We start from the raw sequence: 144,179 nt of genomic DNA on the forward strand, positions 1-144,179 counted from the left end.
GATCATTAGCGATGGGTTTTGCTTCAAGATGCTTTGTAAATTTCTCAAGAATGTCAGTCATAACTTCCCCAAATTCAGTGCTACCTCTCCCATTATCTACATCGGAAAATACTTGATCATAAAGAAGAACCACTGCTTCATTGGTCTTTGATGGTGGTAGGCCCAAATCCGGCCCATTTTTCTGAAGAAAAGCCCAATTTTTTTCAGGCTAAGCATACCATTACTTATATTGTGGTGATTTCTGACTAAGCATACCATTAGTTATATTATGGACGGGGGCGGGGGGGGGCGGGGGGGGGGGGGGGAACTTATGTGTTTTGTGTCCCTAGTGTATGGTGCCTTGGTGCACATAGGCTCTAACTTTGTATCTTTTTTGTCACTATTAATGAAATACATTCTCAATGAGGGAAACACAAGAATTGGTAAGGGGACTTTATTGCAGCCATCAAATGGGTAAACACTAAAATGTTTTGGCTGATAAATTGTCTAAGGAGTCAATAGGTTAGAACCATTTTGGGGACATTGTGTAAATACAACATAACATGGGTATATAAAGTCTATATTAAAAGGGATTAAGGAAGTGATAATTCCTCCAATGTATGGATGAATTTTTTATGTACAATTATTTAATTCTTTTAGTAAAATCAGAAGTTAATTCTTAAAAAAAATAAGATGCTTATTTCCTTACAATTATTTAATTCTTTTATGGTAATATACTATAGTCATCCACCGATATAGTAGATTCTTAAAGTATTATCTATCCATCCATGACCATAAAATATGAGACACCATACATATCTTTCCTTCATATGACTTGTTTAAGGGAACCATTTACCATATACTTTGTAATTGTTGCTAAATTTGTCATCTCTGCATTTGTAACTACACCATAAAATGCTAGAACATTTGGATGGCGAAGCTGACTTAGTATGTGAGCTTCCTTCCAAAAGTTTGCAATCTGAAAGGAATAGAGAATCAAGACAATAAATTATTCAATCATGACAGAAGATCCAGTCTCCAAGGACAGGTATTTGCCACATGGAAGCAGGGATTAAAATTCAGTCATTTTTTTAAAGTTTAGATGTTTTTTTCCAGTTTTGAGGAAGGCATAATGAACTATAGGTAATAACATACTATCTAATCACTATGAACACACAAAATTTAGATACCTTGCCAAAGTAGTGTTAGAAAATAATAATGGCAAAAACAAAATATAACTGAAATTGGAAAAAATAAATTTTAAAATATGAAATATCATTGAAGGTACTAAAAACTTTTCTAGAAAATTTTATTGGGTTGCCAATATTTTGATAGAAGTTTAGGTTTTCAATATAGAACCACAATTTAGCTTTATCTGCTTGATGGCAACATCAGAACCTTTCCATTTTCCATAGAAAATCGTTGCATATGTGCCAGAACCAAGTTTTCTCATATCTTCAAGGTTAGAATTCACTACAAGAAAATCGGTCTAAGCCGGCGGTAGGCCTTAAGACCGCAGGCTTTGATCTAAGGCGGTGGTCTTCAGCCCACCCCCTAAACCTCTATTGTCTTAGGTAAAGACTGCCGGTTTAGACAGAAAAGACCACCGCCCTTGAAGATCGGTTCAAAATGGTTCAATTAATTCTAAAGCGGCAGTACGTCAGAATCGCCGGCTTGGCATTAATAAAGGTGGCAGTTTTGACCGCCGGCTTAGATCATATTTGACTGCCACCTTAGGTCAACCAAAATTCTACATACCTTTTTAGGTGGCGGTCTGAACCGCCGGCTTAGGTTCTATTTGACCGCCGTCTTAGGCCAGTGAAAACTCTAGTTGCCTTCTTAGTGGCAGTCTGAGCCGCCAGCTTAGGGCCTATTTGACCGCCGCCTTACAGCTTGTTTATGGCTAAGCCGGTGGTTGCATGATCGTTGGTTTTGATATTTTTTTTATTTTTTATACTAGCTTAATTCCATGACAAATCTCATTTTAATACCTGTTCAATACAAATCTCATGACAATTGATACATAAAAAACAATTTAAATAAAAATGCAATTAAAACAAAATCTATTAATTCAATTATTTATTATTATAATATCCAAAACAAATTGTTTAAATACAACATCCAATTGATGTATAAAGTACAAGGAATTAAAAAAAAAAATCCAATTTCCAAGATAATGTAACATGTCTTCCAATGCAAATCCATTTAACATAATGGTTGAACCTGCAAATTATACCATATAAATTTTTAGGGAATGGATTATGTTTATCAGTAAAAAAATTGGTCAATGCTCAAAATACAAGATCAAGTAAAATGAAGTGAAAATCTTTAAAACAATATTGTTTTCTCACTTTGTAAGGGCTTACTTTGGCCAACTTGGATGTTTGACACTTAAGTTGCAAAAGAATGTCAGTTTAAATTATTAAAGAACTCCAAGCTAAATAAAATCTCAATATAAAGATCTAATAAAAATACAAATAAAAAAAATAATAATAACTAAATCACATATGACCATATAAATATCTCCAAGCTATAGAATTCAATTAAAACGAGAAACTGAATCTACACCAGTGGCAGCATAGGAAAATACCATATAAATAGAATGATCCTGTTAGGTCCTCCAACTCTCAAAATGACCCTGGCCCATTCTGAGATAAAGCCGAAAAAATGCAGGGTTTCTTAATCCATTTTCTTACAGTTCAGCCTGCATCAAGTCTCTTCATGGTCTCCTTAGCATGTCCATGCATATGGTGTCTCAACTCTCATGCATGAACATTCCTACCACTAATCAGGTTCAGTTGACTAACAAAAGTTGTGACTAATTGGAAAGGATTAGTTCAGTTCCCCGAAAGTTCCATTCCAATCCTTGGAACTCCCACAATAACTTATGAATATATATATATATATATATAAAATATAAGTCAATTCAGTGACTACCTGAACACATCATGGCAATAAATGTGTCTCCTGATTGCTAGTTGGAAAACCCATTAAGCAGTGGCCCGGCATTCAAAATGCCCACAATAGGTCCTCCAACGCATTGACAAAGTTAAAGGCTGCATTATCCTCCAAAGGTTCTAATTGCTCAAGTAAATGATCGGCCTCATTAACAAGTGACTCAAACTTTTTAATCAGAATCCTACAGAAGTATGTACTTGATTAAAAATAAATTCAAAGAAGAGAAAAAGGGAAATAGGTGATAATTTTTGGATTGTCATGGTTCCCGTTGTACATAGGCATAAAATCAACAAGTAATGTATACCTGATTGGAATATCAAATCCAGAATCTCAGAGTGAATTTAGCAAGAACATGTGTTCACTTGTTTGTTGGCACAAACTTGCAGCCCTGATAAAGCAAGCCCATATCCCTGCATCTATCTTGTAATTTTGTTATTTGTAATTTCTGTCTTATACAAGCCAACAAACTCATTCCCGAAACTTCTTGAAGGTTGATAGCAAGTCAAGGGGTAATTAACCAAAGCAAGTCAAGGGGAGTTCCTAAAATAGAATTTTCTAAAGGGCATTTATGTCAGACAGTAGGAGAGAGTTTAGAATGGACTTAAGATGATCCCTATATTAGGCAAATTAGAGAGAGAAAGAAGGATCATGTGGAGAGTGTGATTTCTCAAAAGAGAAAATCATGTTCTCTGCTGGATTGCAGTCTAAAAACCAGCCAACCATATGGTTCTTATGCATTGACCATGGCTAAATGAACATCCTAGGCTATGTGGTTCATAACTGGTATAATTTAATGATTATTTAGAGATCTCAATAGGAGAGAAATTTACTTACCGTTTGTATAGCCTTCTTAAGAGCAGCTACATTCTTGACAGATGTGGATGCATCGATGGTGAAATCCACAACGTCTGACATGTCTGGACTTCGGTAGAAATTGCTAATTGGCTTTGTAAGTAGAACAGAGTTGGGATAGTAAATTTTCTCCATGTCATATCGGAGGAACACTGTTGTCAAGATATTCATTTCTTCCACAATCATCTGTAAAAAGAAAAAACTCACTAGCTTGGATTTTAACTGAAAAACTCACTAGCAAGTATGGGAAGTGCTCATGCAATTGACTGACCTTTGTTTTTTTGGAATGGTGATGGTGATGGATTTTGAGAGTATATGGTGTAACTTTCCCTAGGAAGGATTGATTTCTATATATTATTTTGGGACTTTTCTGTTCTGAGTTCGGATCAGTTGAGTTGCCATGAAATTCATGGACTTGCATTAACAATTGACTGGGTTGATGATCACATTTTTGGCTTTTATTTCACCTGCATTTTTTTTATGCCCTTTCACCTGCAAATTGAACTTTGAAATTGCTCCCTGCTTAACAAATTGGGGAATCTTATAAAGATCCTCTATGCAAACAAATATATTTTCAGAAGAGGTCTCAACCAGAAAATCTGATTGACATTAGCTTCTGTGTTACATGAGCACATCTATAAAATATGGACTTGATTTAGGTGTAAATAGGGATATAAAAGATCCAATGGTATTGATTAAATTGTGAGCCTCTGCTATGGCTTTTTCTTGCTTTAGCTACATCATGTGGTTTTGCCCCATAACCTCCTCTAATGCCCATACTCAGTGCATTTTACATATGCTCTATCTTTCCTCATGTTCTGCCCTGGCTCATAGCAACAAAATTCAGATAAAGTTTGAATCATTATAACTTCTCAGGGTCTTCTTATGATGTTCTGAACATGAATAAAAAAGGGATACTATAGAAACATGAATTTATGAATACAAAACAACTTTTAGTAATGCGATTTTTTCTTTGGGTAGGGTATGGCTTCACCAGTGCTGAGAAACCTTTTGCAGCAAGCTAAAGTTAAGGATGGTGTTAGATATATCAAGATTCCAGGGGTACCTTCTGAAGCTGTTTATGCATTTATCCGCTTTCTGTACTCCTCCTGGTACACCTAAGTTCCATATCCTCTCATCATCTAAATGAATATGTCCTTGATGCATGCACAATAGAAACTAATCTAATATCTTTAAGAGCTTTTCCTTCCATTGTCATTAGTAACATATTCTTGTTAATTTTAGTTTATGTTCTTGATAATGCAGTGGACTTTAAGTCCCTCACCTACAATAGTCTTTAATCTTTAAAAAAAAAAAAACTGTTTTTCCCATCTTTCATCCATAAAGACCAACTAAATGATCAGGTACCCCTTAAATTGAGCATTAAGGCAAGAGTTTATAAGAGTTGAGATGGATGAAAATATGAAAGTTGAATTGATTCTTGATCTTCCATGCTAGTGTAAAACCTGGGTTCTAATAATCCATGCTTTTAGAGTTTCTAGCCAATCCAAATTTTGGGTTGTATATACATTCTGTCTTAATTTAGATTTCACATGTGCATCTCAATGTTGTTCATCTGCAAGTATAAACTTACATTTACAACTTTGACATTAGGGGTGCAAATATGGTAACTGATTTGAAAATTTTCTATTTTCCACTGATTTTGGCCTTGCCCCTTCAAAATGAAAGAAAATTCAAGCCATGCCTGCCAAAGTTGCACATTCAATTTAACATATATTTGCAGTGTAAGAATAAGGATTCACTATATTCCAGCACTAGTACCATCACTAAGGCTACACCTAACATAGAAGGGAGTAGATCCAACAAACAGTCTAGTTGGGGTCATTAATATAAGCATGATTAGCCTAACTACCTTCTTTACATGGATATTAGTTCTTAAAAAGATTGAGATATGAATGGATGTCTTTAAGTATAGATAAATAAGGTGGTATGCAAATAAAGTTTTGATTGTTACCGACCAAAAGTAATAATCCTCTTACCTTTATCTGTCATTTAAAACATCAGATTTCACCTTAGTATTAGCTTTCGACTTCCCAGTCAACATAGCTCAGGGAAATTATGATATTAAAAAATCATTATAAAAACACCACTCATAAAGCTACATAGTCTAGTGGAAAGCATCAAAATAGAATTGATCATCACTAGTGCAGGTTTGTACCACACAAACCAAACAAACTAGTGCACTTTGCTAACAAAAGGTTCCCCTGTGTTCGGGGATGATCATACTTTTCTTGTTATGCATGAAGTGCCAGGATCTATAAAAGGGCCCTAAAAGGAACGCTCAAGATACTTCCATCAACCTGACACACAGACTTCCGAGAGGCGTCTCTGAGCTTGGAGAACAATTCTCATAGAAAGCCCGAACTTCATTGTTCAGATTCCTATTTAGATATGGTTCAGAATTCTTCTAGACCTCGAGACTTCACTTGCAACCTCAATTCCCTTGTTTCCTTCAGCTTTCATGACCTTACAGACCAATCCTGTTGATTCAACATTTTCTGCATTCTCCCCATCATCTAACCCTTTTGGGCATGAACAAGGAAATGAATGATATTAGGTAAGAAAGCATGAGTGGCTATTGTCCATTGACTTGTAGTGCCTCATTTGTAGTTTTGCTATGGCTTATTTTCATATTATGGTGTTTTGAAATGTATGGAATCAATCAGTGGTGTTTTATTGCTTGGTCACGGGGTTTTAAAGATCACTAACCTTTCCCTGGTTGGTATGTGGTTGATACTATTAAAGCATCCACCATACTCATGTTCAGTTTAATTATAGATCTGCATGTGATAAGATGTGATATCTATGGATAACCACAACCTCTCTATAAGACAATGATGCCAAAACATATTTCTACCATGAAAGAATAATTATTGTTTTGGAAATTATATTTATAGATATCAGCATCATACCTATTTCACTAGGTAAAAAAAAGCACTTTCTTTTTTTTAATCATTTTATCACTTGGTATATTTTGTTGTTTCATAATATAGGTATACAGATGCTGCAACTTTTCTACTGAGATGGGGCTTAGCAGCAGATAAATGTCATGTTGTGAACAATCAATGTAAAGTAAGAAATTCCAATTTTATGCTCTTTTGTAATCCTATAATTACATGTTACCAAATATTGATTGACACTAGAAAGACAAAATCTAGTATATATATCCTCTACAAACCTTTTCTTTGTCATCTAATGTCTTCTATTTCTTGGGACCAGAACTTTGATGCAGTCCATGGAACCATGAAGCTAACTTCTTAATATAGTTCAATCTTGTATGTTGACCATCACATTGAGTGTTGACCACGAGTTGGTATTCTGCCTTTCTCATGTGGATCTTAAAGTTGTTAAGATTGTTAATTTTTGGACTACAAAGGTTGGTTTCTATGCTTGTTTAGGACAGGCGGATTGGTCTAGTGCGACAACTTATAACTTTATTATTTTGACCTCATGATATGTTAAAAGTTCAAAGTAGATTGATCAGTAGCATTTGCTAATTCTCTCTGTTTAACTCATCCTGTCTTTTTCTTCTCATTCTTTTATTCTGAATAAATATTGCAGATGAACATGGTATGGGAGTAGGATTGATCCAGCAATCCTTTTCCCTAGTTTAGTCTATTTTCATTTGTCTTCTTGTGGGAATGGGTTCTGTTTCTACTGGGGTTTCTGCTACAAGATAGTTGTCCACCTTTCTTTTTTTTCTCTTATACGATGCACTAACCATGGTGATTGACTGCTGTATTGTTGAGGTAGTGTGGAAGTGTCTCATCTCCTGAAAGGAAAACCCAGAAGATGAGTACTGTGGTACAGATTGTGTGGTACAAACTATCTTCCTGCGATTTCCTGCAAGGTCATTGCGTCTCTTGTTAGTTAAGATGATTTGGGGGATTTTGGGATTCCTGCAAGGTCATTCCTGAAAGGTGATTAATCTTTTAGTTTTTTTCTTTGTTAAGATGATAAAACAAACTTGGATCTAATCTGAATCTAATCCAAGACCCTAGATCCGATCCGATTTTAGATCAATCCAGATTTAAGTTTTAGATAATCAGATTGGAGTTGGATGTGGCTGGATCAAAATCTAACCTAATTACAACCTAATCAGAATATCAGTTATCACCAACCCAATGGGAGCTGAAGATAAAGCTCCAGCACTGAAGGAGAAGAACCTTGTTGAGGAGTAAAGTATGTTGCAGAGTGAAATTCCAAATATTTCTTGTCAATATGGGAGAGAAGAGTCCATAACTAATTTCAGGGAACATAGAGTTCTCTGTGGAAGAATTCCACAACGAGCTTGAAAAAACATCTTCAGGTGAAAACATGATAAAAAAACATCTTCAGGTAACATTAAGAAAGGTTGCCTACTCACCTATGAATTCCCTAGGTATTTTCTTGTTGAGACATATTTGGTTTCAAGGTTGACCATAATTTAGTTTTTCTTGAGACTTGCTTGTTCCCAGGGTTGAGAAAAAACTGTGTTGCTAGACCATATGTATATTGATTGTAGCTTCAAGTGTTCGAAGCCTAAGTATGTGCATGCATGAACTAACATGTATACTTTAGCTCCTTTCCTCCCCTCTAATCATCATAAAGGAATGTAATGTTCTTAAAGACAAGTTGCATTAAACAGTTAAATTCAAAATATTGTTAACACAGTAGATGAAAACGTAGGTAGCTACAACCATACAATGAAAATGGATTATTCATGCTCTATGCTTCATGTTTTTGTTTTCTTTTTTTGATGAATGATAATAAATTTATTATTTCAGAAGCTGATTTAGAGTGAGTTTATACAACATCCCAGGGAGAGGCACGAGCTGCAGCCCCTCCTTGAATCTTACAAGTAAACTAGGAAAGAAAAGCAAGAATCACAACTGAGCCCAAAACAATTCTTCCCTATTTACCCCTTGCTTGGCTAACACATCTGACAAAGTATTTGCTGATCTCCCCACCCACTGTATAGTGACCAACATATTCCTTGTCAACAAACTAAATTTCTTCATTTCATTCTTGTAATGCCACATAACCTCTTCAGGATTTTTCAACCAACCCACCACCACTTTGGAATCCCCCTCGATTGTTAGGTGTTGTACCCCCAGCTGGTTTGCAAATTGCACCCCTTGTACAGCAACTAATAGTTCTGCCCTGATGGAGTCCCCAATTCCTAAGGGACCTCAGTAGAGCAATAAAATCTCTCCCTTCTCATTTCTCAAAGCACCCCCCATTACGGATAATCCTGGATTACCCATGCACCTTCCATCAAAGTTCAACTTCAATGAGCCTTTGGATGGAGGAGACCAGCTTGTAATTGACTTGTCCTTTAGGGATGAACACCTCGCTACTGCTGACCAATTTCTCCAAAGGTCATTCATTAAAGGAGAATTGATGAAAGATTTCCAAGGTCTTCAGCCAAGGTATTGCCCTATTCAACACACAGTCTTTCAATTCCTAACTACTACTTTCCTTTTCTTGAAAAATTCTAGCATTCCTTTTTTCCCAAAGAGTCCAAATCAAGGTATTGCCCTAGCACCTTCCATCAAAATTCTAGCATTCCTAACTACTACTATTTTTGTAGGCCAATAAAAGGTAGAATGGTTGAAGAGCAATGTGAACTTCTGCTGGTAGACTCCAACTACTCCCAAACAACGAAAGTAGCCAAGCCCAAAGGTCTGAAGAAAAGGGATAAGATATTAATAGGTGGTAACAACCCTCACCGTGAGCTCTACAGAGGATACACCAATTAGGAGAAATACAGAGGAAAGGTCTTCTCTTTTGTAGGTTATCTAGTGTTTACTTTCCCATGGAATACTTCCCAACAAAATGCCATAATTTTTGGGGGAACTGGCCCGCACCAAATTTCTTTTGACAGAAAGGGTTGGTGAGTAGAAAGTTGAGAGATGGACTTGAAGAAAGAACAAGTGAAGGTTCCATTGGGTCTAGGAGTCCATACCCTCTTATCTGGCTTGGAGGGATCCAAACAAACCTGATTAAGACAACCAAGCAAGACAGAAAGATATTCAATTTCATCATCCCTAAGTCCTCTACAAAACCCAAAATCCCAAGTAGGATCTAAGGGTGTTCCCAAAGGTGAGGACAAATTTTGAGACCACCTCTTTTTTGTACAAAGAAACAGAAAATAGCAAAGGGAACAGATCCTTTAAAGGTGTGTCTCCTACCCAAATATCCTCCAAAAATGAACAACATTGCTAGAACAAACTTCATACCTGATAAAATTGAGGAATTGAGGAAGGGTGTTGTGATTGGCCTTCCAAGGTGCTGCTAGGTTAGCTTGCCTTGATACACCAGCATCCCATCCATTCTCTAATCTCCCATGAATGCTTCCCACCACCTCATGCCACAATCTCTCTCTTTCCAATGGCCATCGCCACAACCATTTCCCTAACAGAGCTCGATTTTTTCCAATTACCCTCTCAAGTCCCAAACCCCCCTCTTCTTTACTTCTGCACACAATTTCCCAATTAACCAAGTGATCATTTTTTTCTTGTCCTGGCTCTCACAAGAAATCTCTCATCAACTTGTCCAGTTTCCTAGCTTCCCTAACTGGTGTCCTAAATACAGACAAAAAATAGGTAGGTAAGTTAGCCAAGGTAGCTCTTATTAGGGTAATTCTCCCTCCTAAAGAGACATAATTCCTCTTCCATGAGACTAATCTCTTCTCAAACTTTTCTATCACTGGGGTCCAAAATCTACTCTCCCCAGGATTTGTCCCTAAAGGAAGCCCTAAGTATGACATAGGCCAAGCAAAGATGGAACACTCAAGACACTCCGCAATAGCCTCGACCTCCCCTACCTCCAAATTTATACCCTCTATGCAGCTCTTTTCCAAATTTATTCTCAAATTAGAAATACTTTCAAATCCTTTAATTAGCTCCTTTAGGTTTGCTACCTTTTCGCTAAAACCTCATTCACAAAAGATCATTAGGTCATATGCAAACTGAAGGTAGGTTACGGGGACTTGGTGTCTCCCTATTCTCCAACCACTAATGGCATCTTCACTGTTAGCCTTAGTAATGATCCTACTAATCACATCAGCTACTAAGGTAAAAAGGAAGGGTGAGAGTGGATCCCCTTGCCTGACACCCCTGTAAGTTGGAAATAAGTCCCTCACCATACCATTTACCAGAATAGAGTAGTGACGAGTACTGATACACCAAAAAATCCAACTTCACCACTTGTCCCCGAATCCACAGTTTCGCATAACCTCTAATAGAAACTCCCAATCCACCAAATCATAGGCCTTTTCAAGAACCAATTTACAAAATGAAACCTCTCTTCCTAGACCTTTTCATTTCCTCCACACACTCATTCGCAATTAAGATCTGGTCTGTTATTTGTCGCCCTTGAATAAAAGCCCCCTGGCTTTCATTAATGATAGAAGGGAGAAATGTTTTGATCCTCAACGAGAGCACTTTAGCCAAAGTTTTATAGATGCTTGTCACCAGACTAATAGGCCTATAATCTTTTGGGTGGTTGGCATCATTCTTCTTAGGTACCAAGGCCAAAAAGGTGGCATCATTCCAGGGCTTATAATGTGATTGTCTGCAAATTCCTTAAAGACTTCAACTAAATCCTCTTTCAGCACCTCCCAACAATCTTGATAAAAACCCATTGTAAAGCCATTTGGACCTAGAGCCTTGGATCTATCCACTAGAAAGACAGCTTTCTTAATCTCTTCTTCCTCAAAATCCCTTTCCAGCCACCTTGCCATTCCGTCATCAACTCTTGGCCATTCCACCCCTTCCACGACTGCTCTCTCACTTAAAGGTCTTCTATAAATCGATTTGTAGTGGGGCACAAATTTTTTGGCTATGTCATCCTGGTTGGTAATCACCTCCTCTCCTATCTCTAGCTTGGTCACAAGATTCTTTCTTTGTCTCCCATTTGCCAAGTCATGGAAAAATCTAGTGTTCCCATCGCCTTCCTTAATCCACTTGTGTCTAGATTTTTGTCTCCAACTAATTTCTTCCCTCAGTAACACCTCTTCCAAATCCTTTTTCAATTGTCTCCTTAACACTCTGTCCTCCTCAGTCAACCCATTTTGAGATTCCTTTACATCCAAGTTTTCTATTCGAGAGATTAGGCACAATTTTTGCTCCTCAATTCTATCAAAATGATCTCTATTCCACTCTTTTATTTTGGCTCTCAACCTTTTTAATTTCTTATGAAACTTGATCCCCTTCCATCTTACCCCCCTCTTCTCTTCACCCCACCATTCCTTCACTTTTTTCACAAAATTTGGATGGGTAAGCCACATATTTTCGAATCTAAAAGGTTTGGGTCCTGTAGGAAAAAACTCAGTACCTATCTAGATAGGACAGTGATCAGAGGTGACCCTAGGTAACGCTCTAGCAACCAAGTTTTCCAAACTATTCTCCCAAGCTAGGTTAAATAAGAACCTGTCCAACTTCGAACACGAAGGGGTTTCCTGAAGGTTGGATCAAGTGTAACTAGCTTGCAGCAGAGGTATTTCCTTCAATTCACATTCTTCAATAAAGCCATTAAATTTCCTCATGCTTCATGTTTTTGTATTATTATTACTAATTTCACTATTGCTATTGTTTTCTTTTAATTGATTCATATTACCATCTCTTGAACATGTGCATCATTGTGAAGCAAAACCTATTTTTGTTTCTGTGTAGTTTGAAGAGAACCACTTGTTTGCATGAGTTTGGTCTCTTGATTATTCTTGCCACTTGACAGGGATGTCTATCTAGTTTGCACTCAAATGACCTTAGCAAGTGGATTAGTGAGTCTACAAGAGAACCGGCCACTTTTGTCATTTGGGATTATATCTGATGTCCAATATGCTAATATTGGACCTAATGATAACTAATAATAAATATATGCACCAATGCAAAATTCATACTCTTTATCCATTTGGGATTAGGGCTTCAAACTTAATAATAATTAATAGTCCCAATGCAAAATTCCCAATCACAAAATAATAAATATATGCACCAAAACCTTCTAATAGTATAAAGATCAATGACTCCAGAATGTAGAGATAACCCATGGAGACAGAGATGGAGATCAAACGCAAGAAAAGATCTATTAAAAGGTATTTTTTAGTAAAAGCAAATAAATCTTCATCCTTAGAATTCATACTCTTTATCCATATTCACACTATGCCAATTCATTAAATTTCATGCCACGGAGAAGTTTGTGATGGCTTTGCTTCCTGAATTCAAGTACTTCAAAAGGTAAAGACCATTACAAGTTAATACACATGACAAAATACGTAAAGTGAGAGAGAGTGAGAGAGAGAGAGATCTAATACCTGTTAGCTAGAGATATGTGTTGGTTTGCGCTGCTACAGTCAGTGGAATAGCCCCACCAGGTGTTGGTTCTAGCTTCTGCAGGACAAAGGAAGGGTGAAGGTGCTGATTCTATTTCTAGGTTTTAGAGAGAGAGAGAGAGAGAGAGAGAAAGAGAGAGATTCTAGCTTCCGCATGACAGAGGAAAGGCGAAGGTGCTGATTCTATTTCTAGGTTTTACAGAGAGAGAGAGAGAGAGAGGGACGACTGAGAGAGAGAAGCAGAACCTTTTTGTCGAGAAGCAGTGTTCTCTGCCAAAAGTTTCTGCTAGCACAACCTTTCCATCAAGAAGTGGGAGAGACTGGTTCAAATCCGGTTTAAGGCTATAACCGTTGTGCTAGTTCGTAAGGACCGTTGTGCAAGACCCCAAATCTGGTTTAAGCGGCGGTTCTTTTAAGAGCGCCACCTTATCTCTAGTTACAGCGGCGGCCATAAAGACCGCCAGGTTAGAGCGTTTTTCTTGTATTGATCTTTAACTATCTGCATATAGTATGAATAAAAAAAGTCCAATTATGCAACCGCAATAACAAGAAGACCTTCCTAAACAAAACTCTCTCTCTTTTTTTTGGTATAAAAGCAAACTATCTATGATAGACTACTTGCAACTCTTTGGTAGCTAAATGAGTATAAAACATAGACAGGTCACTATACATTCCACCAATGGTATTAGAACATTTAATTGATCCCTTAATCTCAGCTTGCCAAAACAAGCTAATTGGTCAATTGAAACCAAGAGAAGTAAACTATTAATATCATTTATTTATTTGTCAACAAACAAATACCTTATGAACTATGCTTAAGTTGGTTGCATTTTGTTGTTGGTTCTTTTCTCTATGAGAAATGTGATTTCCTGATTGTTTTGAATCCTTGAAGGAAGAATCGGATGCAATTCTGTCCAACTTTTCAATGAGTGGACTTGAGTTCAATTTTCCAATGCCAATGATATCGGATGAACTTGTGTGAGCACCCATTTCATGTCTCTTGGCAAGGATTTGGAAACATTTCTTCCACTAATGAAAAAATTAAATGCAATTCCATTTGATTCTTCAGCAAATGGACTTAAACTTAACTTTTCCTCATCCATGAGATTCAAAAGATTTATTTGAGGCTCCATCTCATGTCTTGACAGGGGTTATGAAACATCATCTCTAATAGGAGAAGATGAAAGTGCAAGGGGGCTCTACTTCTTTTAATGGAGAAAGTGAAAGTTTACATAATGAAATATCCACTGAAGTTGCAATATCACCGGATAAAGTTTTGAAACCATTACAATCACTGGTTAATGCTTTAACACTTGACTGTGGACCTACTTGAACTTTGAGTTTAAATGAAGGAAATCCACTGCTACATCCAAGTTTTAAACTATTGACATGACCTACATCAGTGGAATATTCTGACATCTCAACATCCTTATGTGGGGCTGGGGCCATGAAATATGCTTCTTGTCTAACACATAATAACCAGCTTTACTATTTACAGAGTGATTGGTGCTCCCAGATATGCCATGTAAATGGTTGCATACAGCTTGAAAAGGAACTTCAAGCTTTGCATGAAGTATATTGCCTGACAGATCTCCTGAAGTAGTCACTGGCCTGAAGCAGAGGATTGGGTTTTCAATAATCCTATCAGAACAGAGATTGGTAGAATGTGCCATGGGATAGACCAATTGATAGCTGCAGGAAACTGAAGGTAAATTAGTATCTCCTGTACATGGCATAACATTTTCTTGATTAAAATTTCCCATAGAAACACACCCACCATTTTTATAACCTTGTTTAACATAACAGCTAGTTGGTGCTGATATTACAGTAGGAATATGTGACTGGTTAGGCAATTGCATCGTTGCAACTGACTGGTAAGATCTTCCAACACATCCCCACGCCCATCAATTAAAACTCCACATAACCTCTTGGCATAAATTGCATAGAATTGCTTGCCTTCAATACTTGCAAGCAAGATTCTGCCAACGGAATTGAAGTGCCAAAACTTTGACCTGACATGTGGATCGTTGTAATATTGGTGTTGTAGAATCACCAAAACTATTAACTGTAGTTGCGTAATGTGTTGGAACATATGGTTCATAGGCAATTTCCATAAGTGATTTATAAACGCTTTCTGTTCCAGTAGGATATAGGACTTCGGTTCCTAAGCTTCTGAATGCAAAAACTGAAAGGAGTACTTTTGAAATTGAGTTTCATGGATTGCAAACACTCGTTGTTCCAATAATCTTTTTGTAAGTGAATTGTCATCATTCCTAGTTCCGGAAGTGACGTTCACCGAAACCTTGGGTTCATAAGCTTTTAACAAGGCTATATGGTCGGAGCTAAAAATAGTCGCCACATGGGTCTAATGGCCACCCAAACCACCACTGTGGAATTCCATTCTCCACATTCATTTTACCAGATTTGGCACAAGAAAAACTAAAAGAAGAAAGAAGAATCATTTTTCAAACCCACGTACCTGTTATCAATGCAAACAAAGACCTAGAGCCTCGCAATCTTCCCATTTGACTCCATCTTATCGTAATCATCGATAATCTAATGGTTTAACCATGCAACCTTGCCGCCAAAACTGATATATAAAAGAGGGAATGATCGAGAAAAAAAAAAAAAGAAAAGAAAATCTCAATCAATTACTGTCTGTTTCATTAAGAAACTATCACTGCCTCAAACGCACAAATCAGAAATCATTCGTCACAACCCATAAATTACCACCTCGACTAAGACCCAAATACTCACTGTTTCATTAAGAAACTACCACTAAAACCCTTTGTTAAAAGTTAAAACTAAAACCCGAAACACCATTCAAAGGAAGAGGAATAGAAGCAAATCGTAAATAATAAAGGTTTGTGGGAGACAGGAGATAATTGGTGGAGATAGAAGTCATAGAACCATTGTTTTTTTGGTTGCTATTACAATAGGATTAAATTACATATATAGCCTCCCTCTGTATGCATATACAGGTGGGGGTAGAACTTATTCACTCTTTTATAAGTAGGATAGATATGTTTTTATAGGAGGTAGGTATGTTAAACTCCCTTTGTTGCGGTTGATTGCAATGGAATGATAATATAAGTAAAAAAATAAAATAAGATAGATTTTTATTTTACCTTTAGGATGTGTTTGGTTTGGCGGAAAAATGAGAGGAACAGGAATACCTCTAGACTATGTTTGGTTGACATAAAATGAGAAACAGAAAATCCCTTTAGGCTTTGTTTGGTTTGTGGGATGGGAATGAGAAAAAAAAATATTCCCTTTTCTCATATTTGGTTTGAGGGAAAGAGGGGGATGGGATGAGAAAAGTGTGGGATATTAGATTCTAAAATCATGGATTTGGGATCGCACCAAAACCGTGCGACCCCAGTGGAAAAATGTAAGAAACCACTGTTCATTCTCTATTTCGGTGAAACCAGTGACAATGGCACCCTTCCCCGTTCAAACCTAGAAACAAAGCAGCGGCGGCGGCACCCCCCTCTCAGCCACTCCCTTCTTCTCTCTCTCCTCTCTTATTCTCTTTCTTCTTCTGGGTTCGTAGATACAAATCTGGGTTCACAGACACAAATATAAGTTCTGCCATGGTAGAACTCATATCTGGGTTCGCAAACACAAATCGGAGACACTCCCTTCCTCCCTCTCTCCTATCTTCTTCTCTTTCTTCTTCTAGGTTCGCAGACACAGTCGCAGACACATATCTGGGTTCATAGACAGATCTAAGTTTTGCCATGGTAGAACTTAGATCTGGGTTCGTAGACACATATCGAAGACACTTCCTTCCTCCCTCTCTCCTCTCTTCTTCTCTTTCTTCTTCTGGGTTCATAGATACAGTCGCAAACATAGTGTTTTCTTCTCCCTCACCTTCTCTTCTCTTCTCCTCAAAATAGTGTTTTCTTATTATTTTCTCGTGTATAAAACCAACCAATGGAAGTAGATTTTTACATTTTCCCATCCCACCTAAATCTTCCCACAAACCAAACGGAGCCTTAGGGCTCAACTTTTTCTTTTTCTCTTTCTCTTTCTCTTTCTCTTTCTCTTTTTATTTTATTTTCGTTTATTTTCTTTCTTTTTTTAGGAAAAATATCTAAAACTCATCATGAGTTTTCAATATTTTTGTTGAACTCACCACAACTTTTCAAAATGTCTAAAACTCACCATGTTAGTAAGTTTTTACTTTCCAAAACACACCTTCCGTTAGTGCACCGTTAATGCTTCAGCGTCCATGTCAGCATAAATAATAATTTTTATGATTAAATTACCTTTGAATGGTGAGTTAGAGGAAAAGGGTGCATCATTATCCAATCTTTATATTTTTCGAGTTTTTTTTTGTCTTTTTTAGTTTTCAATTTTCTTGGTTTGTTTGCATTTTTAGTGTTTTGTTATAATTTCCAATGTTTTTTACTTTTTTTCTAATTTCTATGATCTAAAAAATTTATTGTATTTTTGTTATTTATTTGCATTTTTCTATAATTTTTTGTGTTCTTTCTACAATTTTTATTTTCTAATTTTGTTTTTCAATTTTAATAGTTTATATAATATGAAAATAACTTTTTATTTTGTTCGCAATTTCTATAATTTTTATATTTTTTGTAATTTATGTGTTTTATATTTGAAAATATTTTTTGGACTTTTTCCTTTATATTTTATATATTTTTTTATGAAGGTTAAAATGATAATATATTAACACCCATTAGTCTATTTAACATAAAGTTAGTGACATGGTGAGTTTTAGACATTTTGAAAAGTTGTGGTGACTTTAAGGTTATGTCTGCTTTGAAGGAAAAGGTAGGGAATTCTTACACTTTCTTTCCTTTCTCTACTTTTTCCTTCAAACCAAACACAATCTAAGAGAAATGTTGAAAACTCATGGTGAGTCTTTTAGACAATTTCCCTTTTCCTTGATATATGTTTTTAATAGATTCTCTCTCTCTAGGGGTAGATTCGAGCCAAGCTGAACCGAATAGTATGAGGCTTGAGCTCGGCTCGCCAAGGTTGTATAAGGCTCCTCGGTTCAAGCTAGAACATTGAGCTCGAACTCGGCTCGAATAAAAAACTCATAAGCTCAAGCTCAATTTAAGGAAAAATATTTTATGAAAAAAAAATTATATATAAAAATAATTTTTATTTGATATTTAAAAAATTAAGAATTATAATATTTTTATTATATACATTATTTTCTATAATTTTATTATATATAATTATATATATCAAACTCGACTTGCAAACCTTATGAACCGAACTTTATTAGGCTTGAGCTCGGCAAATCGCTCGATTGAAATCGAACCGAGCTCGAGCTCTACCAAACTGAACGTATCCTCAACCCGAAACCAAAAAGCCCCAAACCCGAGCCCAACCCGTCTATTGCATATTACGGCTTGTCCATGGTTGCAGCCTGAGCTGCCATCCGCTCCTATATAATTATTTTCCTCTCCAAAATCTCACCAGGCTAGGGTTTTTTGGTGTTTCAGTTTTCGGCCACAATCCTCAGAGCAATATAGCTTCTCCGGCCCCGTCAACTCCAATCATGGCGACTCAGATGAGCAAAAAGAGGAAGGTGAGTATGAACTATGAAGAATAAGCTCTAATCCTTGTTTAAGAATAGCCCAATCTGCTGGATCTACATTTGATTACAGTTTAATCTGAACTCTTCCTCACCTAGTAGTGATCTTGGATCCTTAAGACTTTTGGTTCAAACTTGTTTCACCCTTGTTTGGTGTCCTATTTTTCTGTCGTATACAGTTCGTTGCGGATGGAGTTTTCTTCGCCGAACTGAACGAGGTTCTTACGAGAGAGCTTGCTGAGGATGGGTACTCAGGCGTTGAGGTTCGTGTCACTCCGATGCGCACTGAGATCATCATCCGAGCTACCAGAACCCAGAATGTTCTTGGTAAGTTGGTATATATTTTATTGCTTACTAAAGTTGTTATTATTTATATCTTCAATTCTGATTCATTTTTATGTTTTTTTAACGAAGATCTGCCAAAAGAAGCAAACTTTGTAATTGGTGCTATAGATTTAATTCGTTTCCTTTATTTTACAGGTGAGAAGGGGAGAAGAATCAGGGAATTGACTTCTGTTGTTCAAAAGAGATTCAAGTTTCCTGAGAATAGTGTGGAACTGTATGCTGAAAAGGTCAACAATCGAGGCCTTTGTGCCATCGCTCAAGCAGAGTCCTTACGGTACAAGCTACTCGGTGGTCTTGCTGTTCGAAGGTATGCTACTTCTTTTCTCGTCTTTGGTTCTATGCATGTTTTTCTTTTGTGGGTTATCGGTGTTGTTTTCTGGTGTGTGGATTGTTCTGAATGTTGTGTTTTATATGCAAAATGTATGCTTGCTGGTATTCAGTATGTGTTTATTTTTAATCAGGGGTGGTTTAGTCGTTTGGTTGGAGTGTTATGCGTAGTCTAGGATGCACTGACCGTGATATCTGATTTGTTCTGTATAACCACCGTCTTTGTTTCTTAATTTGATTCTGCATTACCGACCCTTTCGTGGATTATATTGCCTTGGCAGCATGCTTTACTTGTTTAGATAAACGTTTGGTGCAGAATTTCTGTCTACCAAGGTGCAAGGGTAATGTAAACAGCGAAGTGTGCTTGATGCTCATGCAGTTCAGAACATAACTTAGTAATAGAAGTGTCAGAAGTATGGGATCCAATCAGGTCTGTTTGTAGCTTATCGGTTTACAATGTAGGGCTACATTATTAATGGGGTCAGTGTGCTAAAAGTTTCCTATTCAAGTGAATGTTTCTATGAAGATGCCTAATAATTCAATTAGGATGTTGGACCAATGCGACCAATTGAACCCCCAAAAATGCCTACCTTTTTTCCAGACAGAAGTCTTAGAGTTGATATCTTTTTCATTTTTATATGGCCATGTCAAACGAAAGAACCTTATTTTCAAGATTGGAGTATTGTGATTCTTCTTAAAATAAAAAATGTTGTCAGCATTATTCACGATCCATGCTAACTTATGACTATACGCCACCATCATGCTCTAACTTTGGTATTATACATGATGCTTAAAGCAAATCAAGAGCTTGTTAGTAAGGCAATATAATTGAAGGTGATGGCTACTACAACATGCTAGGAATCAGTCCTTGGACGCTGAATGTAATTGTACAAAACAACTAATGTCCACTGAATGTACAATAATTTTTTGAAAGACCTTTTATTTATTACAACATGCTAGGAATCAGTCCTTATGCTGAATGTACAATAATTTTTTGAAAGACTTTTTATTTATTTTAGTATTCTCTAATATCAAACAACTAATGTCCACTGAAGAGAACTGTACTGGGGGTTGGATCTTCCAAATAAGGTTCGTTTGGGAGTGTGGTTCTGACCAAACAGTGTTTGTTTTGTGATTTCTTTATCTGATCCCTACCTTAACGAGTTTATTCTAACAAATTCTCTTGATCATTGAGCAATAAAAAGGGGAGTGTGGGGTTATGTTTCCATTCATTTACATTTGCATTTACCCTACTCTGCACTTGTACTGTAGACCTTTCTAATTCCAGTAGTGTGGCCTTGAGCTAGGGTGCACAAAGTAAAAGCTGTTCTGTTTCAGCAGCGGCCAGACAACCTGTAGAGATGGATCCACAGGTGAATGGCTCAAATGCCATTTGTCTACTGATTTCATCTCACAATTTCACTACCTGTTGGTCCTGTTCACTAAATAATGATAAAGTCTTACCAATGAATATATGAAGAAAACAAGTCTTTGAGATCTGGAACTAATTTTAGGAAGGTTTTGGAGCTGATTATTTAGGTTAGTATTCAGGGTTAGGGATGTGAATAGATTGGGTTGAGGCCATGTTTAGGAGCACTTTTCCAATGGTCTTTTTGTGCTTTTCTTGTTGGAGAAGCCAAAATCTAGTCAAGAAAACATTTGGTGAAAAATCTCAAAATGGGCTTATTGCATTGGAAAAGGCAGGAAAAAACTCCATTTTGCTTTGTATGTTTGAAAGAGGCTATTTTGAAAAAAAACAGGTGACCTGCAAAAAATTAAAAAATCCTGTTTCAAAAAATGGCTTTTTCAGAAGCCCATTTAGGTCAAAAGCACTCCCAAGCATGCCCTAAATGGGAATCATGCATTGGCCTGATCTTATTTGATCAAGTTTGGGACAGCTTTGATTTGTTGCCGGGTTGAAGTAGACTTGCACTTAACCTGACCTGTTGGGATCACAAAGTCAACTTTCTTTCTTTTCCATATTGTTATGGGCATTGTGATTTTGCTGGTTTAGATGTTTTGTTGACATTGTCTCATATTAATCTCTCTTTATCTCATTAGAAGACTTGGGATTTTTTCCCTTTAAATGAAACCTTAAACAATATTTATCATAAACCTTTATGTATACTCAACAGATGATAGATATGCATAATGGAATGTTCATGAAACTTCTGTGACAAGTGACTTAGTGACATTGCAAATTTGTAGTTCTTTTCAATAAAGAAGGGATGCTGCTTGTGGGTTGGGTTCGGTAGTTCTTTTCAATTAGTTGAGTTGGGAACTTGGGGTGCCTTTGGGTAGGATTTTGGTTGAGCCACCAAGACATGTTGACATCCATGTCCAGGGTTGTGCATTTTTAATTTATTTATTTCTTATAAAAAGATGAATGTAAGAAGGAAAGTCTCTTAAATGAAGAGCAGTAACAGGGTGCACATAAGGCTTACATTGTTTAGGAGTGTGGAGTACCATACTGTTACTTCAAATTTCTATCCTGTTAGTGCTGCATCTTGCAGCTGTGCTTTTAACATAAATGATGCTATTTGTGTACTTGTGGGTTTATCAAGGGAAATTTTTAAAAGCCATGGAATTTCTGATGTGTTCAAGGAAGACTTATGGAGAAAGAAGAAGAAATGAATGTTTACAATCAGTGAGTTTTGTTGATATTGGGTTTTCTAAAGGCCAAAAACTCTGCTAAAAGATGGAAGGCTTTTATCCTTTCATGATACTAAAATTGTGTCAGGAAAGATCTTTCAAATATTGGATTCATTTTATCTATGTGATGATTGGGAATTATGGTTCTTTTGAACCTATACTCCTGAGTTCCTGACTATTTGCACTTGTATCATAGGCCTCTCTAATTCTTGTAGGGAGGTCTTGAGCTAGGTGCATAAAGAAAAAGCTGTTCAATCAGCAGCGGCCAGACAACCGTAAAGATGAATCCACAGGTGATTGGCTTATTTTGCCATTCAGCTACTGATTTCATCTTACATCACATCCCTTCCCCCTTTTGACTAACAGTGAACAGTCTACACTAATTTTTTAAAGCTGACCTTGAAGCAGATATTCTTTTGCCTAGGTGGCAGGTCAGTGTAGTGACCATATGGTTCAAATGAGTCAACTTGTTGTATCATAATTAAATAATAAAAATATAAAAACATTAAAAATTATTGAGAAATACATAATATTTTGTAGAAAAAATTGGTGACATTTCTAATATCATATTAAATAAAAATAACTGTGATAAATAGTAATATTTTTATTTATGATGGGACCGAGAAAATACAAAAAAAAGGAAAAAGAATTAATATCTAACATGCTGACTGCGTCAAATGTTTTGGTGGTTCAACCACCTTGGTCACCTGGTCATTGAATGAGTCAATCGGTTTTAGAAGGCAAGCAGTTTAGCGGTGAAATGGAGTAATGGACTCGGAACTCTGGCTGAGTGATGGGTTGATTGGTTTGATTGTGGGTTGAAAGCACTGGTTTAGACTTTAGACATATACAGAAAGGAAAGATGAGAAAATAAAGAAAGCTTAATAAATGTCTGGTCTGAATGGGAGCTTCTTGGCAGATAAATTAAAATCTTTAATTTGTCATGGTCAGGTTGATTTTAGTATTTTCTTACAAAAGGGGTTACTTAGAGCATAACAATAAATAATAAAAAAGATGACAAAAAGCATTATTACTTATTGTTTTGAGGATGTATTCAAGTAAGAGTTAATTACTTTTAGTAAATGGTGACTATGGAAATGCAAATAGACCTATGTAGACAGATGAAATGAAGAAAAGTATGGAAGAAACATAAAAGGAAGAGGCCTATGAGCAAGATGTTTCAAAGATGAAAAATAAGGTAACAAATACAATGCTTGAAATGCAATGTTTAAAATTTCTTGTTGATCGAATATGAGAGAAACATATTGTTGGAAGGCATAACAAATTCTTGAGAAGTTATTTGTTTTGTTTTTTCAAGTCTTGCAATAATTTTTGTAGTTTAGCTGAGCTGGTACCCATTTTCTCATTTTAGGGCTTGCTATGGTGTTTTGCGGTTCATCATGGAAAGTGGTGCAAAAGGATGTGAGGTAAGTTTCATGGTGGCTATTCATCAACATCAGGCATCATCTAAACCTTGAGCCGTATCCCAACCATATGGGTATTGTTATTTGATCATTCCAACTATATGGGGTTGGTTACATGAATCCTGTTTTGCCATCCTCTTTGTAAGTTTTCAAGTGTCATGAAGAAATGAACCATTAGTACAATTACAAACCATGCTACTGGTCTTAAATGGAAATTATTTCCTTGCCAGGTTATAGTGAGTGGGAAGCTCCGTGCACAACGTGCCAAATCGATGAAGTTCAAAGATGGTTACATGATCTCTTCTGGTCAGCCAGTTAATGAATACATAGACTCAGCCGTAAGGCATGTTTTGCTTAGACAGGTCAGTGGAATAACTAAGCCAAGTTCCTTGCTTCAAAATTCTACTCACTGCCTTTCAAGGTGGTCTTTGTTCACTCTCTAGTTGTCTCTGACCATTAGAAAGGTGTTATTTCATGCATTGTATTGATTTCTAAATGCTAATTTAAAAATTTGTTTTTTTTTGTTTATTATTAATTTGCTGCGGTGCCATGGGTAATACGTATGGTGAATGCAGGGAGTCCTGGGCATAAAGGTGAAGATAATGTTGGATTGGGATCCCAAGGGGAAGCAAGGCCCGACAACTCCATTGCCTGATCTTGTCACAATTCACCCCCCGAAAGATGACGAGGAGTTGGTCAAGCCTGTAGTGAGTAGGGAAATTGAGGTTGCTTAACGATATGTCCTATTCTGATTCAGATAGCATTCTTTCTGATTACTTTAGGAAGGGAAGGGGTCATCTATTCTTGGGTCCAAATGTCATTCATCTTTTTCATTTTTGACTTCCATTAAAGGATTTTGCGAGCCAAATTTTGGTTGAATTATTTTTACAACGAGGCATTTTTTTCACGGATAAATAAACTAATACATTTTTCTTTTCTTCTATTTATTGTCCATTTTCTTTATTCTGCTTGTTTATCGTATTTTTTTTTTTTAAATCTTTTAACCCGGATGATACCAAGGCCCAACCGTCGAGGTCAAGTCGAGCCATTTGACATCCTGTCGTTTGAACCCTTTGACCCACCCAATCCAGATGAGATTCAGGCGTGGTCGTCTTCGTACGAGGTCTTAGAAGAGAGAAATACTAACTTATCCAGCTGAGATTCGGAGTTTGGAGTTTGGACCAATGAAGAGTAGCTGGGATTCTGGGAAGTGTTGAAGCTCTCCCGGAATGGTTACACTCTCTTCCTGCAAATGCAATCTTCCTTTGGCTTCTGCATTTTATTTTGTGGAGGATGGCTGCAGGTGCTGATGATTATACATAGAGAGACCATCAACATCATCATCATCAGGTCAAGCAGGGACTATTTCTGTGAAAATAGTCATCTTTCCACTGCGCTTGATAATTGTAGATATTGTTACTTTTTTGTTTTAATTTTTTGGTGCATTTTATTAATTAATTATTATTTTTCTTTAATCTTTTCCATTCTTTCCTTGTTATTTAATGAAGCTTGTATATAATCCCAACCAAAGGTTCAAAATATCTATATTTATCACGCCGTGTATCTTATTCGTATCAGCTTTCAGGGTCACCAATATGTTAACTAACGTTGGTAACATACTAACATCTCTTGACCTAAGCCATAGCCATAGGTAAAGTGTAAATCAGGTCAGACCGATTATCTCAATTAATAATCCCGACAATCCGATCCATTGACATCTCTACCTGACTACCCTTACCCTTGGACAAGTTGGGGGGTTGAGATGGCTTCGGATCAGCTATCAATACACGGTCCCAAACGTCTTAGCCAACCATTGTAACCGCATATTGGGAACATGAAGTGTAGGGATGCAATTGGATTCTTCGAATCAGAATATATCTAAATCCAATCTGATGTTATTGATTCGATCCGATCCAAAGATTCCCTTAAGATCTTACATACATTGAATCCGATTCAGATTTGAATCATTATGGATGTTGGATATTTGAATTTGACTCGATTTGATTTAATTTAAAAAAATAATAAATTATTAAAAGGGAAAGAAAATATAAATATTTTTCAACTATTTTCATTATATATACATGTTTTTTATAAAAATAAAATAATGCAAAAGATTTACAGAAATACAATATAAACATATTTATAAATGGTTGAACGGATCCTTCAAGATTAGATAGGGATCATCCGAATTTTAATCAGGTCTTATTATCTGATACGATCCAAAAATTCTAAAGAGATATCCTAATCTAAAAAAATAGGATCGGATTTCAAATTTAGGATCGTGATCCAATCCATTTGCACTCAAGTTGAATCTCCTGCCCACAAGAATTCTACCCACATGACACTGCAGCTGTACAGAGGGAACATTTTCAGTATTTACATGTTACCATTCATGAGTAGATGTTTCCAATATACAGCAATGTCTTTGCATCCTTATTATCATGAATGACAATGGAAGGAGGGGAGTAGCTCCACAGCACATTCATAATACAAGAAATGATGAGACATCATTATCGTTGGGAGATAGTTATCAATACATGGCTGGTATGTGCTGTGGTACGTTGTGGGGCGCTACCTCGTGGTCGTGGGGGGCTGATGTGCATTGTGAGCTGCATTTAAATGTTGGGAGCGTTTTATTGGTGGGACGGGTTTTGAATTAGTGAATTCGGATCAGCCGATGGCAACAACGTACCAACCAGCAATGCAACCTCACATCGGGAATTGGTGTGACAATGAATCCAGTCGGTAGCAGATCGGGAATTGGTGTGACAACCAGCAATGCAACAACGTACCAACCAGCAATGCAACCTCACAGTGGCGGGTTGGGACAGTTTCGGACTTTCGGTAGCAGATCCCAACCCCGAATTGGTGTCCGGATCTGATTGGCTGTACAACTGCATCCGGTCCGGTCCTTTCAAAAGTGCCGTCTCCCTCCCTCATTTTCCCCGCCAAAATACAGGAGGAAGAATGGAAGATAGCCCTGCCGAAGTTAAACGGTGAGCAATTGAAATTTGATTGAAGTGTCAAAACTCAAAACCGCTGTGTAACAATGAATCCAGTCGAAGAGGAGGATTTCAACCCCGCAAATTCAACCTGGGATACTCAGAGCTTGAAACAGCTTTTATATGTAATGGAAGATCCAGAGGTACTCTGTCTCCCTCTCTCGAATTGTTTTCTAGTTCATCTTTTCTTTTTCTAATCTTGCCTGAAGGTTTTGGCTCGTCTATTCTATTTCTTAATCAAGTAGTGGCCTAGTGGGTTCTTACTCTTTTCGCATATAGTCAGAGACATTACAATTTGCCTAATTTGGTTTCTCTGTTTAAAAAATGATTCTTTTCACCTCTAATCATAGAAAATTTTGTTGGCGTTACAGGGAGAGTGATGCCTCAAAAAACTTTAAGAGATAGGATATTCCCACCTTGAATGGGAAAATCCTATACAACCAACAAGAGCAACTTTCCCTATTCTAATCTTCACTGTACCTGTTGTATTATCTACCCTCCCAAGCTCCTTTTATCCATGTTACCTTAGAAAGGACCCAAACCAAATCAAATCTTCTAGATTTTATTCTAATTTAATGACTTCACCAAAAATAAGATTTGTACTACACCTACTTTGCAAAGCTAAAGCTGCCAATTCAGGCTTCCCCAAATTGGCAGCATGTTGAAGACCCACTATAATAACCTTTGACCTCAAGGTTAGAACTCAGAAACCATTCCTGGTTTTTGTACAATTCATTCCGTGGCATCTCTGGACAGTAATTTTTTTTTTTTTTTTAATTTGATCGGTATCTGAAAAGGTTGGACCAATGCACTAAAATGCGTGACTGTAAGACATGATGTCTAAATATGTATCAGCCATTTATAAACGATTGTTTTCATTGCACAAGTTACTTTATAATCATAAGAGGGAAACTGCTTTGTACCACATTGTTTTGTCCTAGCTTCTTTTTCAAAAATGAAACATGAAATGCTAGATCAGATGAATCTTTCTTTGGGTAATTTCGCTTTGTTTTCTGTTTGTCCAATGCATTGGACAACCTTGTAGGATTGTAACTTTGAGAAGACATTTCCTTGGCTTCTTCATAGCCACTGAAATTTGGCAATGTGGCTGTAGGTCTACGTGTACAAAAATTCAATCTCCTTTTTAGAAGTTAGAACTGCCACTTTTTTATGTTGTCAGTTTGTCACTCGGCTTGTTGTTTCAACCTGTGTTGTGCCCACTGTAAACTCTTCTTTAGAGATTCTAGTACATTTTTCTTCTTTTGATCTGTAATAAGATCAAAGGAATTTTACTTAATCTGAAATAGAGTACTAACGAAGGAATACATAAAGCAATGAAATGCAAGGAATAAAAGAGGAATCTATATTTTTTTTCTTAAAGAAGCATATTGCATGCTCAGTTTTAGTAGCAACTCACCCTCTTCATTTTCAGGATTCTCATAAAGTCCACCCTCTTTTCTGTTTTCCCTCCTTTTCATTTTCACTCTGTTGAACAACATAAAATGGCTCTGGTACCATGTTAAACAACATGAAATGGCTCTGATACCATGTCAACTAACATAAAATAGAATAACACATCAAGGAGAAAACAAGAAGAAGAAATAGAGAAAACATCAAGATTTAATGTGATTCAGTTTGGTAGCCTACATCCACGAGAGAGGAAAAATATCCACTATAAGAACAAGAGATACATGACTTCACTTTCACACTCTCTCTCCCTCAAACCCTAATTTCACATAACCACTAGCTTAAATAAGCAATAGACCGAAATATATCAGAATTACATAGAAGCCTCTTTTTCTCCTATAAATACATATAGGTTCCCATAATTTATCAACGTTACAAATATACCCAAATACAACCAAATAAAATATTCTCTCAACACGCCCCCCTAAAACTCAAGGTGGGAAAACCAGTTTGAGTTTGCAAGTAAGGATGTTGAAGCAACCTTCATGGAAATGGTTTACTATTGAAGCAACAACAACCATAAACCTTGAGATGTTGAAGGGACCTCTAAAATAACAGTTTCACCAATATACCGAGGGAGATTCACACGTTCACCAATAAAGTTATCACCACACCACAAACCATTACCAACTCACAAAACCAGATGATACTTAAATTTTATTGAAAGCAAATTAATTGAAAGAGATGAGATGTTCCCACTTGGGGGGGGGGGGGGGGTCCTACTAAAGAGACCTCCCTCCGATTAAACTTATTTTATTAATGGCCCAAACTAAATCAGATCTACAATACTTTTATCATGCTAGCTTGTCTTCCCTAGAAGTAACATTGATGCTCTGCCTAGCATGCAATATTAACATTGCCAATACATGTTTTGCCAAATTAGGCACACACCAGAGAGTCTATCTGGACAGGAAATAAAGTGCTTCAACATAAAATTGTGGAGCAAAGACAAATTTCTAACCAAAAAAGAGAAAGAGAGGAAGAAGAGAAGAAGGAGAAGAAGAGGAGGAGAAACTGTCGAACTAAGGAGTCCAATCTCTCCCAGTCGACCAAATATTTATATGTTTACTAAATCAGGGTACAATGTCCAATATGCCCCTACTTAAGTGTGGGACATGTGACTTAAAAAGAAACTAAATTGTCAAAACACACCATAACATATAATGAAAAGACAAAACTATCCCTACTCAGCCAACTCTAACATTTCAAAATATCAATTTCTTGCAAATGGGGAAAATCATAAAGTGCATGCCAGGGGCATTTGAAATGCATCAAATCCCAAATTATGGTTCTTGCAAATGGAAGAAATTATTAATTCATTATGAATTTTTGTTGGATTAGTCATTTTGATTCTAGCAAAAAGGTTCTATATTCAAGGTTTTGGGGGTGAAAATATGGTCCTTTCTTCTGCCTTTTTATCAATAACATTTAGAAGTTTATATTGTCTCAACTTTTCAGGTTTTAAAGGCACCACTTCTCAGAAGTTTATATTGTCTTCTTGTCTACTTGTTTTCAAATTCATCATTGCATTGCTCTAACATTGAAGCGTTAAAAGATTTGAAAAGGGAGAGCCATCAGTTTGATTTGAAAGCAACATTTGCTGATATCTGTAAGCTCTCCAATTTTCTCTTCAAAGAACTCCAGAGGAAGTTTGAAAAGTTATCTGCTTGGCTCAATTCATCTGTAAATATGGCAACCGACCGAGCTAGACTTTGTTCAGATATTTTGACCCATCCAGAAGATCTAACTATGCTGTTAAGATGCTGTCTAATTACCCTGCTCTTGCTAGAGTTTGACCAAAGTTTTCTTTTAGAAAAATGCCAAGTTCTCCTTGAGGTACTTCGGAAAGTGTGCTCTCCAGATCTGTTATTATGTATTTCTGGTCATATGAAAGAAAATGAGAAAAGCACTATTAGCTTAAAGAGATCAGTTTCACAAGAGTGCATTTATGCTAGTAATAATAGTATCACCTCTGTGTCTGTGGTTGAGGAATTCAACGCTTCCATGTCTTTAGCTAAGCAGCCTTGTTCACTCATTCCTATTCTTTGCTTGATGCTTGAGGTAATATTGTTGATTCCATCTTTTTCATTTATTTAACTATTACTATCAAGCATGCATTGTTAAATGCTAATTGAATATAGAATTTAATATACAAACTAGGCATCATATTTCTTGATTAAGGACATCAAATCCGTTTATAGAAGACTCAGTGACATTCTTAGAATAATCCTTATGTATGTCAGATAAATGTATGTGTAGGATCAACCTAGGGGATCTTACTAATTTAATAGACCATGCACCACTTTTCTCACCTTATTGTATTAGATGTATTGGATGTTAGGTCTTCCCTGTTTTGTTGTATTATCCTTAATGTCCAAAAAATGGTTTTGCCTTTGTACATGTATTCTTTTTTTTTTCTCCTTTTGCTCCATTCCAACATTTGAGACTTTTAACTTTCTACCTGATGGATATTTATGGTTTGAGTGTTGATCGTTTTCAAAGGCCATTATTTGGTGCAATGGTAAAATCTTGGGCTGACAAGTGTGAGAACACAGGTTCAAGTATGAGAGCGGCCACTTTGTGCTATAAAAGTCTGGTGGTTCAGTCATTTGGTTTTTATCCAGTCCACCCATCCCAAGACTTTTTAGATAGCTTGGGCCATCATTGGATAATGGCCTTCTGAATGTTGGTCCTTTTCAATGTTAAATTAATAATGCAATTTTTGTTCATAAATAATGTTCTCAATTATTTAAAAGATAGGAAATTATATAAGGCTTAAAAAAATTAGGAGTTTTAAGTTAAACTGGATCCTGAGAAAGCTTTACAATGACATGCAATAATCAGTGTAATTCTTTTAAAGCTCAAGTGCCTTTATTAATTGTATACTAAAGGAACTTTTATGTACCTTCTTTTCCATGAAAACCTTGTTGGCAACATCTCCAGGTCTTTGCAGATGAGCTTTTGGTGCATAGACGTTTGAGACAATATTTTATAGTAATAGATTCTGTTTCTTGCATGGGTGAAAATTTGTTTATATGTGATAGTAGTCATGGTGATAGCAATGATGTGTTGGAGGTGGTATCTGCTCATTTTCTCCTTTCAGTCTCTGACAAGCAACAATTTAACAAGTTCTTGAGCACATTATTTTGGTTTCATGACAAGGAACTCAGATTTCCAGAACTGAGCTTGACAGCAGCTATAGTATTGCTTGGAACTCCCACAGTGTTTTCTGCACCACCAATATTCCAAGTACATCTCATTTCCTTGATTTCCAGAGCTGTTGGCATTGTCAGGGATCCAGAGGACACACGATTAAATCCCAGAGCTAAGAATTGCTACATATCAGCATTTGAACATTCAGTCATCTTGTACAATTTACATATTTCTAGTTTGGAATTTGGCAGCAATCATTTTGGAGGTAACATTAAATTGGTTGATAAACCATGTATACTGGGAGGGTGTCAACCATCTTTTCAATCTAATGTTCGACCAGTCACATATAATAGAATTAATCATGAAATCCCCAAGTCAACTTGCTCTTGGCATTCTGGTGTTCATGAATCTTACTCCAAAATGACATCTGGTATAATGAGTGTCTCTATTGCATACATGACAGAGAACCTGTACATTCTTGACAAGACATGCAGAGATGAGATTTTCTCAATTCTAAAGTATATCATATCAAGGATCCTCTCAAATGAAATTGCTTTTAATGTATTGAATAAAGATGTAAATGGAATTTCAGAAAAAATGTATCTTCTTGCATCTATACTAAAGTTAATGAGCAGCTCATTGCTGCAAATTGTTTGGTGGCTGAAACAAAATGGAAGTTCAGGTTGTCAAAAAACATTGGAAGATTATCCTTCATGTAGAGAATATGATTTTATAATGGGTATAATTGGTTGCTTTCAACAGTACAGTGTCAGTCAGCCAATCCAACTCATCTTTTCTGATGCAAGGGGAGTATACCCAGGCAGACATAAGGAGTCGATAGTGATGCTCATACACATGGCAGGATTGTTGTTGTTTAGTTTTAATAGTGGGCTGGAATTCCTGTGGAAGAGTTGCATATTCATGATGATGACAATTATGAATCTAATTACTTTTGAAGAGGGTAATGTGGATGGGTTGAGGTCACTTCTTGGCTTTGAAAAGGAATCTGCTCAGCCTTTTGTTGATAAATCCCCAGAGGTGATTCTTTTTGTTCTTTATCCAACGTGCTGGTTGAGTTATGTTTTTCCTTATTTGTCAGTTTGTTCCGTGTTATCCATTAGTTACTTCTAAAACTCCTGACTTATAATGCAGGTTCTAATTGAAATAAGTTCTAGCGCCATAGTTGCAAGGCAATTCCAAAAAATTAAGATGACGTACTTGAGGTATGCAATATCCGTTAAGTTATGGGAGATAACATTGACTTCATTCTGTAAATTGAAGAGAAAGAACTATCTACTGATGAAATATGTAACTAAGAGGATTTCTATTTTCTAATACGTCACCCGGAAATACAGGCTGAATTTTGGCTTTTGATCAAATTTTTAATGGCTAAAAGTAGGGGTGTCAAAAGGGTCAGGTTAAACGGGTAAATCCGACTTGACCTGACCATATGGGATCAGGTTTTGGGTAGGCTTTTCTAGCACAGAGTTGGGTTAGGGTTCTGAGATGTCAACCCAAGGTAGGTATTGGGTTTCATTAATAATTACGAATTCCTGTAGTACTTTGATAATTTTGAATGCTTGGCTAAGATTATCCAATTAAGTTGATATTTTGCACTGTAACTTGAGTGGGATGTTGTAATGATCTGTCAGTCGCTACTCATCCATGTTACAGTGATTATTAAGTTGAAATGGCGGATGATGCTGGGGAGAATGGGTTAAAATAAGGATTCTTCTTCTTCTTTTTTTTTTTTCTGTCATTATCCTTGTATCTTACAGTGGTGGCTGGACTCCTATTTAATAGGGAAGTTTCACTATATGACGAGCTGCCAAAATCCCGTCTTTAGCCTTCATCCCTCAGCAATGTTTTTTCCCTTTGCAGATCAAAGGCTCTCACAAGATACATTGCAGGAGAAGAAGTTGTCCAATCAGAAACTTTAGAAAATACACTGGTCCTTGGGGATGTAGAGTCTCAGTGTGTTCTTGGCATAGAGGAAGAGGATACCTGTAATGGTGAAAATTTTATCAAACTCATACAAGGAGGCCATCCAAAATCTGATTTGGATGATTTGGTTGATTTCGTCGAGTGCAAACAAGGTAAGGATTATTCCAAGTGGTTGAAGGATCGAGAAAGGTTTCGGAAGTGGAAATCTGAGAAAGTGGCAACCGCAAGTCAACAAAGAAAGAAAACTTTGCGGAAGTTTCTGACTGGAAAATGAGCACAGTTTTTTATTTTTTTACGGATTATAATTTGGATAGAAAATCTGTGGACAAACATGTATAAGAAGGTCATAATTTATCAGCAGGACTCTCTTTTTAATTGTATTTTAATGCTGTATTTTTAAGAGGCACAAGTTTTTTCACATGGTTCCCTTGTCATTTTCTTCGTGAAATGCCTCTTCATCAGATTCTGTTGACAACGTAAGTAGGGCTGTAGGTTTATAACCGATTTAGGGTTACCACATCCAACCAAATAGGGCTGCAAATGGTATATTGTCCCAATTTGAATTCAATCTCATCAAGGGTGATACGGATTTAATCGGTTGACTTGGATAATAGTCTTAACTATTGAACCACTCGACTCGGGTAAACACTTCACAGTTCAATAACGAAAATAGTTAATTGGTTGGTGGGGACTGGAGAGAGAGAGAGATACGATGTCCGATTCAGAGAAAGAGAGAGCAGAGGGAGGAGGCAACCACTGGTCCGTCACTCTTTAACTGCCTTTCTCATTCTTTCCTCTCTAATGGCGTACATATTTTCCTTATCTAACCTAATTTGCAATAACTGCTGAGATTCAATATACCATATAAAATTGAATCCGTCCGACCCAGATGATTGAACTACTGACCCGATAACCAGAGGAAAAAGTAGTTCCTTTTCTAGGTTGGTTTTTTGAAACCTTAGATAACACAGCCATGACAACGGGAAAGTTGGAAGATATGCTGGTTTGGAGCTTAAAACTTGGAATAATGCTTGAATACTTCTCTTCTAAATATTTGAATCATGTTACTTGTATTTGTCAAATTGGTCGTAAGGCATCCTTTCTATTGAGGAGGAGAAAGGCAGATTCTGCATGCATTGTACCAATGGGCCTAGTATGCACCCTGTCATTAACCCATTGATTGGATCTAGCATATAGCACTTGGATTTCATTGGGGGCTAAAATTGCATCACCAATGCCAATAAATATAATAATATAATAATAAAATAGTGATATATTAATAATTAAATAATAATAACTGCCAGATTTGGGACAGAAAAAGAAATATTCATATCACTACATTGGCATGCACATCCTAAATGCAAGTAGAAATGCCTCGACTAACCGTTCAACCTAAGAGCTTAAGCGGTTAAGTGAGGCCTCTAAATAGGTTTTTATTCTCATGTGAAAGACCATTGGACTTGAAACATGGATAAATACAGGCCCATCAAAGTTGAACACTAGACAACTTAGTCAAACAGGCTCAGGAACCATTCAACCTAAAAGCTCAAGCTGCTAAGTGAGGTACCTGAATAGGTTTTTATTCTTTAGCAAAATGATTTAATTTTTCTTATATGTTTTTCACAATTTTGGAAAATATAACCATCTTGCATTGTGTAGAAAATAGTGTATGTCGGGTTCTTCTTATATAGGCCATTTAGCTTTTAAGCAAAGGAACCAACTTAATGGGATAATATAAAATTCCTGAAGCCAATTATTGTTTATTTATTTATTTTCTAGTCTTTTATTAATATAGTAACGAGGTTACAACGTAGATGAATTTATTGGTGCATTAGAAACGAGGTTACCTCTAATGCTATAAGATTCAGGTTCAGGGGGTGGAATGCCTGAACATCCACCAGTTCAGAAAGCATCAGGGGGACACTTCTAGATGATTGCACAAGCTATAAATTAGACAGAACAGTCAGATGTTGAATGGGGTTAAGTTTGAAAAAGAAGCTTAAATACGCGATGAAATCAACTGGGCTAGAATTTGGACCAAAAGAAAATACACTGCGGCCTTGATGTTGCTTTACTTTTCAGTTGAGATTCCGAGCAACATTATACAGGTTATACCAGTTACAATTGTTGATAATAATAATAACAGGTTTTAGCAGAAGACATTGCCTGTGGCTCATGTTAGGCTTCATTAATCACCTATTCATTCCATTATTTGCAATAAGCTAAGAAGCTGCTTAATCTTCTTAAAAGAAGTGGTATTACTCTAGTGCCCAGCAAGGATGATGATGAAATAGAAAGCTAATTAGTTCACCCCATACCCATGTTACAATTACTAGATGTCAGTACATATTCTGTTTATTGTTATTCTGCCTGTCATGCCCTCTTGATTGTTTTTGGACGAGCCCTCTCCAATGTTTCCTCTACTAATTCTAATTGTGTACCATTTTATATTTGTGCTTCATCGACACTTGTTTTTCAAAAAGTTGTGTTTCTTTCACTAAAATACAATGGGCGAAGGGAGCTTCTAATAATTTCTGAGGAGATTATGTCTATACCAAAAGGCCCAAACCCTCTGCGTTTACCTTCTGATTTGGCCAGGTATTGATGAGAACTCAAAATGCAGAATTTCGTTATGTGCCTTAGGAGCTCACTCCTAAAAGCCTGCTGTTAGAGGGAGGGAACCCAGAAACATATACACCCTACAACGGCATCCCATATTACCGATGAGGGACTAATGAATCGTAACATTTCACCACGCTCTACAGTCCTGGCACTCACACAGGCTGGCTTTGCACTAGTCCCCCTAATCCCAACCAAACAACGCAATACCAACATCATCACCTGCGCCGCACGATTGCAACTGGGAGGCATAGTGTAAGCTCTGATACCATCTGTTATGTGCCTTAGGAAAACTCACCCCTAAAAGCTAGCTGTTAAAGGGAACCCAGACACATACACCCCACAACGGCATCCCATACTACCGATGTGGGACTAATGAATCGTAACAAATTTACTTTACAATTTTAGGATGTAATCTTAAGATAGAATGGTCTATTGACCTGCATGTGGGGTCGATTGACAGGCTGTGGTTGTGGATGGTGACTAGAAATTCTTGATTTTCAGATCTGGTTTAGAGCCACCGCCGATGGTTTATGCATGGGGTACGGGGGAACCAGCGTTAGAGCTGATCAATTGATAATCAAAATCAAAAGAAGACATACTTTAGCTAAAGCACTTCCCCTGTTGCACTTTGTGCTTTTCGTTATAAAGGGTTCTCAAGAGTCAAGATGCTCTTTCATTTTCATCACTCTGGGATTGCTCTATTTTCCAGAGTTAAGACTCGGACTGGAGTGGATGGTTGAACCAGTGACCTGGCACCTCAGTCGCTTAAAGGGGTCCCAGATTATTTAGGGGTGATCCGATCCTATTTGGTCGAATTCGGATCATCCCTGTTCAGATATTTGAATTGGATAATAGGACTCAATCAGAAACCGGATCGGATTCAGACCGATCCGATATACATTATATGCTTATAAATATAAATATATAAAACATATATATGTTCTTTTTTATTTATAAATATATTTTTTATAAATGTTATATTATTTTTTTATAAAAACATATATATTTATGATGAAAATAATTAAAAAATACTTATATTTTTTGTTTTTACTTTATATAAATTAGTATATTTTAATTTTCTTTTAATAATTTGTTATTTTTTAAAGAAAACAAATCAAATCAGATCAGATTTGAAGGTCCAACTTACCGATAGGATTCGAATTCAAATTGAGTCCTATCAGATCTAATTGGATCTTCAGATCATATCGAACGGATCAGATTCGAATATGCCTTGATTCAAATCCCATCCAATCCATTTGCATTCCTATGGTTTTCAGTCGGAATGAAATATCTGGTAAAACCATGACCCAGAAAGCAATCCAGTTTTTTGCCTGGTCCTGGTCCGACAAAATTGCTATTTTCTCTGTACAAAGCAAAATAACAGGAGAATTGTGGGTTCCAAGGTATCAAACTAATCAAATAGTACTCAGAGCCACACTGGAGGGAACCACAAGCCAGTAGATTAGATAGGGTTGATAAAAAATTCAGTCCCTAAACAGGATTCATGTAGCCAACCCCATATGCTTGGATGGTGTGATGATGATGATGAATCCACTTTTAAATTTCATCCAGAAAATTTTGATTTGCTTCTAATTTTATTAACAGTATTTGCAGGTTTTACATCTATGGCAGATCATTTACTCCTTTTGCTCAAAGATGCTTAAGGATTTTTAGCATCAATGGATATGGGGGTGAGGAAACTCGTAATTGAAGGAGATTCCAAAGTTGTCATATGCGAGTTGCTGTAGGTTGAAAGTGCTCCATTGACTCTTGGTAGTGATATCAAAAGATTCAGATGGTTTTCAAAGGGCATGCAAACAATAATTCAATGGGCTCGAAGATCGACAAATAATTTGGCTGATCATCTAGCTAAACAAGGGGTTAACACTTGACAGAGGGCAACATTTATAGGTTCAGTTGTAATTTAAATTGATGGGATGAGATAGCAGGAATATTCTCTTAAAGTCTATGTCCAAGGTCAACCTGAATAATTATTCCAGTTTTGGCAGTCTCACCATATAAAGCAGCATTTCTCTAATAAAACTAGACAGATACTCGAACACAAGAAGACCAAACTAAAATCGCCTTTGAGACACAGATGCCACAAAATTCATGAGACAAAAGTATAATAAGATCAAGGAATCAAACTTTTTTATACTGCTTTATCTCTTTAATTACTCCTCCTGTAAGTGTATCCACGTCATGGTTCTTCCCGAAAAATTTTACAAACTCCATGTCTGGTCCCATCAAGTACCTAAAAAAGACTTGCAGAAATAAGCTTGCAGTCATGTCAAATCAGGTTCAATCTGGATTGTAGATCGGCTCTACAAGGATACAAATGACTACTCATTTTTGCCACATCACAAAACCCCAAAAAAAAGATATCATTCTGATAAGAGTTCATTATATTAAGGAAGAATACTTGGTGACTGATGAAAAGAAAAACTTGCATTTGGAAGATAAAAGGGTCATTATCCAATGTTGGTCCAGATTATCCAGGGTAGCCTAGTTACCTAACCTTTTATCTTGCATTAAGTATCTGCTAAGACTGGAACCCACTTTTCTCATGCTTACTGCCCAATATTTTACCATTGCACTTGCTTGGCCTTTTAAAAGGGTCATTACATAATGTTGGTCCTGGCTAGCCGTCAATACTCAAACAGGTCACATCCAAGTACCCCAAACCCAACCTGACTAAATGAAAAGAGTAATTCACCCAGCCCTATAGGGTAACAACCAAATCTGATCTGGCCCATAAAAAGAGTATGCTATTCTTAATGAAGATTATACTTACAAATTTTTCAATGTTACTATCTGACTAGTTATAGAAGATTTATGAACATTTCATTGTAACTATCTGTCACCATTACACCAAGGCCCACCCTCAAGCTTCTGGCTTTCATCAAATTCCAAACTACTGAAATCTCTATTCAGTGTTCCTAACGTTCAATTCAGACAATAGTTTTTTATATTTCATCATTGATTCCCTATCTTATTTCTTTCTACTTGATTATAAATTCCCATATTCCTCTGTATTTAAATTGGTTCGCCATAGTGAAGAGAAAATTCTCGATACACAACTAGATTGAGGAAGGATCAAATTGAAGGTAGTTGACGCAAGGAAGTGAGCAGCATTCATGGGGTAGCAAGCAATGGATGGGACTCTGGGATTGTGGCAAGGACTACAAGAGCAGCACCTTGGAAAGCTATTCAAGCTATTTTGCCTTTGTTCTCTTCATGGATTAGGTATGCCCTGCATTCAGGTAATCTCATTAATTTTTGGGAACATACTGGATTGGGGATTCTCCTTTAAAAGATCAATTTCCGAATCTTTTCACCCTTTCCACTCTTAAAAACCAGCCATTCTCCTCCTTCCTTGTTCCTTCCAACTCAACCTCTGGGTTCAGTTGGAATTTGGGCTTTAGAAGGGAAATTAGGGACACAGAATTTGATAATGTCCTATCCTTGCTATCTATTCTTGAAGGGGTTTTTTTAGAGCCTATAAAGACAGATAGCAGAATTTGGTCTCTCACCCCTTCCAGTTCCTTCACACGTGCTTCCTTCTTTAAAGCTTTAGTCCAACCTTCTTCTTTGGGACTGTCCTTCCTTGTTAAAGAGGTGTGGTGTCTTCCTATACCCCCTAAGGTTGGGAATTTGTGTTGGGAAGCCTTTCTGGAAAGAGTTAATATATGTGATCTACTTCAAAGAAAAAGACCCAACAACTCTCTACAAAGCCGATGGTGAGTCTGAATACCATTTTGTTAGGAGTAATACTCTGAATTACTGATTAATTAGTATGGCGATCTAGAAAACAATTGAGAAATATGTGAATTATAAAGCAAATAATTAAAGCAAAAGTGAAAGGTAAAGATGACACCAGATTTACGTGGTTCGGTCAAAGTGACCTACATCCACAGGAGAGGGAGGAAAACTTGTTTTATTGATGTCCTTGATGAGGGTACTACAAACTGGCCACCTTAATAGTGTCGAGATGCTTTTAACGAGGCCTTGACGCACTCCATGGCATAGGCTGCAAAGGCAGAGAAACCAGTAGATAACAATATCTGCAACAAAATTGAATGACCACAAAGTGTTCACTGCTCAGTGATCGACAAGAGGAAACATCTGGATGGACTCCGACAAATGTGTTTATCACTCAAAAATTGTGGCTCTCTCAATTTTACTCTCTCTGTATAAGAGCTCTCTAATGCTCACTGCCCACCTTGATGTCTCCTTGGAAGCTCCTTTTATAAAGAAGAAAATGGGAACGTGGTCCCTAAATTTCAGCAAGATGAAAGGGGTGGAGCAATTAGTGGAGTAATTAGTGGATTGTTGAATTACTGAGCCACACCAATCGTCAACAATCTCCACCTTGGCGAGAATTCAACAAGTTCTTTCAATTAGCAAATCTTCGGAACCTCCCTCTCCAAATGCCCCAAGGGCATCAAGCATCAAATGAGACGAGACCAACCAAGTCGATGCAAGCATCGAACTTGGATGATGGTAATGGCTTTGTCAACATATCTGCGGGATTCTCAGCGGAAGCTATTTTGTTGACTAAAGCTCGACCATCCTCAACAACATCACGAACAAAGTGATAACACACATCAATGTGCTTGGTCCTCTCATGAAACATCTGGTCATGAGTCAGATGTATGGCACTCTGACTGTCAATAGATCATTGTAGCCTCCCGACTACCTGTGAGTTCACCAACCAGATTTTGCAACCATAAAGCTTCCTTAGCGGCATCAGCCACCGCCATATGACTCCTGTGCCTTACTCTAGAGGAGTGGAGACAGGTTTGGCATCTAACATGCCAAAATGATCAAGAACTTTCTCAATATAGTTATGCTGACTGAGAAACAATTTCCTGTTCTCACGATTACGAATAATCTCCATACCCAGAATTTTCTTCGTTGGACCCAGATTCTTCATCTCGAACTCACTGTTCAAGAAAGACTTCAACTTCACAATTTCAGACTTATTCTTAGAAGCAATCAGCATGTCGTCAACATATAATAACAGATAAATGAATGAATCATCAGAGAGCTTCCTGAAATAAACACAGCTGTCAAAAGCACTCTTGGAATAACCACTAGAAGTCAAGAAAGCGTCAAAGCGCTTATACCACTGCCTTGGAGACTGCTTAAGGCCATACAAAGACTTCTTTAACAAGCAAACGTGGTCTTCCTTTCCTTCCACAACAAAACTGTCTGACTGTTTCATATAAATCTTCTCTTTCAAATCAACATGCAAGAATGCAGTTTTAACATCTAACTGCTCTAATTCTATATCATGCATAGCTACCAAAGCAAGCAAGGTACGAATAGAAGAATGCTTAACAACAGGGGAGAAGACTTCGGTATAGTCAATACCTGCAACCTGACTGAAACCCTATGCCACTAACCTTGCTTTGTGTCGAGCATCCTCAACACCAGGAATCCCCTCAGTCTTGTAGACTCACTTGCACCCAACAATTTTCTTCTTTGGTGGTGGCGTTACAAGCCCCCATGTGCCATTCTTTTCGAGAGATGCAATCTCCTCTTCCATGGCAACTAACTTACCACTATTTGGACTGGATATGGCTTCATCGTAAGTGGTCGGATCGGTAGTGCCATCTACCTCACAAGCGACGATCAATGCAAAAGACACACAATCATCAAATCTCCTTGGTGGTCTTATCTGTCGCCTCGATCTATCTTTGGCAATAGTGCGCGACTCCTGACTGGGCTGAACATCACCCGATGTGACCGGCTCATCTGAAATAGACTGAGAAGGCTGTGAAGATGGACTGGGCTCCACCTCCACCTGCATCTAGGCATCTTGTGATGTACCTGAATCACCAGCAACAGAATCCTCCTTCCTTGGAGATAAATATGCGATTCATCAAATATAACATCACGACTAATAATAATTTTCCTGCTCGAAGGGCAATACAACTTGTAACCCTTTACACCAGAGCCATAGCCCACAATGATACATTTCTTGGCTCTAGGTTCTAACTTTCCATCGTTAACATGAGTATAAACAGGACAACCAAAAATCCTCAAAGATGAATAATCAGCAGGAGTACCTGACCAAATCTCAAACGGAGTCTTAGCCTCGAGAGCTGAATGCGGAGATCGGTTCACCAAATAGGCTACCGTGGAAACTACCTCGGCCCAAAAGGAATCCAAACTTGCATTGGACAACATGCAACGAGCCCTCTCCAAGAGTGTGCGGTTCATCCGCTCTGCCACACCGTTCTATTGTGGTCGACCAACACAGGTTCAGTGTCTGACAATACCTTCCTTCAAACAATAATTTGTAAAGTCAGACTCACAAAACTCGAGCCCATTATCAGTCCTCAACCTTTTAATCTACCTCCCTGTTTGCTTCTCGACCATAGTCTTCCACTGCAAGAAGACTCCAAACACATCATTTTTATTTTTGAGAAAATACACTCATACCTTTCTGGAAAAATCATCGATGAATATCAAAAGATAATTTGCTCCACCCTTCGAAGAAACACGAGAAGGGCCCCATAAATCTGAATGGATGTAATCAAATGTACCTTTGGTCCTATGTATCCCTTTGGCAAAGCTAACATTTTTGTGTTTACCAAACACACAATGTTCATAAAACTCAAGAGTACCTGTGACATGCCCACAAAGCAAGCCCCGCTTGCTCAAAGAAGTCATCCCTTTCTCGATCATATGTCCGAGCCTCATATGCCACATCTTTGTAAGATCTTCCTCAGACATGGATGACGAGGCCAAAGCAGAAGATTCTATCACAGTACTTCCTTGCAATACATATAATCTGCCAACCTTGTTAGCTTTCATAACTACCAAAGCACCTTTGGTTACCTTAAGAACTCCACCTTCAGCTGAACATCTGCAACCACTGGAGTCAAGTGTACCCAAAGAAATCAGGTTCTTCTTCAGATCAGGAACATGACGGACTTCATTTAATGTCCTCACAATACCATCGTGCATACGCACCCGAATGGTCCCTTTACCGACAACTTTGCAAGCTGCGTTGTTGCCCATCAAAACAACTCCACCATCAAAATTCTCATATGTGGAGAATGCACTTTTGTCGGGACACATGTGGTAAGAACATCCTGATTCCATAATTCATTTTGAACCCTTCCTTGCAATTGCATCTGCTATCAGCAAAAGATCATTCTCTGACTCATCCGCCGCAACACTTGCTTCGGCTTGAGGATCTTTCTTTGTGTCACCACTTGCCTGATGTTTCTGCTTATTTTGCAACTTGAAACATTCAGCCTTAACATGACCTTTCTTTTTGCAGTAGTTGCAAGTCAAATTATGATGCTTTGACTTAGACCGACCCCTTGACTTACTGCTGCCACCTCTTTCAGATGGCCTGCCACGAACAATGAGACCCTCGACTGTGGGGTTACTTGGGTTATTGGTCAGTTGATTATCAATCAATTCGTGTTGTAACAACGCATTCTTTACATCTTCAACTGTAATCTCCTCACGCCCATACAATAAGGTCTCTCTAAAATGCTTATATGATGCAGTTAAAGAACATAAAAGAGTGATAGTCAAATCTTCATCATCAATATTTTGCAGATCCATGACAATCGAGAAAAACTCATTACCTTCCCGAAGACGAAGGTCCTTAAGTCTGTTTTTCAATAGAAGCCGATTGTTCACACTCTTTGTCATATAGAGTGACTCCAACTTGAGCCACAACTCTGCCGTAGAGGTTTCTTTAGCAACTTCACGAAGAACCTCGTTCGATAAGCACAAATGAATAGCCGACATGGCTTTCATATCAATCTCCTCCCACTTTTCATCGAACATGGATTCAGGCTTTTTCTTTTGTCCCGCCAAGGCCTTCTCCAAGCCGTTCTGAATCAGAATCGTTCTCATCTTGAGCTTCCATAGACCAAAATTCACAGATCTATCAAATTTCTCAATGTCAAACTTCATTGATGCCATTAGTAACAAAATTAATCGGTAAATAATCCCAGAAAAAACAGTGCTCTGATACCAATTTGTTAGGATTAATACTCTGAATTACCGATTAATTAGTATGGCGATCTAGAAAACAATTGAGAAATATGTGAATTATAAAGCAAATAATTAAAGCAAAAGCGAAAGGTAAAGATGACACCAGATTTACGTGGTTTAGTCAAAGTGACCTACATCCATGGGAGCGGGAGGAGAACTTGTTTTATTGATGTCCTTGATGAGAGTACTACAAACTGGCCACCTTAATAGTGCCGAGATGCTTTTAACGAAGCCTTGACGCACTCCATGGCATAGGCTGCAAAGGCAGAGAAACCAGTAGATAACAATATCTGCAACAAAATTGAATGACCACAAAGTGTTCACTGCTCAGTGATCGACAAGAGGAAACATCTGGATGGACTCCGACAAATGTGTTTATCACTCAAAAATCGTGGCTCTCTATTGCAAAGGCAGAGAAACCAGTAGATAACAATATCTGCAACAAAATTGAATGACCACAAAGTGTTCACTGCTCAGTGATCGACAAGAGGAAACATCTGGATGGACTCTGACATATGTGTTTATCACTCAAAAATTGTGGCTCTCTCAATTTTACTCTCTGTATAAGAGCTCTCTAATGCTCACTGCCCACCTTGGTCTCTCCCTGGAAGCTCCTTTTATAGAGAAGAAAATGGGAACGTGGTCCCTAAATTTCAGCAAGATGAAAGGGGTGGAGCAATTAGTGGAGTAATTAGTGGACTGTTGAATTACTGATCCACACCAATCATCAATACATTTACTGATTTCCTGTCGATTTACTAAAAGTATTTGGGAATGGTGTACTTCTTTGTTTGGGTGCAGGTGGGCCCCCCTTTTGAATGTGCAGAGTTTATTCAGGTTCATGCCGAGTAGGCCAACAAAAAGGGCCAAAGCTACGTGGAGATGTATGAAGGCTGCAGTATGTTGGACTGTTTAGGAGGAGGAACTCAAGGATATTTTCAGAAACGGAGAGAACCTTGGAAGTAATATTGGAGGCAATCCATGTTAGGGTGATACATTGGCTGAAAACTTTGGCCTTGTTTGCAGACTTCTCAGTAGATGAGATGGTAAAAAATTGGAAGGAAATTGCAGAACTAGCCTCAACTAAGAAGACATCACTCTCTTGCTAGAGTCCCCCATCTAATGGCTTTCTTAAACTAAACTTTGATGGCAACAGTATGGGAAATCCGGGTCCATCTAGAATAGGGGGAGCAATAAGAGATGAACATGGAAATCTGTTAGCTATGTTTTCAGGACCAATTGGGGAAGGGGATTCTTTGAGGGCTGAGATTCTTGCAGCCATTGAAGGGGTTCGAAGAGCCAAGGAGATGCAAATTAGAAAGCTGATTATTGAAGGAGATTCTGAAGTGGTGGTGAACTGGTTAAAAGAAGATAACTCAAGGATATGGAAGTACAGCAATGAAAAACGAAAATTTAAGTGGCTGGCTAAGGATGTTGAAATTCAGTACAAATGGGTTAAGAGAAGTGCAAACTCTCTGGCAGATGGTTTAGCCAGGCAAGGGGTTAATAGAAACTCTTTGTTTTGGGCTTTATTGTAATTGTATTTGCTGCTCATAGACTGTTTCAGGGAGCTAAGATTGTTTAGCCCCTTGCTTTGTAATTCTTCTTATCTTTAATGAATACATTTCACAGTTATTGATAAAAAAAAATGTAGTTGACACAAGGGGAGGAGCATTAAAATACAAATGAAAATCAAGGGAAGGGAAGGATAACCCCACTGGAGTGTTTTATGCATGTCAGAATTGTATATCCTATAGGGAGCAGCTGGGTTGCGCTACGCTAGGGAGCTCCACTTCAGCCCTTGAGTCACAGGCCACTTGGGAGCAGACGAGCTGACGAGGTACTTAGCCAAAAAACTGATACATGACCAGAAACCATTACATCAATTGGCGCCGTCTGTGGGAACACACTACAAAAAGCTAAGTTCTTATCTTACAAAAAGCTAAGTCCTCTTCTCCCAGCAAGCTAAGTCCTCACCTTTTTAGAAACTGAAGCTCTCGCTTTATAGTTTCATTTTTTTTTATATAACTCAAAGAAACTGAATCTCTCGCTTCATAGCTCAAGCGCCCACCTGGCGGCCTGCGCGCAGCCTGGCACAGGCGCGAACTAACGAACTGATAAAAGACTTCCTCGCTTAAGACCCAGTTGCCTCTTCGGCATGGGCAAAGTTCAGGAGTGGACTATGAGTCGCTCCCAAAGCCTAAGGGCCACAATACTGCATAAGACCCAGTCGCCTCTTCGGCATGGGCAAAGTCCAGGAGAGTACCACAAGTCGCTCCCAGAGCCTAAGGGCTACAATACTGAATTGGCAGAGACCCCGACGCCTCACAAGCAGCTCGGCACCCAGTCAACCCGATACCTCACAGGCAGCTTGGCACCCGGTCAGCCCGACACCTCACAGGTAGCTCGGCGCCCGGTCAGCCCGACACCTCACAGGCAGCTCAACACCCGGTCAGCCTGACACCTAACAAGCAGCTCGGCACACGGTCAGCCCAACACCTCACAGGCAGCTCGACACCCAGTCAGCCCGACACCTCACAGGCAGCTCGACACCCGGTCAGCCCGAGACCTCACAGGCAGCTCGACGCCCAGTCAGCCCGACACCTCACAGAGTCACATGTAGCTCGGCACCCGATCAGCTCGACACCTCACAGGCAGCCCGACACCTGATCAGCCCGACACCTCACAAAGACCTCACAGCTTAAAACCTAGTTGCCTCTTCGGCATGGGCAAAATCAAGGAGTGGACTGCGAGTCGCTCCCAGAGCCTAAGGAATTGAATCAGCGCTTACGAGCTCGTCGACTTACGGGTCAAAAGGAGAAATCTACTCCCTTCGCTGAGTTACTTTCAGCTCGGGAGTGGGGGCAAATGATGAGGGCGGATTTGGCCCTCCAATGACATTGTGACACCTGGCACCTTGTGACAACTAAGTGCAGTCTCTTAACAACTAGGCAGCTCGCTACAGGCAGCTCACCCTCGTGTAGTCTGGCACCTAAGAACTAGGTGACACCCGGGACCACTTTGGAAACAACTTGCCTTTGCTAAGTTGATGGTGTCCCACCAGGCACGACCTGGCCCTGGCGTGACCTGGACTTGGCACGAGCTGGCAGCCTGGCCTTGGCGCGACCTAGCCCTAGCACGAGCTGGCAGCTTGGCCCTGGTAGGGTTGTTCACGGGTCGGGTTGGGTCGGTTTATTGCGGTTTTTCCAACTGACCCGACCTGGTCGGGTTACCTGACATAGAAACCAAAACTGACCCAGTGTTAAGCAAAAACGACCTGGTCGGTTTGAGTCGGGTTGGGTCGATTTCGGTTCTAAGTTCATCCCTGTGATAAAATCTTGCTAATTTAAAAAACAGTCATAAATTGAACATCATTTCAGCCATCTCCTATGATAAAATTTAAATGAAAAGTTAATCACAAAAGTTGTTCATTAATCACTATTCACTAATCCAAAGTTTCTTGCAACCATTCAAAAACTAGGTGGCCTAATGGGCTTGGGAACTTCATGTTTGAACTAGGAACTAAGTCAGCTCGGTTTGGGTCGGTTTCGGTTTTCTTATGTGAAAACCGAAACCGACCCGAATCATTGGTATAGGAATTTGCACAACCCGAAACTGACCCGTGCTGATGAAAACCCGACCGACTTGTGTTGGGTTGGTCGATTTGGTCGGGTTGGACCTTCTTATGAACAGCCCTAGGCCCTGGCGCGACCTGGCCTTGGCACGAGCTGGCAGCCTGGCCCTGGCGCAACCTAGCCATGGCATGAGCTGGTAGCCTAGCCCTGGCCCTAGCGTGACCTGGCCCTGGCACGAGTTGGCAGCCTGGCCCTGGCGCGACCTGGCGGCCTGGCCCAGGCATCGACCTGGCGGCCTGACACAGGCGCCAACCTGACAACCCCGAGGAGCTCACCACCGTACCCCGCGTTTTGCGGGATTGACTTGTAACGGCTATATTAGCTCACCCACTCCCCGACTTAAGCGGAAATGGGCAACCTTACCAGTTGGTGGCTTTATGCCCACCTAATACGAAAGCAGGTCCCATCACAGCGGAAATCCAGGAACTGCTCCACCTAACCCACGAGGACTCCAGTATATAAAGACCTCACCCACCAGAGGGGGAGGAGAAAGAGGGGTAGCCTCTACTCTCTAGCTCTCTCATTCTCTTATATCATTTTCAACTCGCTACTAATTGCTGACTTAGCCATCGGATTGACCTCGCCGGGTAAACACCCTCGGGTTCTCTGATTTAGTTCTCGCATGTCCCTCAACTCCCGCCGCCTACCAAGATGACCAGATCATCGCCAACAGGGAGTAGCCAGTTCAGTTCCCGTCGTTGTTGGTAGCTAGATCATCTCCTGTAGGGAGCAGTTGGGTTGCGCTACGCTAGGGAGCTCCACTTCAGCCCCTGAGTCACAGGCCAATTGGGAGCAGACGAGCTGACGAGGTCCTTAGCCAAAAAATTGATACGTGACCAGAAACCGTTACATTAGAATTATTAACAGCCTTTGTGAACCGGGTGGGAAATGAGGGTCAATGGCAAGGTTTTGAAACTACCCCAGGGGAGAAAAAGTCCAATTGCTCCAATTTGCGGTTGATACCCTCTGCTTTATTGATGCTAATGTGGAAAAGTTGGATGTGCTCTTTGGGGTTCTTTGCTGGTTTGAGGTAGTTTCAGGTCTAAAAGTCAACTGGGCCAAAAGCAGACTAATTCCAGTGGGAAATGTAGAACATATTCAAGAGTTAGATGAGGTTCTAGCCTGTCAAGTTGGTTTCCTGCCAACTATTTACTTGAGGCTTCCTTTGGGAGCTAAATGCACATCAGCTTTAGTGTGGGAGCCAGTGCTGGAGAGATTAGAAAAGAAGTTGGCTTCATGGAAATCAAAATATCTATCCTTAGGTGGAAGGATTACTCTTCTAAAAAGTTCTTTATCAAATCTGCTCTCCTACTTCCTGTCTGACTGTCTCATTTCCCAATGCCAAGGAAAGTGGTCCAAAAAGTGGAAAAACTGCAGAGAGATTTCCTGTGGAAAGGGTGGGGGGAGAAGAAAATTCACCTGGTTAGTTGGGATCAGGTTTGTGCCCCCAAAAATAGGAGGTCTCGGGGTTAGGAAAATGAAGGTTTTTAATAAGGCTCTTCTAGGCAAATGGATCTGGAGATTTGGTAAAGAAAGAGTGAGTTGGTGGAGAAGTTTGGTTGCAGCCAAATACAACACAGGCTATGGGGATTGGGTGACAACTGCCTTGGTGACCTCTCTGGGGTGCTCCATCTGGAAGGCAATCATGGAAGTCTTCCCCCTGATAAATAGGGGTCTTTCAGTTAAGCTGGGAAATGGTCAAAGGGTAAAGTTTTGGAAGGATATTTGGTGCAATAGCAGATCTTTAGCTGAGTTGTTTCCTCAGTTGTACCAGATTGCAGAGAATCAAGATAGCTTGGTGGCCGACTGCTGTGAGATCCGGGGCAACATCCAGGTTTGGTGCCCTTCTTTTAGAAGAACCTTTCAGGATTGGGAGCTGGACCTTGTTTCTAATTTGTTGGAATTGTTGTCCAACCAGAACCTGAATCAGATGGAAGAAGATACCTGGTACTGGAATTGGAGTAATGATGGTGTGTTCTCTGTTAACTCTTTTGCCAGGTACCTAGAGGTCTGTCCAAGATAGCAAAAAGTGTTTGGTCCTCCATCCTTGTTGCAGTAATCAGTACCATTTGGGCAGAAAGAAACAGCAGAATCTTCAAGAATAAGCATAATGGAGTGGATAAACTAATCTCCTTTACTTTTGGAAAGTTAGTCTCTTGGACTGCTGCTGTGAAAGGGGTTCAACCAAGGGTCTTGGGTGTCCAGCTGTTGGCTGGTGATATCTTGTAATGTTTTCTTGGTTTTAGGCCCCAGTTATATTGAGGGGCCGATTGTACTCTTGATTCCGTTTTTTTTAACAATATTTACCTTACCTTTTTCAAAAAAAAAAATTAAAATCTTTTTTTTAGAAAGGTAAAGTATGAGATATTGTATTAAAATCATCATAATTTTTTAAAAGTATTGTTCTAAAAGAACCAATGGAGAATTTGTGGTTGGATAATTGGCTTACTATTTTCATATGATTTGCTTACCAAGTCACTATAATTCAAAAGAAGAAAAATGCACATAACTATGAAAGAGTGCTCTCAATCTATTCAAAACAATTAGTGACAAAAAAGACAAAAGTCAAAATAGCAAGTAATTGACATATTTAATAAAGATAAAATCGTTAAAAGGCTAAATGGGAGATAGAGAAAGATACCTATTAAAGTCTCTTAATTTTCTCCTATTTGATTTATACAGTTCTTTGCTATGGTTTTTTGAGCCTCAAAAGTGCAATTATTTTTTTTCAAACAATTCCTTAAAGGTTTATTAACTAATTTCAAGTTTCTAGAAAACTTTTCTAATTTTTTAGATTTTCCAAATATCTTAGCAAAATTAGTGAAATATCTCCAAGATACCTCTATCTCTACATGGAAAAATGTCCATCAATATCAAAATTATGAACCATGATTATGATTTGTTCTATTACTAAAACTGCTTTATTATTCTTCAAAAAAAAATTTGTAGCATAAAAACAAATGATTAAAACTTCCACCTCTTCGCATGGTGCGCACTTGCTTGCCAGCTTTATGTTTTGAGACTTGAGCTGATATTGGGTGACGATCTTTCTGATTCTCATGAAGCAAAAGCCTTTACTTTATGAGAAACTAGGATCACTAAATCTTTGACAAGCTGGAAGTATTCTCAACCACCCCTCTAATAAGCTTGTTGCTTTGATCTTCAAGTTCTGGTTTAGCACATTTTCCAATATCTGTGATAATTTTTTTAATAATTACATTTCCAACTCTGTTTTTCGACTTCCAGCCAGCCTGATTCCAGCATACTTAATTGGGCTGGATTTGGGTCCAGCACCTTGGACCACCTTCAGGCCTTCGTTATTTATATGCATGTGTGTATGCTTTTATGTGCATGTATGTATATACGTATATAGGTATGTATTTTAGAGGTAAAAGGGTCAAATCCCATGTGAAAAAAAGGAGCATATTATGACACTATATCCCCTATCCCCTTATGCAGATGCACATCCTACAAATTGAAAGATGTCATATGTGGGGTTGTGCCAGTTGCTACAAAAATTTCTGAATCCGAATCAAATCATCTATCACTGAATAAAAGGAATATGATTATCATCATATCCCGTTGCACCAATGTGCAACCTATACATGAAAGATGACACATTTGAGGTTTTTCCAGTCATTAACAAAAGAGTTCTGAATCTGAACCAACTAAAATATTTGTTCTGTAAGTCCTTCCTTTTTCAATTAATCTTTTTTTTTTTTATGAATGAATGGTATTTTATTAAATAGAGATAGAAATAGTACAAGCATGAAGCACCCTAAGAGGAGGCACGAGGTGTTACCTCCCCAATCTTTTTTTTTGATGAATGAATGGTATTTTATTAAATAGAGATAGAAATAGTACAAGCATGAAGCACCCTAAGAGGAGGCACGAGGTGTTACCTCCCCTTAAAGGTGGTTCCAAACCCAACTCTTTTTCAATTAATCTTCCACCAAAGTATTCTGGTCAACTCCCTTACATTCCTTACAAAGACTTTAGAAAATAGAAAAATATATAGGGTTCCCAATAACACAACCTATCTTTATGCAACATAATCACTCATTAGACAAACAGACATGTAATGTAATAACATTCAAGCATGTAAGGAAAAAAGTCAAAAAACATACTAAAATTAAAAGATTATAAGATACAAACACTTAAAATGGCAGGAATATATGGCAAAATACACAAAGCAATACATACATGATAATAGAGTGATCAACCAGGTAATCAGAGCATACTAAAATTAAAAGATTATAAGATACAAACACTTAAAATGGCAGGAATATATGGCAAAATACACAAAGCAATACATACATGATAATAGAGTGATCAACCAGGTAATCAGAGCCTTCCTCTTCTGTCTTCATATAATACACTCGATAAGCACGTGCAACTTTCCTGATCTCTTCTGGCATACCAGTTAACCCAATTAAATTTGGGTGAAACTCTGTAACAGGAATTGACATTTTAGGAACCTCATTTGATCAAATCTCATATAAGAAAGGTTCAAAATTTCAACTTCAACAAAAAACTGTGATTTTTCAAAAATGAGAAATTTCACTGAGTTGGTACGAGATTTCCAAATGGTTTAAACTTTTTGAACTTGATGGAAGATTATGATGAATGAAGTCTTACAGTAGAATTACAGAAAAATGTTAACATAGACATGGTTAATACTAAAAAGCTAAGATAATACAAAGTAACCATATATAATAAATAAAGCAAGATTAAAGAATAAAAATATCCAGCATATCTGTATATGATACAGATGGTGTGGAAAAACATGTAAATGTGATATTTGTCAAGATATCTCATTTTCATCCATGCTATAAGTATGATAAGCATTTCATTTAAACACTGTAATAATTGAAATTGTACCAATAGATATTCAGGAGCCCTTAAAATGGAAAATTTTGTGCAAATTAACAACATATCATGGGATATTGCAAACATGGTTTTTTTTTTTTTGATCAATAGATTGCAAACATGGATTTAAGCACATAATATCCAATGTTTTAAAAGAGCAAGGCACAAATAAAACACAAGGGCCATTTTGTGCCCAAGGCACGAGGCGCAAGGCAAGATGTTTGCCTTTTTGTATCAAGGCACCAAAATACAACAAATTCTAAAAAAATTAAAAAATCCAAAAAATCCAAAAAATGCAAAATATTAAACATATTAAAAATATGAACTTTGGGCTTGCCTCAAGGGACTTAGTTGGGGGTCTGGGGGCTCCACCCCAGCTGCTAAGCACAAAAGAACAGAAAGAATGCACAAAGTTTCAAAAGGCGCACACCTGGGCTGAAGCGCAAGGAGTACCGGGCATGCGCCTTTTGAAAGTGCTGCGCCTGGGACCTAAGCAAGGTGCATAGTCTAAAATGCACCTAGCCTGTGCACCTAGGCACGCCTTTTAAATCATTGATTATATCATGCATGGCAATGCACAACTGGATGGGTTACATGCAAAACAATGCAATTATATTGAAAAGTTTGAGATCAGAAGGCACCTTTAACATATTCTCCTACTTGCTCAACAGTGTCTCTCTCGGGATCAACTGAGATGAAAATTGGTATTATATCAATCCCAGCCTTTTCCTCTGTAAAATGGAAAGAAAACAATGAAATCAGGCTTTGGTAACTGTCTGTCAGAGGTCAGCACATTATGGGAACCTTATATCATAAATGCAACAGTTAAAGGAGGAACGTGTACAGACAAATTCTGGTTATTAATATGCAATGTCACAGTTAAAAGGAGGAACTTGCATTCTAAGGCAATGAATGAAGAAGATGATGATGATGATGTTAATATGTGCTAGTTGGGTATAGTGTGTATACCCATGTACAGGGCCTTAATGTGCCAGTGGTCTCTGAAAGCACCCTCTAGATCTGATTCACCTTGATTTCTCAGACCACAGCCATCAAAATTCATTTTTATCATATTTTCAGAGAGAGTGTCTAGGCTACAATACCTTAAATCCTCTAGGAAGAAGTTTCTGCCACCACTATCAACCTCCAAGAATCTTGTCAACAGAAGAACAAGGGAACTCCTCCTTGCTCTTCACCTAATGAACAACTAATTCTTATCAGATCCATTAAATCCTTTCTGGATTTAGATTTTCTGGGAAGATTCCCATGTTCAACTCTTCCCATAATCCATAGGATGGCTACTCTCATGCATCTCCTTAGTGTCTTTACCAACGGATACCAAAGTTTTATTTTCTTCCCTCAAACAGTAACAGTATATTACTAACATAAGAAAAGAAAAAAAAAGGCACATGAGAAAGAAAGGTAAAGAACATTAAAAGCCACAATTGTGGTTGCTTGCCAGTGTCGGACAGCAGTTTGGACTTGTCAGGTTTGGAACCTCCTGCACATGTTTAGAGAACAACTATCTGATGCCTATGGGCAGTGCAGCGTTGGCTTACAGCATTTTTTCTACAGCAGATCTGGGACACTGAAGAGATGACAACGAGGAAAAAATAACACCCCACACAATGATACTACTCCCAAAAAGACGCCTCATTAACCATGGATATAAAATATAATCCACACCCATCAGAAACGACCACAAACCCAAGGGGAAAACACCAGCACTCATCAGGTCCACAAAAAAGATAAGAAGCATCAAATCCATTAAAAAAAGCATACACCCTCAACCCCCTAAATCAACAGTGGATACCTAGAGAACAACAGCCCCACCCAACTAGTAGCCAACCAAATAAAACCCCCAAGGCCCAGCAACCGATGGGCCTCTGAGCACCCGTCGGCCGTAGCAATTTAAGATCTCAAGACTTACCACCCCGTATCTTGTAGTATCACATTTCCCTCTCCCTGTTCCTTTTTTTTTTTTGAAGAGTAAAGAAGAAATTTTACTAAAATAAAAAAAAAGGAAAGATACAAGCTGATTGGCTGTCAAGGTGACACCCCACTAGTTAGTCACTAAGAAACAGGCTCTCCTTCGCTTCCTTCTATGAAATGGATACTTTAGTAGCGATGTCCAATTGCTGCATGCTACTCCCCAAATATGTCACCTCAACATCCTTCCTCAACTTAAGTTCCCTTTGCTTCAAAACTGTTTAAGTTGTAGACTTATTTGTTCTCTCTTGGTGATGTCTTATCACTACCTATTGTGTTCTTTTTTTATTTTAATAAAATTTCATTTTACTTTCAAAATATAGAACTCCCTATGTTTCAAGTTTCAACCAGTGCAAGTACTCGTATGCTTGATGCACTACAAGAAAGACAAACATTTTTCTGATATCTTTTGATTCTACCTTCCTTGAAACTATTCAAGGGGTATGATTCCTCCATGCTTAAGCTTGCAATAACCATCTTTGCTTCCTGACACTTTAAGCCACCCTCCTCCTAACATTACTCAACATTTTAGGAATCTATTCCACCATGGCCTCTAACCATACATGAAGCCTTGAAATTCCAAAATGCATCATCAGAGCCTCTTGCCATCTAATTTCCACATCCCGCAAATTCAAAACAATCTTCAAGCTCCAACATTCCTTTAGCAATTGGTAATGGGATTCTACAAGGATTAAATTGCTGGCGGTCCTACAAGAGGCTCAGCAAGGTAGTGAGATGGACATTGGGAAACTTGTAATAGAAGAGGACTCTAACATGATAATTAGCTGGTTCAAGAATGGGGAAAAGGATCTTTGGAAGTATGGAAATGAGTTGAAGAAACTTAGATGAGTCCAAGATCAGCTCACAATTGGACTCAAAGTTTAACTAAACAAGGGCAGAAATCAACTAATTTGGGAAAATATGTAACCTTTTTGGGAGGGATAGCATGGCTGTGCTCTTAGCTTTGTAAAAAGATGTATATTTCCTGTTTATATCAATAAAATGGATTTTCCTTGTTGCTCATCAAAAAAGAATTATTCCTTTAATAACCATGATGTCTGACATGAAGGAGAAAAGTCCTACTGTGGGTAAATAAGTAAACTTAAGGATACTTGTCAAAAAAAAAAGTAAACTTAAGGATCTGACTTATGATGGAAATAAATTCAGATTTGAAAAAGAGGAGAAAGGGAAGAAGGAGAAGAAAGAATGCACCTTTATTTAGAGATTAGGTTCAGCTTGGAAGGAGTACAAATACAAATATATAGAGTGCAAAACCTTGTATTTTGTATGTATTTGTACTGTGCATATTTGTATTTGTACTCTTTCCAAACTGAGCCTTAAGAGAGAGAAAGAAGACAAAACTCTTACCCATAGATAATTTCAAAACACACTTCTGTTCTATAATAATTCACTTCTAAAAGTTATATGACAGAACCTCTATAGACTCAACATAACGACTTGAAATTTCTCTTTACATACTTTATATTCAGCTAGGAAGTTAACTAGAATCAGTTCCAAAGAAATTGAGGCTATCCATCACTTTTTTTTTCTTTTGTTTTTAGACATTTAAGGTTTGCCCCAGTTTCAGGCCATAAAATATAATGTTGGGAAGACTTGTGGTAGGGAAATAGGTATTTTTTTACTTGCTTTCTAAACTCCATAACATCGTTCCTGATTAAAATAAGCTCATTGTTGAGTGTGCCCACCCCGGGGTGTTAAGATAGCACCCAACCTAGAAAACAAGTTGACTACACTGCACTATAAAAATAAATAAAAACAGAACTGGTCAAGATTACAAGACTGTAACTAGAGAAAATTCCAAAAATTCTCCCCCGGCTCTGTTTTGCTAGTCTGAAGGAAGTCTGAATGCACCAGGACCCAATCTGACACCAGATTTACAATCAAAGCTAAAAGACCTCCAATGTTCTTCTGTTTGTTCTCAAATAATCTTCTATTTCTCTCATTCCATAAGACCCAGCAGACTGCAAAAGGGATACAGCTCCACACGATCTTTGCTTTCTTGCACCCATTAAATCTTGGCCAGGAGAAGAATAACTCTGCCATAGACAAAGGCTGAAATAAGTTCATTCTAAATAAAAAGTAGAAGAAACTCCAGATGATATGAGCCCTCTTGCACGTGTAGAACAGGTGGAAAACTGTTTCCTCGTCCAAACAGCAAAGATAACAGAAACTTGCCATGTAGAAACCTCTATTCTTCAGGTGGTCTGAACTCTGAAGTTAAAATACTGTCAAGCGACACTAACCATGCGAAGGCTTCCACTCTAGGAGGGACAGGATTCCTTCACACTCCTTCCACCTGATCCGCAGCCATCTGCTCCCTTATCAGTGCCAAGTAAAAGGATTTCACAGTGAAAATTCCATTTTTGCATTCTTTCCACCACAGTCCATCTCTAGCAGCAGTAGAAATATCAACCTGTTGCAGATTTTCTAACAGCAGTAGACATTCCTCAATTTCCTGATCTCTCAACGGCCTCCTAAACTTTGGGCTCCACACCAATTGGTCTCCCCTCATCTCAAAGCATTGATCCACCCTCACCTGCTGATCGGAGAACCTATAAAGTCTTGAACAAACCTCCCTCAGCTTCCCAACCCCACACCATTCGTCTTCCCAGAATCTCACTCTTGACCCCTCCCCCACCTTAAAACTGACCAAAGCTTTGAACTCTCTATTAAAATTCATAATCCCCTTCAACAAACTCACCCCATAGGAATTCAAGACTTCTCTTGATTCCCAACCAAACCTCACTACCCATATTTCCTGGCTACCACCCTCCATAAAGAATCCTTTTCTCTATCCAGCCCAAACCTCCATAGCCACTTACCCAAAAGAGCCCTGTTAAACAGCCTCACCCTTCTAAACCCCAGTCCCCCTTTCCCTTTTGGTCTGCAAGCCTTACCCCGATTTACCAAATGAAACTTCTCTTGACCCCCAACTCCTTCCCAGAGGAAATCTCTCTGAAGTTTTTCAATCTTTTCTGCCACCTTCCTTGGAATCTTTAAGAGTGACAAATAATATGTTGGTAGGCTTGAAAGAACACTCCTTATAAGAGTTATTCTGCCCCCAAAAGACAGGTATTTTGCTTTCCACTTCTCTAGTCTCCTCTCCACCCTTTCTATCACCGGCCTCCATACCACTACTCCAGAAATCTTGGTCCCTACCAGGAGACCCAAAAAGTTGAAAGGTAACTCCCCTCACCGGCATTCCAACACTGCAGCACACTGATCCGACACCTCCCTCTCCACTTCCCCCACTCTAATTAGAAGACTCTTGGAAAGATTAACTTTCAGACCTGTTAAACTCTCAAAGTTTGCTAGAATGGCCCTTAAACTCAGCACCTGGTCCACTAAGGCATCTAAAAAAAGTACCATCTGCATACTGCAGATGGGAGATGTAGGGCCCCTCCAAACCTACTCTAAATCCTTCAACCCATCCCAGTTGAACACCCTTCACCATAAGTTAAGCACCTCCATAAGAAACAGAGAAAAAGACACTGAGGATATGCAAGCATACACCTATCTCCTCCACTTCTCTCCAAAGCCCATCAAATGTTGCATCTCCTCAAGGAAACCCCATTCCACATGGCCATGTGCCTTCTCGATATCAATCTTACAAACCAGACCTGGCCTCCCGCTTCTCAGCCTAGAGTCAATACATTCACTAGCCACCAGCACCCCGTCTAAAATTTGTCTCCCTTCCACAAAGGCCATCTGAGTTTCACCCACCACTTCGTGCAGAACTGATTTCAGTCTCCAAGAAAGCACCTTAACCAGAAGCTTACAACGGCTGCTTATTGAGCTGATTGATCTGAAATCTTCAATATTCACAGCCCCATCCTTCTTTTGAATCAAAAGAGATAAAGGTGGCATTCAGCCTTTTGTCCAGTTCTTTTGTGTTGCAGAATTCCTTGATCAATCAAACAAAACCCTCCTCCAAAAAGCTCCAGCTGGCCCTAATGAAGCTAAAGTTAAACCCCTCAGGCCTCGGAGTTTTGTCTCCTTCAATCCTTTTCAAAGATTTTCTGATCTCCCCAACCTCCACCTCCCTTTCTAGCCACACTACTGAGTTATCATTCAACTTTCTAGGCTCCAATCCCCCCAAGGACACCCACCTCCAACCCCTTTCCGAGAATAAATTCTTGTAATACTCTACCACCTCTTTTTGAATCACCTCCAGAGAGTCCACCACCACCTCTCCTACCTGAATTCTCGAGATGAGCTTCCTCCTATGCCTAGCACTTGCAAAAGCCTGAAAATATGTTGTGTTTTTATCTCCCTCCCTCAGCCAAATTGCCCTCGATTTTTGTCTCCAGCTCACCTCCTCCCTCAAAATTAGTCCTTCCAGTTCTCTTTCTAGGGAAACCTTCTCTATTAGAGACTCTCTTGAGAGCTGTCCCTCTTCTTCCAGTTTTGCAAGCTTGTCCAAAACTTCTTTCTTCCTCAGCTCAGCCCCTCCAAACACCTCAGCTCTTCTACCCCTCGGCTCTTCTTTCAGAAACTGAATTTTTCTTAAAATCCTAACAGCTACTGACCCTTCCACCTGCACACTCCACCTTTCTTCAGCCCACTCCAAAAAGTCAGGATCTTGCAACCAGACGCTTTCAAATCTGAAAGGTCACTCCATTTACAGCAACGAACTTTCTTAACATCATTGGTTTGTGGCCTGCCATTCTTAGAGACAGGGCTTCTTGAACCACTTCCCCCACGTACTCCACCCAATCCCCTGAAAATAAGAACCTGTCCAACCTTCTAAGGATAGGTGGGAATTGACCATTTGACCAAGTGAATTTCCCACCACTTAAACCATGAACCTGGCAAGGTTGTTCTCTAATTAATTCTCTTAAAAATGTTTTTCTTCTCTTTGCCAGCTGACTCTAGAGTTTAGACTTTAGGTCCTTTGGAATTTTTATTGTTTTTCCTTTTTTTTTTTTTGAGAAAAAGTTAACTTTATTCAAGACAAGAAAGGTACATGAGGAGATGTGCACAGATATTAGACACTCAAAGAGTTACATAGGCAGAAAACTATCACTGAATAAGTAATCTCTGTAGGCGCCAGATTTAGCTAGACTGTCAGCTTCAGAATTTAGCTCCCTCAGAACCCAGCCCACGTGTGCATTCAAGGAGGAGAGGTGTCTCTCGCTTCATCCAAGTAGTGAGCTAAGGCCCAAGGCCCACTATCAGGATTAGTAAGCCAATTAATGGTGTTGGCTGAATCTCCTTTGATGGTAAGATTTAATAAACCCAGGTCTCTTGCAATCCTGATGCCGGTTAATGCTGCCATGACTTCAGCCTTTGTTGAGGAAGCCATCCCAATCGGTCCACTAAAAGCCCAACTGATAGTACCATCTCTTCTTCTAATTACACCTCCAATACCAGCTGCACCTGGGTTTCCGAAAGCGCTCCCATCAAAGTACAAAGTTGTCTCCCCTTCCTCAGCAACTCTGAGACTATGGGAAGTGTAGAGGTGTATGTGATTAGAGTGAAGAAGATTTACAGCATTTCTTTGGAGGTCAGCAACCGTGACATCTCTGAAATAATCTGAGCTGGAAGTCCATAGGAAGCATCTAAAACAGATTAAAGAAATAAGCTCCTCACAGTTTTTTGTTCTATTGTTAAACACCCGGTTATTTCTCTCTTCCCAAATTCTCCAGAATATAGCATGTGCAGCAGATTGCCATAAAGTTTTCCCTCTTTTGCTTAAACCTCTTCCTGTCCATTGTCCTAAACATTCAACCACATGTTCTGGGAAAACCCAACTGTACTCAAATAATGTTAGGAAAAAGTTCCAAAATTTTCTGGTTTCCTCACAGTGAAGCAGGATGTGGTTGGTGGATTCCCCGGCTTTAAGGCAGAAGCAACATACATGAGGGGATAAATATGACCTTCCATGATTCTTTTTCTGAAGGAGATCATAAGTGTTGATTTTCTTTAAGCTGGCCTCCCACACAAAAAAAACAGACCCTGGAAGGGATATGGGTGCACCAAATTCTCTTGAAGGGGTACTGATCAGTGATTTGTTCTTCCCTAACTAAAGCCTTGAAGCAAGATTTGGTTGAGAACTTACCAGCTGGGTGAAGGGTCCACACACGAAGGTCAGGGGAATTTTGGGAGAGGTATACCTCTCTCAGGGTGTGGTCTCCTAAGAGTTAAGTTCCGGTTGAAATGAGACGGGGGGGGGAGAGGGTAAAACCTGGGATATGAGAGCTTCTTGGTTTGTGCTAAGGCTGAAAAGGCGAGGGAAGGAGTTGGCCAAGGTTGAGTTGCCCCACCAAAGATCAGTGTAAATCGAGGTTATACCTTTCCAAGGATGAGTGTCTCTGACCCGATTCAAGCATAGTTTTCAAGGTGCCAAGGCGAGGCTGGGCGTCAGGGGCGCATCTCGCCTAGTTGACTAGGCGAGGTGGGTGCCTAGGCGATGGATTTTTTTTATAGAAAAAATAGATCCTAGGATAGTTTCCTTGGTACCATAGCCATATTTCCTTAATAATTATTCATATTTTTCATAAGAAAAGTATAGAGTTCATGTTAAAGTATAGAAAATCAACAAATTCATGAAAGAAAAAAAAAGAAGGAAAAGAAAATTCAAAAAATAAAGGGGCTTAGTAGTAGTAGTAGTAGTAATATAAACACACAAAATGAATATTTTAGTTTAATAGTGCCTATTTTATAATTATAATGTCAAAAAATAAAGAATAAAAAAGTATTTTACAATACATAGTACAAAACTGCTTGGCGATTAGGCAAGCCGAGCCTCAAAGGGCGCCTTGTCGCCTAGGCACCCGCCTAGGCGTCGCCTTGACAACTATGGATTCTAGTGAAGGTTGCTATCCCAACTATTGGCGTGATTCCCATATTTGCTAGTGATTACAGCAGTCCATAGAGCACTTGGTTCTAGAGGGAATTCCCACAACCATTTACTGAGAAGAGCTATGTTTCTTTCTTTCAAGTGGCCTTGCTTTTCCTTTCTTAACAGCGTTGATGTAGCCCACCCCAACCCTTTCTAGCTAACCCCGAACCTCCAAAGATTAGAGCATTTTGCTAAGCAGTTTAATACATTGATAATACAGGTTATACACTTCAAAGAAGAAAGAAATCTGTTGTGTCTTTTCTCATGTCTGAATCCTTTGCCTTAATGATGGAGAATGTCACTCATTCCGTACTTGTGAAACCACTTTTTCCCATTGATAATACAGGTTATACACTTCAAAGAAGAAAGAAATCTGTTGTGTCTTTTCTCATGTCTGAATCCTTTGCCTTAATGATGGAGAATGTCACTCATTCCGTACTTGTGAAACCACTTTTTCCCTCTTTTGCACATATTACACCATTTCAAATAGTCAGATATAAACAAGTTCAAAGGGGACGATAAAAGAGTGTGGAGTTAAGAAGTCAGATATGTTCTCTGTAAAATCGTTTTTTAAAGCAGTTTCAAAGGAGGAAGCTGTATCTTTCCCAAGTCAAAGAATATGGGTTAGAACTGTGCCTTCAAAGATAGCCTTTTTTGTTTGGTCAGCAGTGCTGGATAAGATTCTACCCACGGACAATTTAGTCAAAAGAGGGTTAGAAGTGGTAGACATGGCATGTCCCCTATGTATTGGGAATGTAGAACCATCTAGTCATCTGCTGTTACACTGCAATTTTACTCACCGGATGTGGTTAAGAGTGGTGGAATTATTTGGTGCTAAGTGGTAGACATGGCAGATGTTAGGGGACTCATGGAAGCTTGGTGGCTGAGTGGACTGAGTAAAGCTGGAAAGGTGGTTTGGAGTATTATTCCCGCAGCTGTTCTGTGGGCTGTATTGAGTGAAAGAAATAACAGATTATTTGAAGGAATTCAAAAATCAAAAGAAGATGTTCTGAGGAAAATGATAATCCACTCATGGCTGACTACACACCCGTTGTTTAAAGATAGACATCCAAGTGCTTTATTTTAGTTTAATTTTTTGTTTGTAAGGAGGGAGTAGTTTTTTTGTTTCGGGGATTGAGGATTGTATGGGGCTGTTTTGGTTTCTTTGTATATCTTCTGTTTATTTCACTTTGTACAGGGGTTTCTATAGTTGATTTTTAATGAATTCACTTTACTTTACAGTTTTCAAAAAAAACAAAAACAAAATAAAGCTTTAAAATAATTTTATGGCTTATTTGACTGGTCAACCTAGACTAGTTGATGTTTATGAGTATCAACTAACTAGTGAGTGATGCAGTTGATCTAGCCCTCAACTGACTAGTCAGTTGACTAATTAATGACTAGTAGACAATTTGATAACACTGCAGTGTTTTACAAGCGCAAGGCGCAAGGGCCATTTTGCGCCTGAGGCGCAAGGCGAGGCACGCGCCTTTTTGAGGCAAGGTGTACAATTTAAAAGAAATGCAAAAAAATCGAAAAAGAAGGCAAAAAATTATAAAACATAATATAATAAAAATATTAACTTAAGTTTTAAAATAAATGTTTTAAAAAACCTATTATCTAAAATTAAAATACATAAATATAATATGTAAAGCATATTCAAATGAGAATTTAAAAATGAAATCAAACATATAAAACATCTTCAAGCATATAAAACCCACAATCTCTTTTTTTTCTCAATTGCATCAAGTAGCTAATGTGATATATTACATTCCTAATTCTACGAGCCGCCTTTGTGCCATGTCCCTCGAGGCAAGCCCAAACAAGTCCATGTTAGGGTCTTAAATTCTTAGATTTCACACAAAAAATAATAATTTTATAGTTTAAATTGCTTTTAAGAAGATATTTTACTAAGATGAATGAATGGACAACATTACCAAATAGGGGGTTCTTGAAGCTTCGGTGAGCGAGCGATCAAGAACCCCCTATTTGGTAATGTTGTCCATTCATTCATCTTAATAAAATATCTTCTTAAAAGCAATTTAAACTATAAAATTATTATTTTTTGTGTGAAATCTAAGAATTTAAGGCCCTAACATGGACTTGTTTGGGCTGGCCTCAGGGGCGTGGCACGGGGGTTCAGGGGCGGAGCCCCCGGCCCAGCGGCCAGACTCGAACAAAGGGAAAAAGCAGCAAATTTTCAAAAGGCGCACACCTGGGCTAAGGCGCAAGGTGCACGCCTAGGACCTGGGCGAGGCACCTACCCTAAAATGCACCTCGCCTGAGTGCCTAGGCGCGCCTTTTAAATCACTGTAACACTGATCTGGATTGACTACAACAAAGTTTGTTATTGAACACCAATGTAGAAATGGCTATCTCAGGGACCTCTTTTTTTGTGGTAAACAACACTTCATTAAAGAAAAAAAGTAATACAAAGAGTATACATACAGGAAAAGCATCCAAACAGGTTCTCTCAAGCTTCTCCAGCCTTTCCTTCTTTCTTCAAAGGTTCTATAAATCAATTACTCTAGTTTTTAGCTGGTATCCCTACATGGATAGCAAAATAGATTGTTTTAGTTCAGAAACAACTACCATTATTTCACTGTCACTGAATAAATACCATGTCTAAAAGTAGCCCCTATTTCCAACTAAAACTTAAAAAATAAAATAAAATAAAAGAGAACAACCCTATAGTCATAATATTTTTCCATTCTGCAAAATCCACGAATCTTTTGAATAAGTCTTGATGTAAATTAGATCCCTAATCCGCCTGTGTTTACACCATAATTTTAGCAAACCCCACACATGACTTGACTTGAGTTTATGCCATAATTCTACACCTGTATGTATATTTACCAAAATTTGCAAGCATTTCCCTAGTACAATCATATTCTCTATAATGCAAACCATACTTCTCCACAAGTGATTGATACTAAATTACTAATCAGTCTCATTGGTATTCTTGAAACCAGATTTCTGGACATGACAATAATTCATTCAACCAAAAAATGCACCTACATACTATCCATAAAGAAGAAGAGAATGTAAATCAGCTTATGTTGACAAACACAGCAAGTGTAGATCAGTTTGATAATTATTAAAAAGTTGTCTTATAACAGCAACTTCAGACAGCAATAATGGGGTTCAAGCTTTGGTAAAAGCACATTTCATTTCTATATCTTCATCAAATTCCAGCAATATTGAAACTACTAGCAACTTACTTATTTTGTCAACTGCAACAGCCAACTTTTGTAGCTCATCTGGGCAAATATCAGGGCAGTGTGTGAACCCAAAATATATCAAAGTCCATTTCCCCAAGAAGTCTCTCTCTGTAACAGACTTCCCATTATGATCAACAAGGTTGAATGGACCCCCAATAGCAGCTTTTCCTACAGAAGGCCCCTCTTTTACCGCAACAGAGGCATTATGTATTTCTATATACAAGAAGCAAAAAAAATATATCAATACATAATAAGGAAAAGAAAGAAATGTTTTATGTTAAGGGAAACTAATGTGAAGCCAATTCCAAGATGTGAGATGAACCAAGGATTAAGAGAAAAGTAGTGACTTGTAAACAAAGAATGATGGTATAGAACTATTGCAACCAAGTGACTTGGGTTTTTAAAACAAGAACAGCATACCAACTATAGTTGTAAACAATAAATCCATGATAACAGAATGCTAGAAAGAGAAGAAAATAGGATTCAGGAATTTATTGAAAACAAGACTCTTTGACAAATGTAAGGTGGCCCAAAGGGAAATGGCAGATTATTTGGCCAAACAAGGGGTCCATAGTCTGCAACTATTTTGGGCCAAGTTGCAATTGGTAAAACTTAAAGGGTAGTTGGGTAATGCATTCCCAACTCTAAAATGTACTATATTTTAACTTTTTTTACTAAATTAATGAATCACTATTATTGATCAATAAAATTGCAAGATGGCTCAAAAACTCACCTTTACAATATAAGAGCTAAATAACCCATGATCTTCCAAATATGTTTCCTATTGAGCAAAGTATCAATACGATACGCCTCTGTTGGTGTGAAAATTTTAATAAATTCTCATGCAACATAATTCACTCAATCAAGTGATTGAGTTTTATTATTTTGGGTAAGGCCCATTCAGGGAATCATACGGATTGTTCCCCTTAATAGCATCCCCACAAGAAAATAAAGAACACCTTTTGATTCTGACTTGGAGAAATGAACACAGAGAACAAAAGAAAAGAAAAATAGGATACTTAAAAAGAACTTTTCATTTGCTTTTCTTTTACATCAGGTGTACAAGAATGAGAAGAAAGAAAAAGAAAATACAATTGAGAAAATATACAGCCAAAAAAATACATTTCTCTTTTCTTTAATACAAAGAAAATTTCCTTCTCACTCCTTTCTTCATAATAAGTTGTAATCAATCAGATGAAATTTTGATTTTAGACAGCCTTACTCCTTGAAATTTTGCATACAAAAAGGGAACCGTAGTCAATCAAATTGAATATTTGATTGTAGACGATTTTCATCCCTCTGCTCTTCACTTTCATTTGAAGGGAACCATAATCAGCCTTTGAGATTTAGACTATAGATGGTTTACTCCCTAACTTTGTGTTGAAAGAGGACCATAATCAACCAAGTAGAGGCACCTGGTTGTAGATGGTTTATTCCCCCCTACTCTTCATTTTCATTTGAAGGGAACCATAATCAGTCTTCGAGAATTAGACTGTAGATGGTTTAATCCCTAACTTTGTCTTGAAAGAGGGACCATAATCAACCAAGTAAATGCACCTGGTTGTGGATGGTTTATTTCCCTCTTTTTCCTTTCTCAAAAGTAATAACAAAAGAGAGAGAAAGAAGGATACATAGCAGAAGACATAAATAGGAAGTATTCACAGAGAGGACTTTCCTTTTCTCTACCTGTATTAGTGAGACCATTCCTTCCTTGCCTTCCCTTGAGCACTTCTCTTTTCTTCTCTCCTTATCTTTGCTTTCTTAAGAATCTCTTGTGAAAATTTTCTCTGAAGAGTCTCTCTGTGTGTATGTATTTCTAGCTTCCCCTTAAGGAGCTTAAATAGGGAGTGGGGTGGTTATGTAACTATCCCCTCCTCCTAGGTGAAGGACACCTGTCCCTCCCACTTAAAGAGAGGGAACTCCCCACTTAAAGAGAGAGAACTCCCCACTTAAGAGGGGGAACTCCCACACGGGATACTTTTTTATAATTTTAATGATTTGGCTAGTAGACTAGCTAGCCCACTTATTACAAATTATTTGAATAAAAAAATGAATTCAACAGCCTTGTACCAGGCATATCGCATTGTATCTTTGGCTGACCGAAAGGCTTTTTTTTATCAATAACAACAGATTTCATTAAATAGGAATAAACTTACAAAAAAGAGGAGCTAAAGTATCTTAACTCCCCAGAAATTGGGTAGGCACCCAAACTGAAAATAACAAAACAATTACAACTGAGCCCAGAACCCAGAAACCCTATTCACACCTTGCCTAGCCAATCCATCAGCAAAGGAGTTTGCATTTCTCTTTACCCAAGTACACTGAATTTCCACATTCTTGATCAGCCATTTGAATTTTCTCTTTTCATTACTGTAACTCCAAAGCTTAGAATTGTCTTCTTTTAGCCAATTCACTGCAACCACAGAATCTCCCTCTACAATCAGCTTCTTGACATTTAGGTCTTTAGCCCTTTGTACCCCTTCCAAAGCTGCTAACACCTCAGCCCTCAGAGTCCCCCACTCCAATTGGGCTAGAGAACAAACCTATTATATTACTGTTCTCATCTCTTAATACCCCCCCCCCCCAATACCCGAGGGCCCTGGATTCCCCATGCTACTACCATCAAAATTTAGTATCAAAACACTTGATACACATGTTCGTGCATATTGGGTGTACCAATAGCCTGAGCCCAGAAACCCCCCTTTGATGAAGATAATTAAGAACAAAAGGAAGCCCCACAATAATAGTTTCAAATGCAACCCATTACAAGGATAACCCAACCTATTTAACTAATTACAGTTTACAAATCAAGGAGAGATTTCTATATCACAACTTGAATCAGGCTGAATTATATAATAAAATATCAAAGATAAAAAGGTACAAGTCCATGTAATTAGAATTTCATCTGTGAACACACCCAAGTCATAAGATTTGACTTTTCAAAGGGATCATTAAGTAAGGCCCCAAATTACATGAGACTTTAACACTCTAAAAACCTTGGACTTTTCCTACAAATCCTACTCACCGTAGTAATCTACCTTCAATGTGCCGCTTCTTCTCCTTGTCATAATAAAATACAAGTCCTGCCCCAGTCGTAATCAGCAAGAGAAAGCTCAACCATGAAACAGGCTGCAAGAGGCAATTCATATAGATCATTTAAGACAGATTTACTCAAATGTCAACCATATCAAGCAAGAGTATGTGCCTTAGAGAAAAGTCCATTGAAAGCATGGAAAATTCTGGAAGCAAAACAATAATACATATCCACCTTCCTGTGTGTAGGCTGTTATTACCTCTCGAAACATCATTTGTTCATACAGGTAAGCACTAGTTACAACAGGAAAAAGAAATACTAAAATCGCAGCCAACACGAAGCTTGACATATTAGTGACATCGAGGTCATACAAGCAGATTAAAAAAACATCAAGTTCACACAAAGCATCACTACCTTTTTTATTTTAACGAATAATGAGAAGTTTTATTAATAGAATTATAAGAGATACACAGAGAAGGTCCCCAAAAAGAGGCACGAGATGCAGCCTCAGATCAAAACAGAGAATTACAGCTTAAGCCCAAAACATCTGACGCACTCCTTATTTAGCTAGCGAGTCTGCTAACCCATTTGCAGATCTTCTTTCCCATTGGAAATGGACAGACATGTTTGTAGTTAGCCATCTGAATCTTTGTAAAACCCCCTTATAGGACCAGGCTGCTGTTTCTGGCTCTTTTAACCACTGGATCACCAGCTTTGAATCACCTTCGATTAAGAGCTGTTCACAGGTCAGTTCTTTGGCAAACTCAGCTCCTTGAAACACTGCCTGTGTTATGGATGCATTCGTAGGAAAGGCTTACCGCCGCCGCCGGCAGCAGCAGTAAGGAGGGGCCCACACGACAGCTCATCAAGGGGCCCAACCTTATCTTGCCACGACAGCTATGCTCGCCAACTCGCCACCAGCTTATATTATCCCTCATCCCATATCATTATCTTATCTTATGATCTTAGTAAGAGTTTTGTTACCACCAGAAGTAGGAGTTTGTTTACCATTGGAAGTAGGAGTTTGAGTTTGATTTAGAGAGGAATTATCCTAGCCTAGCCGAATACAACAAGGAACCCCCCTCTTGTAATCTCCTATTTAAGGAGCTGTGAATTAGAATAAAGCATTCAGTTTTCCAGTAAAGAGAAGAGTGAGGAGAGTTTGGGTGGTCTCTTGGACAAATCACCCATTCGGTTTTCCACAATAGGGTCTACACGCAAGGGAAGGCGCAAGGGGAAGCAAGAGGTTCTTCCCGTGGACCGACCCGTGACGAGATCCTACACCTGGACCCATAACATTCTGGTATCAGAGCCTACCGTCATGGGGGAACAGGAGCCGCTGTCTTCCAGGGTCCACAAACTGGAACATAAGCTCGCAGAAACCAGCATGGAGGTTCGTGAAGTCAAGGATGATGTCCGGGAGCTGCGACGCCTACTGGAAGCATTCCTCTCCAACAAAGAAAGAAATTCAGAGGGAACTGCCACCACAAACAGTCGCCATCCGGACTGGGCAGAGACATCCAGCGAACAGCAGATCGCTGCTCCGACAGCCGCAGTTATTCCCAAGTACAGCCGGCTGGAATTCCCGTCTTACAACGGCACCGAAGACCCGTTAGGATGGCTGTATCGCTGCAAACAGTTCTTCTGTAATCAACGCATTGATGACAAGGATAAAGTCAGTCTGGCCGCCTTCCACCTATCAGAAGAGGCGCAGCTCTGGTTCTACCGACTGGAGCAAGAAGAACCCGGTCTCAACTGGGGGCAATTTAAATCATATTGTCTCCTTAGGTTTGGACCCCCGTTGACAAGCAACCCGCTGGGCGAGTTAGTCAATCTCAAGCAAGCCGGAACTGTGGCAGAGTACCAACGCCAGTTCCAAACCCTTCTCGCCAGAGCAACCTTGGTTCGCACAGATCAGCAAGTAGATATGTTTACAGCAGGGTTAGTAGAACCCCTAAGAGTGGACGTAGAGATGCAACATCCTCCTAACCTGGCCACAGCGATGAACCTCGCACGCGCCTTCGAAAGGAAAATGCAGCTCTCCCACGGAAACCTCAGTATAGGGCGACCGACAACAACCTGGGCACCATCGAAGACAGCAGGGGTGTCTCCTTCTTCAACAGCCAGCAGGGAACAAAGGCCTCCCGCCGGTAACCCCTCCAGATTGGCAGGAAGTGTAGGAAGTAGCAGAACAGCACCCCCCATTATACGGCTGACCCGAGCCGAGATGGCAGAACGGCGCGCAAGAGGGCAGTGCTTCAACTGCGATGATCTGTACTCCTCTGAGCACAGGTGCAAGAAGCTGTTCTGTCTTCTAGTAGAAGAACCCGAAGAGGATGAGGATGAACCTGCAGCATCAGAACCAGAGATCTCCCTCCACGCCATCACGGGGATCAAAACTTCCCAAACCATGCAACTAAGGGCGCGGATAGCAGGGCAACCAGTTCGTATTCTCGTAGACTCCGGTAGCACCCACAACTTCAGTGAACAAGCTGCCCGTTGGTTAGAATTACCGATGGAAATCAAGCCGCAGTTACAGGTAGTCGTGGCTAATGGGGAAAGAGTTCAGAGCCCCGATATCTATATTCAGGTCGGAGCAGAATCCTTCCGGGCTGATTTATATGTACTCTCCTTGGATGAATTTGACATCGTCCTGGGAGTCAAATGGCTAATCACTCTAGGGCCCATCCTATGGGACTTCAGCGCCCTGACAATGACCTTCCACTTGGATGGGAAACCGGTTACATGGCAGGGGACCAAAATAAGAACAAAAACGCAGCTGCACACACTTCAAGGTGAGGACTCACGCGCAACAGACATGGAGAGGCTCCTCACAGATTTCTCTGCAGTATTCAAAGAACCCAAGGGGCTCCCACCTTCCAGAAACTGCGATCATCGGATCCCTCTGATAGCCGGATCGGATCCCGTCGTCGTCCGACCCTACCGTTACCCACATCGACAGAAGGATGAAATAGAAAGGCAGTGCGCGGACATGTTACAGCAGGGGATCATCCGTCCCAGCCGCTCCCCCTTCTCCTCTCCGGTTCTGTTGGTACCCAAGCAAGATGGGATTTGGAGATTTTGTGTGGACTACAGAGAACTTAACAGTCGGACGGTCAAGGACAAATTTCCTATCCCAGTCGTAGAGGAGCTATTGGATGAACTCCATGGCGCTCAATACTTCTCAAAACTAGACCTACGGTCGGGTTACTTCCAGGTCCGAATGACTCCCAAAGATGTAGAGAAAACGGCCTTCAGAACACATCATGGCCATTTCGAATTCCTGGTTATGCCATTCGGCCTCAGCAACGCTCCTTCCACATTCCAGGCCCTGATGAACGAGGTATTTCACTCCCACCTCCGCAGATTTGTCTTGGTGTTCTTTGACGACATCCTAGTCTATAGCAAATCGTGGGTAGAACACGTGCAACATCTACGGATCGTTCTTGAACTCCTGCAACAACACCAACTCTTCCTTAAGCGATCCAAATGTTCCTTTGGGGAACGTCGGGTCCTTTACTTGGGACATGTGATCAGCGGGCAAGGGGTCACTGTGGATGACTCCAAGATTCAGACAATCAGAGAATGGCCCAGACCGCAATCCGCCAAGGCTCTCCGCGGGTTCCTAGGGCTGACAGGCTACTACCGCAAGTTCATACAAAATTATGGACTTTTGGCGGCGCCACTAACCAGCCTGCTCAAGAAAAATGCCTTCCCCTGGGATAGTACAACCGATGCAGCCTTTGAGAGTTTAAGGGAAGCCCTCTCCACCACGCCGGTTCTACAGTTGTCAAACTTTGATCTCGAGTTCATGGTGGAATGTGATGCATCCGGCACCGGCATTGGCGCCATACTACAGCAGCAAGGACATCCAGTCGCCTTCTTCAGTCACAAACTGGCCGACCGCCACCTTAAGTTACCCGCCTACGAATGGGAACTGATTGGACTGGCAAAGGCAGTGCAGCACTAGAGGCCATATCTGTGGGGAAGATCCTTCGTCGTCAAGACGGACCATTACAGCCTCAAATATTTGCTGGAACAACGGCTTACCACCTCGCCGCAACAGCACTGGGTCAACAAACTTCTTGGGTTCGATTTCTGGGTGGACTACAAGGTGGGAACCTTGAACCGTGCCGCAGATGCCTTGTTTCGCCGAGAAGAAGACAATATGCTGCTCCATGCGATCTCACAGCCCCGAGCACCCTGTTGGAAGACATTCGAAGCATACTGCCACAATCACCAGAGTGGAACGAGGTGGTCCAGAAAATACAAGCCGGAACGACCAGCCCAAACTGGTCCATGCACGACGGGTTGGCACTATACAAAGGGCGGATTTATCTCCCATCCGACCGCCCTTTAATTCCCTCCGTCATCTCCAACATACACAACTCCACGCATGAAGGCGTCCAGAAAACCTTGCACCGCATCCACGCGGACTTCCACTGGCAAGGTATGAAGGCTTCGGTGCAGGACTTCATTCAGAACTGCTCTATGTGCCAACAACAAAAGTGGGAAAACTTGCACCCAGCAGGCCTTCTCCAGCCACTTGCACTCCCAACTCGGATCTAGGCAGATATTTCCATGGACTTCATTGAGGGCCTACCCAAGGTTGGAGGGAAGTCGGTCTTATTTGTAGTGGTGGACCGTTTTTCCAAATATGCGTATTTCCTTCCCTTAGCCCACCCTTACAGCGCGGTCTCAGTCGCTCACGCCTTCTTCACCCACATCTTCCGCTTGCATGGGCTACCCGAATCCATCGTAAGTGACAGAGACCCGATCTTCACTAGCACTTTCTGGAAAGAGCTATTTCGTCTGCAGGGGACAGCCCTGGCCTTCTCCTCCGCCTACCATCCGCAGACTGATGGCCAAACGAAGGTAGTAAACCGAACAATAGAGATGTACCTCCGTTGTTTTGTGGGAGACCAGCCCCGACGTTGGGTGGAGTACCTTCTGTGGGCCGAATACTGTTATAACACCTCTTACCACTCCTCTCTTGGCATGACTCCCTTCCGGGTTGTTTATGGTTGGGACCCCCCCCCCCCCCCGTCTATTATCTTACGAACCCGGTTCAACACGGTTGGAAGAAGTGGATCGCAGCCTACAAGATCGTGATACCCTCCTGGCCAAAGTCTCCTTGCGCTTACAGCAGGCTCAGGCACGGATGAAGAACGCCTACGATCAGCGCCACCGAGAAGTCACCTTTGAGCTGGGACAGTTTGTTTGGTTGAAGCTCCAACCTTATCGGCAGCTCTCCCTCAGACGCAGAGCTCCCCCTAAGCTGGCTCCCAAATTCTATGGGCCCTTCAGGGTTTTACGATAGATCGGGAAGGTTGCATACCAGCTCGAGCTACCGGAACACAGCAGACTCCATGATACCTTCCACGTGTCCCTACTCAAGCCTTTTACAAGGACTCCTCCTGATCAAGTACCTCCCCTACCCCCCTTGAAGGACGGCAGACCCATTCTCTAGCCTCGGGCCCTTGTCCGATCCCGCATCAACCGAGGAACTTAGAGGTCCTTGTGGAGTGGGATGAACTACCATCAGCGGAAGCCACCTGGATCCCCTGGTCGGATCTTCACAACGCCTATCCGGATCTCGAGCTTGAGGACAAGCTCGTTGCCCAGGAGGGGTGTGATGTTATGGATGCATTCGTAGGAAAGGCTTGCCACCACCGCCGGCAACAGCAGTAAGGAGGGGCCCACACGACAACTCATTAGGGGGCCCAACCTTATCTTGCCACGACAGCTATGCTCGCCAACTCGCCACCAGCTTATATTATCCCTCATCCCATATCATTATCTTATCTTATGATCTTAGTAAGAGTTTTGTTACCACCAGAAGTAGGAGTTTGTTTACCATTGGAAGTAGGAGTTTGAGTTTGATTTAGAGAGGAATTATCCTAGCCTAGCCGAATACAACAAGGAACCCCCCTCTTGTAATCTCCTATTTAAGGAGCTGTGAATTAGAATAAAGCATTCAGTTTTCCAGTAAAGAGAAGAATGAGGAGAGTTTGGGTGGTCTCTTGGACAAATCACCCATTCGGTTTTCCACAATAGGGTCTGCACGCAAGGGAAGGCGCAAGGGGAAGCAAGAGGTTCTTCCCGTGGACCGACCCGTGACGAGATCCTACACCCAGGCCCATAACAGCCTGAATTTCTGCATTAACTGAATCCCCTACTCTTATAGGGCCAGAAATAACTGCCCACGAAAAAGTTGATGAATTCATTTGAATGGTGAAAGTCTACTTCAAATCCAACAGGTACGCTACAGATTTCTAAATGGATGAGCTAGTACCTTTGAGTGGAATTTCTTTCCACATCATACAGCTAATACACAAAGGTGATCCTTTAGCTTTATAAAATGTGGATACAACTTTGTGGAGCCATATCTTGGAGTTTATGACAGGAAAAGAAGAGCCAAAACTATGAAGCCAAGGGCAGATTCCCAGTGTTGAACAAGTAAAATGATAATAGCTACAAGCAAATTAATTACTGGAATTAACAAATTCAACTTAAGTAAAAAATTTAAGAAAAGCATAAAACCTCATTGCTATGAGTTTTGACAAAATCCTAGCTAAGGGTGGCTACCAGATCATGATAGATGGATGTCGGCTGCTACATCAGAGATGTGAGTGATATCTTTGTTGATGAGGTTGAATTTTTCATTCCACCATAATTGAGTTCTGCTGAGTCAGTTTCCGTTGGGTCAATAGGGAAGGATGTTGGAAGATATTATTTATCTTGTTATTCTTCTTTATTAGCATAAGGGCCATGTTTTGTGCTTTGGTTGTGGCCCTATGCTGTTTTGCTGTATGATCCCTCTCCCTAGGTAGGTCCCGTCCTCTATCTCTCTATTCTTAATCAGTATAAAAATAACTTTATTCATCAAAAAAAAATCAGTATAAATAACTTCTTGGTTTTTAATGCTTACTTGATTAATAGATGCAAACAATAGGGCCTTTTAAGAATGGCAACAAGTCCAACTAAAAACAGCTCAGTAAAAGCTAGAAATGTAAGGTCAAGCAAGTTAGGAACTTGGGATTATTAGTTTTTGACATATTCCAACAGTACACAACTTCCATTTAGTAAAGTTTAAGTCCTCACAAACCTAAAACTAAGACTACATGAATAATGTTCCTCTCACAAGTTGTGAATCAAAGTTCAAATGTGAATTCATCATCATCTAAGCCATGTCCCAGCTACATGGCATTGGCTACATGACTCCAGTTCCAATATCAGTTACTGTTCAGTGCCATATTTTGTTGTTAAATTATGAGTCTTAAATTGTTTCTTACTACTTCAAGCCACACTCTTTTTGGTCTGTCCCATAGCTCTTCTAGACCCTTCAACTTGTAACAAATCAATTCTTCTTACTAGTGCTTGTATATGCTCTTCTCTGCACATGACCAAACCATCTCAGTGTACTTCCCTCTTTATCACCTATTGGAGCTACTCCCAGGTTCCTTCAAGTAAGTGAGTTTCTGACCCTATTCTTTCTGCCTTTCCCACTCGTCCATCACTTCAGCCACATTTATTTTATTGACAAAGTCCAACAGTGAATTGAATAAAATAAATCTCTGAGAAGATCTGCATTTCCATATTTGGAATTTAGAATATGATCAACTCTGAAATTTCTGGGGACAAAGCCTCATACAGAACCACAAGGTTCTAGATTCTTAGAAGGTTTTACCTAATTTTTTTCATCCAATTTTAGGTGTTCATTCAAACATCAAGTGCAATTGGTGCCTCAGTGTTTTAAAAGTGCAAGGTGCAAAAAGCGCAGGGGCCAATTTGCACCTGAGGCGCAAGGCGCAAGGCGAGGCGTGCGCATTTTTGAAGCAAGGCGCAAAAATTAAAAAAAAAAAAAACATTAAACATAATATTAATAAAAAATATAAACTTAAATTTTAAAATACATGTTTTAAAAAACCTATTATCTAAAATTAAAATACATAAACATAACATGTAAAGCATATCCAAATGAGAATTTAAAAATAAAATCAAACATATAAAACATTTTCAAGCATATAAAACCCACAATCTCTTTTTTTCCTCAATTGCATTACTTCAAGTAGCTAATGTGATGTAAAGCATATTACATTTCTGATTCTACGATTTGCCTTTATGCCACGCCCCTCGAGGCAAACCCAAACAAGTCCATGTTAGGGCCTCAAATTCTTAGTTCTCACACAAAAAATAATGATTTTATAATTTTAATTGATTTTTAAGAAAATATTTTATTAGGATGAATGAATGAACAACATTAGCAAATAGAATATATTTTATAATTTAGCAAAATTATAAAATCATTATTTTTTGTGTGAGAACTAAGAATTTAAGACCCTAACATGGATTGTTTGGGCTTGCCTTGAGGGGCGTGGCATGGGGGTCCGGGAGCGGAGCCCCCAGCCCAGCTACTAGGTTCAAAAAAAGCAAAAAAGCGCTAAATTTTCAAAAGGCGCATGCCTGGTCTGAGGCATAAGGCGCATCAGGCACACACCTAGGGTATACACCTCGCATGTGCGCCTAGGTGCGCCTCAGACGCACCTTTTAAATCACTGTGGTGCCTCAAAACAAAAAATTGAAGAATGGATCACACAGAAGTGTACCACAGCTACAGTACAGTGATAAAACCAACTATGGGAACTCAATCCATTATGTGGGAATGAATTGCTCATAACTCTTTCCATAAGAAAATAATCAAGTTTTCTTTTCATAACACAAACCAAATTATATCGTATTGTATTATATGATGCCACCATAATTCCCTTCAGTCCTTTTACCCTCCTAAAACACAAAAACGATTGCTAATTGCATAGATTAATCCTATCCAGCTATTATCATGATTATCTAAATCTTAAAAAAAAAAAAAAAAGTCCCCTCCCTCCCTCTCTCTCTCTCTTTATTAAAATGCGAAACAACTGTTGTGTTGTAACATGGAAGATTTGGGACAGAAAAGGGTATTCATATCACTACATTGGCATGAATACCATTAAATGATTTCTGTTAGATAATTTACAACCTGTTCGCATGAAACAACGTGCTGTCTGAATAAATTTAACAAGCCTATCAAGTCGGAGTGACATTCTCATGGAAAAGTGATCCAAAGATAATTCAATCAATCTAAGATCTCAGCTAATATAGTAGAAGAAATATGGAGTAACAAAAATTTACCCCGCCACGAACAGGCTTCCCGGCTTCACCAGTTCCTTTTGATTCCCCAGATTTCTCACTCTCCTCGGAATTAGATTCTACAGGCTTCTTTGGCGCTAGGTTTTCAGGATTAACAGTAGTACTGTTACATATATATCTTTGAACTATAGTGCACGGCTGCGTTCCATAACCTAGATAACTAACCTGTAAAATAAAGCGAAGTACTCAAAGTGGGAAGATATAAGAACGAATTCCATAACATTCTGTTTAACCAATAAATAAAGTTCAACTGAAAGATCGTTAAGAACATATAAGATGACAGACCGATGAGATGGCTGGGTTGGCTCTAAATTGGGGAATGTCCGGGACTCCATGGAAGCGTTGAATGTAGGGAGGCAATGCCTTAATTAGCTTGCAGTGGTGCTGATTGTAGAAGAGGAGACTGCGACGAATGAACCAACAATATTTGTTTCTCGAAATAGCCGACGCCATTGCTAGTACCAAGCTTCTGGTCAGACGGGGAAGGATTCGGAGTTTAACGAAGACGGCGAGTCTGAAAAGAAGAAATGAAGGTTGTAAATCCAGAGGCACCTTTGACCTGCGTCCAGTGCAGCTTAGGCCATGTTTGGGAGTAGGGATGTCAATGGGTTGGGTAAAATGGTAAACCCGTGTTAGGGTCACACACATTCGGCTTTAGGGTCGGATAGGAATCACAATGGGGCGAGTTCTGGGTGGGGATCATATTTTCCGTTCCTACTTAAATCCCCAAAATTTTTTTAAATGACAATATATTTTTGAAAAATAAATATAATAATACAATTATATATATATATATATATAATCGGGGTTGGGGCGAGGTGGACATCTCAATCCCCATCCCTGACCCTGACCTCGATCGAGGATTCCTATTAATTCCTATTCTCATTTCTGCCTCGCCAAAACAATACCAATCCCCAACCCCATCGGGCCGGGAAGTCAGGTCCTTGTCAGGGATGGGGAAATTGCCATCCCTAGGGTTGGGTTAGGGTTTTGATTGTTCATCCTGAGTTGGGTTCAATTCAGGTTGGGTATTGAGTGACCCAATGGGCTGGGTCATGATGCCCTTCATGTGTACAACATATTCTTGTAATTTTTAACTTCTAACTCTATAGCCTTAAAACTTAAGATTTATTTACATGTTAATTTTGGTTTTCTTTTTTTTAAAATAGGAAAAATAACACCTTAGAATCTATAAAAACAAGTTTCTAAATTAAATTAATGGATCTTGGGTCTTCAAGATGTATTAACAAAAGTACAATGTCGGGTGGAGTTGGTATCAGATTAGACCTTGTTGGGCTAGGGTTGAGATAAACCTGTGCCAAACCTGACCCATTGGCATTCCCTATTTGGGAGTGCTTTTAGGACGGGCTTTTTGTGTTCTAGAAGGAAAAAAATTCAGATTAGCTGAACCAATGATAACGCCTTACGCCAGTTGTAAAATACATAACCCCATAACAAGGGGTTATGAGTCTCTTGTATTTTATGATTGATGTGGAGTATTATAATTGGTTCCTAGCATGAACAACTATTGTGTTCAGTTAAACCTAACTCTTTAACAAAATAAAAGCTGAAGTGTTTGGCATAGTGGCATTGCATTTCCTTGCATTTTGGGTTGATAAATACAGATTTATTAAAATTATGTATTACCACATCGTATACAAGTGCCATTTCAACTAAAAAAGCTACTTGTGTGTGATAAAAGATCAAATTTGACAGTTTAAAACATTTCAAAATTGAAATTTTAGGTTGAAATAGAAATTTGTATTAATCAACTCAATTCACATGTAAATCAAGTATGGACGATCATTGGCTCAAAAGCCTCAAATGATGTTTGTCCCGGTGAGAGATAGTTCAATTCATAATTGGTGGATAAGAATCACTAAAAATCGTAGTGATAATGATGATCCATTATTTAAAGAGAAATTTATGGTTATTTTGCGAAAATAGAAATGAGAAAGTTTTCAATGTTCCCCATTCTAATCGATATACCTCTTAAATAAAATCTTGTTTGATGAGTGAGTAGGTTTTATTTGAACACTCATAATAAGGTTTGGGCTGCCTATTCGGTGGACTACCCCCCTATGAGGGTTCTATAAAAATTAACTTCGATGCCTCCTATGGGCTTGATGGTTTCTACTCGGTGGCATGTATTGCTAGCTTATTCTATTGGCATAACTTTTATTAACCTAGTTGAAGATTGGGTTGCTTGGAAAGCCCACAACATTGCTCTCCATTTTCACGGCAGGCCCATTATTATTGAAGGTGATTCAATGTTCGTCATCGACTGTCTTCTTCCGAAGGTAAACTTTTTTTGGTAATGAATTTCCTTGGAATTTAGTTTTTCATTTGTTTTTGTGATGAATGGGGTCATGTTGCCCCTCGTCTTGTGTAGCCTCCTTTCATTATGTCCTAAAAAAATAAAAATAAAAAAACGCTCTCACAAATTTGTATTCATCAACTACTAATGGCAATTCTATACTACTATACCAAAGACCCCCGAATGGATGTCTTGTTTTTTATCCATATATGTTTATGTGTTATTTTCCAATATGGAAAGATTACCCTTTTCGCCATTTTCTGCCATGAACATATTCTCTTCATATTCAGCAGCAGCATACCCATGGCTTGCATTTTCTTTTCTAATCATTATCATGCTTGCCAATAACCAAGAGTTTTTGTGAACATATTGCTATTTATAGGGGCGAGCATGGGTTAATTCGATTTGGTTCCAAGGCAAGACCAAGCAAAACCTAGAACCTACAAGTCCAAGTTTGGCATTATCAAGATTATATTGGTTCCAAGGTTGGATTTTGCCTAGGCGATTCCAAGGTCATTATAAGGTTTACCCATGGAACCTACTCTTTCTTTTATCACCTCTTGCCAAGAAAAGGGAAAACATTCTTTAAAAGCTTGATTTTCATCAATAATAATAATAATAATAAAATTCAAAACTTACATTAACTTTATTAATTAAATCCAGTAATTTAATTTGTAGATTATCATAATATATAATATATAATTCAAATTTTGTAATTATAATTTATATTTTGTAAATATTACTTTTTACTTTACTTATCATACACATTCAAGTATTAAATTGAAGAAATATTATCAAATTACTTAAGTCATTCAATGGTCAAGTGAGACCATGGCTATGGTAACCGAGTAATTGGGTTCAAATCTTCACACACTCAAAAGATTTTGGGATTTATTTCAAGACAAGTTCAATTCCATGGCAGGTTCCACCAAGGTCAATTCCCTAAGTCAGTTTGAGTAGGGTAAACCCATAGACCCTAGAACTGGCTTGGGTGGGCATTAATTCCAAGAATTTGAAACTAGACCCCTCTCCTGTAAAAGATTGGGTAGGGTCAGTTCAAGGCAGATTCCATTATGTTTCAAGTAGAACCTACCCATTTGTTTTCTCCCTCTCTAATCTTGCCAAAGTGCGTGGAGGTTTCTTAGTTATTTCATTAAAATCTTCTATGATCATGTTAATCTGGATCTTAGTTCTTGCTTTAGTAGAACAATATATTGCTGGAGATGATTAAGTATTTTTTTCCTTTTATATCTTCTGAGATACGAATTAATTTCTCCTCTTGTTTGAGAGTTTACTTAGTCTCAACTTGTGCAAAAAGGGAAGCTTCCATTTCTTCACAAATTTCCTGGTTTTTCACTAAGGCAGCTTCTAGGTATATGTTTGGCATCGATGTTGCAGATATAGCACCGTTTTCATGGTGCTGCTGATGTGTGGGTTGGAAGCACCGTTTTCTAAGAAAACGGTGTCTTTTTTTTTTGGAAATGTTGCTGCCAGGTAGGACATTTCCTAGAGCAACAACAACGTTTTCTATTTGGTACCAATGCTCCAGGAAACATTTTCAGCATTGGTACCTATTATCTAGTGCCACGTCATGTCCCTATCACTGCCACCTCATGTCCTTGTTGGCAGCAACGAGCTGCAGCTCCAGGAAACGCCAAATTTGGCGTTGCTCCAAGCCACGCCTTCCCAATTTCTAAGGCAGGGCTTGGAGCACCGTTTTTATAAAAAAGCGATTCCAAACAAATAGACATTTCCTAAAGCACCATTTTTTTTGACGTGGTGCTAATGTGTCACCATTTTCTGGAGCAACGACATGGATGCCAAACAGACGCTAGATGATTGACAAACAAACTTCTACTTGTCCAATTGAAATTCAATCTAGTTCTTATTTATGTTTACAATTTAATTCTTATTGCTAATGTTTCTGTCATCTCTCGTTCTTCTTTGATCTCATCATTGACTTTTCTTCACCCATGTTTGGAAATACTTATTGAAATAAACACTTATTTGAGGCCAGATCCAAGTCAATAAATACACATTGGCATTTGGTAAGTCAGCCCATTTTGGATAAGCAACCAAGAAGGTGCTCACTCCAATCCAAATGTCCAATGTTTAGATGGTGTTTGGTGTTGTTGGAGTTTCATGGAAATCGAATTTTCCTTTCCTCCTTCACTTCTGTTTTTTGGAAACGTTTTCATCCTATGGTTCCCTTGTTTTCTATGTTGAAAACACCCAAGCACACATGTCCCAAACCCTGATGCAATATTGGTTTGTAAATACAACTGTATATTACATGAACTAGATGCTCATCCAACGCCCTAGATTAACCTCTTAGGACCTAGCAGTCAAAAAATCCTGAAAAAGAGATCCAATGGTCCAAATTTATCTATACCCTTACCTCCATGTTAACCGATGTAATATCATTAGTCTAACCTTTAAAAAAATGTAATATTGATCTAACGGTCCAAATTTATCCACCATTTTCTACACGTTAATATGACAAATCTCACGTTTAAAAACATATGATGCTGGAAAGGCATTGATACTAGAAAGGTTTTGACCAATCATAACCCTATGAATTTTGATGAAAACCTATTTGATTAGTTATCACTTTTATGATCCCGGTTGGATGGTTATAAGTTTTTCAAATATCATATCTCTCCAGTTGATTGGTGTTGTAAAAAAATAATAAATAAAGAGGCAGAATGGAACTTATCGGTAATCGCTTTTCAAACCAAAGTTGCAGTAGTGTGAAGTTGTTGCAGGAACTTGAAACTAGGAATTGCAAGAAGATGGAGGGCTGAGTCGTGCCACTTGGTCACTTTCCTTAAAACCGTATTTGCCCCCTATGGTGTAGCCGGGTGATCGCAAACCGATCACCAAGATAAAACAGCCCGCAGGCCACTGGTAGACGTGCACTCGCTTATCAGACTTTCGTGAACCACACAAGATTGATGCTCAAATTTCTCAGAGAAAACAAGAATGTCGAAAATGGTGTGTGTGTGTGTAAACTGGGTCGATCAACACTCTTCTTATAGAGTGCTCTCAGACCCGAATGGACACAGATGTGTCCTTTTAGATAGGAGCCTCTTCAGAACAGTACACCTATTCGAAGAGGCACAAGAAGGAAGAAGAGACACGAAAAAAAGAAAACAATTTTATTTAAAAAATTAAATTTGAATTTGAAGAGACATGCTTTAAAATTGACAAGGTGTAATTTGGATAAAACAAAATGATTCAATGCATCGTGTGTACACATGTGCACGTGCACCCCCAACCCCCCCTCACATGCATGAAATATCTATAGTCCTGTCCTGTCCTCCTAAGGGTCCCTACCCATAAAGGGAGCAAAACTACAAATATACTCAACTCTCACTCCTTTCCCAAGCAATGTGAGACAAGGAATCGTTCAAGGGAGGAAAGGACAAAAAACAAGATAGGGATGTGAGAGATTCTTGTAAATTTGAATCTCCCTCCAACAATCCCCCACAAGATTCAAAATTACAAGAAGATTGAACAATCTAAGCATTGCAGTGAGATAAGTATTCATGGTGATGTCTTTTGGACTTTAATCAACATTTAGGTATGACAGGCTATGTTAAAGAGTACGGGTGGAGTCAGACTCCTTCAACCTTTCCTCTTTATCGTAACTAGCTAACCGGCCAACTAACTTAACTCACCAGTTCTTAAGTGGTTCTTTTGTTTTGGAACATTTCGGCCTTGTTCCCCTCTTGAAATCATAAGTGTTTTTGAGAGTCGGCCCCAGATTTCTCTAAAAAATGACCACACTTCACACTCACTTAGGTCAGTTATTAGTGTGCACTACTCACACTATTCCTAACTGATTAAGAGTCTCATGCTCAACCTCCTCAATATGCAGTGAGCACTATCTTACCTCAACATTTGAAATGGGACACAAATGATAGTGCTTTCCTAAGTCATGTAGCGACTCGTTTTTACCCATTCAACCTAATTCCAGCAATCTCCTTTCACATAGGTTGGGTCTCCATTACTAATGACTTTGTAACAAGCTTCAGCCCCATTCCTACCGATGCCTCATAAACCACCTTAGAAGTTTATGGTTTGGTTAACGAATCTGCAAGGTTCTTTTTAGACCTTACAAAGTCTAGAGCAATTGTATCTTCGCTGAGGTATTGTCTTACTAGGTTATGCCTTAAGCAGATGTGCCTTCTTTTATCGTTGTACGTCTGGTTGTTGGCTTTGGCTATTATGGCTTGGTTATCACAATAGAGAGATATGGGCGGAACCGGCCGCGGCCAAAGTGGTATATCTGCCAGCAAGCTCCTTAGCCACTCTGCCTCAGACCCTGCCAATTCTAGTGCAATGAATTCGACCTCCATTGTTGAACATGTATTGCATGACTGCTTTACTGATTTCCATGATACTGCTCCTCCACCTAGAGTAAACACATATCCACTGGTGGAAGCACTATCATTTGAATTTGAAATCCAATTCGTATTAGTAAAGCCTTTTAAAATAGGAGGAAAACCTGAATAATGTAAACCAAAGTTTATGGTTTCTTTTAAATATTTCAATAATCTTACTAAAGCTTCCCAATGTTCATTTTCGAGATTATAAGTATGTTGACTTAATTTTCCCATAGCTATAGCTATGTCTGGTCTTGTACAGTTCATTAAGTAGGATACAGATCCAATTATACTTACATACTCCTTTTGTGAAACAAGTTCTTCTACATGTTTCTTTAAATGAATACTACAGTCAAGAGGTGTTTCAATCAGTTTACAATCATAGTGTTTAAATTTTTTAAGAATACTCTCTACATAATGTGATTGGGAGAGAATAAAGTTTCCTTGTTCTTTATGGATTTTAATCCCTAAGATTATATTAACCTCACCCAAGTCCTTGGTATCAAATTTGGACATTAAAAATTGTTTTGTTTCTTTTACTACCTCTAGACTAGTTCCCAGCATATCATCAACATATAGACAGATCATGACTCCTGTATTATTTTCAAATTTTCTATAGACACATCTATCAGAATCTTTTCTGCTATATCCATTAGTTACTAACACATTATCAAAATTTTCATGCCATTGTTTGGGAGCTTGTTTTAAGTCATACAGAGACTTAATTAGTTTACATACTTTATTTTCTTGTCCCGGCATTATGAAGCCTTCAGGTTGCCTAAAGTAAATTTTCTTCATCTAAATCCCCATTTAAGAAAGTTGTTTTCACATCCATTTGGTGAACTACCAATTTGTAAATGGATGCTATAGCAAACAAAACCCTAATTGTTGTTAATCTTACAACCAAGGAGTAGGTGTCAAAGAAGTCTACATCTTTCTTTTGTCTGAACCCCTTAGCGACTAACTTGGCTTTGAATTTATCTATTGTGCCATCTAGTTTTAGTTTTTTCTTAAAAATCCACTTACAATCTAGTGCCTTAGTTCCAGGTGGGAGATCTACAAGTTCCCAAGTGTGATTAGTGACCAATGAGTCTATTTCACTTTTTATGGCTTCTTTCCAAAATACTGCATCAGGTGAAGTTATAGCTTCCTGATTGGTTACTAGGTCCTTGCCCACCAGAAATGTGAACATTCCGTCACCCAAATTTGTTTCTCTTCTTTGTCTTTTACTTTTCCTTAAGTCTGGGTCTTACCTAAGTGAAGTACTAGTTTCTTAAGCATTCACTAGTTCTTGGTTTCTAACTTGGTTTTGGGAAGGTTCCCTATTTAATGTTTCTTTTTTCCAAGGGAAGATGTGCTCAAAGAACTTTGCATATCGGGACTCGATTATTGTATTATTTTCAAACACATTTTCAATTGTTTTAATTACAAAGAACCAATAAGCCACACTGTTTTGTGCATAGCCAATGAACACACAGTCATAGGTTTTCAATCCGAATTTCTTTCTTTTAGGTTCAGGTATTCCAACCTTTGCTAAGCAGTCCCAAACTTTTAGATAGTTCAAACTAGGTTTTCTGTTATGCCAAAGTTCAAAGGGAATATGTCATTTCTTTTTAGGTGGTATTCTATTATATAAGTGATAAAGCCGTTAGGATTGCTTACCCCCACAAATTCAAAGGTGCACCTGAACTAATTAGCATTGCATTCATCATTTCTTTTAGTGTTCTTTTAAGTCTTTCTGCAATTCCATTAGATTCAGGTTGATAGGGAGATGTGGTTGCATGTATGATTCCATTTTCTTCAAAGATTTTTCTAATGGTTTGTCCATCATACTCAGTTTTTCTATCTGTTCTAAGTCTTTTTATTTTTTTTTCTAACTAATTTTCTACTTCAGTTTTGTAGTTTATGAAAGCTCGATCAGCCTCATCTTTTGATCTAATTAAAACTACTTTTGCATATCTAGAGAAGTCATCTATAAAGGTTATATAGTATATTTTTCCTTTTCTAGCTTCATGACATTTAAGGTCTCCTAAATCACTGTATATAAGTTGTAACAATTCAGTTTCTCTTTGTACACTTTTATGAGGTTTCTTAGTAAATTTTGCTTCTACACATACTTAGCATTTTTCATTTGTAAAGTTAATAGGAACATTCAAAACTCATGATTTATATAAACGTTTTAAATAAGAAGTACTACGATGTCCTAGTCTAGCATGCCAAATATCAAAAGATTCAACAATATAAGCAGAAGAAGCAATTTTATTTTTAATAATATCATAGATGTTCAATATAAATAATCCACCAGCATTGTACCATTTTCCAATAAATACATTATTTTTAGCTAATACGGCCTTGTCTACTTCAAATGTGAATTTCAGTCATACTTTGTTGAGGAGTGCTCCTGATACCAAGTTCCGTTGGATCTCTGACACATGTAGTACATCATTTAGCATTAGGATTTTTCCTGAAGTCAGTTTCAGGAGCACCTTTCTTTTGCTGATGACCTTCGAAGTTTGTGAGTTTCCCATGAAGACTTGCTCTCCTTCAAACAGAGTTGTATACTCATAGAAGGAATTGCTGATAAGCCGCACTGGTGCATGGTAGCACCAGTGTCCAGTACCCACTACTTCGACTTATCAACTAAGTTTACCTCAGTTACCACTGCTGCGATAACATCCTTAGTCAAATTGACTTTCGGTTTCCTAGAGTCCTTTCGATACCGGCAATCATTCTTGTAATGTCTAGGTTTTTCACATACATAGTAGTTTCCTTTCTTTTGTTGTTTCTTGAATTTCTAATCATTTTTCACATTCAAGTTTTTTTTTTTGAATTTTGTAGTCTTTTCCTCCACCAAATTGGTTTTGGAAAATTGGTCATCATCTTTCTTTCTATTCTTTTCTTCAATCTTAATTCGGACCACTGCTTGATCCAAAGTAGTGTCCTTCCTTTTGTGCTTCATATTGGTCTTGAAATCATTCCATGTATGTGGTAATTTATCTATGAGAGAACCAATAATGAATTCATCTGGTAGTACCATGCCTTTCTTTGCTAGTTCCCCCACAAGAACCTGGAACTCATCTATTTGAGCAGACACATCAATGTCTTCTTTCATGGTGAAGTGTAGGAAGTTGGCAATGACATATTTCTTGTTTCTAGCATTTTCTAGAACATACTTAGTGTCTAATGCATTCCAGATTTCATAGGCACAATTATAGGAAGAATAAACATTGTACAGTTCATTGGACAAACAGTTTAGGATATGGTTGGTGCAGAGGTGGTCGGCTGTAGTCCAATGTTCTGCAACAACAGAATGAGCTGGTTCCTCCATATTTAATGAGTTCAGTTCAGTCAAAGCGAAAGCTATCCTTAACTGTTCTAAGACAAACAATAAGCATTGTCTCCAACGCTTGTAGTTAGTTCCATTGAAGGGTTCAATTTTGGAGAAATCACGAACTGTTGACAATATCTGGTTCCTCATGAAGGGGTTAGCAGAGATAGGCTCCATAAATACGGTTTTAAGAATGTTGTAAAAATAGTAAATAGAGAGCAGATGGAACTTATCGGTAATTGCGCTCCAAACCGAAGTTGCAGTGGTGTGAAGTTGTAGGAACTCGAAACTAGGAATTGCAAGAAGATGGAGGGCTGAGTCGTGCCACTTGGTCACTCTCCTTAAAACCGTATTTGCCCCCTATGGTGCAGCCGGGTGATTGCAAACCGATCGCCAAGATAAAACTGTCCACAGGGCACTAGTAGACATGCACTCACTTACCAGACTTCCGCGAATCACACAAGATTGATGCTCAGATTTCTCAGAGAAAACAAAAATGTCGAAAATGGTGTGTGTGTAGACTGGGTCGGCCAACACTCTTCTTATAGAGTGTTCTTAGACCTAAATTGACACAGATGTGTCCTTTAGCCTCTTCAGAATAGTGCACCTGTTCAAAGAGGCACAATGAGGAAGAAGAGACACGAAAAAAAGAAAACTTATTTAAAAAATTAAATTTAAATTTGAAGAGACACGTTTTAAAATTGAAAAGGTATAATTCGGATAAAAAAATGATTCAGTGCATTGCGCGACACGTGCACCCCCAGTGCATCATATACTCTTGTGGCTCATACTCATCATATGCCAAATGCCTCTTGCATGATGCAATCTCAGGTTTTTATCAATTTATTTGTAATCTATCCTATGCCCAATGCATCATATCTCCTTTTTATCTAATATTAGGGGTGGCTATGAGCCAAGTTTCTCATGATTCAAGCTTGGTTTGGTTTAAATCAAGTTTCGAGCCGAGCTTGAGCCCGATATATATAGGCTTATTTACTAATCGAGCCTGATATAATAAATAAATATTTTTTATTATACATACATACATACATATAATATTTTTATTATACATAATAATATTTTTTATATATAATATTTTTATTTTTTATGTATAATTTTTATAATTATTTTTTATATGTATAATAATAAATAATTTTCATAATTCTTAATTTTTTGTATGTAAAATAAAAAAAAATATTTTTATATTATAATTTTTATTTTTTAGAAAAATTGGCTTGGAGTCGAGCTTGAGCTCAAACTTGTGAGCTTCTGAACCGAGCTGAGCTCGAATAGCAAAGTATTCGACTCGACTCAGCTCAAAGCCACCCCTATCTAATATGAAAGAGAAATTTTGATAAGGAATTTGTTTCTTTTGGTTGTGTTAGTGATGTAAAGAGACCGTAACTTGTATAGTTGTACGGCAAAATGAGATTTCAAAATATTATTCATGTTGATGTTGCCTCCTACTACTCAGATATTGCAAACCAAGAATAATGGACATTGCTTAAATTGACTTCCATTGCAGTTAACTGGAGAGGAAAAAAATGAACATAGCAAGAGGAGAAATGAGAGGTCAAACATCATACTTCTCTAATTATTGCAAAAGAAATTTCCTTAGACTGTGGTTTGTTTGCGATGTAAAAGTCTATTGATGGAGTTTTATACCGAATAATTTAAAATCTTTGAATTGTTGAGCTTTGAAAAATTTGATTGTCGATGTAATATTACATCAATTTTATTGATATAGATCAATGTAAAACTCTACTATAAATGAGGTTTTACATCGATTTACAATGTAAAACTCCACTCCATCTAAATGCCAATAAATCTAAACCGGGAGTGAAGTTTTATTACATTGATCTTGATTTACATTGCAAACAAATGTCAACAAAATTGAACTAGTGGTGGACTTTTACATCGATGAGATTTAATAAAAGAAAAATTTTGGGGCATTAGGGACTTAATTTATTTATTTATTTTTATTTGTTTGGGATCACCACTCACCAAGGTTTTTAAAATCAAAATGGACAACGAACAGGTCAGGGGTTCGATTCTCGGGTCAAACGATCCAACCATTCGAACCGAACAAATAACCCATTTTGGCAAAAAATAAAAAATAAAAAACAACATAACCGTTGATCGGATCAGCAGTTTGCTAACTAAATCAATAGTTTTTGACGAAATAACGGTTCTAGGGTAAAACGGAACCAACCACCCGACCAGTTCTCAATTTTTCTGATCTGACTGTTTGGTTCGGTCCAATTTTGAAACCATGCCACTCACCATACAAGATACGAATTGGGATCTTTTTGCCAACAAACACATTCCAACCCTCTACCAACATGATCTAACATCACACATCTCACCATGAGATTGGGACCCACCAAGAAGTGAGACCTTCCATGTATGAGATGTATGGTGTGAGATCATATTGGTAGAGGGTTGGAATGTGTTTTGTTGGTAGGTGATCCGGACTTGCACAATCCACCTGAACAAAGCCTACAAGTGCCATGTCCAACAAACATGTAGGATCCACATATGCATATTGTTGGGGGTAATGGCATGATTGTTGCAGGTATTGCCATCTTCGTGATATCAAATGCATGGCTGTTGCATGGGAATTTTGGTGAAAAATAGACCCAACCAAACATCTAAAGTGTTGAGTTCAAAACACGGATGTGATCCTTAAGGCCCCATTCGTTTACCACCGATAAATAAGTTTGGAAAAGTTGGTCAATGGGTATTTTTTTTTTCCATTGTCCAACCTCACAATGTTCTTTTTGCATTTACTAATGGGCCCCACGATAAAATAAACTCCACTTCCCTGGGTAAAACTTACCCATCTCCCAGGTGGGTAAACAACTTTCCCACCTAGGGAAAATTTTATAAAGTATAATGTAACAACTTTGCCCATTTTATACTAGGTTTTTATGGGTAAAAATGTCATTTTGTTACTAATATGAGAATCCTGGAAATCAAAAGAACATGGATAAATGCACTTGCCTGTGTAAATGTTACCCAAAAAAGTTACAAAGATACAAGTGAATGAGGCCTAAGTGTCACTATTTTCTTTTAAAAACAACAACATACCAAACAAGCTCTTCAGGTCCATTTAGTTGCTCAGAATAGACACTTGGAATTGGACCAGGAATGGGGCAGGGATCATATTCCCTATCCCCAACCCCGATTATGAAATAAATCCCCGTCCCCAACCTCAATACTCACCAGAGATAAAAGTTGTCTTCCATTCCCATTTCCCGATAAAGACAGGTTCCCCACAAGGACCCAAAATCCGGAATTTTTTTAATTAACGTATTTTAAAAAATAAATTTATTTAAATAAAAGAAAATTTTAAAATATAAATAATATTTTAAATATTATTTAATATTTAATTGGGTTGGACATGGTAGGGACTTCATTCTCATTCCCAACTCCATCAGATCTCCCACGAGGATGGAAAAAATTGTCATAACAATTCAGATCTCCTACCCCACATAATACTGCAACTTTATATACCATAAATAGTAACGTGCAAATACAGGGGAACATTATAGTGAGACCTGGGTAGTAGATCCGAGCTGCCTCCTGTTCCAGAGTTTCTCTTTTAACTCCATGGGGCTAGAGTAGCCAATCCCCCAAACCCGTAACCCCCAACCCAGGTGCAGGTTGGGATTTGATCGCAAGTCTCCATCCACTACAATCAGCCGGAAACCTTACCAACCATCCAATTGGCAATTGCCCATTCCAAAGGTTTTCAAAAAAGTAAAGTAATTCTAGAAAAAAAAAACCCTAATGCACCTAACCTTGATATTAATAAAATAATAAAATATTAGTAAAATGATAACAAACAATAATATATTAATAAAATAAATAAATAATCTTAAAAATGGAAAATTGTGCAAAGGATTACTCCACATTTCCAAGTGGTTGACAAAGGTCCAATGAGAGGACCTGTTGGAGGGCTCATCGTGCAATTTTTATCACATGCCCGAAGCAGTATACTTCATAATTTATATACAAACTCATTCCAACCCGAGTTGCACGCCTAATTTATTTCTTTAGTCTGTGCTAGTTATAGTTAAACCTGTCACTGTGTCGGGTTTGGTTTGGGGCAGGATGTATCAGTTCCGAACCGATTATTCCACAAAATAGACCCGGAACCCGAACCAATTATTAACTAGGACAATCAAGCTAACCTTTAATTTGTGTAAATAAATGTGGCCATGATTTGTTGCTTCAATTTGGTTTTAACCTACTAGTGAAAACATGAGTTAGATAAATGTCACTGTGAAATAATCCAAGGCAATTTGGTTTAGCCTACAATTTCTTCGTATCAGTAATGCACCATTTTGAAGTATTACAAGAGAATCAATATACATTTTAAACGTTAAACAAGTTCTAGAAGTATAAAGATGCATCAGAAAGAAGCATGCAGCTTGTAACTGAAGACTTGGTACAGGTTAGTTTTAGCAACTTCAATGGCACTTGATGAACTCAAATAGATTTTGTACTTTTTTGTTTTTTGGCTGTCAACGGTATTATGCTCCATGATTCAGATTTCACAGTTGGTATATGATACTTCATACTATCTGTTGGTTACAAACTATGAGATTCTGCAAATTTCCTTCTTATTTTGGACATAAAGCATTTTCTTCTGTAAAACTAAGAAGGTTCATATTATTTTCTTTTTTGCAGGGTTAATGGATGAGATATGAAGAACTACAAAAAATAATAAGCAGAATGATCATATACTGACACATAAATGCATATAATAGATTAAATCTAATAACAACTCTTTATACAAACAAGATAACTTTTTTTTTCTTGAATTCCAACTCCCAACTATTTTCCTTATGCCCCTACTACTGGAGATCATGACAACATATATGGCTCTTGGTTACATAATGATAAACATATAAAAATGTTTCAGTCACTCGATTAAAGTCGGCAATCAAGGCAAAATAGCCTAATCTCTAACAAGTAATAACAAAGTTGGAGAAGAAATGTTACCACCAACTGTTTGGTTTCCCCAGAGAGCAGAGATGTTGTTTGGAATTAGCAGGTTGAAGCGGCCTGGAACTTTTGGTGTTAAGTACACCATTCAAAAGCATTTCTTGTTATCATACTATGGCACTCTGGACTGTTGCGTCTCTACATGCTGAATGCAGTGACTCATTCAATTCCTTATGGTCTCTATGCTTTCATTATTAGTTGCTGCATAAAGATCTGGAAGGTCAGCACTTATGGAGAACCTCATCCATCTCTTCTTCTCAACATACTTGAGACCAGGATGCAGAAGAAACCCAATAAGCACAGCAAGAAGGCTTATACCCATGATCTTAAGAGAAGCAATAGCTAAAACCACACAGATCAATATGGTTGGAGGAACACACATTAAAATGGCTCCAATTGTTCCAACAGGTATCTTAAATGGCCGTGAAGCTGTTGGGTTTTGTATCCTCAACTTAACAAATGAGATGAATTCTAAAATCATTCCAAAACAATACAAAAAGTTCTCTGCAGCTACAATCTCTTCAAAGCTCAACCATGACAGTAAAATCACACCAGAGGCAGAGAACAAGATTCCAACCAGAGGGGTTCCATAACGAGACCTATTGCCAAAGAACTCAGGAAGCATCCCTCGTTCGGCCATCCCTAGAAGCTGGAAAGAATCACTGCTCATCTCTGCCACAAACATCCCCATGTTTGCCAATGCAGCAGCCCCCTGGATCCATGTTCTCAACCAAACCCCACCTAACATTTTCCCAATATCCGAGAAGTAGCCATCGCTCCACATATCACGATTGAGTGGAGTAGCTCCAGTTCCAATTAGAAGAGGGAAAAAGTACCCAAAAACGACCAATATGAGAGCATAAAAGAGAGCCTTGGGGAGGGTTCTCTTTGGGTTGTCAACTTCTCCTGCAAGAGTACTAACTGAATCCCAGTAGTTCAAATTCCAAAACAGAGTATTCAAGTATAAACGCCAATCCACTTTGTGCAGGTTTACCACTAACCATCTTGAGGGCTCCAATTTTGGGATTGCAATGAATCCCATAACAACAAAAGGGATAAGTGAAGAAACCCCCAAGAACACAGCCGTCCAGCCTACTATTGTTAACCCCCTGTAGTTCATATAAGTGAGGACCAGAGTCAGGGCCAGCACCGCGAGAACCCTAGGCCAACCCCCACCTAAAACTGGGATAGCTGACTTCACATAGTCCAGAAACAGAACTGGGTATAAAGCATTGTCAATAACCCCACTTAGCCATTTCATCCAACCTTGCTGAAAACCCCAAAAGGGTCCCAGTGCTGATGAAACCCAAACCACATAGCCCCCATTCTCTGGAAACATGGTACCCATTTCTGCAGTTATTAGGGCTTCAGGAACACTCCAAATGAAGGGGAATACCAGAAACCCAAGTAAGGCCAGAAGAGGCCCAGCCGCACCAACACTGTCTTCAGCACCGAACGGCCCCCCAGATACCTCATAGAAGATGAGGAATATGAGAGGTATTACCGAAACTTTCTTGAACTTTTCCAACCTAGGAGGAGCTTCCTCACCAATGTTCACATACGCTTCACCATTTAACTCACCCGTTGGAACAGACTCCCGCCGGTTTGCTGTGCTCCTCAATTTCTGCATGCAATATCAAATTATGATCACCATAAATTGTGGGGTTTTCCCAATTTGCAAAACCATCTACAATTAGATAATTCGTGCAATGAAGGTCTCCACTGTTATACAAATTACAAGTCAAATTAGTCCTTTTCCTTCTTTTGGAACTACCAAATGAGAGAAAAGCTCGCATTTTATTCAACTACATTCTCCCCATACCTTCCTGCACGCGAGATCAAGTTTTAATGCAAGAAGGTTTCTTTAGCAGATTTGCAGAGAAGATGTCACACCAGATTGCAGTAAAAGTTTCCCAATTTTAAACCGAAACAAATATTTCTTTTGGGGTTGTAAGGTAAGACAAAATCTGGGTTACATAGCTTAATATATATTCCGACATAATCTTTCCCTCTGATACATTAAGAAAAGCAACAAAGTAAATTTAACAGCAAAGAACATCGTTAATGAAGAAGAATCGACTAACCATTGGTAGCACAGGGATGCATACTTAGCCATGCAAGTTCACCATCATCATTACGAAACCTTTCCTACAAGGAAATTCAGTGATTGGGGGGGGGGGGTATTCGAACTTCAGCTCTAGCGACGAACTGGAGCCCAGGAAGAAGGAAAGATAAAAGCTCTTTCATTCATTAAATATAGAAGAGAGAGAGAGATGGGGAGGGGGGGGCGTAGTGGGATGGTGGGGAGGAAATTGGTAATATTTCTTTTGGTAAATATAGGGAAAAAAAACCATCAATAGGACCACCTGTCCGCGCCACAATCTGTCATTGCAGAGAGGTTGACTTTAAAATGCGCCATTGGCGTACGCATAATATGACCACATCCAAGAGATCGGTTATTCGTCGGTAGATCCTTGAATTCCAATCTAAGGGTCCCTAACCATTAGATTGGAAAGCCACCGAAAGTAGAAGTGCCGTTTGGGTCATCATAGCCACTCCTTCCAAGTTCCAAGTTGTTTGAATTTTGAAGCAAGAACAGAAGAAATTTCATAGCACAAGCAAACTTTTACCTCTGTCTCCTTTCTCCAGAAGAAAATTTTTTGAAAAAAAAAATCCAGAAAGAGGGTTTATCTCCTGAAGGTTTATATTCTTTCACTTCGACGCATTTCCCACACCCAAACGATACCTTACGTAATCGGAGACCGATTGTCCTCCGACGCCAGGGATCTGCCGGTCTGCCCAACTTGCAGAATCCCAATTAAACTAGCGTGCAATCGTTCAAAGCAAAATCAACCTTTTAGATGGTGCAGAGGAATCAGAGATTTTGATGATTTTCTGATTCTGTTAGCATGATATTATAGGTTAAGGGTGTTAAAACCAGTATTTTTGTTTCACAAGTGGCGCAAGTCAGAACTGAGAGAACTATCCAGTGACATACCTCCTCGGAGCCAGCCACTGACGACGACACGCTGTTCTGATTGGCTCCGGAGGCGGCAGCAGGCGGTGGATTTTGAACGGTTACGTTGCCGCCGACACGTTGATCCGGTGGAGATTGGTGACTCAACATTTCTGCAGACACGTGCATCTTCAAGTACACACTGTGCTGGTGAGTGTTGACTGCTATCCGTCGGCACTCCGGATGCCGGACATATGATAGATTTACGAACAGTGCAGAACCACAGATGGAGATTTTATAATAGAATATCAATTAAAAAATCAGTAGTTTCGCTTTTCACGGTGGATGGTAATTCCACGCGAAACGCACTGGTAGAGGAGGTTTTCTCAAGAGACAAGAGTGCTACCAGTTTGGCTTAACTTCTCCGTGGAATCTTTTGGTAAAATTTATAATTTTAGATTCTTTTGAAGATTTTGTTTTGGATTGAAGATTCCTGATAAGAGATTTTATAATCGTATCAAACAGTATTTCCTAGCTTTGATTGTTGGCCTCATTGAAGCATTTTTTCGAACAGTAGGGGTGGATTGGCGGGTAAGCAGGGCAGTAGGTGGCTTAGCATCTGGGTAGGGGTGGGGTGGCCTAGCATGGTGGCATCATTTTGTTGCAACCCAAATTCAAAACACATACAAAGTACTCAGTTTTCCAAGATTTGATTGCTAGCCTCATTGAGGTATTTTTTCAAACAGTGGGATGTGCTGTAGAGTAAGCAAGGCAGGGGTGGCCTAGCATGTGGGCCGGGTGGGGCTAGGTGTGCCCAGGGGGAGGGGGCCTTTTGCTTATGCTGGAGAAGGGGATGTGAGGGCCAAGCTATGCAACCTAGCATATGGAGGAGTTGGTGTGTTGAACTGGTGGCAACTATCTCTATTTTCCAATCCAAATCAATTTGTAGACATTATTCATTATTAATAGGATAGAAAATGGCAAAATGGTAAAAAAAAAAAAATAGGCCGTATAACCTCATACTTAACTGTCATTAATGTTTTTTAAATAGAATGTAGAAGTCCTTTTGCAAAACTCAAGGTATATTTAAGTTTGTTAACCAAAACCCAGGGCATGTTTAAATTTATTTTAAAAACTACGGAAAAGTATGGACAGGCCTAATGCAGATTTCTGAATTCCATTGTAGAGATATAAATATTCAAAATGTCAAAAGTCCCCACTCTATACACTAATGCCTGCCTATGAGTTAGCATCAATTCCGAGCTGGCACCTACCCCAATTGTACTTTGGGCATAGAAATTCTGACCCTGGGCTGAACCATCATTAGCCTTTCCACCAATCACCAAATTACGAAAAATAATACAAATTAATGCATTTGAGAAATAATAGAAATTAATAAAGTGAATAAAAATTATTCATAAAATTAGTTTTAATATTAAAAATAATTGGTATACAATTTAAGTTAATTTTATTAATTTAAAATATATTTATGTTCTATTTAAAAGTAAAATATTAATGCAAAATTAGTATTTTAATTAATGATTTGATTAGTTTTTTAAATATAATATTAAAATCCTATCAGTTATCCCAATGCATCCTTGTAGATTTCTGTATGGATTCAATATTCAGATGAAATAGTAAAGGTTTCTTTTTGATAAATATAAATTTAAGGTTTATATTTTAAGATGAAGGCCGAAGAGAGACGTTCATGTCAATGAAATGAAATAATAATTTAAGAAATGATTCTTGCTATTTTTTATAAATATAATAATTATTATATTTTTGATAAATATAACAATTTTCATATTTTAAGAAACTTGTTTTTCCATATCAATGAAATGATTCTTGTTATTTTAGTTGGTTTTGTTTGGAAAAAATGAAGGTATTTTTGAGTTAATTAGGGCTTAAGAGAAAAGGATGAGGAAAAGATAAAAAAAGAAAAGTTTATATAGGTATTTTAGTAATTTAATGCATTCCATACGGTTAGGGGTATTTGTCACAAACTGAAAGTTCAGGGGATCTTTGTCGCAAATGAAAGTTTAGGGGTGTAATTGTCATTGACCTCACAGTAAGGGGGTCTTTGTAGTTTATCCTTTTCTTTAAATGAACTTCTTGAAAAAACTACTTTTGGAAAAAGCACTTTTTTATTGTTTGGATGAATCCTTTCCACAAATGTAAGCAAAAGCTAAACCTTTTTGCCCAAAAAAAATGAAAGACACAAAGGGTTTCTTTCAAAATTTTAAGATGCAACAACCCATATCAAGCTTTTTCACCAAACAATTTATTGACTGGCTTTTTAACTTTTCTACGTGAAAATCCCCAAAAACCTATTAGATAAGCACTCCCCAAAATGCGGCCTAAGCCTCTATTTGCTATTTGTACTTTGTGGATTATTATTATTTTAGAGAGTTTGATGTAGGATTATCTCAACTATGGACAAGGTAAAAAGAGTTCGGAAACAAATCTCATCGAACCAACTCCTCTCACGGTCTCACCTTAGGTGAGATCCATGCCCAGTTCATCCAGGTTCAGATATTCCTAATGCATGGACTGAATAAATAAATGTTAAATGAGCAGAAGTGAATTGTCAGGACTTACCATGTCTTGGGAATTTAGTTCTCATATCCATCAAGTAGGGTGTTCACAATATGGTTTGGAAAACATCTCACACTAAACTAGTAAATTATCGTTTGAAAAATTTTCAGACCAAATCGTTCTATTATAATTTGAATTATTTTACGATTTCTCAAAGGCATGCATACCTGCATAAATAATAAATATAATTCAAATATCAAATTAAAATGTTAACAAATGTCACCTATTACTATTATATAAACTATATTTACACTTTCTCAAAGGCATACGGCTCATTGAACATCAAAGTACAAATTAAAAATTGAAACATACAATCATATGTATATAATGTTAAATGAATATATACATATGTTTAAATAAATAAATATATATATATATTATTAATAATTCAGTTTAAAATGATTTATATATAATGTTAAATGAATATATATATATGTTTAAATAAATAAATATATATATATATATTATTATTAATAATTCAGTTTAAAATGATTTAAGGTTTGGATTGGTTTTTAAAAAAAGAAATTTAGAGTCCACCTCAGGAATTTTTATTAGGTTTTTGGGTTTTATTTACCAACAACTCCACTTATAATTCACTACCCCCTGAATTTTGATTCATTCCCCCACATGTTATTATTCCAATCATGGTTTTTAAAACCGATCTGGAGACCGAACTGGTCAGGGGTCTGGTTACTGAGTCGAACGGTTGACCCGTTATGACAAAAAAAATTAAAAAAATGAAAACCAGTCAAAACCGTTTGAACGGTTCGAACGGTTAATTGCCTGGGTCAGCGGTTTGCTGACCAAAATCAACGTTTTTTGAGAAAATCCAGTTTTGGGGGAAATAGAACCGGTTCCTGGGTTTTCCGGTCCGACCGTCCAATCCTATCCAGTTTTGAAAACCATGGTTCCAACTGTACTAAAGTCTATAAAGTGGACTGAACAATAAAAACCCCAATTTAGAAAATCAGACCAAATTGAAAATTTACGATTTGATAACTTCTCAAACCAAACTAAACCGTTTCAAATCAGTACAACTTGAGGAATTCTAAAACCAAATTAAACCGTTCTAAGTCCAAATTAGACCAAACCATCAATTTTGGTTTGGTTCAGTGCAGCTTGATAGTCTATACCAGTTCCAGTTTTGGACCCAAAACGGTCCGATTCGAGTTTGGACCAAACGGTCAGACCATCTGACCCGAGATCCGGTGGCCAAAATGGTTCGAAACATGTACCATAAAATAAAACACCCCTACCATCAAGATTGTGATGTGAAACTTCTACTGGCGTCTGGGGAGTCTTGAACCCCCGTGGCTGTGGTGCGTTAGAACTAATATTGCCAACTATAAGTTTATTCTGTCACTTCAACTCTTACGCAATATCTCATTGTTCTAAAAATGCTAATGATGTTGTGCACCAGCTAGCTTCTACACCAGCTGAAGCCACTCAGTTATATTAAACTATATTTGAGGAGCATAGCTTTATCTTGTGACATTACGTGGTTGCAATACAAATTTCATTTGCACCGGTGTAAAAGCAGGAGAGTGCCTGATTTACTTTTGCTTCAAATTTGATTCTCTCTTTTCTCTCTCTCTATATATATAAATTAAAATAAAACGGTCAAGAAATTTTTTCTTTTTTTTTTTTTATTCCATGTCATTTTTTAAACTGCCCAATGAGATGCACTTTCCCAATAACCTAAATACTCTCTTCTCCTAAAATTTCTCTTAAACTACCTCTCCCACTACCCCCCACTTTCTCCAAAATTATCTCTAATTCCTACTTATCTTCTAAATTATCTCTAATTCCTATTTATCTCCAAAATTATCTCTAATTTAGTAGAGAGTTTCTCTCCTAAATTATTTCTAATTCCTATTTATCCTCTCCTACTTTTTATCTATATCTATCTAAAGAAAAGTTTGGATTAAAAAAATTTAAGAATTATTTAAATATTCTAACAAAATTATATAATAACTTTAAAATATTTGTTAAAAACATAAAAAATAATTTTATATTTTTACAAAATATATCACGTAATTATGTACTAACAATTTAAATTATTTTTTCCGGATTGATAATTTAAATGTTTTTCAAATATTTAATAATATGTAATAGCTTTAAATAAATAAAATTCAAATAACAAAAAAATTTAAATATTTTATAGATTATTTAAATATTTATCATAACTAGATTTTAAATAGTTAAAATAACGAAATTATATAATAAATTTAAAAAAATTCTTCAAAGTAGAAAAATAATTATAACATAATATTGAAATTAATAATAATTTAATATATTACAAAATTAATAATGAAAATATGTAAAATTAGTATAAATTATGTTTTTATGGATAATTAAATTCAATAAATAATTAATACTTTAAAATTTAAATATTTTACATATTATTTAAGTATTTAAATAAATAAATATTTTAAATAACAATTTATTTACCATAACTAGATTTTAAATACTTAAAGTAAAGAAATTATGTAATAAATTTAAAAAAAAACTTGAAAATTAGAAAAATAATTATAATATAATATTGAAATTAATAATAATTTAATATTTTTACATAATATTGTAAATAACTAATTTTAATTATATCAAGTAATAATTCAAGAAAATAACTTTCAAAAAATAATATTTATTTATAATAATTTTAAACTCTTAATTTGTATTTATTATATAATTATATATACTAAAAACTAATATTTATTGTATCTTAGTAATTATTTATTGAAATTTTTAAATTTAATTTATTGTACTTATTGTATTTATTATATTTTTGTTATAACATATTGATTAATTTTTATTAGAGATTATACTATTTATTGACTAAGTTAATATATTTTTAGTACTTATTGTATTATTGTAATTATTGTATTTTTTTCATTATCAATATATTTTCAACAATTGTGTATTTTCACTATAAATTTTCAATAATTATTGGATATTAAACTATTCTTATTTATCAGAGATGAGACTATTAATTTAGCTGAAATTATGAGTATTCGTGAGTTGGCTCGGTTTAGTCGTGGGCTATTTGGCCAACTAAATTGACTTGGTTAGGTTGGGGAGTTGGTCAGATAAAACCGATTGACCTTTTGTGAAATCCAACCCACTCAAATTGTATCGGTTTGGGTCAATTTTTTGGTTGGCCAGTCGGTTCAAAAGATTTAAAGTTAAAAATTAAATTAAATTTTAAAAATTTTAGTGCAATTATTAGAAAATAAAATTAAAAATTAGAGTTATGATAAAAAATATTTTAGACTAAGAAATATGGGAAATTTCCCACTTTTCCATATTAAAAATTATATTTAAAATATAAAATATTAATATATATCCATGGTTAGGTCTTTCAATTTTGGTCGGTTTATAAATGGCCAAAGTGCAATCGATCCAACTTGGTCGACTTGGAAAATTTTTTAACCAAAGCCGACCTAAAATACTAGAAAAACGAGCAACTCAAGTCAAGTTGATCGGGTTGGTTGATTTCATCAGTTTGATGAATAAACCTAATTGAAATTAATTAGTTATTTTTGTATTATAAAAATATTATTAAAAGTAGTATATAAAATATGAATAATTATTAATTATTTAAAAATTTGAAAATATAAAACAATTGTATACTCTTATGTGTTTCTATTAGGGTCATTTACTAGAATACACATTTAGGGATGGCAATTTTCCCCATCCCCGACGGGGACCCGACTTCTCCGACCTGATGGGGCTGGGGGTGGGGATTGCTTTGGTGGGGCGAGGGCGAGGGCGAGGGCGGGGACGGGGATTAATAGGAATCCCCAGTCAGGGTCGAGAATGGGGATTGAGGTCCCCGCCCCACCTTGACCCCGATTATATATATATTAAATATACTATTATATTTTTATTATATATATATATATCAAAACATATTTAAAACATTATTTATAATTTAATTTTTTTATTTAAAAAATACTATTATTTGAAAACATTTTGGGGATTCAGGTCCCCACGGGGAACCCATCCCCGTCGAGGATCGGAGATGGGGGTTAATTTCATAGTCAAGGTCAAGGATGGGGAATATGATCCCCACTCCGTTGCCATTCCTACACACCTTATAGTTTTACATATTTACTTAAACCTACCTTATAGTTTTCATTTTACTAAAACATCCCATATATTTTACAACTTATTTACTTAATAAACCTTTCATTAAGGAGTGTTTGTTTTGCCATTAGACTCATAATTTTTTATTCAAAAAATACCCTTAACACTTTTTTGTATAGAAAACAAATTGACCAAGTATATCCAATAGAGTGATTGCTCGTGTCTTATTAAGGGAAAAAAATGGTATTTTTATTTTTATTTTCTCTTGATTAAATTTATTTAAATGAACATTAGGGTCAACACTGTCATTTTCCATTGTCATCTAATGGAAGATTGATTAAATCCATTGCAAACTATAAGTGGTGTTTTAGTAAAATCCTAACTATAACTATAGGGTAGATTTTAGTAAATCCATGAAACTATAAGAGATATTTTAGTAAATGATCCTTTCTATTATTTAACTTTCGCTTAAGTTTTTTCCGGATTATCAATTTAATTTTTTTTCAAATATTTAATAATATGTAATAGCTTTAAATAAATAAAATTCAAATAACAAAAAAATTAAATATTTAAAAAACTAAATATTTATCATAACTAGATTTTAAATAGTTAAAATAACAAAATTATGTAATAAATTTTAAAAAAATTCTTCAAAGTAGAAAAATAATTATAACATAATATTGAAATTAATAATAACTTAATATATTACAAAATTAATAATGAAATTATATAATAGTAGTATAAATTATGATTTTATGGATAATTAAATTCAATAAATAAATAATATTTTAAAATTTAACATATTTAACATATTATTTAAGTATTTAAATAACGAAATAATTAAAAAAACAAAATATTTAACATAACTAGATTTTAAATAGTTAAAATAAAGAAATTATGTAATAAATTTTAAAAAAATCTAAAACATAGAAAAATAATTATGACATAACATTGAAATTAATAATAATTTAATATTTTTACATAATATTATAAATGATTAATTTCACTTATATCAAATAATAATTCGAGAAAATATCTTTCAAAAAAATTAATATTTATTAATAATAATTTTAAACTCTTAATCTGTACTTATCTATATAATTATATACTAAAATTAATATTTATTGTTTTTTTTTTATAAATGTATTTTCAATGATTACTAGCGGGGACTTGTGCAATGAACAAAATTTATTAAGGGAAAGCTAAATAATAGAAAGGGTCATATAATAAAATACCCCTTATAGTTTCATGGATTTACTAAAATCTATCGTATAGTTAGCATTTTACTAAAACACCACTTATAGTTTGCAATGGATTTAATCAATCTTTCATTAGATGATAGTGGAAAATGATAGTGTTGACCCTAATGTTCATTTAAATAAATTTAATCAAAAGAAAATAAAAATAAAAATACCATTTTTGCCTTTAATAAGACACGAGCAACCACTCTATTAGCTATATTTGGTCAATTTTGTTTTTTATACTAAAAAAGTGTTAAGGGTATTTTTGGAATAAAAAATCATGGGCCTAATGACAAAATAAGCACTTCTTAATGAAAGGTTGATTAAGTAAATAAGTTGCAAAATATATGGGATGTTTTAGTAAAATGAAAACTATAAGGTTGGTTTAAGTAAATATGTAAAACTATAAGGTGTGTAGGAATGGCAACGGGGCAGGGATCATATTCCCCGTCCCCGACCCCGATTCTAAAATTAACCCCATCCTCGATCCCCGACAGGGATGGATTCCCCATGGGGACCCAAATCAACAAAATGTTATCAGTTAATAGTATTTTTTAAATAAATTTATTTAAAATAAATAAAAATCTTATACTAAAAATAGTGTTCTCAATATGTTTTGATATATATATATATATATATATATATATCTATAATATAATATAAATAATGTAATAGTATATTTAATATATATATATATATATTTAATGGGGGTTGGGGAGGGGCGAGGACCTCATTCCCCATCCCTGACCTCGACCGGGGATTCCTATTAATCCTCGTCCCCACCCCCACCCCGCTAAAACAATCCCCATCCTCAGCCCCATTGGGTTGAGGAAGTCGGGTCCCCATCAGGGATGGGGAAAATTGTCATTCCTAAAAGTGTGTTCTAATAAATGACTCCTAATAGAAACAAAAATAACAATAATTAATTTCAATTAGGTTTATTTATTAAACTGATGAAATCAACCAACCCGATTAACTGAACCCGAGTTGGTTGGTTTTCTAGTATTTTAGGTTGGCTTTGGTTCAAAAATTTCCCAATTCGACCAAATTGGATCAGTTTCACTTTGGCCATTTGTAAACCGACCAAAATTGAACGACCTAACCATGGTTATATATTAATATTTTATTTTTTAAATATAATTTTTTATATGGAAAAGTGGTAATTTTCCCATATTTCTTAGTTTAAAATGTTTTATATCATAAATCTAATTTTTTAAAAATTTCATTGTAATTTTTAAAATTAAATTATTTTTTTAAGTTTAAATCTTTTGAATAGACTGACCAAACCAAAAAATCGATCCAAACTGATACAAATTGAGTGGGTCGATTTTCACAAAAGGTTAGTTGGTTTCAGCTGACCAACTCCCTAACCTAATCAGGTCAATTTGGTTGGCCAAATAGCCTATGATTGAATCGAACCAACACATGAACACTCATAATTTCAACTAAATTAATAGTCTTATCTTTGATAAATAACAATAGTTTAATCTCCAATAATTATTGAAAATTTATAGCAAAAATATATAATTATTGAAAATATATTGATAATAAAAATTACAATAATTACAAAAATTAAAAAAATACAATAAGTACTAAAAATATGTTAACTTAGTCAATAAATAGTATAATCTCTAGTAAATATTAATCAATAACTTATAACAAAAATACAATAAATACAATAAATTAAATTTAAAAATTTCAATAATAGTAATTTAGTCTCCAACAATTATTGAAAGTTTTCTATTAAATAACAAAACAAAATAAATTTATACATAATCATTGAAAATACATTTATCACAAAAGACAATAACTATTAATTTTAGTATATATAATTATATAATAAATGCAGATTAAGAGTTTAAATTTGTTATTAATAAATATTAATTTTTTTGAAAGTTATTTTCTCAAATTATTACTTGATATAAGTGAAATTAACTATTTACAATATTATGTAAAAATATTAAGTTATAGTTATTTTTCTACTTTTTAGATTTTTTTAATTTATTACATAATTTCTTTATTTTAACTATTTAAAATCAAATTATGTTAAATATTTTAACTATTTAAAATCTAGTTATGTTAAATGTTTTATTATTTAAAATAGTTAGTTATTTAAATACTTAAATGATATGTAAAATATTAATTATTTATTGAATTTAATTATCCATAAAATCATAATTTATACTGTTACTACATAATTTCATTATTAATTTTATAATATATTAAATTATTATTATTTTCAGTATTATGTTATAATTATTTTTCTACTTTGAAGAAATTTTGTAAATTTATTACATAATTTTGTTATTTTAACTATTTAAAATCTAGTTATCATAAATATTTAGTTATTTAAATTGATAATCCGGAAAACATTTAAATTATTTAAATTGATAATCTGGAAAATATAATTTAAATTGTTAGTACATAATTTTGTGATATATTTTGTAAAAATATAAAATTATTTTTTTTTGTGCTTTTAATAAATATTTAAAGTTATTATATAATTCTGTTAGAATATATATATATATATATATATATATATATATATAAAGTAGAAGAGAGGATAAATAGGAATTAGAGATAATTTAGAAGATAAATAAGAAATAGAGATAATTTTGGAGAAAGCGGGGGAGGTAGTTTAGGAGTAATTTTAGGAGAAGAGATTATTTAGGTTATTGGGAGAGTGCATCTCATTGGTTGTTTCAAAAATGACATGGAATAAAAAAATTCAAAAAAAGGAGAAAATTTCATGACCTTTTTGTTTTAATATATATATATATATATATATATGTATAATTTTTTTGTTTTGTTATTTAACAACAAAATTTTAATAATTATTGGAGATTAAATTACTATTATTTAATTTTTTAAATTTAATTTATTGTATTTATTGTGTTTTTGTTATAAGTTATTGATTAATATTTATTAGAGATTAAACTATTTATTGACTAAGTTAATATATTTTTAGTACTTATTGTATTTTTGTAATTATTGTATTTTTTATTATCAATATATTTTCAATAATTGTGTATTTTCGCTATAAAATTTCAATAATTATTGGAGACTAAACTATTGTTATTTATCAAAGATTAGACTATTAATTTAGCTAAAATTATGAGTGTTCATGAGTTGATTCAATTCGGTCGTAGGCTATTTGAACAACCAAATTGACCTGGTTAGGTTAGGGAGTTGGTCACCTGAAACCGACTAACCTTTTGTGAAAATCTACTCACTCAAGTTGTATCGGATTTGGTTCAATTTTTTGGTTTGGTCAGTCAGTTCAAAAGATTTAAACTTAAAAATTAAATTAAATTTTAAAAATTATAGGTGCAATTATTAAAAAATAAATTTAAAAATTAGATTTATGATATAAAACATTTTAGACTAAGAAATATGAGAAAATTCCCACTTTTCCATATTAAAAATTATTTTTAAAATATAAAATATTAATATATATCTAATGAGGGCGGATTTGGCCCTCCAATGATATTGTGACACATGGCACATCGGAACAACAAGGTGACACCTAGAACCACTTAGGCAACAACTTGCCTTAGCCAAGTTGATGGTGTCCCACGTGGCGGCCTCGCCTAGGCGCCGACCTGGTGGCCTTGCCCAGGTGCGAACTGGCGGCCTGGCCCAGGTGCTGACTTGGCGGCTTGGCACGGGCGTCGACCTGGTGGCCTGGCACCGGCGCCGACCTGGCGGCCTGGCACGGGCATCGACCTGGCGGCCTGGCCCAGGCCTTGACCTGGTGGCTTGGCACAAGCGCCGACCTGGCGGCCTCGCACGGGCGCTGACCTGGCGGTCTAGCACGGGCGTCGACCTGGCGGCCTGTCCCATGCGCGAACTGGTGGCCTGGCACAGACACCGAACTGGCGACCTAGCATAGGTGCCGACCTGGCGACCTGCGAGACGTGCTCTCCGAAAAATTCAGCATGCATATCCTAACACTCCTACGATCCTTGGAAGTTGGCCCACGTGCTGAACGATCCAAAGGGTGGTCAATGTGCATGGCGGTTGCCTCAGGGAATCTCAGACCACTTAGACGAATTCTTGGAAATCTCGGATGCAGTGAGTGAAGTCCATGCCAAACCTATATAAAGGCACCAACCCCAATGGTATAGGGGGCAAGTAAGCATATTCTAGCTCTCATACTTTGTGATTTGCTTGCAGTCTACTATGAGAGTACTGACTTAAGCATCGAAGCGACCTCGCCGGGTTAGCCACCCCGGGTCCTCTGACATTGGTTCCTCGCAGGTCCCTAAAGAACTACGAATCTCAACAATCAATCCAGCTCGCCACCATCTAGCTTGGCACCTACTAGGTAGCTCGACACTCTGGTCAGCTCGGCAGCTACTAGGCAGCTCGACACCTAATAGGCAGCTCGGCCCTCTAGTCAGCTCGTCACCTAATAGTCAGGTCGGTCCTCTGGTTAGCTCAGCAACTAATAGGCAGCTCGATCCTCTGGTCAGCTCGACACCTAACCTGCCTAGCTCTGCCCAGTCAGCTCGTCACCTAACCTGCCTAGCTCGGCCCAATCAGTTCGGCACCTAACCTGCCCATCTCGGCCCAGTTAACTCGGCACCTAATCTGCCCCCAACTCGACCTGGTCAGCTCGACATCCAGCAAAAGTTCACTTCGGCCTCTGAGTCATTGACCACTTGGAAGCAGACCAAATGACGAGTTACTTAGCACAAAAAATTGATACATCACCAAAAATTGATTCATCAATATCCATGGTTAAGTCGTTCGATTTTGGTCAGTTTACAAATGGCCAAAGTGAAACTGATCCAACTTGGTCGAATTGAGAAATTTTTGAACCAAAACCAACCTAAAATACTAGAAAACCAACCAACTTGGGTTGACTTAATTGGGTTGGCCGGTTTCATTAGTTTGATGATTAAACCTAACTGAAATTAATTATTGTTATTTTTGTATTATAAAAGTTTTATTAAAGATAGTATATAAAATATGAATAATTATTAATTATTTAAAAATTGAAAATATAAAACAATACTCTTTTGTGTTTCTATTAGGGTCATTTACTAAAATGCACATTTAGAGATGGCAATTTTCCCCATCCCCGACGAGGACCCGACTTCCCCGACTCGATGGGGCCGGGGGTGCGGATTGTTTTGGTAGGCCTGAGGGTGGGGACAGGGATTAATAGGAATCCCTGGTCGGAGTCGGGGATGGGGATTGAAGTCCCCACCCTGCTCCGACCCCGATTATATCTATCTATCTATACATCTATCTATCTATCCATGCCCTGTTGCCATTCCTACACACCGTATAATTTTACATATCTACTTAAACCTACTAGTTTTCATTTTACTAAAACATCCCATATATTTTACAACTTATTTACTTAACCAACCATTCATTACGAAATGTTTGTTTTGCCACTAAACACATGATTTTTAATTCCAAAAATACCTTTAACACACTTTTTTGTATAAAAAACAAAATTGACCAAAAATAACCAACAAAGTAGTTACCCGTGTCTTATTAAGGACAAAAATGATATTTTTATTTTTATTTTCTTTTAATTAAATTTATTTAAATGAACATTAAGATCAACACTATCATTTAATAGAATATTGATTAAATTCATTACAAATTATAAGTGGTGTTTTAGTAAAATGCTAACTATAGGATAGATTTTAGTAAATTCATGAAACTATAAGGGGTATTTTAATAAATGATCCTTTCTATTATTTAGCTTTCGCTTGATAAATCCTGTACATCGCACGAGTCCCCACTAGTTTGTTTATGAAAAGTAAATTAGGAAGCAAAATAAAATAACCACCACTTCAAATGAATGAGACAATATGATGTGGTCTCCATTTTATGTGAGAATGAATTGAGATAAGAGATTAGGAGGAAGTTGGTACCTTTTTTGCATCATTTTTTGGATGCAAAATTTGCACTACTAGTAACTGCAAAAGAGACTAAAAGCACAAATTTTGTATCAAGTTGGAAAGCAAATCATGATTGAAAAAAAAAAAAATCAAAATCGAACCTGGATACAGGCCGATACGCTGGTAGGGCATATTAGCCTGTATTGGTGCTTTTTTGTGTTTTATTTTTTATTTTTTTAAAAACAGTTCAGAAGGATCCATTTAAGTCCTGATTATCCTTTGAACCATGGCCTGACCTGATACGCCCCTACAAAGAATGTATCGGGAAGGCCCCAATACGTTACGATATTTTTAACCTTTTTGCATCTGATCAAGATTTTCACTGCAACCGAATGCAGCCTAAGATACAAAACCAAAAATGAAACAAATTGAAAGAAGAGAATAAAGCTTCTCTTTCTTATTTCAATCTTTACCTGAATTCTAATCCATTGTGCCTTAATAAGCCTGCCATTGTCCTTTTTTTGGTCAAAGCAATGCAATCTATTGGATGTTAAAATTGATAAATGGTGTTACATCAGATAATCAAAGTCGTATTTGAGTAAAAGAAATTGTACATCATGAAACTGCAGAAAGAACCCAAATTAATTGATGATGCAATAAGATGCATGTTAATTAGATAGACGTTTTCTTATCCCAATTAGCTAATTTTAAATGAATGGATTTGTTAGTTTGAATATTATACCAAGGAAGAGTCTTCTAGAAGTTTGATAATGAAACTCTTTGCACAAGCATCCAATCTCCAATCTCTCTCTCTCTGAAAGCACCCAGTTAATGATAAAAGAGGGCTTAGATTGTAATGAAACTAGGGTCTGAAGAGGTCCATGTATGTTCAGTTCCAGGCCCTATTATTGTGGAGTCCAAGTGTCCAACATTGGATCCTGGTCCAGAATCCAGATATGAATATATGATATTTGATATGGGTTCCGACCTGGCCTACCAAATTGGCAATATCTTCTAGAACACAACAAGCTAATGAACCTCAATGGTCAATGCAATAAAAAATATGGAAAATTTTGAAGATCTTCCTGCAACATTCTTCAACATCTCTAGATTTTATGTTAAGCTTAATTACATGTTAACAAACGAGAAAAAAATAACATAATGCCTAATAAAAGTTGAAGAATAAGCGGTTACCATCAGCATCAACTGATCAAATGATGCTCGACTTCCCAAGAGAGGCTGCTGCTTCTTTCCCTTTTCATTTCTTTCTCTTTAGAAGCAGCTGCTCAAAAGCTAGATGAACGAGGATTTGCTATTGTGGGCTAGGTAGCCATATTGACATTCAGACGCTGAACTCAGATTCATTCGACCCACTCATTTAATGTTTCGAGATACTGATGTTCAGAACAGACGGTGAACTTGACCCATCCCTTCTTCTCAATATACTTGAGACCAGGCTGCATGGCACATCCAACCAGAAAAGCAATCAGGCATATAGCCATGGTCCTAAGAGAGGCAAGAGCTAAACCCAAACAGATTAATATAGTTGGAGGAGTACACAACATTACGGCTCCTGCAGTACCTAATGGTGCCTTAAATGGCCGTGAGGCTGCTGGGTGTTTTATCCTTAACTTCACAAATGCTATGAACTCCAAAATCATCCCAAAACAATATAGATAATTCTCTGTAATTATGATCTCTTCAAAGCTCAACCATGAGAGTAGAATCGCACCAGAGGCAGACAACAAGGTACCAAGTAAAGAGGTTCCAGAACGAGACCTTCTGCCGAATAACTCAGGAAGCATCCCACGCTCTGCCATCCCTAGAAGCTGGAAATAACTACTGCTCATAACGGCCACATACATTCCCATACTGGAAAGTGCAGTAGCACATTGGACCCACAATCTCAACCAGATCCCACCTACCCTTTTGGCAATGTCTGAGAAATAGCCATCAGTCCAGGAATCACGACAGAGTGGAATAGCTCCGGTGCCAATTAGAAGAGGGAAGAAGTAGCCAAACACAACCAAGATAAGAGCATAAAAGAGAGCCTTGGGCAGAGCTCTACTTGGGTTGTCAACTTCTCCTGTGAGAGTACTAATTGAATCCCAATAGTTCATATTCCAAAACAGAGTATTCAAGTAGAGATGCCAATCCACATTGTGCAAGTCTACCACTAGCCATCTTGAGGGCTTCAGCTTTGGGATGGCAATGAATCCCATAACCAGAAAAGGGAGAAGAGAGAAAATCCCCAAAAAGATGGCCATCCAGCCTAATATTGTTAGACCCCTGTAGTTCATGTATGTGAGAATCAAATTCAAGAACAACACTGCTAGAATCCTAGGCCAACCCCCAGATAAAACCGGAAGAGCTGATTCAAGATAGTCTATGAACAGAACTGGGTACAGAGCATTGTCAATTACCTCACTCAGCCATTTTATCCAACCTTGCTGGAAACCCCAGAAGGGCCCCAATGCTGCTGAAACCCAAACTACAAAACCTCCATTCTCTGGAAACATGGTGCCCATCTCTGCAGTGATTAGAGCCTCAGGAATACTCCAAATAAATGGAAAAATCAGAAACCCAATCAGGGCTAGAAGGGGACCAGCCGCATGAACACTGTCCTCAACACCAAACGGGCCTCCTGATACCTCATAAAAGATGAGAAACACAAGAGGTAAAACTGAAACCTTCTTCAAGTTATCCAAATTGGGATCAGATCCCTGACCAATATTCACGTACTCTACATCATTGTACTCTGCCATTGCAATAGAAGTCTGTGTGTTCACTTTAGTCTTCAATTTCTGCACACAAGAGTAAACCTTAGAATATCCCTTCTTTATAATTTTCTCTATAAACCATATAAAAGCTTAGTTAAATCACGAAATAAAAGTTCATTATTTGCCCAACTCTTTTAGAGCAAAAAACAAACAAGTTGACCCTGTGATACCTTGAGACCACATTGTTTCCACAATGTCCACAGTGTCCTCTTGTCTCCAGTCTATTTAGGATGAAACCAACGTTAAAGGAAGCAATCTTTCGGTGGTGCAGAGAAGAAAACCACAGAAGAGAGAGTTTCTGTTTCTGAATACCTGTTACCAGTCGAGTAACTCTCCAGAGTGGGTAGTGGGTATCAGGTGAAGACGAAGCAAGAGGTGGAGATTGGCGTGTCTGTGTTGTCATCGACACGTTGATCTGATGAGTCTTGGAAGAGGACACCTCCATCAACACGTGCACAGCCGATGGGTAGTATCCTGGTTGGGAGAACAGCTCTCTTCCACCAAACCTGGAGACGAGCAAAAGAGAGATCATTGCATTGCTCGAGGACCCACAAAAACTAAACTCGTCATTTAGTTTGTTTCCAAGTGGCGGATGACTTAGAGTGAAAGTGAATTTTTGTTGGATGAGGATTTGGATGTCGAATTGACCAGGTCGAGCTAGGGGTAGATTAGGTGCCGAGTTAACTGGGCCGAACTGGACAGATTAAGTGCCAAGTTAACTGGGCCGAACTGGGCAGGTTAGGTGCCGAACTGACTGGGCCGAGCTAGGCAAGTTAGGTGACGAGCTGACTGGGCCGAGCTAGGCAGGTTAGGTGATGAGTTGACCAGAGTGCCGAGCTGCCTATTAGGTGTTGAGCTGACCAGAGTGTCGAGCTACCTATTAGTTGCCGAGCTGACCAGAGGGCCGAGCTGCCTGGTGACGAGCTGGATTGATTGTTGAGCTTCGTAATTCTTTAGAGACCTGCAAGGAATCAATGTCAGAGGACCCGGGTTGGCTAACCCGATGAGGTCGCTCCAATGCTTAAGTCAGTACTCTCATAGTAGGCTGCGAGCTAAAAATCACAAAGTATGAGAGCTAGAATATGCTTACTTGCCCCCCCCCTATGCCATTGGGGTTGGTGCCTTTATATAGGCATTGTTTGGCATGGGCTTCACACACCGCATCCGAGATTTCCGAGAAGTTGTCTAAGTGGTATGAGATTCCCTGAGGCAACCGCCATGCACGTTGACCACCCTCCGGATCGTTTGGCACATGGGCCAACTTCCAAGGATCGTAGGAGTGTTAGGATATGCATGCCGAATTTGTCAACGAGCATGTCTCGCAGGTCGCCAGGTCGCCAGTTCGGCGCCTGTGCCAGGCCGCCAATTCGCGCCTAGGCCAGGCCGCCAGGTGGGACACCATCAACTTGGCTAAGGCAAGTTGTTGCCTAAGTGGTTCCGGGTGTCACCTAGTTGTTCCGAGGTGCCATGTGTCACAATATCATTAGAGGGCCAAATCCGCCCTCATCATTTGCCCCCCACTCCTGAGCTGAAAGTAACTCGGCGAAGGGAGTAGATTGCTCCTTTTGGCTTGAAATGACTAATTCGATGAGCTCATAAGCGTTGATTCAATTCCTTAGGCTCTGGGAGCGACTCACAGTCTACTCTCCTTACCCTTGATTTTGCCCATGCCAAAGAGGCGACTGGGTCTTATGTGGTGCCGAGACACTTTAGCCCTTAGGCTCTGGGAGCGACTCGTAGTCCACTCTCCTTGATCTTTGATTTTGCCCATGCCGAAGAGGCAATTGGGTCTTATGTGGTGCCGAGGTCTTTTATTAGCTTGACACCTTAGAGCTACGGCTGCGCTGCATCAACCTCGTTAGTGACATCGGTTACCCACTCCTACAAGAAGCTACTAGGAGCTTGACCTACGGGGGCAACTCTACTGACTTTAGGTCACCAGCTCGCACGGGAGCCTTGGAAGGCTCGACCGGTAGGGGCGTCCATGCAGTCTGTTGGCCACCTACTCCCGCGGAAGTCATGAAGATTGTAGAGGGTACCTCGCGAAGAGGACTGTTGAGGCTTTATCCGAGTTGAAATAAAGTTGGTAAAGCTACTTAGTCTGTTGGCCATCAACTTCCCGCATAGTCTTTGATTTCATAAAAAATAGAAACTATAAAGTGAGAGCTTTTAGTTTCTAAAAGGTGAGAAATTAGCTTTCTGGAAGAAGAGGACTTGGCCTTTTGGAGGATGAGAACTTAGCTTTTTGTAGCGTTTCCCACAGACGGCGTCAATTGATGAATCAATTTTTGGTGATGTATCAATTTTTTTGTGCTAAGTACCTCGTCATTTGGTATGCTTTCAAGTGGTCGATGACTCAGAGGCCGAAGTGAACTTTTGCTAGATGAGGACTTGGATGCCGAGTTGGGCTGAGCTAGGCAGGTTAGGTGACGAGCTGACCAGAGTATCGAGCTGCCTATTAGTTGCCGAGCTTACCAGAGGGCCGAGCTGCCTGGTGGTGAGCTGGATTGATTGTTGAGCTTCATAGTTCTTTAGAGACCTGCAAGGAATCAATGTCAGAGGACCCAGGTTGGCTAACCCAGCGAGGTCACTCCGATGTTTAAGTTAGTACTCTCATAGTAGACTGCGAGCTAAAAATCACAAAGTATGAGAGCTAGAATATGCTTACTTGCCCCCCCTATGCCATTGGGGTTGGTGCCTTTATATAGGCATTGCTTGGCGTGGGCTTCACGCATCGCATCCGAGATTTCCGAGAAGTCGTCTAAGTGGTCTGAGATTCCCTGAGGTAATCGCCATGCATGTTGATTACCCTCCGGATCGTTCGGCACATGAGCCATCTTCCAAGGATCATAGGAGTGTTAGGACATGCATGCCGAATTTGTCGGCAAGCACATCTCGCAGGTCGCCAGGTCGACGCCTAGGCCAGGTCGCTAGGTGGGACACTATCAACTTGGCTAAGGCAAGTTATTACCTAAGTGGTTTCGGGTATCACCTAGTTATTCCGATGTACCATGTGTCACAATATCATTGGAGGGTCAAATCCGCCCTCATCAAGGACCCACAAAAGCAACTATAAAATAAGACCAGTGATTTGTTAGAAATAACTGTACAAGTCATCAAATCAAAGATGAAAAAGAGAGCTTTTGGGTGATAAGTATCCAAGGGTAATAGCCTTCTCTCCACCTGAAATTCTACTTTCTACCACCTTGACTCTCGGCCACGCCGCCCAACAATTACGACACCAAATCTATCAAGTAAACAGAAGAGGTTTTTCTGACAGTGGTCTCGTATTCGTTTAATGGTTCCCAGAACTTTCCAGGGTTCCTTCTATGGCGCCTCTATATTTACCTCTCTTTTCTTAGTAGCAACAGCACAATATAAGCTCTCAGCTATGAGTTTCCTCTACGCAGACACGCTTGTGTTGCTTCTACTTCTGTCTCTCAGCTATTACTGTTTCCTGGGCTGTTAAGGATGTATTGGAAAAGGAAAGAGCAGCTCTGCTACAAATAAGGACTCCATAAACTACCCAGATGGTTCTGCATTCCCTGGCTGGTTGGGAGAGGATTGCTGCCAATGGGAAGGGGTTGAATGTAACGTGTCTACATCTCGTGTCATTAAAATCTCCATTCGCAATAAAAGGGGCGATCAAGGACCAAACAATCTGGAGCATGAGCCAGAGAATTTATGGTATCCAAATGGAACTGTCTTCGCCCAATTTATGGAATTGCAAGAATTGACTCTGCAAGGAATTCAGATTGGTGGGTTTGTCAATCCACAAGGTAACGTTCTTATTTCTGCAATTGCTTACTATTCCTGTCCTTCTGCTGGAATTAGTCGATGAATTGAAAATAAATTGAAAACAATTGCAAATATTAGATGAAATTGTTGCATTTGAATTTAGGCATAGCTAAATGTCCTTTTTTCGGTTCGATGAGGCTAAGCCGATGGGTCTCAATCCTGAAAGTATTTGAGTCTAGTGCCTCCACTATTGAAGCTTCTATTAAGACTTCCACACCATCTTAGAGATTCCTAGGTAGCCCTATATCTCTACCTTTCCCTTGGAGGATTATCGGATCAGGAAAATATGATCTGCATATCTAATCGAATTTGAATCAGCACTATTAAACTATCTATCTATTTTATATTATACTATATTAATAGCGGGCACTCGTCCCAATGCATGAGATTTATTAAGCTAAAACTAAATAATAGAAATGGTCATTTATTAAAATACCCGTTATAGTTTCATAGATTTATTAAAATCTACCATATAGTTAAAGTTTTACTAAAACACCACTTATAATTTGCAATAGATTTAATCAATATTATATTAGATGACAGTGGAAAATGACAATATTGACTCTAATGTTCATTTAAATAAATTTAATCAAAAGAAAATAAAAATAAAAATACCATTTTTACCCTTTATAAGACACGGGCAACCACTTTATTGGCTATATTTGGTTAATTTTGTTTTCTGTACAAAAGAAAAGTGTTAATGGTATTTTTGGAATAAAAAATCATAGGCCAAATGGTATTATGGGATGTTTTAATAAAATGAAAACTATAAGGTAGGTTTAAGTAAATATGTAAAACTATAAGATGTGTTCTAGTAAATGACCCTGATAGAATCAAATGAGAGTATACAATTGTTTTATATTTCCAAAATTTTAAATAATTAATAATTATTCATATTTTATATACTACTTTTAATATTTTTTTTTGTAATACAGAAATAACAATAATTAATTTTAGTTAGGTTTATTCATCAAACTGATGAAACCGACCAACCCAATCAACTCGACTTGAGTTGGTCGGTTTTCTAGTATTTTAGGTTGGCTTTGGTTAAAAAATTTCCCAATTCGACCAAGTTTGATCAATTTTACTTTGGCCATTTGTAAACCAACCAAAATCGAATGACCTAACCATGGTATATATATATATTATTTTATATTTTAAATATAATTTTCAATATGGAAAAGTGGGAAATTTCCTATATTTCTTAGTCTAAAATGTTTTATATCATAAATTTAATTTTTAATAATTATACTATAATTTTTAAAATTTAATTTAATTTTTATGTTTAAATCTTTTGAACCGACTAACCAAACCAAAAAATTGACCCAAACCGATAAAACTTGAGTGGGTCAGTTTTCACAAAAGGTCAGTCGGTTTCAACTGACCAACTCCCCAACCTAACCAGGTCAATTTGGTAGGCCAAATAGCCTACGACCGAACTGAATCAACTCATGAACACTAATAATTTCAGCTAAATTAATAGTCTCATCTCTCATAAATAACAATAGTTCAATCTTCAATATTTATTGAAAATTTATAACAAAAATACACAATTATTGAAAATATATTGATAGTGAAAAAATATAATAAGTACTAAAAATATATTAATTTAGTCAATAAATAGTATAATTTCAAATAATAGTTTAATCTCTAATAATTATTAATCAATAAGTTATAACAAAAATGCAATAAATACAATAAGTACTATAAATTAAATTTAAAAATTTCACTAATAATAATTTAATCTCCAATAATTATTGAAATTTTTCTATTAAATAACAAAACAACATAAATTTATACATAATCATTGAAAATACATTTATCACAAAAAATACACAATTACTAAAATACAATAAATATTAATTTTAGTATATATAATTATATAATAAATACAAATTAAGAGTTTAAATTTTTTAAAGTTATTTTCTCAAATTATTACTTGATATAAGTGAGATTATTTATTTACAATATTATGTAAAAATATTAAATTATTATTAATTTCAATATTATGTTATAATTATTTTTCTACTTTTCAGAAATTTTTTAAATTTATTTCATAATTTCTTTATTTTAAATATTTAAAATCTAGTTATGTTGAATATTTTGTTATTTAAAATACCCAACTATATAAATAATTAATAATATGTAAAATATTTAAATTTTAAAATATTAGTTATTTATGGAATTTAAGTATCCATAAAATCATAGTTTATACTATTATTATATAATTTCATTATTAATTTCAATATTATGTTATAATTATTTTCCTGCTTTAAATATTTTTTTTTAATTTATTACATAATTTCGTTATTTTAACTATTTAAAATCTAGTTATGATAAACATCTAGTTATTTAAATATTTAAATAATGTATAAAATATTTAAAATTTTTATTTGAATTTTATTTATTTAAAGCTATTACGTATTATTAAATGTTTGAAAAACATTTAAATCGATGGTCCGGAAAAAAACATAATTTAAATTGTTAGTACATAATTTTGTGATATATTTTGTAAAAATATAAAATTATTTATTAGTTAATTTCGTTTTTTTAGCTATTTAAAATATGGTTATGATAAATATTTAGTTATTTAAATTTTTAAATAATCTATAAAATATTTAAATTTTTGTGTTATTTAAATTTTATTTATTTAAAGCTATTAGATATTATTAAATATTTGAAAAGCATTTAAATTGATAATCCGAAAAAACATAATTTAAATTGTTAATACATAATTTCGTGATATATATTGTAAAAATATAAAATTAATTTTTTTGTTTTTAATAAATATTTTAAAGTTATTATATAATTTTGTTAGAATATTTAAGTAATTCTTAAATTTTTTAATCCAAACTTTCTTTAGATAGATATAGATAAAAAGTAGGGGAGATGATAAATAGGAATTAGAGATAATTTAGGAGAGAAACTCTCTACTAAATTAGAGATAATTGTGAAGATAAATAGGAATTAGAGATAATTCTGGAGAAAGTGGGGGAGGTAGTTTAGGATAAATTTTAGGAGAATTGATTATTTAGGTTATTGGGAAAGTGCATCTCATTCGCTGTTTCAACAATGACATGGAATAAAAAAAATAAAAAATTAAAAAAAAGGAAAAAATTTCTTGACCCCTTTATTTTAACATTTGTAGATAAATGTTAGCTTTTTCCCTTATATTATGTTATGTTAACTTTTCAATTAATAATATATTTTAAACTAAAATTTCATACTCTACTCAAATCTCAAAATTTTTCACGTTTCAAAAAAAAAAAAAAGTCTCTAAGAATTGAGAATTCTCAATTGCCAAAAAGTTTAAGACTTCTAGTTCTTTTTGACCCTTTTCACTTTCATGGTAGAACCGTATAATATGAAAAGAAAATTTCCTAAACCCTAAAGAACTAAAATTTTCCCTCTTCTCCTCTTCTTCTTTTACTTATTTTGTCTATTTGCCTCTTCAATACAGTCGCTTCCTCACCAAAATAACCAAGAGATTTCATTCATTTGTCAAAATGGTAAGTCTTGGTTTGTCTTCTTCTTCTTTTCACTCTTTTTTTATTTTTTTATTTGGGAGTTCCGGGTATGGGTAACTAATTGCTTAGCCTCAAACTATAACAAAAATAGATTTCAAGAGGTGGCAATTCATGGATACTGAAGCACTAAGATACATGGACAAACTGAAGAGAATTTCTTGATAGATACAAGAGTTCTGCTCCTTTTTTTGGAGAAATCCAAAACCTTTTCCTTCTCTTAAATTTCTTTGGAGAACCTTTTTCTTATTTTGGGATGATTTTTAAAATTCACCATGACTTTTTCACATTTTTCTTAAATTCATCATGATTTTTTTTTAAACTTCCGCATAGCCCCATGTGAGTTAATTTTTATTGTTGAAAAGTCACCTTCCATCAAACCGCTGTTAGTGATCATTAGGCTCAGTTTAGAAAAAGTATAAATGCAAATATATACAGTACAAATACATGCAAAACAATACAAAATATAAGTTTTGCACTCTACAAGTTTGCATCATTTTCAAACGCAGCCTAAGTTTTTCATAACCAATCGGATTCAAATTTAATTTGGATGTGGGATAAATGTTATCAAATCGAATTTGGATATAGATTCAATTCATTTGCATCCCTAATATCTCTCTCTTTCTCTTTTTGAGTTTGGGCTAACCCGATCAAAACCCAAGTTGCACTCTGTAGTAGTAGTTTGTAGGGTTATGGGGTGTTTATTGAAATAGAGCTAGAAGATAATAAAACCACTAATGTCTTAAAAAAATCAAAATCAAATTAATTAAGATATCTTGTCCAATTGGGGAGAACACAGTAAAAACCACAAGTGAACATTGCCAGAGATGACTGATACGTACACCTGGGGCCAACGCCCTGTCTATGGATCATTGGCATGTTCATTCTTAATAAGTTATGTAGCCTGCTGTACACGCCTTTGCTTGTAGCAGATCTGGAATGCCAAAAGTAGTGGCTGTATATAGATGAAACAATAATTATAATTTATAAAAGAGAGACAAAACTACTGCATTGACGGCTGTGCAGGAATTGTTAATAACGCTACACATCCACTAAGCAACTTCGGTTTAGCTGAACACAATGACTGTGGAGTAGGCTGTGGAATAGGGCATTATGGTTGGTTCCACATAGACCTCGCAATTGGGTTGAATGGGTTGGGTTAAAACACTTAGGGTCAATTTCAATTCTAGTTGAATTTTGGGTTGTTGGCAAATGCTAGACCTTAGCCCTAAATGTTCGGGTTAGGATTGACCCATAGGTCAATTTGGATAATTTCTAATATATAATTGAAATTTTAAAAAAAATAAAAATACATGAAAATACCAAAAATAAAGGAATTAATCTTAAAATTTCAAACATAAAATAAAAAATTTGAACATTCAACAATTTAAAGAGTAAATGACTAAATAGTAAAGATTAAAGAGTGAAAACTTTTAACAATACATAAATAGTTCCAATTAGACCTGACAATCGGGTCAGCAGGTTGACCCAATCCAGCCCAACTTTTTGGGTCGGGTCATTCTCGAATTCAAGTAGATAAGTATGAGACCCTAACCCTGTTTTGTCAGGTTGGGTCAAGACACTTTTTGGGTCAATTCAAGTCTGGTTGAATTTCTGGTTGGTCAGCAAATGCTAGACCCTAACCCTAAATGTTCAGGTTAGGGTTGACCCAGGGGTCTCTAAAATATAATTAGAATTTTTAAAAATAAAGAAAAAAGTACATGAAAAATATCAAAATTAAAGAAATTAACCTTAAAATTCCAAACATAAAATAAAAACATGAAGATTCAACAATTTAAAGAGTAAAGATTAAAGAGTGGAAACTTCTTACAATACATAAATAGTCCCAATTAGACCTAACAATCGTGTCAGCATGTTGACCCATGACTCAACCAACCTGATTTCGGATTGGGTCATTCTGAAATTCAAATATCTAAATATGAAACCCTAACCCTGTTTTGTCGGATTGGGTTGGGTTGGGTTGGGTTCACGGGTTAGGTCAACTTTCTGCCAGGTCTAGTTCCACAGCCAATTGAACAGCTATTGCATTCAACTGATTCTAAATTCCACAAAGCATGAGAGGTGAGAGATTGGAATGATTGTGGGTTGTGTTATTGGTTGTTAATAATGTCCCTCATATGCAAAAGTCCAGATCTAATGGGCACAACATTGTAAGTACAGTACATTCAATGAACACTTAATAAATATTCTAACTGTATGAAAGTTGTTTTTAATCTTTTCTAGGGTAGGCTAGAGGTAATTTAACAAGGCCTTTTTATATTCCACTACCCGTCAGAAGTATTTATCGATTCCCCTAATGTATTCATCCCCACCCCCACCCCCTGTAAACACCATTCCCTAGTGAATTTGGAATTTCTCCCTCCTTTAACACTGACCCCCGAATTGTATGAACCCGTTACAATTTCTGAGGGGGACTGAACCATAAAAACCCCTTTTATCAACTCAGATTTGCTAAAACAGCATCAAAGTCCTGCACTGAAATAATTAAAATCAAAGCCTTTGATTTATTGTCTTGGTTAGGTCATTGCATTACATCTAAGGCCATGATTTTCTGTTTTAGCCCTGTGTTACGACATTATTGTAGCAAAAGTGAACTCTCATTTTAAGAGATAGGTGTCAAAAAATTTTTTAAGTGCTTAACCCCTTAGTCAATGTGATCACCATGTGTGCCTACCTGATCCGGACTACACCACACAAAGTAAGAGATTAGAGTCATTATTATTGGTTAAACAACCCCTAACAGAGTCATCAAGTGAAGTTTATATGGATTCCATAAAAGGCGCAAGCGCGCAATCACTTCTCAAAACAAGGGTTTCAAACCCGAAGAAAAATTAAGCTCCTACTCCATTAAAAACTTCATGATTCATGATATTATGAAAATGCTGTCATTTCTTCATGGCAATTCAAATTTTGATTACTTCTTTTTGCAGAATTTCAGCAACTCAAACATATACAGAAATTGAATCTTCAGGATAACTACATCACAAGCAGTTCTCATCTTTGCTGGGGCTACATGCATTCTCTTTCTTATCTAGATCTATATGAAAATAATCTCCAAGGGAACATCCCACCATGCTTAAGCAACCTGAGTTCCCTCAAACACCTAGATATCTCTAGTAATGAATTAAATGGAAGTGTTCCGTCTTCCTTTTTGGGTAACTTGACTTCAATTGAATTCCTCCTACTTTCACACAATGGTTTCTGATAAGGGGTGATTTGGCCCGACCTCATAATTGGGTGACATGTGTACGTGATTCGATGTAAACGACAACTCGACATGAGCAGATCGGCACGTGGACATGGCTCAACGCAGGTGACAACTCAGCAAGTATCAGCTCGCTACAGAACAAGCTTGAATACACTAATGTCCTGAGCTAAAGGTACTTCGGGTTGAGTCCATCCCAGTTCGCGAACTAAAACAACAATACCAAGTTCTCAGCAGTCCGAACCCAAGCAAGTGGGCCACCTCGAAGACGACTTGCCTCAGGCAGAATCACCTCGGCACACCACCAGTATCTCGTCACGGGTAGCTTGCTACAAGGTTGCTCGTTGTCAGGTAGCCCGGTGTCTCACGAGAAGCTTCCTGCCTGACAGGACCATACCTGCCAACCCTGAAGACTGCACCCACGTCCCTTGTTTGGAGGCGCAGTATCTGCCAACTCTGAGGACTGCACTCATGTCTCTCGTCTAGCGGCGTCGTGCCTGCCAACCCCGGAGGTTGTCTCCTGCCTGGCGGGACCGTACCCTACAACGGTCACATTAGCCCACTTGCTCCCCAGTCTTGACGATGACAGCCAGTCACTCCGAAACATTACCTGACAACAGATCGCCATGGCAGAGATTCGGGATCAATCCCACCAAACCTATCAGGATGCCAGTATATAAAGACTTCAACCCCCCAGGGGCCAAGGTATCGCATATTCACCACTCTCTAGCTTTCTCTTCTTGCAAACTCATTCTCTTCCAGCTCACAACCGAGTACTAACTTAAGCATCGGAGTGCTCCCACCGGGTGAGCAACCCCGGGTTCATCTCTCTTCACGCAGGTATCTCTTACCCGTCGCCAGCTAGGAGCTCAGTCACTTCTAGCTAGGAGTTGTCGGATTGCGCATCATCAATTGGCGCTGTCTGTGGGAAGCGCTTCAAAAAACCTTCTTTACCAAACTTTCACCAGCATCAATGGCGTCTTCTAGCAACACCGGGGAAAACAACGAAATGAACACTTATGGGGGGCAACTTCAGGCTCCCACCGTGCGTATCGGTCAGTTTACTATACCTCTTAGCACTTTTGGGGTCACCACGCTGAACCTATCCCAGGCCGCCGAGGCGGTGAACACCCCACTCCCTCCTGCGGTGAACACCACCTTCACTGAACCCTCCGTGGTTCCACCTGCAGTGGGGTAAAACCAACTGGGTGACATGGTACAGTGCATACGGGCCATTTAGGCCCAAATGCAGCAAGCCCGGCAAATTTAGCACTACCAGCAACAAGTCTTGTGTCATTTCTACCAGCAATAGTTCCCAACGTTGCAGCAAAGCCGACAACTAGATCCACCGCGGTGCCCAATAACGCCACAGAACTAGTAGTCGCTCAACTGCCACCGAAGTAGCCGCCCTCCTCACAGAGCAAGAGAGAGCCAGTAGCTCCCACCGCCTCGTGGAAACGAGGCGGATCAGAAGACACTCGCCCCGCCAAGGCCGGTCTGCCCCAGCACGTGCAACCGGAAACCTCACTGACAGGCAACTGATTCGAAGTCATGGCCGCGAGCTCTGAACGAGACCCTTCAGTTCGCGGAAGCCAGTATCAACCTGATTCTCACCAGGCCAAGACCCGGCCTGACAGTACTGAAGCAAGCAACACCAACACGGATCCCGCCAAGAAGCAACCAAGACGGCGTCCCAAGGTGTGTCGTGTGATAATCCCTGAACAGCTCACAGAGCCCAGCCAACCCAAACAACCCAAAGGTATGACGGGAGCGAGCTCGGGAGTCATGAAGACCATCCCTCTCCTCTCGGTGCCATCTCCCCTCTCCCCAGATCTCCAAGCAGCTCCCATGCCAAAGGACTTCAAGGTACCCCCTCTAGACAAGTACGACGGGTCGTTTGACCCAAATGACCATGTGGACTCCTTCCAATCTCAGATGCACCTCGCTGGGGCCAGTGAAGCCTGCATGTGCATTGCCTTCTCCACAACCTTCAAAGGAGTAGTGCGCACGTGGTATAGAAACCTCCCATCCGAAGCAATCCAGAGCTGGGCGCAGTTCGTACAAGCATTCACCTCACACTTCGTTACTAGCAAGAAGTGTCCGAGGTCGAAGGAAAGCCTTCTTAGCGTAGTCCGAAAAGAGGGAGAGTCCATCCGGAGCTACATCAAGCGCTTCAACGACACATGCCTCCTGATCCCGAACCTAGACCCCGTTGTGACACAGCAAAGAGAGGAGTCACTAACCGGGAGTTCAAGTGGCACGTAGTGGTGAACAAGCCCAAGGACATCACCGCATTCCTCAAGCTCGTTGACCAATTCATCGAGACTGAAGAGGAAATAAATCAAAAAGCCGGAGCTCCAGTAGAGAAGAGGAGGAGAGACGATGACAGGACGCACCACTGAAGCGGCAAGAGGAAGAAGAGCAAGTCCCCAACCAGGGGAGACAGCAAGTCAAGTTGGCACCCCCGAACTCCTCCAGTTGAGAGGACGAGTTACACCCCCCTCAACGCGAGGCGAGGGAAATTCTTATGATGATTAAAGACGCTCCGTTTGTAAAGTGGCCACCCCGGAGAATGTATATTTCCGGTCATAGTTCCGAAAATTGAAAAAGCCTTCGCGACGAGATTGAGGAACTCATTCGTCGCGTATACTTGAAATATTTTGTACAAAAAAGAAATAAAAATCAGATAGATCGACAAGGATAGCAGAGGAGAGATGCTCCCGAGTCCAGTAACAGACAGAATGAGCAGGGACAACCGCCCGAGGAAAGATCAGTCCGTGGAGTGATCAACACGATTACCGGCGGGTCAATCATCACAGGCTGCACCTCAGCAGCAGGGAAGACCTCGGTCCGCGAACTAAAGTATGAAAGACAAAACCCGCCAAAATGCCCTCGGCCCGCGGACCCCATATCTTTTACCGAGGATGATGCGCGAGGAGTCCAGTATCCTCATGATGACGCACTGGTCATAAGGATGAAGATCAACGACTTTGAAGTCAGACGCGTCTTGGTGGATTCGGGAAGTTAGACCGACATCCTATTCAGGAGCACCTTCGACAAGCTGCAGCTCTGGGAGAGCGACCTCGAGCCCGCAAGTACTCCTCTAGTGGGCTTCAGTGGAGAAGAAGTTAGGCCCCTTGGCTGGATCTCGTTGCCTGTAGAGGTCGGAACGTGGCCCAGCATTGCGAGGTTTGAACACACCTTCCTAGTAGTTGCAACGCTTTCCACGTACAATGCCATTATAGGACGACCCATCACCCATGCGCTCTGCGCAGTGGTATCAACCTACTACCTGACAATGAAGTTCCCCACGGGCTTCGGGACAGGGGTAGCCCGGGGCGACCAGCTCGAGTGCCGGAAGTGTTACATTGCGGCCCTCAAAGGGAAAGCCAAGCTAGCGGAAAGCGTTGAGCTCGAACGGCCCATAGAGTATCCTGAAGAGCGAGCTACACCAACCGAGGGAACGGTCCTCGTCCCGACATCAGAATATGATCCGACCAAGACACTCCAGATCAGGGCAGCAGTCGGGGAATCTCTTCGAACTCAATTGGTAAGTTTCCTACTCAAGAATTTAGACATATTTGCATGGTCCGCAGCAGAAATGCCCGACATAGAATCAAAGATAATAACTCACAAGTTAAACATTGATCCCCTAGTCAGGCCCATTAGACAAAAGAAACGCAACCCCACCCCGAAGCGCTGGAGGATAGTCGACGAGGAGGTCGGGAAACTTCTCGCAGCCGATTTCATCAGGGAGGTCCATTACCCGAGCTGGGTAGCTAACCCCGTTCTGGTAAAGAAGGCCAACGGTAAATGGCGCATGTGCGTTGACTATAACGACCTGAATCGGGCTTGCCCAAAGGACTGTTTTCCGTTCCCAAGATTGATCGTTTAGTGGATGCGACTTCAGGGCACGAGTTGCTGAGTTTCCTGGATGCATACTCAGGCTACAACCAAATTAAGATGGACCCCACAGATGAAGAGAAAACGGCCTTCATTACCGAACTGGGTCTGTATTTTTATAAGGTCATGCCCTTTGGATTGAAAAATTCCGGGGCAACCTACCAAAGACTTGTGAACCAAATTTTTGAGTCATTGATCGACGGCAAGGTTGAATGCTATGTAGACGACATGGTCGTCAAAACCCAATTCTCGAACTGTTTAATAAGTGATTTGCAATGTGTGTTTGAAATCCTACGCAAGTATAATATGAAGCTAAACCCTAACAAATGTGTCTTTGGTGTCACCTCGGGAAAATTTCTGGGTTACATAGTTAGCTGACATGGCATCGAAGCCAACCCTGAAAAGATAAAGGCTATCTTGGACATGAAGCCCCCTCGCAAGATAAAAGAGGTTCAGAGGTTGAATGGCCGTATGGCTGCCCTAAGCCACTTCATGTCCAAGTTAGTAGATCGTTGCCTGCCCTTTTTCAAGGCAATTAAGAAAAGCAAAGACTTTGAATGGACTAAAGAATGCCAGTTTGCCTTCAACGAACTGAAGAAATACCTAACTAGCATCCCGCTTTTGACCCGACTCGATGAGGGTGATGTTTTGAAGCTGTACCTCTCCACGAGCGATGAGGTGGTCAGCTCGGTACTAATAAAGGAAGTAGATCAGGTCCAACGACATATCTACTATGTTAGCAAAGTTTTGTAGGGTGCCAAAACTTGATACCCAGAGATCGAGAAGTTGGCATATGCGCTGATCACAGCACCTCGGAAGCTCCAGCCATACTTTCAAGCCCACACAGTCATCGTTCTTACCAACCAACCCCTGAGGAAAGTCCTACTCAAGCCCGAGGTATCTGGAAGTCTGACTAAGTGGGCTATAGAGCTCAGCGAGTACGACATCCAGTATGAGCCCCGAACAACAATTAAGGCCCAAGCCTTGGCCGACTTCGTGGCACAATGCACTTTCAACACTACAACCTCCGAATTAATAGAGATCAAGCACGCGAAGCAAGCCTCAACCAGTGCGGAACCAGTCCCGATTAGAACAAAGTCAACCTGGGACGAGGAACCCTGGATCCTTCACGTAGACGGTTTGTCGAATCAACAAGGAAGTGGAGTCGGAGTCATCATGTACGGGCTAGGCAGAGCAAAACTGGAATACGCACTCCGGTTCGAGTTCCCAACATCCAAAAACGAGGCAGAATACAAAGCACTGATAGCTGGACTCATGATAGCAAACAAAGTATAAGCGAAGCACCTCATCATTTGCAGCGACTCCCAGCTCATGGTCAACCAGGTAACCGACGATTACGAAGCTTGCGACCCCACCATGGCCGCCTATCTAGCCAAGGCCAGGGAAGTTCTACGCGGCTCCAATCGTACTTCATCAAGCAAATTTCAAGATCTGAGAATGCTGAGGCCAATGCATTATCCCGATTAGCCAACACAAGTAGCCACTCCGTGAGGACCGTGTTTATAGAGAACCTGCCTCGGCCTAGCATTCTCAGGGGGGGGGGGGGGGCAGGAGAGGTGGCTCCTATTGCACAAGCAGAGTGAGCTGGATTGACCCACTCGCGAGCTACCTACTTCATGGGACCCTCTCCGCAGATCGCAACACAGCCAGAAGGGTAGAGCGATAGGCAGCCAAGTACGTCATTATAGACAGACGACTTTACCGAAGATCCTACACGCTCCCCTACTTGCGCTGCTTACGAACCTCAGAGGCCGAGATCATCCTCCGCGACACTCATGAAGGGTTGTGCGGCGGACACTTGGGGGGCAGGGACCTCGCCTAGAAAGCGCTACGGCAAGGATATTACTGGCCCACGATGAAAGCAGATGCGCTCGAGCTCGTCAAGAAATGTGATAAATGCTAGAGGCACGCCAATATCCATCATTACGCTGGGAGGCGTATGATAGAGAAGCAAACGTTGACAAACTCCGCACCAACCTCGACCTGATAGAAGAGGTACGGGACCTCGCGTATATCCGGACCGCAGCCTACCAGCAAAAAGTAGCTCGGTACTATAATAACCGGGTCAGGAAGTGGCACTTTCGTGTCGGCGACCTGGTCCTTCGGAAGATAATGATGCCTGAGCCCGGTGTGGGTAAGCTTGGACCGAATTGGGAAAGTCCCTACCAAGTAAAACGGGTACTCGGGGAAGGTACGTACAAGCTTGAAATGTTAGAAGGAAAGCAAGTACCTCGAGCTTGGAACATCAACAATCTAAGACAATACTACATGTGATCGTTGAACCAGGGGAGCGGACTGAGAGTCATTCTCAGAAATCCTAGGAGTGGACTTCGAGTCACTCCCAAGGCCTAAGAATTGATAGACTCGTCACCATATAAGCCCCAGTCGCCTCTTTGGCATGGACAAACTTTAGGAGTGGACTCTGAGTCGCTCCCAGAGCCTAAGGGCTAAAGTGTCGAACTGGCAAAGACCTCGGCACCGCATAAGCCCCAGTTGCCTCTTTGGCATGAGCAAACTGTAGGAGTGGATTCCGAGTCGCTCCCAGAGCCTAACGGCTAAAGTGCCAAACTGGCAAAGACCTCAGCACCGCATAAGCCCCAGTCACCTCCTTGGCATGGGAAAATTGTAGGAGTAGACTCCGAGTTGTTCCCAGAGCCTAAGGGCTAAAGTGCCAAACTGGCAAAGACCTCGGCACTGCATAAGCTCCAGTCACCTCTTTGGCATGAGCAAAGTTTAGGAGTGGACTCCGAGTCGCTCCTAGAGCTTAAGGGCTAAAAATACCGAACTGACGGAAACACATAAGACCCCGTTGCCTTGCTACTAGAACCGAAAGTATAGACAGCTCGGGCATGAACCCTACGATGTCTATACCACCTCGGCGGCAATCGTAGTCCAGGTCCACCAAAGGACCAATGCTTAAACAAGTGGCTCATATACAAACAGCTCGAAGTGACAAACACTCAGAAAAATTTCGCCGTGGTTACCCTCACTCGTTACCAAGCCCGGTAGCCTGATAGTTCGAGGTGACTCATGCAGCTTGGAGTGACGATCCGTACTTCGGTTACCCTCGCTTATTGCCAGCTCGGTAGCTCGACGGCTTGGATAACCTATACATGTGTCATCTAGATCGAAAAAGAATGATTTGGGTTGAAACAATATTCTTTCATTAACAAAAACTCTTAGTACAAGAGTTTTTACTAAAACTCGAGCTCAGCAGCCCGGGAAAGTACATCCACAGTTCAAAAAAAAGAAGAGAGAAAGCAAGGAGCCATCATGCGAAAGGATCCACCACTTCAACCTCGTTATCACTCTCCTCTTCTGACGAGTTAGGCTCCTCGTTCGCTGCACTTGTTGCCTCCGGAGCCAGGCCCTTCATCGTGATAGCACCGAGGTCAAGATCAGGGAACTCCTCCCGAACCAGATGTCTGTAGAGCTTGAACCCGGAGCGATAGGAGCTTGAACCGTACTCAACCTAAAGAGCGCGGAATTTCGAAGACTCTTTGAAGCATTCAATGGCCTTGGTCCTCTCTTCTAACTGCACCTCCTCGACAGCGGTATCAAGGGTTTGAGTTCTCTCTTGGACCGTTGCTTGGAGATTTTGGATTTCTCGTTGAAGTTGTGCCTTCTCCTCAGTCATTTTCACGGTCAGCTTCTCTTCCTTCGTGGCCATCGCGGAGATCTGCTCCTTAAGCTTAGTGTTCTCCTCGGTCAGTAAGGAGATTTGCTCCTCCTGGTCCAAAATTAACTGCCTCTGGCTCTCACCTCCCTTCTTCGCCCGAAGTACCTCACCTCGGGCCAAGTTCAACTCGCGATGGAGCTTTCGCGTCTCTACCTTAGCATCCCGAGCCTACTTCGAGTGAGTCGTAGAATGGCACACCAACGCGTGAAGGGCGGAATTCACCTGTCAAAAGAAAATTGAGGTAAAAAAAAACAAAAGAACGGGGCCAAAGGCAGAATGCTTACCACCTTGTAGTGAGTAGCAGCTAGTCATAGGAGCTGCCTCGGAAGTATCTCCGACCACCGCGCAACCTCATTCGGGAAGATCATGTCCCAGCTCTTTCGCACCACGAGCACGTGGTTCGTGATGCTCTCCTCTCCCGTAGCAGGAGCGAGCTCTGACTCAGTAGCAGGCCCCTCTGAAGCTTGCACGGGCGCATCCTCCGACTCCTGAGGATGGGCCTCCTCATCACCGCCCTCTATTATCTCCACCTCGGGGTCCGTAGGTCGAGCCTCCTCTGTGGAGAGCTTGATAGAAACTGGCTCAACGATCTGGGCTTCGGGCGCCCTAGACGACGAAGCCTCATCCAGACGCAGCCTCTTTGCCGCCCTCTTTTTCCCCTTTCGGGAACTCATCAAGAGGCTTCGTGCATCGACCTCTGGCATTGTAACTGCAAAAGGCAAAAAGTAAGGTTAGCATGAGCTATCAAAACCTTAAAAAGGAAAAACCTAAAGAAACCTACCAGGACTTAAGCCGGCCTACACGAGCTTATCTTCAGCAAGGTAGTCTGTGCAGATAAGGCCGAGCTCTGCCCAGGACTGAAGCACCTCCCTCATCTTTAGGTCTAGCCTAACACCAGAATCCTGAATTGCAGCCCTCCAGTGGGTTGGAAAAGGCCACCCCTCGGGGTTGCGGACCACGAAGTAGTCCCATTTCCAGGCTGGGATCTTATTGGGTAGCCTGTGAAGAAGCTTGTAGCCCGAGCGGGGGGACAGATAGTAAGACCGCTTGTGCGCGGGGGCGCTGTGGAAAGCATTTTTTATAGACAAAATCAAAGAGAAGATTTCGAGGGTGAGAGGGAGACAATACTCATGGAAAAGTGAAATAGTCCCTACTACATTATGGACAGAGTTCGGGTTTAATTGATCTATGGTAACGCTAAAGTGTTTCAGGACCTCTACGATCAACGGGTGCAAGGGAAAACGAAGGCCAGCCACGAGCTGCTCCTCAAAAATCACGATCTCATTGTGATCGTGCTCCCAAGGAAAATTGCCCCCGAGGATAATATAGGAAAGCTCCCTCGGGAGGTTGTACCGAAGTACCAGAGCCCAAAGCCTGTTTGGGGTCATTGAGGAAGGACCAAAGTTGTCTGGCACTCGACCTCGATGAGAAGCAGATGTCAGGTTACCAGAAGCCTCTCGAGCCTCTGGGGGAGACTGCCCCTCGGGAAGACCGTGGGCTACACCTAAGCCTGAAGTAGCCTTGTCTCGGCTACTGACCCGGGCCGAGGTACCAACCTCAACCTCATCTAAAAAGCTATCAAAACTAGAAGACATAACTGAACCGAATTGAAAGGAAGCAAAGGGACTCACCAAAGAAAGATGACCGAACTGGAGAAAAGACGCGAACTGGGAAGACCCGAGCTAACAGAGCTAGAGCGCGACCTCAAGTCGAAGGCAAGACAACTTTTGATGTAAAAATGAGTCTCAGGACCCCCTATTTATAGCCATTGTACCGAAGAAGCAACCGTCGAGATCAAAGCAATTTGACGGCTCACAAGAAAATCAGTTGCACAACCCTCGAGACCGAAGACAGTTTAGTGCGTTTTTTGGCGTCCGCAGGACTTATAGTTCGTGTGACGTCCGCGCATAAGCCACACACGATTTGACGGGGCGGCCTGAACTCTGAGGCAAATCCACTTGTCACATCATGGTCAAGACCCCTAGCTCGAGGAGTGGGGGGCAATTGATAAGTAGACCTGTTCATGGGCCGGGTCGGGCCAGGCACGGGCCAGGCTTTTGCTGTGTATTAACAAATTTTTCTAAGGCCCGAGCCCGTGCCCGGCCCGACCATCGGGCCTACAGCTTGGGCCCGAGCCCGACCCTCATAAAAAGCCCGAAGACCGAGCCTGGGCCCGGGCCCGAAATTTAGCCTATACTATTACTATTATTAATGTTGAAGTGGTTGAATAGAGAGAGAGATTGAAATTATAAAGAAAAGAATAAATAAATATATATATATATTAAATTATAAATATATATATTAATAAATATTATATTATTTATATATTTTATATAATATATAATACTGAGTCGGGCTGGGCTTTTTTGACAAATCCCGAGCCCGACCCGAAACACAGTCGGGCTTACTGTATTAGGCCCGAGGTCAGGCCTACGGGCCTAATTATATGACCAAGCCCGGCCGGGGCGCGAGCCGGGCCGGGCTGGGCCGTCGAGCTACCTGGCCCATGAACAGGTCTATTCATAAGGGATGATTTGGCCCGACCTCATAATTGGGTGACACGTGTACGTGACTCGACGTAAACGACAACTCGACATGAGCAGATCGGCACGTGGACATGGCTCAACGCGGGCGATAACTCAGCAAGTATCAGCTCGCTATAGAACGAGCTCGAATACACTAATGTCCTAAGCTAAAGGTACTTTGGGTTGAGTCCATCCCAGCTCGCGAACTAAAAGAATAGCACCAAGTTGACAGCAGTCCGATCCCAAACAAGTGGGCCACCTCGAAGACGACTTGCCTCGGGCAGAATCACCTCGGCACGCCACCAGTAGCTCATCACGGGTAGCTCGCCACCAAGTAGCTCGCTATAGGGTTGCTCGTTGTCAGGTAGCCCGGCATCTCGTCAAAAGCTTCCTGCCTAATAGGACCGTACCTGCCAACCCTAAAGATTGCACCCACGTCCCTTGTCTGGTGGTGTAGTATTTGCCAACTCTGAGGACTGCACTCATGTCTCTCGCCTGGCGGCGTCGTGCCTGCCAACCCCGGAGATTGTCTCCTGCCTGGCGAGACCGTACCCTACAACGGTCGCATTAGCCCACCTGATCCCCAGTCCTGACGATGATAGCCAGTCACTCCGAAATGTTACCTGACAACAGATCGCCGCGGCAGAGATTCGGGATCAATCCCACCAAACCTATCAGGATGCCAGTATATAAAGACTTCAACCCCCAGGGGCCAAGGTATCGCATATTCACCACTCTCTAGCTTTCTCTTCTTGCAAACTCATTCTCTTCCAGCTCGCAACCGAGTACTAACTTAAGCATCGGAGTGCTCCCACCAGGTGAGCAACCCCGGGTTCCTTCATCTCTCTTCACGCAGGTATCTCTTGCCCGTTGCCAGCTAGAAGCTCAGTCACTTCCAGCTAGGAGTGGCCGGATTGCGCATCATCAGTTTCCAAGGTCGGGTCCCATTTTTCATGTTTGCCAACCCCTCTAAACTTACTCATCTAGATCTTTAACATAATCTTCTTTTGGAAGTGGAAACAGAATCCCCAACTTGGTCTCCAACTTTTCAACTGGATGGACTACGCTTAGCTTCTTGTAACCTCAACAAACATGGTGGCAAAAGAATTCCAAGCTTCATCTCCACCCAATATTACTTCAAAGAACTCACATGTGGGTAGCATCCCTACTTGGTTGTTCTTTAATGTTTCTTCAATTTTGAGTTTAAATAACAATAACTTCACTGGTCCATTCCCTCAGCTTGATGGTAACAGAATTGGCCTGCTTGCTTCACTTGACATTTTCAAAAATTTCTTTTATGGGCCATTCCCCACAAACCTGCACAGAAATTTTGCCAATTTGGTAACATTTTTAGCATACAATGCTTACTTTGAAGGCCTCATCCCTCCATCCTATGGAGAAATGGATCAACTACAGCATTTTGATCTGTCTGACAATTTCTTACATGGAGAGATTCCATACAGTTTAGCAAGAAACGCCACCAGGTTGGAGTACTTGGACTTGTCAAATGACAGCTTGCAAGGTGAAATGTTCCCAGAAGACTGCAACATGCCAAATTTGAAATGGTTGTATCTTATCAGTATAGCTTCACAGGATCAATCCCACATTGCTTGTCCAACTCCTCTTCCTTGCTAGTCTTTGGCATTGGGCATAACTATTTGTCGGGAAAGGTATCAGTTCAATTGCCAGTCCTTCCTTCTTTGAGAGCTCTCCTCCTTGCAAAAAATCATTTCCAAGGTCCCATTCCAAGACAATTGTGTCGAATGCAAAACAATGGTTTACTAAATCATTCTAACAACAGTCTTTTAGGGACCATTCCTTCTTGCTTAAACAATGTTACTTTTTTAAGGGGAGAGATTTCTAATTATCATCCATTTGAAACATAAACTGAGCTTATTGAATTCAAGATCAAGGGTGCAACATATTATAACAGTGGTGTAGCGCTGCAACTTTTATATGGAATAGATCTCTTAGGCAACCAATTGACAGGTCAAATTCCTTTAGAAATTGGAGATCTTAGATACCTCCAATCACTGAACATGTCACCTAACCTTCTTACAGGTCATATTCCTGCCTCCTTGGCTAACATGTTTGTGTTAGAGAACTTAGATCTTTCCCACAACAAGCTAGCAAGGAAAATTCCGCCTGAGATGATGCAATCGATCTCTCTCTCAACATTTACTGTTGCCTTCAATATTCTATCAGGAAAGGTTCCATGGAAAGGACTACCATTTGAAGCATTGGATGAAAGTAGCTATGAGGGCAATACAAGACACTGGAGAACCATTATAAACAAGCTGCAATGACATGACAGGAGAAAAATCTGGAATCAGCGACAATCCTGCTTTTGTTCACTTGAATGTGGCTATCTCACTTATTTTGTGCAGTTTTGTTCTTGTTTCCTTGGGAAATTAGGAATTGTTGAAGTTTGATATCCTATATTGGATATATATTAATTACACTCTCTAACAAAACCTGCAAGCCTGTAAGGGCTCTGGTGGGACCAGCAACTACTTTTTTTCCTGGCAGACGTAGACCCGACACCCGTGTAAGGTTTCTGCATCCTCTAATTAGTTGTACAGAGATGCTGATGTTCAGAACAAATGGTGAACTTGACCCATCCCTTCTTCTCAACATAGTTAAGACCAGGTTGCATAGCACATCCAACTAGAAAAGCAATTAGGCATATAGCCATTGTCCTAAGAGAGGTAAGAGCTAAAACCAAACAGATTAATATGAGAGTAGAATCCCACCAGAGGCATAGAACAAGGTACCAAGTAAAGGGGTTCCATAACGAGACCTTCTACCAAATAACTCAGGAAGCATCCCACGCTCATCCATCCCTAGAAGCTGGAAAGAACTATTGCTCATAACAGCCACATACATTCCCATACTAGAGAATGCAGTAGCACATTGGACCCACAATCTCAACCAGACCCCACCTACCATTTTGGCAATGTCTGAGAAATAGCCATCAAACTATGAATCACGACAGAGTGGAATAGCTCTGGTACCAATTAGAGGAGGGAAGAAGTAGCCAAATACAACCAAGATAAGAACATAAAAGAGAGCCTTGGGCAGAGCTCTACTTGGGTTGTCAACTTCTCCTATGAGAGTACTAATTGAATCCCAATAGTTCATATTCCAAAACAAAGTATTCAAGTGGAGATGCCAATCCACACTGTGCAAGTCTACCACTAGCCATCTTGAGGGCTTCAACTTTTGGATGGCAATGAGTCCCATAACCAGAAAAGGGAGCAGGGAGAAACCCCCCAAAAAGGTGGCTATCTAGCCTAACATTGTTAGACCCCTGTAGTTAATGTATGTGAGAAGCAAATTCAAGAATAACACTACTAGAATCCTAGGTCAACACCCAGATAAAACCGGGATAGCTGATTCAAGATAGTCCATGAACAAAACTGGGTACAGAGCATTGTCAATGACCTCACTCAGCCATTTTATCCAACCTTGCTGGAAACCCCAGAAGGGCCCTAGTGCTGCTGAAACCCAAACTACAAAGCCTCCATTTTCTGGAAACATGGTACCCATCTTTGCAGTGATTAGAGCCTCAGGAATACTCCATATAAATGAAAAAACCAGAAATCCAATTAGGGCTAGAAGGGGACCAGCCACCTGGACACTGTCCTCAACACCAAAAGGGCCTTTTGATACCTCATAGGAGATGAGAAATACAAGAGGTAAAACTGAAACCTTCTTCAAGTTATCCAAATTGGGATCAGATCCCTCACCAATGTTCACGTACTCTACATCATTGTGCTCTGCCATTGCAAATTTGCAATAGAAGTCTGTCTGTTCACTTTAGTCTTCAATTTCTGCACACAAGACTAAAACTTAGAATATCCCCTCTATTATTTTTCCCTACAAACCTTATAAAAAGCTTAGATAAATAATGAAACAACTCATTTAGAGCAAAAAACAAACAAGTTGACACTATGATACCTTGAGACAATGTTGCTTGCGCAATGACGACAATATCTTCTTGTCTTCAGTCAATTTAGAACAAAAACAACACTAAAGGAAAGGAAAGCAATCTTTTCGTGGTGCAAAGAAGAAAACCATAGAAGAGAGGGTTGTTTGTGTATACTGGTAACCAATCGAGCAACTCTGCATGGTTGTCTCTGGAGTGGGTAGACAGTACAAGGTGGAGATAGGTGCATCTGTGTTGTCATCGACACGTTGACCTGATAGTCTGATACATGTTGGAAGAGGAGTAGAGGACACCTCCATCAACATGTGCAGGGTGACGAAGGGTGTCCTACTTGGAAGAATATATAACTCTCTCTTCCACCAAACCTATATACGAGCAAAAGAGAGATCATTGGTCGAGGACCCACAAAAGCAAAACTAAAAAATAAAGCCAATTTGCCAATGATATGTTACGTTCATGATCAAGACAGAGAGAGCTTGTGACCTGGTGCTGTTCTTTAGAAAAAAAAAAAAAAAAAGAAATTAACAGCCAATCATGTTGAGAAAGTGACTAGACAAGGCATTGCAGTACCTAGACCTGAATCAATATAGGTGTTTCCACTTGAACGTAATATCTTTTACCACCAAGATAGATACTTGGTGACTGTAAGGACTTGGTCTATCCCCTTGAGTAACAATGGTTCTCTCATGTATCTTTTCTCTAAATAACAGCTGATAGAAAACACTATCATAAGTTGGAGGTTGGATAATAGAGAGAAGTCCTCTCTCATATTAATTCTTTTAGGCAAGCTCCCCCTATCAAAGAACTTACCTAAAGATTTGGGATTTAATTCCCATGATTTTAACAATTCCATTATTTCCAAATAAATGGGGTCTATTCAAATTTTAAATTTAAATGTCAAATCCCTCAAGTTGTGGAGCTATTCTAAGAAGGTGTTCATGTCCTACCACTCACATAATGAGCTCTATTTGGGTGGTTGGATTAGGACTAGACAATCTAGATCATGGCCACTATGATGGGCCACAATCTGGTTCCTACCTTATGGGTATTTTCTAACAATCTCCCACTTGGCCCAACTAGTGGGCATAGAGGGAAATCATAAAATAAATTTAGCTTGATAAAGGCTAATGATTGTGTAAGTGTACACATGTAATCAAACCACTTAGGAAATTGCTAGAATAATGCAAATTATGGTGGTTTCCTCTGACTAAGAGTTTCCTTCCATGCAGTATACCATTATACATCACAACCCTTAGTGTATAGACACTGTTGTGTTTTGGTCCACTGTCTATCATTGTATATATGTGCACAAGGTGACAGGCTATAGGACATCTATAGATAGGCATCGACATGTGTCATCCAATCAAGCTACCTTCATCCAGCGAATTGACAATATTCATGTTTTTCATATGGTTTTGATAAATAATAGGGAATAACCCCTTAGTCATGGGGTCTACCAACATCTTGTCGGTTTTAATGTGTTGGATGTCTATCTTGCGCTTCTTGTATTCTATCCCTCACTACCAAGTACTTTAAATCTATGTGCTTGATTTGGCTATTGTTCTTGTTATTTTTAAAGAAAAATACAACTACTACATTGTCACAGTAAAGTTGTATTGGTCTGTCTGCATAATCTAATACAAGAGCACCCAGGCTAACAATAAAGTTTTTAACCACACTGCATGTGTTGTAGCATCATGGCACCCAATAAACTTTGTTTCTATTGTGGAGGAAGCTCTTAGTTTCTAATTGTTGCTCCTCCAGCAAGCAGGAATACATATCCCGACGTGGACTTTCTAGTGTCAGGACAACTAGCATAATCCAAATTGGTATACCCACACAAATTCAGTTCCTCCCCTCTTTTTTATGTGCGAACATACTATTTAGTTCCTTGCAGATATCTAAGCACTTTCTTTGCAGCTTTATTCCAATGGCGCCTCATTTTTTGTTTAGTTGAGTAAATTATCAAGAAAACGGTTGTCTCAAGTTCTCTAAAAAGCATTTATTAAAAAACTGTTAAAATGATGTTTTCTCCAATGGTAAAGTAATTTTTTTTTCATTTTATGACTTGTGTGATGCATAATTGTTATAAAGTGAGAAAAGATGTTTTGTCCCATTCTATATGACAAATCCATACAGAACATTTCTTCGTAAAACAACAATGGTACCAAACACCACTTTTATTATAAGCTTCTTAGTTTTTTTTTTCTTTTGAAGGGCTACACAACTGGGGGGAGCCCATCCCCCAACTAGGTGCAGGTGGGATTCAACCCCAAGTCTCTGCTACAACTAGCAGCAGGGGCAGATCCGGGAGGAACCTAGGGGAGCCATCCCCCCTGGTCCAGAAATCCCCATTTTAATATGGTATTTCATATAAAATTTCTCCCTCCTCCCACTCCCCACCCCAATGGTTGGCTTCGCCTTATGGGGCCCATTCATATTTGGCATCCATATTAGGACACATGTTTGAAGAATCAAGACATATACCTCCCTTCATGACATAAACCTCTCTACATTTTTTTCCTAAATACTTAAATATCCCCTCTCTTTTTAGACTGGACTTAGACCACCCCTGTTAGGTGATGTCATTGGACAAAATTGTCTCCTTCGTTGTGAATCCATCAAGAGTGAAGGTTAGAGGTGTAAATGGGTCGTGTCACCCTCCCTTGGGATAACTTGGGGGATTGGCCCGGCACGGCCCACGGCCCAAGCCCGTGTAGGCCCGACTCGTGGGCCAGGCCAGGCCAGGCTGTGGATTAGGCCAAAGCTATTTATTTAAACAATTAAAAAAAACTTAAAATTTTAATTTTATATGAACTTTAATATATACAATTGCTTATATATATACAATAATTAAATAAATTAATATAATAAAATTAAAAACAATTGTTTATTTTATTAATATATTATATATTATATTATATTATATATAATATATATGGGTCGGGCTTGGCACGGCCTACGTGCCATCGTGCCAGGCCATGCCAAACCGGTCCAAAGGGCCCGATTTACACCTCTAGGAAGGTCACAAGTGATTAATTTTTTTTGAAAAACCCAATTTTATTCTATTTTGAATACATGAACTAATTTACTGGAACAACAAAAATTACACATCTGCTCAATACTTTTCTATAGGTTACTTGATTCTTCTTTGTCAATTAACGGTAATGAGGTAGCACATTGTCAACCAAGAGTGGTTTAGAGCTCCTCTCACTAGCTTAAAGATCTGCTTGGCAAATACAAAAATCTTGCATTCTCTCCAAATGGGGAGCTGTTATTTGTCCTGTGTGTTTTGTTTTTTTGGGTAAAATACAAAAACCTCCCCTGAAGTTTTTAACAATCGTAAATACTTCCCCTTTAATTTTACTTTAACAAAAACCTCTCCTGTACTTTTAAAGAAACCAATAAAAACCTCCTTTCCATTAATAACCCTGGCGAAAAACGTTAGACCAATGCATCAATATTTTTCTAATACCCATTTTACCCTTTTATAAATTTCTCTCTCTTTATTGGCACTCTCTCTCTAGGAATCAAGTGACGCTGCTGTTTCTTTACACTTTGACTCGTTCTCTCCCCCAGCTTCAAAAGCCACGCTCCCCCGTTCCCCATTTTACCCTTCTGTCTGTCTGTCTCTCTCTCTCTATGTGCTTTCAAATGCCCCATCTCATTTGACGTTATGAAATCTTCAGTAAGCCTATGCATCGGTGTTACTTACGACCGATCCAGCATCCAGAAATGGCTCGATAGTGCCAAAAGTAGAAAAATTGTTATTTGCTACAGTGGGTTTTGCACCAACTTGAACACCACTGATGAGTTGCGGAAGCTTAAATCAGGGTTTCAGTAGATGGGTTCATCGTTTTAGGGTTTCATTCACCATCTACTGTTGCTGCCGCTGAAACAACCAAATGATTGCAGCATTGAAACAGAAAACAGAGCACCAATCAATAGTCTCAAGTCAAGGTTTTCAAATACTTGAACTGGTAGCTCCTAAAAATGGCTCTAACAATCTTTTACCTTTTTCAAAATAGAAATTCCCCTTCATGAGTGTATCCCTATTCCCATCCGCTCCTCCCCTCTCTCCATTATAACTTTCCGATTGAGATTTCAAAAATCAAAACACAGAATCCTCCTGTTCTCCCTCCTTGAAATTAAAAATGATAAACATAAAAAACACAACCTCAATTTCTCCACCAAAACGAAGCCAAAAAGCATCCACTACCCACCATTACATATCTCTCTCCCTCCCTCGTTTCATCATCCATCCTGCTTTCTCGTTTTTCCTGGACAACAGCAATGGATGCCATCTCTCTCTATGAATAAAACAATAAAGATAACATCCCTTTTTTCTTTGCCAACCAGATTAGCCCAATTCATCAAATCAGTCCCTTTTCACCGATAAAATGAGGAGGATCATCTTGAGAACATTACCCATCTCATCTATCCATCAGTTTGATGCGGCTTAGTTGCTAATGTTGATATTCTTTTGTAGGTAACGCCGATGCATAAACTTACCATAGATTTTAAAGTAGGGGAAAGAACGAATCAAAGTGTGAAGAAGCAGCGTCACTTGACTCCTAGAGAGAGAATCAGTAGAGAGAGAGGATAATTTACAAAATATTTATGCATGGGGTCTAACGTTTTTCATCCAGATCAATGATGGAAGGGAGATTTTTGCTAATGTTGATATTCTTTAGAAGTTTAAAGGGAGGTTTTTATTAAAGTAAAACTAAAAGGAAGGTTTTTATGATTGTTACAAACTTGAGAGGAAGGTTCTCAGTCTCTGGTAGCGGGTCTGGTGCTTTTCTTATTTTAGTGCTCAGTTCTGTTTGTAGACTATAATAGTTTCGTTCTTTGTATGTATTTATTCACAAGGATGGATTTCCAAGAATTCATGAAGTTGAAGACGAGGGCAAGGGCCCACCCATGGAATCAAACCCTTCTAAGCATAATTTGGTTCTTCGTTCAAAATGAAAAGTGTGATGAGGGACATTGATTCATGGGCATGAGGATTAATTTATTTAACATTTCAGGGTCCGTTTGATTTGCAGTCGAAATCGGAATTCGAATTGAAATCTATCAGAATCGAAATTGGAATGATTTATTCCAACAGGAATGAAATGAAAATGGGAATTAGAACCAACAGGAATGAAATTTCATTCCCAATGAAGGGGTAGAGAATGATCATTCCTTTAAATGGGGGAATTAGAAGTATAAATCGGGCCGTGCCACCCGTGGCCCGGCACGAATTTGGACCGGCCTGGCATAACCATGCGGGCTGTGCTGGGCTTAGGGTTTTAGGTCCATGGGCCAGCACAACTGAGCAGGTTGTGCCGCTCGCGGCCCATAGGCCGGCATAGTCCATATATAGTATATAATATATTAATAAAATAAATATATTTTTTTTAATTTTATTATACTAATTTATTTAATTATTGCATATATAAGCAATGTTATACACAAAAATCATATAAAAATAAATTTTAAGTTTTTTGTCAATTTTTTTTAAATAAATAGCTTTGGCCCAACCTGGCCCAAGGCTCGGCCCACAGACCAGCCTAGCACGTGGGACGACACGGGCCCGGGCCATAGGCTGTGCCGAGCCGAACCCCAAAATTTTCACCAGGAGGGTGGCATGGCCCATGACGGCCCACGGCACGAGCCACTTTACACCTCTAGGGGGAATGCCATTCCAGCAGGAATGGGAATGAGATTGCAATTCTGCCCAACCAAATTGCTAGCGATTATGATTCTGATTCCAAACCCCTATTCCTCCCTTCTATAATCGATTGTGAATCATACGGTTTTTAATTAGCGGCGAAAATGCTTTTCAATGAACTCCATAAATACCGGGTTTTCGGTTTCTGCTATTGTACTTGAACATAGTTTGGGATTTGATACATACCAAGTTTTTGTTTCTGAATACGGTTTCTAGTTTCCTCTGTCTTTATTCTGAAAATTTGAAGAACTAATAGGGACAAAAGAGACTTTTGGATGACCCCGTTAGACATAACATTGGCAATGGATGTTTAAGTGTTTTACCCATTACGTTAAAATCAGCGTTATATGTGATAATCTTTAGCTACCTAATTATTTACCAAAAACTAAGCTACCTAATTTTATTTGTCCTTATTTGTCTAGCTTCTAAAATTAGAAACTCCTTTTTAACTACCGATTAGTGAATGACCCTGTACTAAATACGGGGAATCAGTAATGTTAAATTTATATTATGAAATTAATAATGTTAAATTTATATTTATTAATATTTTAAATAATTATTAAAATTTTAAGAAATATTTATTTCAAAAAATAGTTTTTCAATAATTATTAGAATATGGATTGAAAGTGGTTGTGGATAATCAATTTTGTATTTTTTGCATTTTTTAGGAATAGATTGAAAATGGTGGTAGTGGATTGTGGCCTTTAGCATCAAGTTCTCAGAAAATGTCACGTGTTTAGTTCTGTAGAAAAATGAGAAGGCCATGTGTTTGAATTGGTGTTTTAAAAGTGCAAGGCAAGGGCCAATTTGCGCCCGGGGTGCAAGGCGCAAGGCGAGACGTGCATCTTTTTCAAAAAGGTGCACAGAATTTTTAGGAAATGTAAAAAAATTGAAAAAATACATAAAAATTAAAAACAAATCAGAAAAAAATGCAAAAACAATACAATCTAAATTTCCAAGAGTTGAGAGTTAAGATATGAGTATGACAATGCAATCTAAAGTTCTAATTTCTATTCTAAAGTCTAAACTCTAAACTCTAAAGTATAAACTATAAAGTTCTAAACAATTAAATAATTAAAATAACATACTAAGTTAGTTACTAACAGACTAACATAGTATCAATTATCAAATTCAAAATATCAATGATTCAAATAATAAAATAAAAATAATCATATTATTCAAATATAAAAAAATGTTAAAGTAATATCATTGTCACCAATGTGCTTATAAACTACAAAGAATTTAAATATCATGAATAAGATAAGACACAAAAATACAAATATAAAAGAAGTTAAAAAAACACTTACCTCTCTAGTCTCCAATATCCATGGCTCATGAGTTATATGATTATGTCATATACTCATTAAAATTAATCACTTACAATGAAAAAGCAAATGAGGATTGACAAAGTATTTAATATCATAAATCTATAAATAATGAACAAGAATACAAAGATAATAAAAGAAGTTATTAAAAGAAAACTTACCTCTCCAGGTCCAAGTCTCCACTCTCCATTGTTAGATAGTGTATGCCCTTAGCTCCAATCAGAATGATGTATCTTATGACATTTAATGTAAATGAATAAAGTACATATTTGATTTATGTCATTATGGTGTGTTTCTGTGTAATACCCTTAAACTGGACACATATGAGACTCGTGTTAGTTTAGAATCTTCACAGTCGTTGGATAGATCTAGGGAGATTTATCCTAGCAAGGCTAACACTTATGTGCCTCAGGGTGAGACACATGCAATGTGAGTTTTCTTGAAAACCTTGAACCAGACCAAAATTCCATTATTGCCCTAGACCTTGGAGATTGATGGGCAAAACTGGAATGTTACACCTAACCCCTAGATTCGATTATGATATTGCACTAGGTGTCAGATTGGGCTGTCTTTAATATGCGAATCAGTGAGATCCTTAGAGGGGGTCAAAACCTAGGTATGTTGGGACAGTCTGAGATTTCATTTGAGTGGGTGATCATAGTGACAGGATCAGCCCCTTTGTCGGACAAAGTGAATGATCAGGGATGCACTCTCTCTCTAATGGAAACCAAAGCTGCTAGCAACCGATTTCAATCGTTGAAATTTGTTTTGCAAAATATATTTATATAGATATATATATATTATGGTTTCAAAATGTTTTCAAAAGGTTTTAATTCCCGAGATCCATGTGAGTAGAGAGTGCAACATTGTTCCTTGCAGTCGAGGGAGAGGTCATCTCTTGTCGGGCAGTGTTTGATCATTATGGGCTGAGAGGTTAAGTGTAAGACCATTGAGGGTAATGCCTGATGGGCTAATCTTGCATCTGCCCACAGTCCTTGGGTTTTTATAAGGTGACTTGACCCAAGGACCACTTAGTGTAAGTAATGGGCCCATTAAGAGCCCATGGTGATGGACTCAGGGGTTCACTGTCACCTACAAGGAATTCGGTCAGGCCTTGTAACAGAGGCTAGGCTGAACCTGTGTGGCTGATGTGTAGATCAATGTTTGGGTCCCATGCCATACAAGGATACCCAACTGGGCAGCAGTTTGGAGGATAAGTGAGCACATGGACTTAATGGGCCTAAAGCCCAAATCAAACTGGTTTAATTTGATTAATTAAAGAGGGGCGGTTATGGGATTTAGATCAGCAGATAGGATAGGGAATTATCCCTATCCACTCAGAGAGTCCAGATCCAAATAAAGATTTGGATTAGGAAACTCCTAATAAGATTAAGAGGGCTTATCTTTATCTACAGATAAGATAAGGGTTTATCCTTATCTCTTAAAGAGAGACCATATCCAAATGAGATTTGGATTAGGAA

The 144,179-nt window shown here is 38.6% G+C and overlaps 4 protein-coding genes, 1 long non-coding RNA gene, 2 other non-coding genes and 2 pseudogenes across 16 annotated transcripts; 4 read left to right on the plus strand and 5 right to left on the minus strand.

Annotated features, from left to right (window-relative positions):
* Positions 1-2,036: 2,036 nt before the first annotated feature.
* Positions 2,037-16,076, minus strand: LOC148804181 (uncharacterized). Of its 7 annotated transcripts, none has more exons than XR_016080681.1 (4): positions 14,901-16,076; positions 13,106-14,815; positions 2,917-3,975; positions 2,037-2,202 (listed from the first exon to the last, which is right to left on the minus strand). It is a non-coding gene; the product is annotated as an uncharacterized LOC148804181 (long non-coding RNA). The 7 variants fall into 7 exon arrangements; XR_016080684.1 differs by lacking the exon at positions 2,037-2,202 and having other exon boundaries at positions 2,209-3,975; positions 14,901-15,135; positions 15,603-16,076; XR_016080683.1 differs by lacking the exon at positions 2,037-2,202 and having other exon boundaries at positions 2,209-3,975; positions 15,603-16,076.
* A 2,452-nt stretch (positions 16,077-18,528) lies between these two features.
* On the plus strand, positions 18,529-25,020 carry LOC104596353 (small ribosomal subunit protein uS3x-like). The gene is made up of 6 exons (XM_010257454.3): positions 18,529-18,689; positions 18,875-19,022; positions 19,176-19,347; positions 23,392-23,446; positions 23,674-23,805; positions 24,019-25,020. Exons 1-6 carry the CDS (start codon positions 18,660-18,662, stop codon positions 24,175-24,177), a joined length of 696 nt encoding a protein of 231 aa, XP_010255756.1. The 5' UTR covers positions 18,529-18,659; the 3' UTR covers positions 24,178-25,020.
* Positions 20,623-20,786, plus strand: LOC148804182 (small nucleolar RNA snoR143). Its single transcript, XR_016081784.1, has one exon. It is a non-coding gene; the product is annotated as a small nucleolar RNA snoR143 (small nucleolar RNA).
* Positions 22,199-22,359, plus strand: LOC148804183 (small nucleolar RNA snoR143). Its single transcript, XR_016081783.1, has one exon. It is a non-coding gene; the product is annotated as a small nucleolar RNA snoR143 (small nucleolar RNA).
* Positions 25,021-25,160: 140 nt separating the features above from the next.
* Positions 25,161-33,427, plus strand: LOC104596352 (uncharacterized). 2 transcript variants are annotated; one of them, XM_010257451.3, is made up of 5 exons: positions 25,161-26,588; positions 29,371-29,973; positions 30,856-32,103; positions 32,218-32,288; positions 32,947-33,427. In XM_010257451.3, exons 1-5 carry the CDS (start codon positions 26,493-26,495, stop codon positions 33,281-33,283), a joined length of 2,355 nt encoding a protein of 784 aa, XP_010255753.2. In that variant the 5' UTR covers positions 25,161-26,492; the 3' UTR covers positions 33,284-33,427. The 2 variants fall into 2 exon arrangements, with proteins under 2 accessions (XP_010255753.2, XP_010255754.2); XM_010257452.3 differs by having other exon boundaries at positions 31,075-32,103.
* A 4,149-nt stretch (positions 33,428-37,576) lies between these two features.
* On the minus strand, positions 37,577-77,127 carry LOC104596351 (cytochrome c oxidase assembly factor HCC1). The gene is made up of 7 exons (XM_088895328.1): positions 76,750-77,127; positions 76,447-76,629; positions 67,277-67,367; positions 64,239-64,451; positions 52,805-52,894; positions 51,612-51,744; positions 37,577-37,885 (listed from the first exon to the last, which is right to left on the minus strand). The coding sequence occupies exons 1-7, from the start codon at positions 77,110-77,112 to the stop codon at positions 37,774-37,776; spliced, it is 1,185 nt and encodes a 394-aa protein (XP_088751454.1). The 5' UTR covers positions 77,113-77,127; the 3' UTR covers positions 37,577-37,773.
* A 14,122-nt stretch (positions 77,128-91,249) lies between these two features.
* LOC104596350 (putative polyamine transporter At1g31830) lies at positions 91,250-95,131 on the minus strand. 2 transcript variants are annotated; one of them, XM_010257447.3, is made up of 2 exons: positions 94,509-95,131; positions 91,250-93,134 (listed from the first exon to the last, which is right to left on the minus strand). In XM_010257447.3, exons 1-2 carry the CDS (start codon positions 94,653-94,655, stop codon positions 91,674-91,676), a joined length of 1,608 nt encoding a protein of 535 aa, XP_010255749.2. In that variant the 5' UTR covers positions 94,656-95,131; the 3' UTR covers positions 91,250-91,673. The 2 variants fall into 2 exon arrangements, with proteins under 2 accessions (XP_010255749.2, XP_010255748.1); XM_010257446.3 differs by lacking the exon at positions 94,509-95,131 and adding an exon at positions 93,595-93,819.
* A 13,995-nt stretch (positions 95,132-109,126) lies between these two features.
* LOC104596631 (putative polyamine transporter At1g31830 pseudogene) lies at positions 109,127-111,390 on the minus strand (annotated as a pseudogene). Its single transcript, XR_016080687.1, has 2 exons — positions 111,203-111,390; positions 109,127-111,056 (listed from the first exon to the last, which is right to left on the minus strand). The product of XR_016080687.1 is annotated as a putative polyamine transporter At1g31830 pseudogene (transcript).
* Positions 111,391-134,108: 22,718 nt separating this feature from the next.
* On the minus strand, positions 134,109-135,530 carry LOC104596629 (putative polyamine transporter At1g31830 pseudogene; annotated as a pseudogene).
* Between the last annotated feature and the right edge of the window lie 8,649 nt (positions 135,531-144,179).

The sequence above is a fragment of the Nelumbo nucifera genome, chromosome 1 (assembly GCF_055504915.1).
Source record: "Nelumbo nucifera cultivar China Antique chromosome 1, China Antique-T2T, whole genome shotgun sequence".
Classification (NCBI taxonomy): domain Eukaryota; kingdom Viridiplantae; phylum Streptophyta; class Magnoliopsida; order Proteales; family Nelumbonaceae; genus Nelumbo; species Nelumbo nucifera.

Coding starts and splice junctions, on each gene's coding strand:
- LOC104596353 (XM_010257454.3), top strand. CDS start 18,660: ATGGCGACTCAGATGAGCAAAAAGAGGAAG. Junction 19,348..23,391: donor GGTGGTCTTGCTGTTCGAAG/GTATGCTACTTC, acceptor TTCTCATTTTAG/GGCTTGCTATGGTGTTTTGC. Junction 23,806..24,018: donor GGCATGTTTTGCTTAGACAG/GTCAGTGGAATA, acceptor TGGTGAATGCAG/GGAGTCCTGGGCATAAAGGT.
- LOC104596352 (XM_010257451.3), top strand. CDS start 26,493: ATGAATCCAGTCGAAGAGGAGGATTTCAACCCCGCAAATTCAACCTGG. Junction 29,974..30,855: donor TTCTTTGCTTGATGCTTGAG/GTAATATTGTTG, acceptor CAACATCTCCAG/GTCTTTGCAGATGAGCTTTT. Junction 32,289..32,946: donor ATTAAGATGACGTACTTGAG/GTATGCAATATC, acceptor TTCCCTTTGCAG/ATCAAAGGCTCTCACAAGAT.
- LOC104596351 (XM_088895328.1), bottom strand. CDS start 77,112: ATGTGTGTGACCCTAACACGGGTTTACCATTTTACCCAACCCATTGAC. Junction 64,452..67,276: donor GAAGAAGCGGCACATTGAAG/GTAGATTACTAC, acceptor TCTTGTATATAG/AAATACATAATGCCTCTGTT. Junction 37,886..51,611: donor GTTGATCACTCTATTATCAT/GTATGTATTGCT, acceptor AGTCTTTTTTAG/GTACTTGATGGGACCAGACA.
- LOC104596350 (XM_010257447.3), bottom strand. CDS start 94,655: ATGCACGTGTCTGCAGAAATGTTGAGTCACCAATCTCCACCGGATCAA. Junction 93,135..94,508: donor CAGTGGCTGGCTCCGAGGAG/GTATGTCACTGG, acceptor TATTGCATGCAG/AAATTGAGGAGCACAGCAAA.